Below are 121,896 nucleotides of genomic sequence, written 5' to 3'. Positions count from 1 at the left end.
AGACCGGTTACCTTGGTGTTCTTGGGCACAGGGACTATGGTGGTTTGCTTGAAACATAGGTATTACAGACTGGGTCAGGGAGAGGTTGAAAATGTCAGTGAAGACACTTTCAAGCTGTACAGCGCATACTCTGAGTAAGCATCCTAGTAATCCTTCTGGTCCTGTGGTGTTGTGAATGTTAACGTCTTTGGGTCTTACTCACATCGGCTACGGAGAGCGTGATGAAACTACACACTAACACAGTCACACATCAGTGTGGTTTTCAATAGTCCTTTTTGTTCTCTGGCTATCCAGTGTCCATAACTAAAGCATTGCCAAAAAGCCTAAAATCCATGAAACAGACAAGGAAGGAAGTTAAATTGTAAAGGCCTCCTCCAGTCCTCCTACAGCTCACATGAGTCCTTATCTCCTCCACAGGTGGCGACTGAAAAGGTTGCAGGCAAGCTGAGTTCTACACTCTCATGGGTGAAGAACTCAGTGTCACACACGGTCAGTCAGATGGCTAGCCAGGTGGCCACGCCGTCTAGCCAGGTGGCAACGGTGCCCTCGTCCCTGCAGACCACCACAGCCACCTCGTCCTCCACCTCCCTCTCCTCCTCGTCCCCCACTTCGGCATCGCCTGCAAAGCTCAGCCCAGATGAACTGGAGCTGCTGGCCAAGCTGGAGGAGCAGAACAGGTGAGGGGATCATGTCAAACAATCAATCACTCAATAACTGCCAAGTGTCAACATCATTCATGTTTCTGTTATGTCAGTCTTGACAGTAACTTAATTAGCACATCTCAGGTAACATTGTTTAGATTGGGAAGTTAGTCTGGCCAGCTATCTAAACTTGTAATAATCGTGGTCGAGTTACCGACCGGGGGTCCCCATGATTTTGTTAGTTACGCTAACTCAGATATCATATTAAAAATGGCTAAATCTTCTCTTATCCACATGGCAAAATGTGTAGAAATGTAGCAAACTTGCTTTAAAACTACAACATGTATCTATGCTCCATGGCAAAATGTGTAGAAATGTAACAAACTTGCTTTAAAACTACAACATGTACAGTGCCTTGCGAAAGTATTCGGCCCCCTTGAACTTTGAGACCTTTTGCCACATTTCAGGCTTCAAACATAAAGATATAAAACTGTATTTTTTTGTGAAGAATCAACAACAAGTGGGACACAATCATGAAGTGGAACGACATTTATTGGATATTTCAAACTTTTTTAACAAATCAAAAACTGAAAAATTGGGCATGCAAAATTATTCAGCCCCTTTACTTTCAGTGCAGCAAACTCTCTCCAGAAGTTCAGTGAGGATCTCTGAATGATCCAATGTTGACCTAAATGAGTAATGATGATAAATACAATCCACCTGTGTGTAATCAAGTCTCCGTATAAATGCACCTGCACTGTGATAGTCTCAGAGGTCCGTTAAAAGCGCAGAGAGCATCATGAAGAACAAGGAACACACCAGGCAGGTCCGAGATACTGTTGTGAAGAAGTTTAAAGCCGGATTTGGATACAAAAAGATTTCCCAAGCTTTAAACATCCCAAGGAGCACTGTGCAAGCGATAATATTGAAATGGAAGGAGTATCAGACCACTGCAAATCTACCAAGACCTGGCCGTCCCTCTAAACTTTCAGCTCATACAAGGAGAAGACTGATCAGAGATGCAGCCAAGAGGCCCATGATCACTCTGGATGAACTGCAGAGATCTACAGCTGAGGTGGGAGACTCTGTCCATAGGACAACAATCAGTCGTATATTGCACAAATCTGGCCTTTATGGAAGAGTGGCAAGAAGAAAGCCATTTCTTAAAGATATCCATAAAAAGTGTTGGTTAAAGTTTTCCACAAGCCACCTGGGAGACACACCAAACATGTGGAAGAAGGTGCTCTGGTCAGATGAAACCAAAATGGAACTTTTTGGCAACAATGCAAAACGTTATGTTTGGCGTAAAAGCAACACAGCTGAACACACCATCCCCACTGTCAAACATGGTGGTGGCAGCATCATGGTTTGGGCCTGCTTTTCTTCAGCAGGGACAGGAAAGATGGTTAAAATTGATGGGAAGATGGATGGAGCCAAATACAGGACCATTCTGGAAGAAAACCTGATGGAGTCTGCAAAAGACCTGAGACTGGGACGGAGATTTGTCTTCCAACAAGACAATGATCCAAAACATAAAGCAAAATCTACAATGGAATGGTTCAATAATAAACATATCCAGGTGTTAGAATGGCCAAGTCAAAGTCCAGACCTGAATCCAATCGAGAATCTGTGGAAAGAACTGAAAACTGCTGTTCACAAATGCTCTCCATCCAACCTCACTGAGCTCGAGCTGTTTTGCAAGGAGGAATGGGAAAAAATGTCAGTCTCTCGATGTGCAAAACTGATAGAGACATACCCCAAGCGACTTACAGCTGTAATCGCAGCAAAAGGTGGCGCTACAAAGTATTAACTTAAGGGGGCTGAATAATTTTGCACGCCCAATTTTTCAGTTTTTGATTTGTTAAAAAAGTTTGAAATATCCAATAAATGTCGTTCCACTTCATGATTGTGTCCCACTTGTTGTTGATTCTTCACAAAAAAATACAGTTTTGTATCTTTATGTTTGAAGCCTGAAATGTGGCAAAAGGTCGCAAAGTTCAAGGGGGCCGAATACTTTCGCAAGGCACTGTATCTATGCTCCATGGAAAAATGTGTAGAACTCTTAAATGTAAATCTCACCGCTGTCTTGTGTGGGGGGGGCTAAAATGTCTTGCTCTTCATGATGAGTTCAGATTTTTTTGTGGCCCCCACCCGCTTCAAAGGTGCCCATCCCTGTTGTAGACCATTGGCAAAGCCATTGGTTATGTAATGTTAATTGTCCATCTAGCAATAGAATTGCATGACACCCAACAACAGTGAGTATAATATTAACTCTGGTTGTGAAGGCATGGCACAGTCATCTTAGTAAGAACAGCCAGCCACACTCTGTCACCTGAAGTTTTCATTAGCTGAAACAAGATTAGTGTGCATTTAGTCCCCACTGCTGTCGCTCCACTCTCTCTATTTCTCCCTTTTCTCCCACCACTCTCTCCTTCTGTCCCTCCTATGGCTCTCACCCTGCTTTTATAAGAAGTCTCAGTGTTGACATGGAAACGATGATAACTGGGAAGTGCAGCCGGTTGCTTGGGTTTATACTCACTGCTGTGTAAAGCCTTCTCAAGTATCTCAAGTGAAGAATACTGTATTCCGAGCCCTGTGAGATGTAGCCTTGGCTTTTACAGACCGAATGAAGGGTGGGTGAACTGATCTGTTTCAAGTGTGAGAGCGATGCTCAAAGTGGGGCTGAGACAAACTGTAGTAGGACACATCTGAAGGTGAAACTATCTGCACAATCTGCTGTGTTAGATGAGCAGGAAGTGAGAGTGATATTTGAAAATGTTTTTTCCCCCATGCTCTGTAAAGCTTGGCTATAGATTGAGAGAGAGACTTCTGCTTTCACTAGTGATGGATGATTCTTATCCTCTTCTAGCTCCTTTTGGCATCAGTCTCTCACTCCATGGACTGTACCACAAGGATGTCTCACTATATTTTATTATTCAACTTTTCCTTTTCATTGTCCTGGGCAGACCTCTAAGCACCTTCTTGAACAAAGGGTGGACAGAAGGTGTGGTGATGTAGAGGGGACTTCTGGGCTATTTGATCTTTGACCCAGATCTCAACCCCTGCAAGCAGGGCCACAGCTGGCCTCTTTCACGAGGCACATGTCCCTGCTGCCCCTCCCTTTTCTTCCCTCTTCCATCCCTCCCTCCTTCCCTGTGACTGACAACAATACCCTATCATCTGCCACAGCCCACAAAGACCCTCATGTCACCCTGATAAAATGTAGAGTGCTTGTTGCCCCCTTAGAAAAGGCTGTGTCAGGTAGGAAGCACGATTTTAAGCATCATTGTTACTGTGGACCGAAAATGTCGTTGCTCATTAATGTTTTCAACAACAAACAAAAAAAGTTTTAATTGACATCCTTCCATTGAAAATAGTCATCTTTGAAGAAGGAAAAAGCAAATAATATTAACTGCATGAAGACTCATTCAGGCGTATGATATCCCACTGATATTGATGTTGAGATTTCTTGTTCCTCCCCTAATGAATGCCAAGATGAAAAACAGAAATGTACAGTGCATTCGTAACGTATTCAGACCCCTTCCCTTTTCCCACATTTTGTTACGTTACTGTCTTATTATAACATTGATTAAATAAACAATTTCCCTCATCAATCTACACACAATGCAAAGCGAAAACAGATTTTTAGAAGTTGTTGCAAATGTATTTCAAAAAGAACAACACAGAAATACCTTATTCAGACTCGAGGCTGTAGTTTGCTGCAAAAGGTGCTTCAACAAAGTACTGAGTAAAAGGTCTAAATATGTATGTAAATGTGATATTTCTGTTTTATATACACACGCACACACATTTGGTAAAATGTATAACCTGTTTTTGCAAGGTCATTATGGGGTGTTGTGGGTAGATTGATGAGGAAAATTGTTTATTTAATCCATTTTAGAATAAGGCTGTAATGTAACAAAATGTGGAAAAAGGGAAGGGGTCTGAATACTTTCTGAATGCTCTGTACATGCCTAGCTATCCTCTCTCTCTTTCTGACTGAGCAGGCAGGCACTGATGTGCAGCAAAAACTAGGCTATTATCTGTGGGAACTGACAGATTACTTTTGTATTTTGAAATCCATGTTTGGAGAAGGCCTTTGTACCGTGTAGAGTAGATAAGAGGTGTATGTGACAGGGACAAGAGTCCCAGACTCAGTTCAGCCAGTTCACCAGGCTGGTAGCTTCTCTGGATCTTCTACATAACAAAGACATAAAGAAAGCACCATGAGTCTGTCTTGGTAAGCAACACAAGGATTGTTACTTCTCTTTCTAGATCACATGGCTCTTTTCTTGTTACCAAGAGGCCACAACGGAAGACGGTGTAACTGACATGGATTATTTGGCAACAAACCACATCGACTCGTTTAAATAGTTCCTAGGAATCTTTGTGATTTCCGTCTCTTATTCTGGTTATGCTAAATGTAATGGAGCCTGTACTTAAACTTTTCAGTAAATCTCAATGGTTTGATGTATTTTGTTTTGAGCCGTCTGTGAGAACCCAGTATGACCTGTTTGTGTACTGGTGAATTATTAGCTGAGGAGCAGCGACTAGGCTACATTTGGAACTCCGCTTTCCTGTCTGCCACAGTGTATGTGCCAACTTACACTGTTCATTCTATCAACATTTGTGATGTATTTCTGACAATAACATTGCATGAAATCTTCCATGGAGAGAGAAATTCTGCAGCATTGAAGGTCCCCAAGAACACAGTGGCCTCCATCATTCTTCAATGGAAGAACTTTGGAACCACCAAGACTCTTCCTAGAGCTGGCCGAACAAACTTTATGGTGGAGTGGCCAGACGGAAGCCACTCCTCATGCATCATGTTGTGGTGATGTTTTCCAGTGGCAGGGACTGGGAGACCAGTCAGGATCGAGGGAAAGATGAATGGAGCAAAGTACTGAGAGATCCTTGATGAAAACCTGCTCCAGAGCACTCAGGACCTCCGACTGGGGTGAAGGTTTACCTTCCAACAGGACAATGACCCTTAGCACACAACCAAGACAATGCAGGAGTGGCTTTGGGACAAGTCTCTGAATGTCCTTGAGTGGCCTTGACTTAAACCCGATAGAACATGTCTGGAAAGACCTGAAAATAGCTATGCAGCTCCCCATCCGACCTGACAGAGCTTGAGAGGATCTGCAGAGAAGAATGGAAGAAACTCCCCAAATACAGGTGTGCCAAGCTTGAAGCATCATACCCAAGACTGCTGTTCTTTCTGCCAAAGGTGCTTCAGGAAAGTACTGAGTAAAGGGTGTGAGTGAATGCTTATGTAAATGTGACATTTCAGTTTTCTATTCGTAATAAATTAGCAAAAAATTCTAAAAACCTGTGTTTGCTATGTCATTATGGGGTGTTGTGTGTAGACTGAGGCGAAATAAGGCTATAACGTAACAAAAAGTCAAGAGTTCTGAATACTTTCCGAAGGCACTGTGCCACCGGTATGATGCAAAACTACTTGTTTACTGTTCTAGTTATGTATGGCATATGGCCAATGTAGGGAAAATGGAAAAGAAAACGCTGCACACTGCTGCTCATGTTCCCAGGTGATATTTATTTACAACAACGTTTCGACCCTTAGGTCTTCAATTGGCATCCTTATCCCAGGTGGGGGTGGAAGGTCCTATGTACCTAATATATAGGGGCAGTACTCATCTCATCACTTCCTGAAACAGGAGGTAAAAAAAATGTATATCATAGTTTCACAATATTAACATTCAATGGGGCGGCAGGTAGCCTAGTGGTTTGAGGCTTGCGTCAGTAACTGAAAGGCATTTTTTTATTTATTTTACGTTTATTTAACTAGGCAAGGCAGTTAAGAACAAATTCTTATTTTCAATGACGGCCTAGGAACAGCGGGTTAACTGCCTGTTCAGGGGCAGAACGACAGATTTGTACCTTGTCAGCTCAGGTATTTGAACTTGCAACCGTCCGGTTACTAGTCCAACGCTCTAACCACGAGGCTACCCTGCCGCCCCACTGTTCCCAGATAGCCAAGCCAGTTAAGACAACCTATCAAATAAAAATATATATATTAACATTCAATGATCTATATAAACGCTGGTGCTGACTAGGGGAGTAGAACACTTAAATGAGAGCCGCACACTCTAGGAGCTCAGATGCAAAAATGTAATGTCCAACGCTTCGACAGACAAGCTGTCTTCATCAGGGTATAATGAGGTGACGCGTTTATATAGTGTCCAAAGACACACTGGTGTCTGTAAACATGGCTGGGTGTGGCCTGATATTGGTTAATTCTCATATATTAAAATAGCATACAAAAAACATGAATGGATAGCGTACGGTCATGGATACAATTTGGCTACATAAGCCTACAAACATTTACAATGCATAGCAAAACCACAATAATCACAAGAATGGCTTCAGATCAAAGTTCACGTTGAGGCCGAAGGCAGCAAGGGTCTTTATATTAAAGATCCAGGCAGCCTCTCATTTTAACAATAAATTGTCGATGTAATCAGATTTAACCACTATCGCTCACGTACGGGGGTCTTTTAAAAACCATACGTGGGGGATATTTAAAAATGGGTTTCAATTGTGGGTCAGTATCAATAATGTATCAGTGCTTCCTGATAATGGCCTTAAATGCCTTCTCCAATGGTGAGTTTTGGGTAAAGCATGATGGAACTTTGACTTTTGGTTGAAGGCTTTAGACATTCAAAACAATCCTTGGCATGTTTTACCCAATTGTCTTTGTACCCCGTTTCCTTAAATCTTTGAGTGAGGTCCTTGGTCTGTTTCTGATAAGATGCATCAGAGCTGCATATTCTTCTGATACGACTGAATTGACTTATAGGGAGACTTTTAATAAGTGGACGTGGATGAAAGCTGTTACCTCTAAGGAGAGTATTTCTGCCCGTGGGTTTCCAATAGAGATCTGCAGAGAGGGAGGTTTTGTCGTTAATAACCATCACACCAAGAAAACTGATTTGTGATAGGTCATAGTTGATGGTGACGTGAAGGTGTTCATTCATGGAGTTAAGGTAAGCATGGAATTCCAAAAGATCTTCCTGGATAGATCAAGAAAATTCAAATATCTCAGAATTAGGAGAATATTGGAGAGAAAGGGGTTAAGGTCTGGATTCAGCACCACCTGTTTTTTAAACATTCCTAGATATAGGTTAGCATGATTAGGAGCATTAGTGCTCCTCATCGCTGCCCCTTTTAGTCTGGAGGAAAAAGTCTACTCTGAAGAGAAAATAGTTGGAGGTTAGTACCAGTTCAGCCAAGTCCACAATACAATTAGTGCTGGGAATAGCATTAGAGGGACATTCATTGAGGTAGAACATGAGGGCCTCTAGGCCGCCCTGATGGGGGATGTTAGTATATAGACTGGTAACATCGAGTACACAGAATAGAATTTTCAGGTATATGGTCCACAGATTTTTTTCATTTATTTTTTAAATCATAGTCTCTAGTAGACATGGGAAGGGAGATCACCCAGGGTTTCACAAAATGGTCTACAAAGGTAGCGATATTCTCTGTCAGAGATCCATTACTACTCACAATGGGCCTGCCTGGTATAGGTAGTGTCATGCGCTTGTGAATTTTGGGTAGAGCGTATATGACCGCTGTGGTTGGGCAGTCAACTTTCATAACCTCATATTCGGTCTTTGTAATTTCCCCTTCATTCAAAAATGTTGACAATTTATCATGGATCAGAGACTTGAATTGATTAGTAGGGTCCTATGGGAGTCTTTTGTCAAATTCATCGTCACTAAGTTGTCTCAGTATTTCATTTTCATAGCCTGCTGTATTTAGTATCACTATTGCACCAACCTTTGTCGGCAGGTTTTATAATCATACTGGAGTAATATTTCAGTTCCATAAGAGATTCTTTCTCTGCTTTGGACATATTGTGGAATACCTTATATATTTATTTTTTCCTAGCCAGGAGATTATGTACATCTTTCTCAACTAGGCGGCAACATATTTCTCATGAGAAGGATTTATTTTAGGTGGTAACAATTAGAGGTCGACCGATTTTATGATTTTTTTCAACGCTGATACCGATTATTGGAGGAACAAAAAAAAACGATACCAATTAATCGAACAATTTAAAAAATATATATATATGTAATAATGACAATTACAACAATACTGCATGAACACTTAACGCACGAAAGTGCTGTTTGAATGAATACTTACGAGCCTGCTGGTGCTTACCATCGCTCAGTTAGACTGCTCTATCAAATCATAGACTTAATTATAACATAGGCTCGTATTTCTGTGTTACTAAGGTCATTAATATGGTCGAATCCGGAAACTATCACCTCGAAAACAAAACATTTATTCTTTCAGTGAAATATGGAACCGTTCCGTATTTTATCTAAGGGGTGGCATCCATTAGTCTAAATATTCCTGTTACATTGTACAACCTTCAATGTTATGTCATAATTACGTAAAATTCTGGCAAATTAGTTCGCAAAGAGCCAGGCGGCCCAAACTCTTGCATATACCCTGACTCCACGTGCAATGAACGCAAGAGAAGTGACACAATTTCACCTGGTTAATATTGCCTACTAACCTTCTTTTAGCTAAATTTGCAAGTTTAAAATATATACTTCTGTGTATTGATTTTAAGAAAGACATTGATGTTTATGGTTAGGTACACGTTGGAGCAACGATAGTCCTTTTTCGCGAATCGATTATATGCAACACAGGACACGCTAGATAAACTAGTAATATCATCAACCATGTGTAACTAGTGATTATGATTGATTGATTGTTTTTTATAAGATAAGTTTAATGCTAGCTAGCAACTTACCTTGGCTTCTTACTGCATTCGCGTAACAGGCGGGCTCCTCGTGAGGCAGGTGGTTAGAGCGTTGGACTAGTTAACTGTAAGGTTGCAAGATTGAATCCCCGAGCTGACAAAGTAAAAATCTGTCGTTCTGCCCCTGAACAAGGCAGTTAACCCACGGTTCCTAGGCCGTCATTGAAAATAAGAATGTGTTCTTAACTGACTTGCCTAGTTAAATAAAGGTGTAAAGATTTTTTTTATAATAATCTGCAAAATCAGCATCCAAAAATACCAATTTCCAATTGTTATGAAAACTTGAAATTGGCCCTAATTAATCGGTCGACCTGAAGTAACAATGTGATTTTCCTTTTAAAATATGTATTTTCCCTTGTCATGTCCTCAGGGCTGGAGTCAAGTTCATTGTCATTCAGGTGGTTATCCATGGGAAAAACATAAGCACGGTTTCCTGTCTGGTTACTAATATTGTTAAATAGATTAACATTGGCAGGTGCATAGGGAGCAACCCCATTACCAAAAAAGTTTTGGAAGTCTATAACTGTATCAAATTCCTTGGCCTGTGATGTTGGTACAAATGATAGTCCCTTACCTAGGGCAGATGTATCAGATCTACCAAGAACATGTATCTTACCTAGAACATGTATCAGATCTAGACCTGCTGGACAGGTTTATTACCGTGTCTTGCTCCGTGTGTCGAGCGGGGATTTTGGGTGTTGCCAAGATGTGTTGTGCCTAAGAACAGCCTTTAGCCATGGTATATTGGCCATATACCACACCCCCTCGGCCCTTATTGGTTAGGGGTATTCCCTCACACCCCCGTACAGCTGTGATGACATAGGGCTCTGCATTCAGCAACAGCCTTCTCACTTTATAGGCCTCTCGTATGATACTGTACCTGGTCTGGCATCTAGCTTACTGTTTTCCAGATTAGTTGCCATTGAAAGTGAGGTTATGTTTTAATTAAAGTAAACATTTTGTTTTTTACAACCACATCTTTCTTTTTTAATGTAAATGGGATGTTGTAGAAGGGTGCAGACACTTTTTTTGTTGTTGTGATTTCACGTTTTTGAGAAATTTACCCCAAACAGCAAAGCACTTCCTCAGTATGGTGGCGCTGAAAAAAAAACATGAACAAAGGCTGCATAAAGACTCAAATACATCCCTTTTTTTAGAAACAACAAAGCTCTCACTATAGTGATGCAGGTCTTTTAGATGTTGCACACATGAAATTGTATCTATCTATGTATCTATCTATTGTATTCTGAACTTTACCCGCAATTTTATTTTCCCTTTTTGTGCGACTCGAGGGCAATAAAAAGCTATCCAGCTATTCCATTCTCCCTGTAGCCTGCTGCTACAGGTAACTGGCAAAATAATGGAAACGCAAACAAATCAAATGTATTTATATAGCCCTTCGTACATCAGCTGATATCTCAAAGTGCTGAACAGAAACCCAGCCTAAAACCCAAAACAGAAAGCAATGCAGGTTTTGAAGCACGTTGGCTAGGAAAAACTCCCTAGAAAGGCCAAAACCTAGGAAGAAACCTAGAGAGGAACCAGGCCAAGAGGGGTGGCCAGTCCTCTTCTGACTGTGCCGGGTGGAGATTATAACAGAACATGGCCAAGATGTTCAAATGTTCATAAATGACCAGCATGGTCAAATAATAGGTCTGGGACAGGTAGCACGTCCGGGGAACAGGTCAGAATTCCATAGCCGCAGACAGAACAGTTGAAACTGGAGCAGCAGCAGCACAGCCAGGTGGACTGGGGACAGCAAGGAGTCATCATGCCAGGTAGTCCTGAGGCATGGTCCTAGGGCTCAGGTCCTCCGAGAGAGAGAAAGAAAGAGAGAATTAGAGAGAGCATACTTAAATTCACACAGGACACCGGATAAGACAGGAGAAGTACTCCAGATATAACAAACTGACCCTAGCCCCCCGACACATAAACTACTGCAGCATAAATACTGGAGGCTGAGACAAGAGGGGTCAGGAGACACCGGCCCCATCCGATGATACCCCCGGACAGGGCCAAACAGGAAGGATATAACCCCACCCACTTTGCCAAAGCACAGCCCCCACACCACTAGAGGGATATCTACAACCACCAACTTACCATCCTGAGACAAGACCGAGTATAGCCCACAAAGATCTCCGCCACGGCACAACCCAAGAGGGGGCGCCAACCCAGACAGGAAGATCACATCAGTGACTCAACCCACTCAAGTGACGCACCCCTCCTAGGGACGGCATAAAGGAGCACCAGTAAGCTAGTGACTCAGCCCCTGTAATAGGGTTAGAGGCAGAGAATCCCAGTAGAGAGAGGGGAACCGGCCAGGCAGATCAGCAAGGGCGGTTCGTTGCTCCAGAGCCTTTCCGTTCACCTTCCCACTCCTGCGCCAGACTACACTCAATCATATGACCCACTGAAGAGATGAGTCTTCAGTAAAGACTTAAAGGTTGAGACCGAGTTTGCGTCTCTCACATGGGTTTGCAGACCATTCCATAAAAATTGAGCTTTATAGGAGAAAGCCCTGCCTCCAGCTGTTTGCTTAGACATTCTAGGGACAAATAGGAGGCCTGTGTCTTGTGACCATAGTGTACGTGTAGGTATGTACGGCAGGACCAAATCAGAGAGATAGGTAGGAGCAAGCCCATGTAATGCTTTGTAGGTTAGCAGTAAAACCTTGAAATCAGCCCTTGCCTTGACAGGAAGCCAGTGTAAGGAGGCTAGCACTGGAGTAATATGATACAATTTTGGGGTTCTAGTCAGGATTCTAGCAGCCGTATTTAGCACTAATTGAAGTTTATTTAGTGCTTTATCCGGGTAGCCGGAAAGTAGAGCATTGCAGTAGTCTAACCTAGAAGTAACAAAAGCATGGATGAATTTTTCTGCATCATTTTTGGACAGAAAGTTTCTGATTTTTGTAATGTTACGTAGATGGAAAAAAGTGTCTTAAGGCTTTGGGCCACCACGGGCTGCCAGAACAGCTTCAATGTGACTTGGCATATATTCTACAAGTGTCTGCAACTTCCTGTGTGGATGCACCCCATGCTTTCAATATACTTTGTGTCCGTCATTTACTCAAGTGTTTCCTTTTATTTTGATACCTGTAGAATGGACAGAGAGGTATTGCTCGAGTCGCTACAAAATGGAATATAACTTTGCTGATAATGTTTGGAATGAGACCAGTTCATGTGTACAATATCTACAGACCTGCATCACAATCTACACAACGAGGATGCAGAAGTGAATTGCTGTTCTGGGTATGTTTCTCAAACATGTAAAACCACAAACTGTAAAACCCTTGCTGGTGCCGTTCTAGCTGTGACAGTAACCCAGGCCTACCCTGACCCCCTCTCTCCTGACCCAAATATGGCTGTAACCCTACCCAGTCTGTGAGCTCTCCCAGTGACGTCACCATGCACCCGAGAGGCCCAGGCCCTTTTTCCGAGATCAGATTTATGGGCCTTTGTGTCGTAGGCCCAGACATAGCCTCTTCCCAACTGGCACCCTATTCCCTATGTAGTGCACTACTTTTGACCATAGCCCTTGTGTAAGGTAGTGCACTACAGGAGAATAGGTTGCAATTTGGGACGCACCCAAGGGCTCGTCCGCAGTGCACTGTATAGGATGATAGGCATGGTTCCCTCTCACAGGCCAGGGGCCTGTTCAGTGTTTCCTCTGCAATCATTTAACTGTGGCGCTGCGCCACGGCAAAATCATTCCCGCCACGCCAAAAAAAGATGTGACGCATTTACTTTCCCTCTGCAAACAAAACGAGTAATGAATAGAAAAACCAGACAACCCCATAGTAGAATAGTTTGTCTATTTACTTAGTCATCTTGTTGTGCGTTCTAAGCAAGATAAATATTTATTTCAAGGCGCATTCAACCTGCAAGTGCCATGGTGAGGGAAACGTGCATTTTGACAAGCAGTCAATGCAATACAATTCCTAATGTAATGTGGGAAACCGCTGTTTTAATGGCCTTTTGTTAAAAAGAGCGCATTCCAGCTTAATATACGCAAACTGCACCGTTTTAAACCTGTACATTTTAGCATTGGCATGGTTAAGCACGTTCTGAAATGAGATTTTTTTTAAGTGGTCATGTTTTGTTCAAAATTAGGATCACATTGAAGTAATAGGTAAACAATTGTGCAAGTCCACTTTGTTTTCTGTCACCTGGGACCTTAATGCAAGTTAAAGGTTCATTTTAAATATCAGCCTGACTGAAAAATGTGTTTGGAGTGGACTGTAAAAATGCAATGTCAACCTTTGTCCTATAGTGATTATGTACCCATAAAAATGGTGATATATGACGCTATGGCCCCAAATCAGCTTAACTCACAGTTGGGCTATAGCCTGGGCAGATGCTAAGTGCAGGCAGTGGCAAATATTTTCAAATATTCCTTTATGGTGGAGGAGCAGAACAGGTTTGTGTCTCTGTCTGTGACGCTTACATGTTGGAGCAGTGACTGTGGGATGAGGAATTACTGCAGTGAGCTAGTTTATAGGTCCACATCATGGGCTGGATAGAAGCAGTCCACCATCTTCTACCAACTGGATAATTGCTTTATTTAGCTAGCAAATAGATCCAAGTTGGCCAGAATTGAAATATATAGATCAGCTGGCTGCTGGCTACTCACTACTGCGTTGTTTTGTGCTTGAGACCTGTGTACATTTTCTGTAATGCCTGCTACAAGAAGTGAGTCATTATTGGTGAATCGCGATGTTGTCACCATGGGCGATAGACTATGCTGTCGTAATATCGCCCGACCCTAGTATTGACCCTGATGAAGTGATCATGGTGGTTGTTCAAGGCTTTACTATCTATGTTCATAGCATTTTTGGTTGAGGAAACAAGCAGAAGTGCCGTGACGGGATGTGTTGTCCTGTCCACCTTTTTGAAGAGATGCACTATAAGCCTTACTGTCTGTAACCCCATCGACCCTACATCCAGGGCTCAGAGCTGTGGCGGCAGCAGGCTTTGCTCCTATCATCGCTGGGGCTGCTGTTAGGCTTCTCCTTGGCTGTGGCTCTGCTGTCATAAAGCGGTACTACACCTCACTGCAATTTCTACCTTCTTAAATGAGCTTATCTGTTTTTAGCGCTGCTCTAGAAGTGCCAGCATGCTTTGGATAAATGTTCCGCAACAATTATTGGGTTACTTGCGTCAAGCGTTTACTCAATGTCCAGTAAACCCACTCTGCTTTCACTGCCCATATCAAATTATTGGCACCAATGAAAGGTTTCAGATTGACAGGGACATTGGCAGTTACGCTACATTGTTACCTGTGTCTATAATTTTGTATTTGAGCTGCGTTCACTTCCGAACATAGAATGAAATGTTCCCTCATTCAGTCCGAGTCTCTCATTGCAGATCTTGTAGGCCTAAGTTGAACGGTCAAAAGAGGAAAGAAATGCTTAAGCCTGTTGTGCTTGTCTCTTTAGGTTGCTGGAGACGGACAGTAAGTCCCTCCGCTCTGTGAACGGATCCAGACGTAACAGCGTCTCCAGCCTCGTGTCCAGCTCCTCGGCTTCCTCCAACCTGTCTCACCTGGAGGAGGACTCCTGGATCCTCTGGGGACGCATAGTCAATGAGTGGGAGGAGGTCCGAAAGAAGAAGGAGAAGCAGCTCAAGGTGAGACACTACTAGGCTATAGGTTCCTCTGGAAGAGTTACATGAAACTCTTTCGACCTGGGGAAGCTGATCCCAAGTGGCTCCCTCCTCCTTTCCCTTGGGCTTAACCCTGGCCTTCTGTAAGGTGGAGGCAATATGGTGGATGTTCCCCATGACACAGGTGACCAACGGTTGTCTATGAGCCAATGTATGCTTCGGACTAACTGCTAACCTTGTGCATTAGTCGTACCATAATGAGATCCTGTTACTGTTATAAGACTGTAATGGCAAGCTAGTAACAAGTAACTAACACAAGTATTTGTAATCAATGAAGTTAGTCGACTTAGAAGCTGTTGTACAGTGCGGGCTATGTTTCATGTTGTAGATACTTTATTGTTCAGGTCTAATTCCAAAGGCCAGGTACGTCCCTCAGTGACCCCTACTGTGGCTGTTTTGTCATTGAACTTACGGTGTCAGTTCTGGTCTAGTTTTTTGTTCTCAGTGCCCCCTGCAAACTGATCGTGTGTAGTGCCCCTTTGCACTGAAACCATATCTATTCTACTATAGTTGCTACAGCAGTGGTTTCCACTAGTGCTGGCTGTCGGCACTTTTTCCACTTAAATTAACTAGGCTACTTTTCAATTCACTAGTCAGAAAAAAGTCTGCTGAGCCCTCCATCTTCTAGCAATCTATTGATAGGACGGGCGCCTGTCAGTCACAAAGTGAGCGATAACAGGGAACCACTGCTGATCCTGTCTTTGGTGCGTGTGTGTGTGTGTGTTGTGATTGCAGTCAAATTTCTACATGAAGGGAGAGAGCATGAAATTGAAGACCACACCTAAATTACATTCTATTTGTTTTTGAGCAATATGATTGGCCATGCATTCAAGCACCACCATGCTCCCGCGAATCACTTCTCGAGCAGTACATGAGTTGATGCCTTTACACAGCACATGGGAGCTGTCCAGAGCAAAAAGAAGTGGCCATCAATCTACTCGCTGAGCTTATTTATTTGGGGGAAAGAGATTTACAAAAGTAAACCTTGAATAGTGAACATACAAGCACATACAGTTGAAGTTGGAGGTTTACATATATCTTAGCCAAATACATTTAAACTCAGTTTTTCACAATTCCTGACATTTAATCCTAGTTAAAATTCCCTGTCTTAGGTCAGTTAGGATCACTACTTTATTTTAAGAATGTGAAATGTCAGATACTATTATAGTAGCGAGAATGATTCATTTCAGCTTTTATTTCTTTCATCACATTCCCAGTGGGTCAGAAGTTTACATACACTCAATTAGTATTTGGTAGCATTGCCTTTATATTGTTTAACTTGGGTCAAATGTTTCGAGTAGCCTTCCACAAGTTTCCCACAATAAGTTGGGTGAATTTTGGCCCATCCCTCCTGGCAGAGCTGGTGTAACTGAGTCAGGTTTGTAGGCCTCCTTGCTCGCACACACTTTTTCAGCTCTGCCCACAAATTTCCTGTATGATTGAGGTCAGGGCTTTGTGATGGCCACTCCCATACCTTGACTTTGTTGTCCTTAAGCCATTTTGCCACAACATTGGAAGTATGCTTGGGGTCGTTGTCCATTTGGAAGACCCATTTGTGACCAAGCTTTAACTTCCTGACTGATGTCTTGAGATGTTGCTTCAACGTATCCAAATAATTTTTTATTTCTTCATGATGCCATCTATTTTGTGAAGTGCACCAGTCCCTCCTGCAGCAAAGCACCCCCACAACATGATGCTGCCACCCCCGTGCTTCACGGTTGAGATGGTGGTCTTCGATTTGCAAGCCTCCCACTTTTTCCTCCAAACATAACGATGGTCATTATGGCCAAACAGTTATATTATTGTTTCATCAGACCAGAGGTAATTTCTCCATAAGTAGGATCGTTGTCCCCATGTGCAGTTGCAAACCATAGTCTGGCTTTTTTATGGTGGTTTTGGAGCAGTGGCTTCTTCCTTGCTGAGCGGCCTATCAGGTTATGTCGATATAGGACTCGTTTTACTGTGGATATAGATACTTTTGTACCTGTTTCCTCCAGCATCTTCACAAGGTCCTTTGCTGTTGTTCTGGGATTGATTTGCACTTTTCGCACCAAAGTACATTCATCTCTAGGAGACAGAACGCGTCTCCTTCCTGAGCGGTATGACGGCTGCGTGGTCCCATTGTGTTTATGCTTGCGTACTATTGTTTGTACAGATGAACGTGGTACCTTCAGGTGTTTGGAAATTGCTCCCAAGGATGAACCAAACTTGTGAAGGTCTACAATTTTGCTGATTTCCTTTTATTTTCCCATGATGTCAAGCAAAGAGGCACTGAGTTTGACGGTAGGCCTTGAAATGCATCCACAGGTACACCTGTATTTGACTGAAATTATGTCAATTAGCCTATCAGAAGCTTCTAAAGCCATGACATCGTTTCCTGGAATTTTCCAAACTGTTTAAAGGCACAGTCAACTTAGCGTATGTAAACTTCTGACCCACTGGAATTGTGATACAATCTGTCTGTAAGCAATTGCTTGAGAAATGACTTGTGTCATGCACTTGCCAAAGGTCCTAACTGACTTGCCAAACGATTGTTTGTTAACAAGAAATGTGTGGAGTGGTTGAAAAAAGAGCTTTAATGACTCCAACCTAAGTGTATGTAAACTTACGACTTCAACTGTACAAGCTGCCTACTATTGATAGTTTACATAAGAAAGCTACAAAAATACCTAGCATTAGTCTTGGCTAGCCTACTGTATCTCTTTTGGAGCGTTTTTCTTAAAGGGGCTTCTCAAAATTACATACTTTAAAAACAAAAATGAATGCAACTAAAGCAATACAATTTTAAAGAATAGAGTAATGGCTTGCATTGCTAAATTATATTACACAGCTTTTTAATACGTATCATAATAACCAAATGTAGCCTATTAACAGCTGAATATAGAGAGAAAGCATGCCAACCTACAGGTCTCGCATGACCCCAATGCATTTAAGAACTACACCATGTTCGGCCCAGTAGATTTTTGGCCAATTGGCCTGACTGGGACAGTGAAGGGGAAAAAAGTGAATTTGATCAGTGTCATTTCCTGATAGTTGCTGGTTGAAAATACAATCTTGCATGAGAATGTACCAGAGGCCACTAAAATAAAGCTTGTTCGGCAAAATAAATCTTAACATTCCACCCCCAGCCTGGGGGAGCCTGGCTGGCTACTTGTGCTGCAGTGATGGTTGTCCTTCTGGAAGGTTCTCCCATCTCCACAGAGGAACTCTGGAGCTCTGGCAGAGTGACCATTGGGTTTTTGGCCACCTCCCTGACCAAGGCCCTTCTCCCCCGACTGTCCCAGCTCTAGGAAGAGTCTTGGTGGTTCCAAACTTCTTCCATATAAGAATGAGGGAGGCCACTGTGTTATTGGGGACCTTCAATGCTGCAGACATTTTTGTACCCTTCCCCAGATCTGTGCCTCGACACAATCCTGTCCCAAAGCTCTAAGGACGATTCCTTCGACCTCATGGCTTGGTTTTTGCTTTGACATACACTGTCCACTGTGGGACCTTATCGACAGGTGTGTGCCTTTCCAAATCATGTCCAATCATTTGAATTGACCACAGGTGGACTCCAAGTTGTAGAAACATCTCAAGGATGAACAATGGAAGCAGGATGCACCTGAGCTCAAATACGAATCTCATAGCGAAGGGTCTGAATACTTATGTAAATAAGGTATTTCTGTTTTGAAATTATAATACAAAACAAAACATTTCTAAACCTGTTTTCGCTTGTTATTATGGGCTATTGTGTGTAGATTGAGGAAAAATATTTATTCAATTTTAGATTAAGGCTGTAACGTAGAAAAATCTGAAAAGAGGGATGGGGTATGAATACTTTCTGAATGCTCTGTATCTGCCATATGGGGCTAGTGTAGAAGTGGTAGAGAATCCTCATCAGTCATAACTGGGCCGTACCAACATGACTTTGGTATTTCACAATTTCCAGAGAAGAGGCCTAAGCTACAACACCTCCATGTGACCAGAGGTATTGTAAGACGTCGTCTAACTCATTTTAATCATCACATTGGGGCGGCAGGTAGCCTCGTGGTTAGAGCGTTGGACTAGTAACCAAAAGGTTGTAAGATCGAATCCCAAGCTGACAAGGTAAAAATCTGTCGTTCTGCCCCTGAACTAGGCAGTTAACCCACTGTTCCTAGGCCGTCATTGAAAATAAGAATTTGTTCTTAACTGACTTGCCTAGTTAAATAAAGGTTTAAAAAAAGTGATTCAACAAAGAGATTGATCAATTGACATTGCTATCTCCTCTGTTGACCAAGTTGAGTGTGAGCATACTACTTTTCTGTTGTGTCAACAAAACTGATATTCTCAATTTGTGACCTCTTTTCTGTCCTATCTTGCAAAATTTGAAATTGTGTTTTACATTGGATAAAAGTACAAAATGGCATCGTTTACTGCAGTTGAGGAACAATGGAAAAGTAATTCTGGTTTGAAAGTTGATAAACTTGTAACCCCACTTTTGAGAGAATTTCTAGTGAATGTGTTGATACACCTACTGCAGAACTCATCTTTGTCTACACCCATTCAGCATTGTTCACACCCTCTTAATCCTTAGCCCCACCCATCTCTTTAAGGATTCACATGCGAGGCCATGCGCTAAACGGAGCAATTAAGGTAGTGTAGTTCACATGTTCACGAAATACAATAGATGGCCGTAATCACACCCAGACACACCTGATTAACTTGATGGGTCATGTAATCATCTGGTGAAGTGGAGTCTTGTTTAGTTGTTTTGTTTAGACATGTAGCTAGCTAGCTAAACAATTAACCATAATCCCAACCCATACAGTACTAGAAATACAAACAGATTGTCATAGCTAGCCACCGTGCATGAAATGCTGTAGTATGAATCTACAGATGGCTAAAGCTAGCCAGGTATAATAGTAACTAGCTAGCTAGCATTAGGCTATAACCAGCAATGGAAATAGATTTTTGAGAGAGAAATAATATTACCACAGATAGCTAGCTAGCTAAACAGTACGCTTTATCCTGCTGCAATGAAAATACTTTCTGCTAAATTCAGGGCAGCAGTGTTAAGACCAGTAGCAACACTTTTGCAGTTCTCCATTGCTACTATATTTTTCAAAAAGCTTCGGTAGCAAGGATTATCTACACATACAGAGCTGCTCATGTTATAGACTGAAGCGTGGCTTCATTCCGAACTGACCTACGTGGCAGATCAATCTGAACTCATGTCTCTGCATGTCCAGCCCATCCATTATCTCAGCCAATCATGGCTAGCGGGAAGGTTCGTGTCTTTCTGTGGCTAAGCCAACTAGGCTCGTAATTTAACAATGATATTCGTATTTTCAGATGGCATGCAAGTTTGTTATTAAGACACATGAAAGTTAACATGTTCCAGAAAGCATTTCTGCAAATTAAAAAAAATGTTTCAATCAAATGCCTCTCCTGGGAAGCACTTGCGACATGTACCTAGCTTCCTGAAATAGGTCTCATTTAACCTAGTAGCGATGAATTCAATCTTATTACCTCTGATCCTGTTTTCCAAGAGTGCTCCAGACAATGACACAAATGGTACACTATGCCCTACGTAGTGCACTACTTTTGACCAGACCTCTATGGGCTGTGGTCAAGAAGAGTGCACTCGGTGGGGAGTAGGGTGCCATTTGGGACACACTGCTGAGTGAACATCAACCGGAGTCAGAGGAGCTTGCACCGTAATGTAGTGACAGGTTGAGCAATGGGTAGAGGTAGTTTTCCAGACGTATTAACAGCTGTATGCATTATTCATGAGTTTCCTCTTGCATCTGTGTGTGAGAGTAATCCAGTGGAGGCTTGGTGGGTGTGTGTCAGGGTTCCGTTAGGAAAATGTGGCGCCTTTTTAATTTACCGGACATTTGAGAAATTTACTGGCCCCATATGCAACCTGATTAGGGCATCCACCCACGGTGCTCAGAATGACAGAAATCACATTTAGAATATGGTAATTCATATCAACACAACATTCAAGTCGAGGATGCAACGATGTGCAGTCTTTCTTACCGAATTCTGAAGTGCACTTTGAAGCTGTTAGAATAACTGTCCACATTTCATTTTCCTCGGTCAATCTACTATCCCCCATAGTAGAAAAGTTTACATCTATTGGTCAGCTTGTTGAGAAATTGTCTATTCCAAACAGACTACGGGACAGTTGTGGGAGGATTGATCCCAAATTCACAAGGGGAGATCTAATATGCAACAACTAGCATGGGTTACTAATATGACTAAGATTGTGCCTTTGGCTACTAGACAATGAAAGAGTTTATATAAAATAATTGTCTCCACAGATACGGTCTAGATTTTGGCTAGGCTGCTTTGAAGCAAGATAAGACATGCCTCATAATATGTAGTAAAACGTTCAGGTTTCGAACCATTAAGTATATGTTTTCAAAATGCATACTGCCTCCAGCTCATTGCAAAGTGGTGTGTGATGCACTGATGAAGCCTGCATTCTGTTGCCTTTTCATTTGCTGTTTGATATGCTGTAGCAACAGCTCTCGCGGTGTTTGACAGATTTTCCACTCAAAGCATCTGTATGCTGTATGCATTTCATAAATAAAGGTAAAAAATAAAAAGATAATTATGATACATAACGAATATACTGTAGACTACACACGCACCAATTTAATTACACAAATAGACCGATAAGCATGACCAGTCAAATGTATTTACATCAATGAATAGGCTAAAAAGCATTATTTCGCAATGGGACTTTTTCTTCTTCTTCCAGACAATTGGCCGACAACCCAGGCAATTACCAGCTAATGGAAACCCTGGAGTGTGTGTGTGTGTGTAATGCAGTGGTGGGATAGGGAGATGGAACACAGAGGTGGAATGAATGAGCTGAGAACCACAAAGCAGGCTACATCTTTTCCTTCTAGGAACGTACAATAGGCTTACTGTAAGAGTCTATTGTTTCCATTACAAGGCTGGGACTGTCCAGGATGACCTCAGAGAAAGGGAGAGATCCCATGACCACACACACACACACACTAAGAAGCAACTCATGCCAGTGTTCCCTGTCTGCAGAGGAAAGGTCCTAATCGAGTCACATCAGCAGTAATTTGCAAGAACAACATTTCACTCTGCACAAGGCCTTGCTGACTAGATTATATTTAGTGGTGGAAAATTGTATTAAGATGACTGAGACTGACTGGGTTACATGCTGTGCTGTGGAGAAAAACACATCGGAACATAGCACCACACAGAGAGACAAATTATTTAGTTTGTTCTGAGCACCGTCATAAGAAGTCTCATTCTATGTGGATACCAGTACATTACTTTGTATATAAAAACATGAAGAAAACAAGGCCTACATGTTTTCCTTCAAAAGGCTGTTCTCATGTTATATCAATGATTAGAGAAAGTCCACAAAAACATTTATATATATATATATATATTGAAAGCGATCTATTGACAAGGTCGGATAAACTGCAAACCACACTTTGGTTTAGTTACTGCCACCAATTGGTAATATTAGCATTTTTGGACCAAAACCAACACTGATTTATATGTTTCATCTCCCCCCAACAGGATCTGGTGAGAAAAGGGATCCCCCACCACTTCCGGGCGATAGTATGGCAGTTGCTATGCAATGCCCAGAACATGCCTATCAAAGACCAGTACTCTGAGCTGCTGAAGATGACGTCACCTTGCGAGAAGCTGATTCGCCGGGACATCGCCCGGACCTACCCTGAGCACGAGTTCTTTAAGGAGGACAGCTTGGGACAGGAAGTACTCTTCAATGTCATGAAGGTGAATGATTTATAGGTTTAAAAAAAAGAGGATTTCTAGAATCAAGGAGTAAGCTACGAGGGAATCCTCTAACCTGGAACTCTTCAACAGGGATAAAAAAAAATAATTTGGAGAAAGTGACTGGAATTTTGCAACCCTTGTTTTGTTTCAAACCAATACGCGCAACTGATTGCTTTACAGTGTGGTCTGGAATTGGTTTAGCGGTTAGCTCCTGCGCCTTCAGCACTTAGACACTGAGTATTACGAACACCTTTCTAATATTGAGTTGCACCCCCCCACCTACCTTTTTGCCCTCAGACCTGCCTCAATTCATCGGGGGCATGGACTCTACAAGTTGTCGGAAGCGTTCCACAGGGATGCTAGCCCATGTTCACAGTTGTCAAGTTGGCTGGATTTCCTTTAGGTGGTGCACCATTGTTGATACACACGGGAAACTGTTGAGCGTAAAAAAGCTGCAGCGTTGCAGTTCTTGACACAAACACGCCTCCCCCAATTGTCTCAAGCCTTAAAAATCCTTATTTAACCTGTCTCCTCCCCTTCATCTAAACTGATTTTAAGTGGATTTAAAACACATTACATCAATAATGGATCACAGCGTTCACCTGGTCATGGAAAGAACATGTGTTCTTAATGTTTTGTATACTCAGTGTATAATCGTAACTGGAATGAATCCTGGACCATCTTTCGACAAATCTTTCCTGTCCGTCTCCAATTATCTGTCCTATCAGCCTGATCCCATATCCATTTGTGCTCTTGGCAGGATAGCACCAACAGACTGGCAATCAGCCGACTGTCCTATCAATAGAAGACGAAGAAGAATGCGTTAGAGTACTGGTTTTATTCTTCTCATGCGCCAGAGCCAGAATTGTTCTAGAAAAGCTGTTTCTCAAACCAATGGAGTAGTAATTCATTAGGTTTTAATGGGAGCCAGTAGCCCTGCTTCGTGCTGAATTGCTTGAACACAGGGCAGAAAGTGTTGAGTCCACAGTTACACCTTGACCCTGAAAAACCTTAGCTGGGACAGTTTCTCATAGACCCAGACTTGCATGCCAAGTGGCACTATATTCCTCTATAAAGTGCACTACTTTTGGTCAAAAGGAATGCTCCATGTAGGGGATAGTGTGCCATTTGGGATGTGCACGCAGAGTGCTTAGCTCTCCTCATGACCATGGCTGAAGACTGATCCGAGGTCACTTCCTGTTGTTGTTGCAGGCCTACTCTCTGGTGGACCGGGAGGTCGGTTACTGTCAGGGAAGTGCTTTCATCGTTGGACTGCTGCTCATGCAGGTAACAATGGGACTAGAACACACACACACACACGATGTGCTATGGTCACATGTAACCTTCCACTACACACATCGACAGACTCATTATATTGACCAGAGTACATTTTCTTGAGAACTGTGTACTAAGAGTTGTGTGTTTTTCATGACCACTGGTAAATTGTGTGGTGGTGATTAACTTGTATTATAATGTCTGATTTTGTATTGTGTGAAGTTTGTATTTTTTTTAATTAAAGGTTTAATTACGTTGTGAGGTCTCTTAAAGGCTGGTTTCCCAGACACAGATTAAGCCTAGTCCTGGACTGAAAAACATTGTCAATGAAGAATCTCCATTGAAGGTATATTTTAGTCCAGGACTTGGCTTAATCTCTCTTTCTGTCTCTCTGTGTTTGTGTGGTTTAGATGGTGTATGAGGAGGTTTTTTGTTTTGCTAAAGGAAACTGTTTGTTGATCTTTGTGTTTGTTTGGTGGTGTCCCCTCACCAGATGCCTGAGGAGGAGGCGTTCTGTGTGTTTGTGAAGCTGATGCAGGACTACAGACTGAGAGAACTGTTCAAACCCAGTATGGCTGAGCTGGGACTCTGCATGTACCAATTTGAGTTTATGATCCAGGTAAGACCCGATATGGGTTCGATACATGAAAGAATTGCAAATCTTTTACAGAGCAATATCGACTTACAACAGCACGCTCCAAGACTCCTTACATGCTGAATAGACCGGGCGCGGGCTTGCTTCCGCGTGCGCCATCGGGCGCATGTTGATTTTGGCCATCCATCACAGACGCGATCGGGACACACAGGTTGAAATATCAAAACTAAATCATAACCAACTATATTCATTTGGGGACAGGTCGAAAAGCATTAAACATTCATGGCAATTTAGCTAGCTAGCGTGCTGTTGCTAGCTAATTTTTCCTGGGATATAAACATTGGTTTGTTATTTTACCTGAAATGCACAAGGTCCTCTACTCCGACAATTATTAAACAGATAAAAGGGTAAACCAAGTTTAGTTTCTAGTAATCTCTCCTCCTTCAGTCTTCTTCTTTGGGCTTTATTATGGCGGGTTGGCAACCAACTTTAAGGTGCATCACCACCACCAACTGGACTGGAGTGTGGACCTCAGTTCATCTTTCAATCACCCACGTGCGTATATGCTCCTAAAAACCAATAAGGAGATGGGAGAGGCAGGACTTGCAGCGTGTCAAGCGTCACAAATAGAACCTAGTTTTATTTTAGCACCTGACTACGGAGACACTCATTGAGACGCGAGCAGTTCGGATGCAATGATTGAATAACATGTATGTGTACATTTATTTTGCAACGCTCGCACATGTAGCGCGGTAAGCATGTCAGAATGTTAATTTATTATAACAATATGAATACAAATTATATAGTAATCATTTAGCAGACGCTCTTATCCAGAGCGACTTACAATTAGTCAATGTGTCATGATAATGTGACATCTTTATTCAAGATCATGTTTTATTCTATTCATATCTCCCTCTATCTCCGACCCACCGTTTCACCCCCTCCTTTAGGAACTTCTCCCAGACCTCCATATCCACTTCCAGGCCCAAAGTTTCCACACTTCAATGTACGCCTCCTCCTGGTTCCTCACCATTTTCCTCACCTCCTTCCCTCTCCCTGTTGCTACCAGGATCTTTGACATCTTCATGTTAGAGGTGAGTCCAGTTAAAGGTGCAATCCACGTCGCCCAACTGTATGCCAAAATTGGCTGCAGGGCTGCCATTTTGCTGATAAACTAAACCCAGATTGTCGCTTTTAAAGAACGTCTGATTTACTCATGTTTGACAGTCTACTTCTAGTCAAGTGAGTCCAGAATATTTTTTATTACAGCCAACACAAGGGTCTGTGAGGAAATGCAAGCAATTAGCGCCCACCGGTGGCCTTGGCATAAAGGACGCATTGGAATATCTTATGGACTAAACTTCAATTTCACCTTGGTAACGCAGTGTTCTGTGCGGTACTAGATAATGGAATGTTATGATAATGGAATGTTTGTCTCAGGGTCTGGAGATAGTGTTCCGTGTGGGACTGGCCATCCTACAATTGAACCAGGCAGAACTCATACAGCTGGACATGGAGGGAATGTTACAGGTATGACTGAGCAGCCATAACCATTACAATTACAACCCTGTCGGAGTTTTAATGCACACAATTATGCATTCAATTCAAACTTTTTTCATCCCAGAGGGGCAATTATTGCCGGCAGGCACAAGATATAGTCTGGTCCCAGATCTGTTTGTTCTGTTTGTGACAATGGCCGTAGGCATTGACAAGATGGCACAAACTGATCTGGGACCAGGCTATAGGATACAGATTGAAAGACAATAAACATACACTTGAAGTTTCTTTGTGTGAGCATGTCTGTCTCGTACTCACCCAATCGTTACGTCTCGCCTGCTCTGCTGTAGCACTTTCAGAAGGTCATTCCCCACCAGCTGGAAAGTGGACCAGACAAGGTCATCCTCGCTGCTTATAACGTCAAGTACAACGCCAAGAAGATGAAGAAGTAAGTACTACGCTTCTGCTCGCTCCTTGGACTCTAGGCCTGGTTACTGTAAAAGCACGTCTGTGGCTGCAGATGTAATCGATGTGTTCCTTGAGCTGTCATGGCAATGGTAGTTACAGTGTGATGGAGATGGGTGCTTGTCTCAAGTACACGTGTTGCAAGTGCGCTGTATTGATGCCGTATGACCCCTGTTTTCAGGTTAGAAAAGGAATACACTACAATCAAAACTAAGGAGATGGAGGAGCAGGTGGAGATTAAGGTGAGTGGTGAAGCAGTAGGCTATGTGTTTAGTTTGAAACATGTTTTAAACTTACCAGGGTATCAGTCAAGGCAGTGGTATTTTTCACTCTTATAGACATCAGTACGGGTCAATTTGATCACTATTAGCAGTTGATCACTATAACCGCGCTCCATACGCTGAGTTCACTGTACTTAAAACCCCAGGTATGTATGATCTTTTTCTTTGTGTTCTGTGTCCTTGTGTTGCAGAGGTTGCGCACAGAGAACAGACTGCTGAAACAGAGGCTAGACACACTGGAGAAAGTGAGTGACAAGAAGGAGGTGGAGGAGGGTGGTAAACCGGTTGAACCATGGCTCTCCTTGCCATCCTATGTCACGGCACCAGTCATAATAATAATAATAATAAGCCATATTATACCAGTGAACCTTTTTGCCAGGGCCATTCACACAACAAAACCATAACCCCCTACCATACATTAACCCATCAAGTGCTTGTTCATGCGTCATGTGTCTGTCGTTGTTCACTAAAGACTCGTGGGTCTTGTCGCTACTAACTGGCCTGTGCTGCTGTTGGGCTGTCTGTCCAATTTACAAGACAACACTAGAATTCTCACTCACTGACAGTGTATATCTTATTGGGTGAAAGGATCCTAGTTGGCTTTGGAATGCAAGTCTTACATTGAAATGCATGTCTCAGTCTTGAGATCCACGCTCAGGACCAGGTAAGATTAAGACCACTTTATTGGTCGATTGCACACAAGGTCCAACCGAAATTTGACTTCCGCTTTTAACTCAACCCCGCCGAATGACACATGCGTACACGTGCAGGTTTTTGGAGAGGCTGTCACACTGGACACCTGGGGAGCTGTTGTGGAGTGTTAAGTGCCTTGCTCGAGGGCACAATGGCAGGCAATGGCATCTAGGATTTGATACCAGCAACCCTCTGGTTGCCAGCTCACTTCACATCAGACCCTCTGACTATAGCTGGCTGTGGCGCTCTAAAAGGCTACATTCAGTGATGGCTGTTGACTCCTGTGATGATGCAGAGCAGCACTGCATGCACGGCTGCCATTGTTGTGCATGTTGTTGGGATCTTCCGGTATGTTTGTCTGAGCACAAAGATACAGGCACTGCCAGGCCTGGTCAGAGTACCAGGACACCGTGCATGAGGCCTGGGCAGAGGACTGCCTGAGTATCTGTCCCAAACGACCAGACTCTGTCTAGAGGCATAACCACTCACTCACTCATATCACAGTATCGCTTCAAATCCAGTCGAAGGCTGCAACTTCTCATACCCAAAATATTAACTGGAATTGCTCAAAAGCTTCTAAAGTGTAACCATGCGGCACTTAAGAACCTAAAAATGCATGGCTACATCCTAAAAATAAATGCTGCTTATAGCGAACTTCTTAGTCTCATTTTTCTCTTGGCCCTGTTTAGCCCTCGTCTTCTGCTTTGCCTGTGTGAAACTCATCACCATGTTGTCTGTCACCCTAACCACCTAATTCTCACTGTCACCACTTTACCCCCACAACCTTTTCACTACACCTCAAGACCATGTTCCTTTTCTACCTCCCATACTTGTAAAATAACCTGGACACTATGGGGCAATTGCTAACATCAATGCATGGCTGAGTGAACATTTGACTTATGTGGAAGTTAGGATTCACGTTGTAATTGGTTGCCAAAACGACGGAGGAAGGAAAATGAACATTGAGTTTCCCTTTATAAAAACCAAATCAAGTGTTTGTCTGTTTTTCTTCTGTTATAACTGTGTTCTTTGGTCTTTCGTTCTGTGCTTCTCTCTCTTGTGGATATTTCTGTTTTGTAGGAAAGTGCTTCCTTGGCAGATAGATTGATCCAGGTATAAACTTCATTTTCTCCTCCACTATCCCCCCCCTCATCCCTCTTACATTGCACTTTCCCATCTCAAATGTCTGTACCTCGATGTAGCTTTGCATGCTAATGATTTGACCTTTAAATGATAGCACAATAAATGTCCAAATTATTTTTTTTAAATACATTTATGTAAAATTAGGACATGGAAATCAGATCGCTTTGGTGAAATCTAGGATTCAAGAAGTGCATGTAATCAGAGCTATCATTCCGAGTCCACCAAAGAGACTCAATCTTAAACTTTTACAGAGAGAAAAAACAGCATGCGTTTTAAAACCACCAATCCTGCTTTATTTATATCATCTTTGATATGCCCACCCCTTCCGTTCATCCCACCCTCGTGGTGCTCCCTGCTCACACCAACGTCGGTTGGTTATGTCCAAAAGGGACAAGTGACACGCGCCCAGGAGGCAGAGGAGACCTACCTGGTCGTGCGGGAGCTGGCCACGGTCAGGCAGCAGAGCGAAGAGGCCACAGCTCAACTGGAGCTGGCACAGAGCACCATCAGGGAGCTCCAGCAGAGACCACTATTGGTAAGGAGTAACACAGTGCTCATGTTCCCGTATGACTCAGTTGATTTAGTCTGGCGATGACAATTCCAGGGATCACATTGACATACTACGAATGTATGCACTTACTGTACTGTAAGGCGCTTTGGATTAAAGCTCCTGCTAAGTGGCACATATTACAGTGCCACCTCTGGGAGGGATGATCATCAGCCCAGGCCTGGTCAACCCACCATCCATCAGGCTCGGATCAGTGGTCTGGTCTCCATGTCTGACTCAGGCACAGGATATTGAGATTGTTGAAATGTCTCCTGATCTGGTGCAACTATTTTGGCTTGTTGGTGTTCACTATTTTAATGGGAGGATTTTGTATAACGCCCTAGGTCAGATAGTCATGAGATTGAATAAGATGCAGCTTTTGTTTTAACACTGGATGCATGGGCACTGACTGTTTCTTCTGTCCACATTCATGTCTTGAGAACTAGCCATGTATACAGTGCCTTTGGAAAGTATTCAGACCCCTTGACTTTTTCCACATTTTGTGAGGTTACATCCTTATTCAGAATTGATGGAATGTTTTTTTTTCTTCTTCTCCCTCATCAATCTGCACACAATACCCAATAATGACGTAGCAAAAACAGGAGTTTCTCTCATTCTTCTCTGCAGATCCTCTCAAACTCTTTCAGATTGGATGGGGAGCGTTGCTGCACAGGTCTTTCCAGAGATGTTCTATCGGATTCGAGTCCGGGCTCTGGCTGGGCCACTCAAGGACATTCAGAGACTTGTCCCGAAGCTACTCCTGCGTTGTCTTGGCTGTGTGCTTAGTGTCGTTGTCCTGTTGGATGGTGAACCTTCACCCCAGTCCTGAGTCCTTGAGCGCTCTGGAGCAGGTTTTCATCAAGGATCTCTCTGTACTTTGTGCCGTTCATCTTTCCCTCGATCCTGACTAGTCTCCCAGTCCCTACCACTGAAAAATATCCCCACAGCATGATGCTGCCCCCACCATGCTTCACCTTAGGGATGGTGCCAGGTGTCCACCAGATGTGATTCTTGGCATTCAGGTCAGAGTTCAATCTTGGTCTCATCAGACCAGAGAATATTGTTTCTCATGGTCTGAGTGTCCTTTAGGGACCTTTTGGTAAACTCTAAGCAGGCTGTCGTGCCATTTACTGAGGAGTTGCATCCGTCTGGCCACACTACCATAAAGGCCTGGTTGGTGGAGTGCTGCAGAGATGGTTGTCCTTCTGGAAGGCCATCTCCACAGAGGAACTCTAGAGCTCTGTCAGAGTTACTATCAGGTTCTTGGTCACTTCCCTGACCAAGGCCCTTCTCCCCCGATTGCTCAGTTTGGCCGGGCGGCCAGCTCTAGGAAGAGTCTTGGTGGTTCCAAACTTCTTCCATTTAAGAATGATGGAGGCCACTGTGTCCTTGGGGACCTTCAATGCTGCATAAATGTTTTGGTACCCTTCTCCAGATCTGTGCCTCGACACAATCCTGTCTCGGAGCTCTACGGACAATTCCTTCAACCTCATGACTTGTTTTTTCTCTGACACTGTCAACTGTGGGACCTTATATAGACAGGTGTGTACCTTTGCAAATCATGTCCAATCAATTGAATTTGTGATTATTGTGATGTTGCTATTGTAAATGTTTGTAGGCCTATGTAGCCAAATAATCTTTCAAGTGTTCTACTCCGCTAGCCAGCACCTCACCTAAATTGGTGTGCGTTTCTTTCGCCTCTAGATCAATTAATTTAATTTACCACAGGTGGATTCCAAGTTGTACATCTCAGACGCACCTGAGCTCAATTTCGAATCTCTTAGAAGGGTCTGAATATTTATGTAAATGTGTTTGTTTTTTATTTGTAATACATTTGCAAAAATAGAATAGTAGATTGCTGGGGATAATTTCTTTTTTTTAATCCATTTTAGAAAAGGGCTGTAACAAAATGTGGAATAAGTCCAGGCATCTGAATACTTTCCGAAGGCACTGTATGTATATCCTGTGTTGACAATGTTTACTTTTCACACTTAATCAAAATATGTACGCTGCTTAGCAACAAATTCACAGTCTGTAAAGTTGACAGTAGAGATGGATTCTCCCCACCTCTTCACTGCAGACCACAAACTCTGTCTCTTTTCTTACTCTATACAGAATGATCCTGTTTCAATGCATTACTTCAAATTGGGGCATGCTGTTTGCGCAGTGCAATCACCTTTTGCAGTCATTATCATACTCCTGGAAAGGATTCATGAATTTATAAGGAGGTGCTGTGGGTGTATGCAATGTGGAGTCAGAGCTGTGTGTGTGGTACCCCAGTGGGACCCTCTCTTGGTGCTAAACAGACCCTTTAATATTGATGAGCTGATTTAGTGAAACGTGTTGTGATGTCTGCACTGCGGTGTTTTACATAATGTGTTCTCTTGCTCTGACAATGAGCTGCTATACCCATTAAACATTTAGAATGATTTGGGAGAGTGAGCCTAATTTGCTACCCTCTGTGGAAATCAAGGATGAAATGGAGGCGCTATACTGCTTGGTGTATTTGAGGGGTTGTTAGTGGTATGCAATTTAATAAGTTAGATAGCTACTTCTAAGTTCCAGCATAATAACTATGCATTTCTCATGTTGATTGCTCAAATGTTTTTTTTTTTTTTTTTACAATACTATGTTCATGTATATAAATATATTAAATGAAAATATATAACATTTATATTGTAATTGAATTTTAAGTAGGTAATTTGAATATCCAGTGTTATTTCGAGATTCTAACGCATTCCTACTCAGACTAACCTAAAGGACACTATTGGCCAGTTTCCAGGAGACCGATAAAGCCTAGTCCTGGACTATAATGCACCATAAATGGAGATTGTCCATTGACTAATTTTAGGTCTGGGGAAACAATTTCAAAAGGTGTATCAAATAATATTTCTTCCTCACTCTCTCCTGTTCCTCCCTCTCCTTTCTGTAGAAGGGCATCCCCTGCTACACAGAGGAGTCTATCCTGCAGCTGGAGAGAGAATTGGTTCAGGCCAGGCTAAAGGAGGCAGAGTCCCAGTGTGCCCTCAAAGAGATGCAAGACAAGATCCTGGACATAGAGAAGGTGTGTTACCTGGCTCAGACTGTCTCATGAATTCACTCACTGTCACAGTGCTGCCTAGTTTAACTCCTCTGTCAGGCATTCCACCTGGAATAGGTAAACATTGTGGGATATTGCGGATAGAAATGTCATGACTAGAGCTGATGTGATTCCGTGAGGCATGTTTGTTCTACATTAGGGATGCAAATTTCATAAAATGATGCTGCCGACTAACTGACCCCCATTAACCAGTTAACAGATGACATTTGTTTTGTAAAATGATGTGACAAACAGAAAATAATATGCATGCCTACAAGGAACTAGGGCTGGGACGATACCAGTACTGCAATACTCGTTAGTATCGTGGCAAAGAAATAAAATGCAAAGCGGATTTAACTTTGTTTCCAACATCAGGGCGGTTTTCCTCAAACGTTGTCTTCATCCAGAGTCACATTTATTCACAAACATCCACACCCCTATCCCCAGCATGACCTCAAACTGCACCATTTTGTTTCTGTCCGTTGCCCATGCACTTTCAACATTTAGATAATAAAGCATTTGGCCTTTCCATTGTGTTAACGATGGAGGATAGGTAGATTTATTTTCTTCTTCCAGTTAAGTATATGTTTTTCAAGATTGACGAGAAAAGTATTGTCCAACCCATCGAGTGTCTGACTGCACCCTCAGTGAGAATTGTGTCTCTTGTATAATACCTTCTATACATTAGTTTATACTGGATTAAGCGTACATTTTTCATTATCTGTAAATATCATAAGTAATGTTCAGATGTGAAAGTAAGGCGGTGTGGTCTGGTACGCCGTTCCGTCCAAAAGAAGCAGTGTGGGTACGCCGTTCCGTCCAAAAGAAGCAGTGTGGGTACGCCGTTCCGTCCAAAAGAAGCAGTGTGGGTACGCCGTTCCGTCCAAAAGAAGCAGTGTGGGTACGCCGTTCCGTCCAAAAGAAGCAGTGTGGGTACGCCGTTCCGTCCAAAAGAAGCAGTGTGGGTACGCCGTTCCGTCCAAAAGAAGCAGTGTGGGTACGCAGTTCCATTAAAACACGAGCCTATCACAATAATGAAAACAAAATGTCTAAAACTGTTGGCTATTACACCATTATTTATCGCTCCCATATGAGGCATGAAAAATGAGCGAATGGACTTGAAAACATGCGGTATGTGTATAGCCTACGCTCTAAAATGCGATGTGGTCCAACAAGAACATTGACATTTTGCCAAGGCAGAGATAAGTGGCCGACAGGAGACGCGCAACGACAGCTGTGAAGGCATTCATTCTGGTCTAATGAAAATCGGCAAAAATGTCATGACACTTTTTGGTGTTTTTTTTGTCACAGATGTCTCTTTCCATTCACCACTGTTTGGAGGCAGGAAATAAGTTGCAAGTGGATGAACGTGCGTGGGTAGCCTAGTAAAGGAGCCTGTTTGAAGTGATTGACAATTAGATTAAAACATCATGACTGGTTGTGTTTATGCCACAATAAAAGGTAATACATTTTAAAAGTTAAATGACAAATCTTTATGACCCACAGAGATGCTATTGAGTTAATAGGGATTCTAAATATAATTCTATGATTAGGCCCCATGGCCGGCCTGCCCATTAGGCAGGATTAGAAAGTTGCCTAGAGTGGCAGTTCGACGAGGGCGCAATTTTATGAGTTAAAGATGCACCTCCAACAACAACAACACATAACACCTTACATTATTCTGCCCCAAAACAATAAATTCTCCCACCCAGTGCCATGAGGGCTATTTAAGTGAGCGCTGATGCTGCCCCATGATAAGTAGTGCCCACTTGGCCAAAGGCAGGGGCTCAAAATATTTAGCTTGTCCATGCCCAGCGTTCCTTGCCAGGGTGATGTTGGGAGAGACTAACGCTCCCTAAAATGTATTTAATATTGACTAAATTATGCAGCCTACGTGTGTTGTTTTTTTTGTAGCTCATAGACTGGAGACCAAATGGATTACAATGTCACAAGACACTTTTTCAATCATTAACTTATTAATGAGGAGAGCGTGCAGGAGAATGTAAACTAAAAAGGCAAGTGGGCAGCATAATGAAACAGGGGTGGACAGCAAATGGTTCCCAATTCATTTCAACAACATTCCTTCATATTAATTCGACTTCACTAACAACAAGGGCTTTGTTGGAGCCTATTTCTTCCTATTCAATAAAATAAGAGTTAGGCCTACCTGTTTGACAGAAACAATCATGCTATCCATAGATTTGTCATTAATCCAAATCCTCCAATACTGGCACCATGCACTCCTTAAATACACTACATGACCAAAAGTATGTGGACACCTGGGCATTAATATGAAGTTGGTTCCCCCTTTGCTGTCACTGATGTTGGGCGATTAGGCCTGGCTCGCTGTCCGCGTTCCGATTCATATCAAAGGTGTTCGGTGGGGTTGAGGTTAGGGCTCTGTGCAGGCCAGTCAAGTTCTTCCATACCGATCTCGACAAACTGTTTCTCTATGGACCTTGCTTTGTGCACGGGGGGCATTGTCATGCTGAAACAGGAAAGGGCCTTCCCCAAATTGTTGCCACAAAGTTGGAAGCACAGATTTCCCTTCAATGGAACTAAGGATCCTAGCCCGAACCATTAAAAACAGCCACCGACCATTGTTTCTCCTACACCAAACTTTGCAGTTGGCACTATGCATTGGGGCAGGTAGTGTTCTCCTGGCATCCACAAAACCCAGATTCGTCCATCGGATTCCCAGATGGTGAACTGCAATTCATCACTCCAGAGAACGCGTTTCACTGCTCCAGAGTCCAGTGGCGGCGAGCTTTACACAGCTCCAGCCAACGCTTGGCATTGCACATGGTGATCTTAGGCTTGTGTGTGTCATAGGCCTGTCCAACCCAGCTCCTCTTTAAATATTAAATTTCTCCTTTTTTGAAATGTAACTCTTGCAGGAAAGCTTTAAAGTGTTCAAGAACCATATGTTTTTTTTTCCCATCATAGAGCCTGTGCACAGTCCATGTAATAAGTTGGATTCATTTGGCTTTGACTTGTATATAATCAAAGTTAACCTTGTCTGTTCAGTCTATTTTCGAAGAATCAAATAAAACATTTTAACAGGCGCTATGCCTTTTTACGGCTTTTAAGCTTCAACTATTCTTCTTATGTACCAACAGTCTGTAGATTGTTATTGCACATACATTGGAGAAAAATTGCAACTTAAGTATTGTGGTCAGTTTGCATTACCTAGTAAATTAAAATATAGTGGCTGGTGGGGGTCTACACACCTCAGAGAAATATGTTTGATGCCCTCCCAGTCACCTCCTCCCAATCCCTTGGATAGAGCCACCAATAACCACCATTGTGTTTTAGCTATAATGACAACAAGGAATAATGACTCGACATCCTCTCTTAATCTGTCCCGAACTCTTACAGGTTTACAAGTCACAAAAATAAATCAAATTACATTGTAGTATAGTTAAATCATAGCTAAAAAGGTATCCCATTTCCTCGTCTTCCGGTAAGGGCAATATTCAAATAGTTCTACTCGTTCTGTGTTCTTGCTGGTCCAATTAATCTTCTAAAGTTTGCAACTTTTCCAAAATGCTAATTCCGTTATCTTCGTTCATGCGCACGCCTTGTTTGTGCGTGTCTGACACAATAGCCTTTACTTTCTTTTTGAGCAAATCCACTTTTGTAATGAGATTGTTGCAGTGTATTTTGTTTTGGTGTGCATTGAGAGTTTCCCTGGATCACCTTTAACTGTTTATTACTGTCGTTTGCGTCTCCAAGTTGATCGTCGTCTTTTCCTCTGGGGGAAGCCATGGCTTGTTGGATTCATATCGCCGCGCCGCTTTACCATCTGATTGGTTCGCTGTTGTACAAAACCGACCACTCACACTCCCAGTTGCTTGGGAATAAGTTGATTTAGAGGCTTAATATTCACTCCCTATGCGTCCTATCGGTACACGCATGAGCCTCTCCTGCCAGCGTGATTTAAATTTAAAGTGGAGACTGCATTCACAGTGTCGACATAATTAGAAATGACTTTGATATTTTATTTGATCGCGGAATCTAACGTTTCTGCTTCGTGTTTTTATTTTTACCATGGGAAGAAATATTGCGATACTGGTATCGCCACAGCCCTACAAGGAACATAATCAAGGAACATTATTTTGGGGGGACTTTCATTCAAACATGCAACAATAGCCACGAAGCAATATTATGTAACATGCAACTACTGTAATGAAGCAGCCAATGTGAAGGGATTTTCAAACATTTGCCAAAATACAATTAGCGGAAAACACTGTTCTAAAACACTGTTCTAAAAAGCGCACCTGGTGCAAGTGATTTCATGTGACGGAGATAAAAGTCTGAATAGAATCTACATAGAAAAATATTATCTGTAAATTGCAAAATGTTGCGCCCTGCTGAACACATCCCTGGTATTTTACTGTCCCTATCCAGCATACTCCACACCCTGAATTTGGGTCTTCTCGGTGATTGTTTTGGTTGTGACTGTTTGTTTCTGTCTCTCTCCTCAGAGGAACACGTCTCTGCCAGATGACACCAACGTAGTGCGGTTGCAGGAGGAGCTGATAGCAGTGAAGCTGAGAGAGGCTGAGGCTGTGACTGGGCAGAAGGAGCTCAGACAACAGGTCAGAGACCTGGAGGAGCACTGGCAGGTAAGGAACAGCTAAATATAGTATAATATAGTATAATTTTGAGGGAAGCTTAGGCTGTGACTGGACTGAAGGAGCTCAGTTGGTAAGGAGGAACATCTATTATCCACACCATATAAGGTGAGGACTTAGCTATTTTAGTTGCGTGGAGTCCGAGCATCTTTGGTTGATTGCGTGCGTCTCCACCTGCTCTTACAGCGTCACCTGGCGCGTACGGCGGGCCGCTGGAAGGACAGCCCTAAGAAGAATGCTATGTCTGAGCTGCAGGACGAGCTAATGAGTGTCAGACTACGGGAGGCTGAGGCCCAGGCAGAGCTCAGAGAGTCACGACAGAGGATGATGGAGTTGGAGACACAGGTCAGAGGGCACACACACAGCTAAGCCTTTGTAGAAATATTAGTAGTCTACCTGTATCTTGACATGAATGTGTGTGCCCTGTTTACAATGTATATTCGTCTATCCCGCCTACACTAACACATTTGCACACATACACACACACTCTTACACTTACACAGTGCATTTGGAAAGTATTCCAACCCCTTGACTTTTTACATTATCTTAGATTACAGCCTTATTCTAAAATGGATAAATAATGTTTTTTCTTATCAATTTACACACACTACTCCATGATGACAGAGGTTTTTAGAAATGTTTGCAAATGTACCAAAACGTTTTTTTTTGGTACATTTACATAAGTATTCAAACCCTTTACTCAGTACTTTGTTGAAGCACCTTTGGAAAGTGATTACAGCCTCAAGTCTTCTTGGGTGTGACGAAACAAGCTTGGCACATCTGTATTTGGAGAGTTTCTTCCATTCTTCTCTGCAGATCCTCTCAAGCTCTGTCAGATTGGATGGGGAGCATCGCTGCACAGCTATTTTCAGGTCTCTCCAGGGATGTTCGAATGGGTTCAAATCCGGGCTCTGGCTGAGACACTCAAGGACTTTGAGAACTGTCCCGAAGCCACTCATGTGTTGTCTTGGCTGTGTGCTTAGGGTTGTTGTGTTGGAAGGTGAACCTTCGCCCTGAGTGCTCTGGAGCAGGTTTTCATTAAGGATCTCTCTGTACTTTGTTCCATTCATCTTTCCCTGCCGCTAAAAAATATCCCCACAGCATGATGCTGCCACCACCGTGCTTCACCGTAGGGATGGTGCCAGGTTTCCTCCAGACGTGAAGCTTTGCATTCATGCCAAAGAGCTCAATCTTGGTTTCCTCAGACCAGATAATCTTGTTTTTAATGGTCTGAGTCCTTTAGGTGCCTTTTGGCAAACTCTGTCATGTGCTTTTTACTGAGGAGTGGCTTCTGTCTGGCCACTCTACCATAAAGGCCTGATTGGTGGAGTTCTGCAGATATGGTTATCCTTCTGGAAGGTTCTCCCATCTCCACAGAGGACCTCTGTCAGAGTGACAATCGGGTTCTTGGTCACCTCCCTGAGTTGGTCAGTTTGTCCAGGTGGCCAACTCTAGGAAGAGTCTTGGTGGTCCCAAACGTCTTCCATTTAAGAATGATGGAGGCCACTGTGTTCTTGGGGACCTTCAATGCTGCAGAAATGTTTTGGTACCCTTCCCCAGATCTGTGCCTCAACACAATTCTGTCTCGGAGCTCTACGGACAATTCCTTCGACCTCATGGCTTGGTTTTTGCTCTGACATGCACTGTCAACTGTGGGAACTTCTATAGACCGGTATTTGCCTTTCCAAATCATGTCCAAACAATTGAATTTACCGCAGGTGGACTCCAATCAAGTTGTGGAAACATCAAGGATGATCAATGGTTACAGGATGCACCTGAGCTCAATTTCGAGTCTCATAGCAAAGTGTCTGAACACTTATGTAATTAAGGTATTTCTGTGTAGTTTCTGTTATACATTTGCAATTATGGGGTGTTGTGTGTAGCTTGATGAGGAACATGTTTTATTTAATCAATTTTAGAATGAGACTGTAACCTTACACAATGTGGAAAGTCTAGGGGTCCAAATACTTTCCGAATGTGCTGTACATACACTCACCCATGCTACTGCCATACTGTTATTATTATTGTTACATTTATTTATCCTGCTACCCGTCCATTTTTGTAAATGTGGAGTTGGCACTGACCCTGTATATAACTTCCTTTCTTATTTGTTTTATTAGTCATACTTGTTTTATATTGAATACTGCACTATTGGGCAGTGCTTGCAAGTTAAGCATTTCACTGTACATGTGACAAATAAAACTTGAATTTGAGGGTATTCAAATGTCCCCTTTTATTGCATTATCAAATCGCTAGGGGGCAGCAGAAGTACATATTTTTAACTGTCAAAATATCCGTAGCTCCAGATGTACTCGTGTAAGGCGGTAATGTATTCCATGTTGAAGAGGGCAGACATTTTAAGTCACTACTTTCTATTGTAGGCAAATAATGATTCAAGATATAGAAATGGTTTAAAATGGGTGGCTTCTTGTGATATAGCAGTGGGGTTGTGTAGTGCATAAACTGCCCCCTCCCAAAATGTACCTTCCATATCCCTCCCTCCCCGCCTGCAGAACCAGATCCATGGCAACCAACTGCGTCGGGCGGAGCAGGAGGGCCGGGGCTTTCAGGAGCGTGTGACTGTGCTGACCGCCCAGAACAAGAGCCTGTACGTTCAGCTGCAGGAGATCAAACGCAAACAGGCGGAGATTGAGTGCAAGGTAAGAAAGTTTGCTGTTGGGATGACTAGAACTGGCTGGTGAGGTGGCTTTTCCACTGATACCCTATTCACACTACTGAGCCGAACAGAGCTGAGCCAACTGAACTGAACTGTGCTGGCCTGGTTATGCTGCATAATGCATCCACCGTAGAATCTGAAACCATGCCAGAAAGGACAATGAGAATATTTCTCCATCACTGGTTTGTTAAGTTGTCAAAAATCATTATTTTATCTGATCTGTTGCCTCCTGTTAAGATCAGGTCTTCAGGTTCTGAACAGGGAAGCAGTTTGTTTTGCTTTTGACTTCTTAACATCTCTGTGCTGGTGAAGGTGTTAAGTGTGTGTGTGTGTGTTAAACGGCCCTCTGCAGCTCAGCAACACCCCATTTCTCTCTGGGATTTCCTCAGGAACCATACTAAACTGTAATACAAATGTTTCCCAGGAGCTTACAGTGTGGTAATGGCTGTTAACATGTCTTTGATAACACTGTAGAAATATTACTTCTGCAGTGGTAATAGGCTAACTGACATAAATGCAATAGGCTATCTTTTCTACAATGTTGGTGACACTCACTCTTTTTCACGTTCGGTGACACTCTGGCCTGACAGTGTTTTATTTATTTGTTTCAGAACAAGGAGGAGGTGATGGCGGTGAGGCTGAGAGAGGCTGACAACATTGCTGCTATGGCTGAGCTGCAGCAACAAATCTCTGAACTGGAGATACAGGTACAGTACTTTACCCTGGCCCCCCTCCGAGTCACATTAGCCTGGCTAGTCATTTCAGCCTAGTCATGGACTAAAGAGCACTTTGAATCTCTATTGAAAGTACTTCATAGCAAGTTTATTATAGTAAACAAAAACTAATCATGGGGGGAAAAAACAATATAGTAAACTGAAATAAAATTATTAACAAACCTGTTTGAAAAACTAAAACTAACTCAAATAAAATACAAACCATCATGAATTATGTTCATTCAACTTCTACGGTTTTCAAGCTTCTCAATCTGGCGGGTAAATGCGGCCAGGAGATGGCGATATTTCAAAAAGTCCTTGTTTGTGCATCACAGGCTATCACTAGCCGAAGGGGGGGGTGCTAAGTAGCTAATTTGATTCTTCTTACATGGACTACTGACGTTAAAAAGCATTGGGTTGGTGTAAACATGTGCGAGAATTCCATTCCACTATATTTTTTGCACCATTCTCGACACTATTCCTTTTAAAGGGGGGGTCGAACTTCCTGATTTGGCCTCGGTTTCATTTCTCCTCATTAGGAAATGCGACTGAGAACGAGATTTGGAGGCATGCTTTCATGTTGGTGTGTGTTTATGTTTGAACGTGGGAAGCGTTTTGTACTTTCACTCTGCCAGAACAGTACACAGTTAGTCACTCACCCTTCTCGATAACTTGAAACAGTCTAACCAGGTCTTGTGTCTGGAAGTAGACTAGCCAGCAAGCTAGCCAACTTCTTTCGTATATTAGCTTCAGTCGGCGGTGGTAAAGTTGGTTTGACTTTGGATAGCCTATCTGTGGGGCTAGTTAGGGACCGTCAATAAATTAAACAATGTAAATGGGACTTTTTTTTTAAATATATTTTTTTACTTGTTTATTTAACTAGGCAAGAACAAATTCTTATTTACAGTGACTGCCTACCAAGTGGCAAACGGCCTCCTGTGGGGACAGGGGCTGGGATAAAAAATAAATATGTAGGACAAGACACACATCACTACAAAAAGAGATCTAAGACAACACATGGTAGCAACACATGACAGCAATACCACATGGCAGCACCACACCATGGTTAGGAGCACAAACAACGTTGTTAGGCACAGACAACAGCAGGACCTTTTAACTGTGTCCTATAAGGAGCATTGGTGGCAAATCTGATGGTCGAATGGTAAAGAACATCTAGCCGCTCGAGAACACCCTTACCTGCAGATATATCAATTACGTCTCTGTAAGCTAGCATTCTGAATCAGTGTTGGTTTAGAAGCTGGGGTGAAAGAGGAGCTATTACGATAGAGGAAACCAAGTCTACATTTAACCTTAGCCTGCAGCTTGGATATGTGCTGATGCATCAAGAAATCCAGTCAATTGATTGACAAGTTTTTCCTAACACTTTTGATTAACAGGACGGGATAGAAATTGGCCTAATACAGTTAGGACCAGCTTGTGCTCCCCCTTTAAATAACGGACGCACCGTGGCTGTCTTCCCAGAGGTCGAGAAGGGCTCTGCGATGATGGGGTCTGTAACCTTAAAGGAGAAAGGATCTGACCCAGTTGTTTTTTTAGGGTCAAGTTTATTAAGGAGCTCCTTTAGCACCTCAGACTCAGTGACTGCCTGCAGGGAGAAGCTGTGTAGTGGAGCAGGAGGAAAAGAGGGAGGAGCATCAGGGCTAATTGCATTAGAAGGGCTGGGATAGGATGTGTTGGATGGGCAAGGAGGCGTGGCTGAGTCCAATTAGGAATCCTGACGTAATGAAGTGGTGATTTAAAGAGCTCAGTCATACGCTCCTTGTCAGTAACAACCACATCATCAACACTAAGGGACATGGGCAGCTGTTAGGTGGACGGTTTATTCTGCAGGTCTTTCACCATTTTTCAGAACTTCTTGGGGTTAGACCCACAGAGAGAACTGCTCCTAAAAGTAACTCACGTTGGACTTCCAGATAGTCTGAGTGCACTTATTTCTAATTTGCCTGAATGACAGCCTGAGTATTTGTGTTCTTGAGGTGGAGTAACTCTACCAGATCACGGTCGAACCAGGGGCTAAACAATTTTTTTTATGGGGGTGCGCTTGTTAACCTTTCTGATCTCCCCATCCCGGATCCGGGTTCGTGAATACAGACTCAAGCTCATTACCATAACGCAACGTTAACTATTCATGAAAATCGCAAATGAAATGAAATAAATATGCTAGCTCTCAAGCTTAGCCTTTTGTTAACAACACTGTCATCTCAGATTTTCAAAATATGCTTCTCAACCATTGCAAAACAAGCATTTGTGTAACAGTATTGATGGCTAACGTAGCATTTAGCATTAGCATTCAGCTGGCAACATTTACACAAAAAAACAGAAAAGCATTCAAAAAAATCATTTACCTTTGAAGAACTTCAGATGTTTTCAATGAGGAGACTCTCAGATAGCAAATGTTCAGTTTTTCCTGAAGGATTATTTGTTTAGGACAAATCGCTCCGTTTTCTGCGTCACGTTTAGCTATGAAAAAACCCCTGTATCCAGGATTGTGTAAATCTATCAGCAAGCTCATTAGCATAACACAACGTTAACTATTTATGAAAATCGCAAATGAAATGAAATAAATATGCCATCTCTCAAGCTTAGCCTTTTGTAAACAACACTGTCATCTCAGATTTTCAAAATATGCTTCTCAACCATAGGAAAACAATAATTTGTGTAAAAGTAGCTAGCTAGAGTTAGCATTTCGCGTTAGCATTTAGCGTTAGCATTAGCGTTAGCATCCAGCACGCAACATTAACAAAAACATCAAAGCCTTCAAATAAAATAATTTACCTTTGAAGAACTTCTGATGTTTTCAATGAGGATACTCTCAGTTAGATAGCAGATGCTCAGTTTTTCCAAAAAGATTCCTTGTGTATTAGAAATAGCTCCGTTTTATACATCACATTTGGCTACCAAAAAAAATCCATAAATTCAGTCCTCAAAACGCAAACTTTTTTCCAAATTAACTCCATAATATCGACTGAAAACATGGCAAACGTTGTTTAGAATCAATCATCAAGGTGTTTTTCACATATCTCTTCATTGATACATCGTTCTTGGACACATGCTTTCTCCCCTGAATCAAATTGTAAAGTAGAAGCAGCTGGCAATTGCGCACCGAATTCGACGCAGGACACCAGGCGGACACTTGGAAAATGTAGTCTCTTATGGTCAATCTTCCAATGATATGCCTACAAATACGTCACAATGCTGCTAAGACCTTGGGCGAACGACAGAAAGTGTAGGCTCATTCGTTGCGCAATCACAGCCATATAAGGAGAGAATGGAAAACAGAGCTTCAGAAATTCTGCTAATTCCTGGGTGATGCATCATCTTGGTTTCGCCTGTAGAATGAGTTCTGGGGCACTTACAGACAAAATCTTTGCAGATTCTGAAACTTCAGAGTGTTTTCTTTCCAAAACTGTCAAGAATATGCATAGTCGAGCATCTTTTCGTGACAAAATATCGCGCTTAAAACGGGAACGTTTTTTATCCAAAAATGAAATAGCGCCCCTAGAGCTCTAACAGGTTTTTAATTAACAATACCACTGAAAATATCAAAAAGGAAGGTCCAAGCATCTTTGACAGAGAGAATTAAGCTGAATAAGCATGTCCCAGTTTAGGTCACCTATTAGGACAAATTCAGACTTAGTGTAAGGGGCCAGGAGAGAGCTTAGGGCAGGTAGGTTACAGGCTGGTTGTGATCGTGGACGATAACACCAAGCAACAGTCAACAGAGATATTTGAAAGCTTAATGCTTAAAACCAGCTAATCAAATTGTTTGAGCACTGAAGGTGATCCTTGGTAAAGATGGCCACTCCACCACCTTTGGAAGAGCTGTCTTGTCGAAAAAGGTTATCACCAGAAAGGTTAACATCAGTGTTCAGAACACTCTTTCTCAGTAATGACCAACACATCTGGGTTGGACCTGTGAAACCACACTTTTAATTGATAAATTGTAGGTAATAAGCTTCTAGTGTTAATGTGCATAAAATCCAGGCTTTAACGAGAGCAGAAATCAGTGAAGCGGAAATCATCAGAGCACAAGTCATAATTGGGGCAAGCAACAGTAGACGTGACAGGGTGTACATGCACATTGCTGGATATTGTCAGCAGTAATACAATCAGGGCACGGCGGATGACAGGGAGAGCTTTGTAGTGTTGCTTTATGGCATTTGAATGTGTATCATCTGGCACAGCAGTTTCATCAGGTAACTGGGGGGGGGGGGGAGACAGGCCGACCGACAGACAGAGACACACACAGACAGAGAGACAAACAGACAGACAGACACAGAGACAGAGTACCAGATGGGGATACCAGAAAGGGAGCACATTGCCGGAAGGTATCAAAGCAGCAGGCAATGGGAGTAGGTGTCACACCCGCTTGGGAGAAGCTTTTGTCGGGAGGCTGAGTAGGAGGAGAGGCGTTCAACTTTTACCAGACAGGCACGTGGTTGGCAGATAAAACGTCTGAAATGAAAAAGCTGAACAAGGAAAAAATGGAAGGCGACAAAACCAAGAAGCTGGTAAAAACGCTAAATTCCAACAGCAATTCATGTAAAGAGCGAAAAAGTAAACGCAGCGTACCAGCAGCGTCCTTAGCCATGAGGATTGTGTGGAGTAATTTCTGTCTCGTTAAATGCTTTCAATATTTGTATATGAATTTAAACAATTTAAAAGTTTGTTTTTTAAGTTGTTGAAATGTGGTGGAGCTACTGACGTTTTTAATATATTGTCCTATATACATTGTGTTATTTACTGATGGCCCCTAACAAGCCCCATAGGGATATCGAATGTCAAACCAAATTGACCATGGGCATTACGATCGGGTTGCATGCAAATGCGGTCCAAATTGATTATTACTTATTACCAGCTGTGGGCAGAATTGAACCCAACCCATGCACATACCATTTTTTTCTCTAAATATCTCGCAAATCTCTGTTTTGGACAAGACTATGTCCAAAATTATCCTTTTTACACATTTCTCAATTTTACACTAGAATAAATGTTTCTGACTCATTGATACCACATAGGCCATTTTCAAAAGGAGAAGTTGCTTATTACTTTCAGTTTCTCTTTAAATCCAAGTCACATTGAGGTTGACCTTACCTTAACTTGTGAGAGCCATAGGGTTCTCATTTGAACAGTTGACCACAGCGGGCCCAACGTGTAGAACTGTCCTGATGCTCTGTCTAACCATTCATAATCACCGTGTGCAATATGGTTTTGAAACCCTCCGTAATTTCACTTTCAGAGCACCCCAAAATTATTTTACAAATACAAAATATATATAGATATTTTGTGCACTGTTTTAATACAAATTCCCACAAAGGTGTGTTGCATTGCATTTCCTGAGCTAATGTAAATTCGGGAGGGAACAACAACAAAAAACTGTCGGCTCAAAGCTGTTTTAAACAAAAATCCTCTGTGGAAATCTGTGGTTAAACAGTGTATCTAGTGTAAATTGTTTCTAGACTTGACCAAATCACCTCCGCTAATCAAAAGGGACGTGGAATGACTCCAATGTAGCATTGGAGTCATGAAGGGCTAAACTAACCTAAGACCTGACCCATCACCTTATGGGTGGCAGGTAGCCTAGCGGTTAAGAGCGTTTGGCCAGTAACCAGAAGGTCGCTGGTTCCAATCACCGAGCCGACTAATCTGTCAATGTGCCCTTGAGCAAAGCACTTAACCCTAATTGCTCCTGTAAGTTGCTCTGGATAAGAGCGTCTGGTAAATTATGACAATGTAAACGTAAATTACTGCCCCCCAGTTGCAAGAAGTGACATCCCAAAAACACACACAAAAAACTATACAACCCAAATTGCTCCTAGCATGCTTTCTGTCCCTAACACTAAAACGCTATTATTTTCATACAACTTAAATTAAATAAAAACTAGCAAATCAGGTCTCAAAACGAACTGAAACTAAGCTGAATTCAAATTAAAAAACTAAAACTAAATAGATATAAAAACGCAAAACTATAATAACCTTGCTTCAAAGTCCATGACGAGGCTTAACTTTTGTCCAGCCCATAGCGACTTCTCAACATAAGCCACAATTCAACACTCCGTACCCACTCCATCATCATCATCTGAGCATTTTGGCTTACTCTGAGTTCACCAGCACTCGACACACGCACCATACATAGGCCTACAGAAAGTTGTACAGATTAGAGCCCTTATCTATGAGCGTTTTCTTCATTGATGTGAGGAAGAAGGTGGGGTGATTTAAAGCGAAAGCTTTGAAAAAGGCCTGCTTACTGCAGAGGTGAGGAGTGCGCCAAGAAACCGTGATCATCTCCAGAAAGGCTAGACTACAAGAGTCACTTTCCTATCATCATTTCATATCATACCAACCATGCTCATGCCTGATTGAGTAGTCATTAAAACATGGCACCCTCAGGGGGTTGCCGATTTTTGTTTAGCTCCGACTATGTATTTGGAGATTGAAATCAACCTTTCTCTGAAATAATTGAATTGAATCAGATTTTCTGCCAGTAGAAAACAACCTATGCATTTCCTGTGCTAGTGATTTGTCAGGTTATGAAGCCTCGGTGTGGGAATCTTCCTACCGTGCTGCAGTTCTTTATCTAGTGTCCTGAGATTGCTGTTGGTGTCGCCTGTGTGTGAAACTACACCCTAAACAACACTATGTTAACTCTTAATTCACTTTGGATAAAAGTATTATTGCATACATTTGTTCGTAATGAGAAAAACTATATCCTTGAAAATAGAGCTGACTAGTTTCAGTGATAGTATCATCTTCTGTGATCTGAGAAGAAACAGGGGAGGTTGACAGTGATTGCTTCAGTATTTCCACCAGCTCAGTCTGAAGAAACATGATAATACAGAAGCTTTGATGTTTTAGCCCAGCAAGTACACTCGTTGGCGTTTCAGAAACATTGCTGACACCTGTGAACTAGGGTGTCAGACTCTCTGTCTGCTTTCTTCACAGCGTCGGCCCACACACATGCACCCTTTAATATACCGACAATTGACCTATACTACAGAGTTAACACATCCAAAAATGATGTACAAGAAATTGTCTTATGCGTTGTTAAAGGGCGACTGCACTTCCTGATTTGGCCCTGTTTTTCATCAATGCTCATTACGAAATGCTAGCGGCCATGACTGAAGGCAAACTAAAGTAGTCTTGGGTGTGTTTTTGCTATTCAATCACAACAAACAAGGTCAGGAGTGAGTACAGCGAGGTAAGCGAAGCTAGCTTTGCTATGAAGAGAACTGAGTTATGAAATTGAGGACAACCCTCCTGACTGACTTGCCATCTCAAGATGGTCAGCTAATTCAGTTATATATCTGTAGGCTATCTGACAGCAGCTAACAAGCATAGCTTGGTGATACCTGCAGCTGGCTATCCAATCTTGCTGGTGTTTCTATGGCAAGAAGCAAGATCCAGTGTCTGAAATGTTTCAACGTTCCATCACATCATGTAAATACATGTTACCGTGGAAACGGTCTTTCCTGGGGGACAAATTCCAGAACTACTAATATGAACACTGCACAAACATCGCCCAGCTTGAGTGTCAATAGATTTATCTCCAAAAAAATCGGTCTGTTACAAAGAGGGCTTGGCTATATATTTATTTTTTACAAGATATTCCAAAGGACTGTATCGCAATAAAAGAGTGTTTGTCCACTTCTTCTCATATTATTTTTTTTTAGTCTTGTCTCTTTTGCTCCTTTTGTGCTGTGTGCACCTTCCTGTTTACACACACATATCAAGCCCACCCACTGCCACTCAACAAAGATGAGAGATCACTTCTTCCTCTTATACAAACGGTTTCAACTCGCTATTTGCTGTTTGGTCCAACAATCGGTCATATTGACACTGAAACACAGTGAGACATTATCTTACTGTAATAGATGAGAAGTTAACCTTTCTAATGATACGCTTTTTATGTCTCAACTCTTCAAATTGTGCGCAGAGCAAACACTACTAAAATGGGAGTATCAATGAACATTTGATTCTGGAAAAATAATAGTTTGTCATGCGGCATTGCATGACGGCATTGTCCGGACCTCTGGCAGTCTCTATGGGGGTGCCACAGGGTTCAATTCTTGGACCGACTCTCTTCTCTGTATACATCAATGAGGTCGCTCTTGCTGCTGGTGAGTCTCTGATCCACCTCTACGCAGACGACACCATTCTGTATACTTCCGGCCCTTCTTTGGACACTGTGTTAACAACCCTCCAGGCAAGCTTCAATGCCATACAACTCTCCTTCCGTGGCCTCCAACTGCTCTTAAATACAAGTAAAACTAAATGCATGCTCTTCAACCGATCACTACCTGCACCTACCCGCCTGTCCAACATCACTACTCTGGACGGCTCTGACTTAGAATACGTGGACAACTACAAATACTTAGGTGTCTGGTTAGACTGTAAACTCTCCTTCCAGACCCATATCAAACATCTCCAATCCAAAGTTAAATCTAGAATTGGCTTCCTATTTCGCAACAAAGCATCCTTCACTCATGCTGCCAAACATACCCTTGTAAAACTGACCATCCTACCAATCCTCGACTTTGGCGATGTAATTTACAAAATAGCCTCCAATACCCTACTCAACAAACTGGATGCAGTCTATCACAGTGCAATCCGTTTTGTCACCAAAGCCCCATACACTACCCACCATTGCGACCTGTACGCTCTCGTTGGCTGGCCCTCGCTTCATACTCGTCGCCAAACCCACTGGCTCCATGTCATCTACAAGACCCTGCTAGGTAAAGTCCCCCCTTATCTCAGCTCGCTGGTCACCATAGCATCTCCCACCTGTAGCACACGCTCCAGCAGGTATATCTCTCTAGTCACCCCCAAAACCAATTCTTTCTTTGGCCGCCTCTCTTTCCAGTTCTCTGCTGCCAATGACTGGAACGAACTACAAAAATCTCTGAAACTGGAAACACTTATCTCCCTCACTAGCTTTAAGCACCAACTGTCAGAGCAGCTCACAGATTACTGCACCTGTACATAGCCCACATATAATTTAGCCCTATCAACTACCTCTTTCCCAACTGTATTTAATTTATTTATTTATTTTGCTCCTTTGCACCCCATTATTTTTATTTCTACTTTGCACATTCTTCCATTGCAAAACTACCATTCCAGTGTTTTACTTGCTATATTGTATTTACCTTGCCACCAAGGCCTTTTTTTGCCTTTACCTCCCTTCTCACCTCATTTGCTCACATTGTATATAGACTTGTTTATACTTTATTATTGACTGTATGTTTGTTTTACTCCATGTGTAACTCTGTGTTGTTGTATCTGTCGAACTGCTTTGCTTTATCTTGGCCAGGTCGCAATTGTAAATGAGAACTTGTTCTCAACTTGCCTACCTGGTTAAATAAATAAATAAATAAATAAATTGCAGTAACACGATCTGCTAGGAGTATTTTAACCTAGCAGTTTAGTCTGCATTTTATAAATGTGCAATATGCATAAAACGCAACGTAAGGAATCATTCTGAAAAATACGGTACGCCACATGATTTAAACATCTGCAGAAAGTGGACAGGCTAGCAAGCTGTTCAAACAGTTGGAGACGGACAGAAGGGTGTGTTCATAATATATCATCTGTTATACCTTGTTAGCAAGCAAATGGATACAAGTTGGATAAACTTGAAATAAACTCAGCAAAAAAAAGAAACATCTCCTTTTCAGGACCCTGTCTTTCAAAGATAATTTGTAAAATCCAAATAACTTACAGATCTTCATTGCAAAGTGTTTAACTTCTCTAGGGTAGAGGGCAGCATTTGGAATTTTGGATGAAAATCATGCCCAAATTAAACTGCCTTCTATTCAGGCCCAGAAGATAGGATTTGGATAGAAAACACTATAAAGGTTCCAAAACTGTTAAAATAATGTCTGAGTATAACAGAACTGATATGGCAGGTGAAAACCTGAGAAAAACCCATTCAAGAAGTAGGATTTATTTTGTTGTAGTTTTCTATTCAATGCCATTACAGTATCCATTGACTTAGGACTAAATTGCCGTTCCTATGCCTTCCACTAGGTGTCAACAGTCTTTAGAAATTGTTTCAGTCTTGTATTCTGAAAATGAGTGAGTAAGAGCAGTCTGAATGAGTGGACCCTGCCTTGTCAGAGCTTTTTCATGCGCGCGACCGGGAGAGTGCCTTTACCTTTTATATTGACGACGTTATTGTCCGGTTGAAATATCGATTATGTAGGCTAAAAACAACCTGAGGATTGAATATAAACATTGTTTGACATGTTTCTATGAACTTTACGGATACAATTTTGATTATTTTGTCTGCCTGTTGTGACTGCGTTTGAGCTTGTGGATTACTGAGGAAAACGCGTGAACAAAAGGTTTTCGGATATAAAGAGAGACTTTATCTAACAAAATGAACATTTATTTAATAAATGAATGTCTTCTGAGTGCAAACATATGAAGATCATCAAAGGTAAGTGATTAATTTGATCTCTATTTCTGACTTGTGTAACTCTTCTACTTGGCTGGTTACTGTTTGTAATGATTTGTCTGCTGGGCTATGTTCTCAAATAATTGTATGGTATGCTTTCGCCGTAAAGCATTTTTAAAATCTGACACCGTGGTTGGATTCACAAGAAGTTCATCTTTAAACCTATGTAAAATAGTTATCTTTTCTGAATTTTTATAATGAGTATTTCTGTATTTGAATTTGGCGCTCTGCAATCTCACTGGATGTTGTCCAGGTGGGACGCTAGCGTCCCACATACCCTAGAGAGGTTAAAAATTATTTCCCATGCTTGTTCAATGAACCATAAACAATTCATAAACATGCACCTGTGGAACGGTCGTTAAGACAACTTAGAGACGGTAGGCAATTAAGGTCACAGTTATGAAAACCTATGACACTAAAGAGGCCTTTCTACTGACTCTGAAAAACACCAAAAGAAAGATGCCCAGGGTCCCTACTCATCTGTGTGAACGTGCCTTAGGCATGCTGCAACGAGGCACAAGGACAGCAGATGTGGCCAGGGCAATAAATTGCAATGTCCGTACTGTGAGATGCCTAAGACAGCGCTACAGGGAGATAGGAACGCACAATCCCTCCATCAGTGCACAGACTGTCCGCAATAGGCTGAGAGAGGCTGGACTGAGGGCTTGTAGGCCTGTTGTAAGGCAGGTCCTCGCCAGACATCACCGGCAACAACGTCGCCTATGGGCACAAACCCACCATCGCTGGACCAGACAGGACTGGCAAAAAATGCTCTTCACTGACGAGTCGTGGTTCTGTCTTACCAGGGGTGATGGCTGGATTTATGTTTATCGTTGAAGGAATGAGTGTTACACCGAGGCCTGTACTCTGGTGCGGGATCAATTTGGAGGTGGAGGGTCCATCATGGTCTGGGGCGGTGTGTCACAGCATCATCGGACTGAACTTGTTGTCATTGCAGGCAATCTCAACGCTGTGCATTAGAGGGAAGACATCCTCCTCCCTCATGTGGTACCCTTCCTGCAGGCTCATCCTGACATGACCTTCCAGCATGACAATGCCACCAGCCATACTGCTCTTTCTGTGCGTGATTTCCTGCAAGACAGGAATGTTAGTGTTCTGCCAAGGCCAGCAAAGAGTGGGGTAACATCTCACAGCAAGAACTGGTAAATCTGGTGCAGTCCATGAGTTGGAGATTCAATGCAGTACTTAATGCAGCTGGTGGCCACACCAGATACTGACTGTTACTTTTGATTTTGACCCCCACTTTGTTCAGGGACACATTTTTCAATTTCTGTTAGTCACATGTCTGTGGAACTTGTTCAGTTTGTCTCAGTTTTTGAATCTTATGTTCATACAAATAGTTACACGGTAAGTTTTCTGAAAATAAATGCAGTTGAAAGTGAGAGGAAGTTTCTTTTTTTGCTGAGTTCATAAAGATTAGTTGGCTACTCACTGGCACGTGGGCTTGTGCTTCAGACACTGTTTATGAGACCGGTGTTCATTTTCTATTGCCTGCTACAAGAAATTAGTCATTATTTGTGAATTTGCATTATGCATGGTTCTGGTTAAATGTGAACAAAAAAGGCAATTTCATAGACTTGAAATCCAGATCAGTGATTATTGCAAAAAAAAGCAGGTTATACTATTTTTGGTTGGTGTTGTGGTAGGTTTATAATTTATTTTAAAATATAATTTCACAAGCTCTGAATTTGTTGGATTATTCCCTACTGTTTGAAATATAGTATATTTGACCTTTTTAATTGTAAAACAGCATATTTAGAGAACATTAAACAAATCAAAATATATGTTTGAAAATATGTCGTTTTATAGCCATATCACCCAGCTTTATCAAAGATAACATTGTATGCTGTAAATACTGTATTGATGTGCTTCCAAAGACTGTATGCCTACCCTTACCTAGCAAATACAAATGTGTGTAGAGTACAACCAGAACAAGAATAGCATTCTATTTCTCTAGTTGGCCAAATCTAAGGACTTAGCTGTCTAACCACACACTGAAATGTACCACTCTCTGGGTGAAGTTCTGGTTTTAAGTCTCCAATGGGTGATGATGTCCCTTCCATCTATACTTCATGACCAAAAGTATGTGGACACCTGGTTGTCGAACATCATTCCAAAAATCATGGCCATTTAATATTCAGTTGGTCCCCACTATGCTGCTATAACAGCCTCTAATCTTCTGGGAAGACTTTCCACTAGATGTTGGAACATTGCTGCGGAGACCTACTTCCATTCAGCCACGAGCAGTAGTGAGGTCAGGCACTGATGTTTGGTGATTAGGCCTGGCTCGCAGTCGGGGTTCCTATTCTTCCCAAAGGTTTTCGATAGGGTTGAAGTCAAGGCTCTGTGCAGGCCAGTCATGTTCTTCCACGCTGACAAATCATTTCTGTTTGGACCTCGCTTTGTCATGCTAAAACAGGAAAGGGCCTTCCCCAAACTGTTGCCACAAAGTTAGAAGCACAGAATCGTCTAGAATGGCATTGTATGCTGCAGCGTTAAGATTTCCCTTCACTGGAACTAAGGGGCCTAGCCCGAACCATGAAAAACAGTCCCAGACCATTATTCATCCTCCACCTAACTTTAAAGTTGGCACTGTGCATTCGGGCAGGTAGTGTTTTCCTGGCATCCGTCAAACCCAAATTCATCCGTCGGACTGTCAGATGGTGAAGTGTGATTTATCACTCCAGATTACACGTTTCAACTGCCCCAGAGTCCGATGGCGGCGAGCTTTACACCACTCAAGCCGACGCTTGGCATTGCACATGGTGATCTAAGGCTTGTGGGCGGCTGCTCGGCCATAGAAACCAATTTCATGAATCTCCCGAAGACAGTTATTATGCTGATGTTGCTTCCAGAGGCAGTTTGGCACTCAGTAGTGATTGTTGTAATCGAGGACAGACTATTTATACGCGCTACGTGCTTCAGCACTCGATGGTTCCATTCTGTGATTTTGTGTGGTCTACCACTTCACGGCTGAGCCGTTGTTACTCCTAGACGTTTCCACTTCACAATAACAGCACTTACAGTTGACCCGGGGCAGCTCTAGCAGGGCTGAAATTTGACGAACTGACTTGTTGGAAAGATGGCATCCTATGACGGTGCCACATTGAAAGTCACTGAGCTCTTCAGTAAGGCCATATAGAATATAAAAAACTATTACAGGTTATAGACAGGTGCAGTCAGGTGGCAGGGGGGTATGAGTGCATGTCATTTCATCCTGGATATGACAGAGTTTGCCTCAACCCATTGGTCCGGCAGGCAGAGTTCAATAACTAGAGGCAGATGTGAGATGCAGGAGGATGACACTCTTGTCATACAACTTTAGGCTACTGACCAATTCAATGGAGGAAGCGTTGCGTCGGCCAGTAGCCTACAGAGTGAAATGAGAAGAGTGCAATTGTTGCATTGATGTAGATATTCTAAACAAAGTGTTCTAACTCTTCCAAGTAACAGTTCCATGTAGAATAAACCATACTACACATAATACTGTAGAAGCAGTGTTCTGCTAATACAGTGCCTTGCGAAAGTATTCGGCCCCCTTGAACTTTGCGACCTTTTGCCACATTTCAGGCTTCAAACATAAAGATATAAAACTGTTTTTTTTTGTGAAGAATCAACAACAAGTGGGACACAATCATGAAGTGGAACAACATTTATTGGATATTTCAAACTTTTTTAACAAATCAAAAACTGAAAAATTGGGTGTGCAAAATTATTCAGCCCCCTTAAGTTAATACTTTGTAGCGCCACCTTTTGCTGCGATTACAGCTGTAAGTCGCTTGGGGTATGTCTCTATCAGTTTTGCACATTGAGAGACTGACATTTTTTTCCCATTCCTGCTTGCAAAACAGCTCGAGCTCAGTGAGGTTGGATGGAGAGCATTTGTGAACAGCAGTTTTCAGTTCTTTCCACAGATTCTCGATTGGATTCAGGTCTGGACTTTGACTTGGCCATTCTAACACCTGGATATGTTTATTTTTGAACCATTCCATTGTAGATTTTGCTTTATGTTTTGGATCATTGTCTTGTTGGAAGACAAATCTCCGTCCCAGTCTCAGGTCTTTTGCAGACTCCATCAGGTTCTCTTCCAGAATGGTCCTGTATTTGGCTCCATCCATCTTCCCATCAATTTTAACCATCTTCCCTGTCCCTGCTGAAGAAAAGCAGGCCCAAACCATGATGCTGCCACCACCATGTTTGACAGTGGGGATGGTGTGTTCAGCTGTGTTGCTTTTACGCCAAACATAACGTTTTGCATTGTTGCCAAAAAGTTCAATTTTGGTTTCATCTGACCAGAGCACCTTCTTCCACATGTTTGGTGTGTCTCCCAGGTGGCTTGTGGCAAACTTTAAACAACACTTTTTATGGATATCTTTAAGAAATGGCTTTCTTCTTGCCACTCTTCCATAAAGGCCAGATTTGTGCAATATACGACTGATTGTTGTCCTATGGACAGAGTCTCCCACCTCAGCTGTAGATCTCTGCAGTTCATCCAGAGTGATCATGGGCCTCTTGGCTGCATCTCTGATCAGTCTTCTCCTTGTATGAGCTGAAAGTTTAGAGGGACGGCCAGGTCTTGGTAGATTTGCAGTGGTCTGATACTCCTTCCATTTCAATATTATCGCTTGCACAGTGCTCCTTGGGATGTTTAAAGCTTGGGAAATATTTTTGTATCCAAATCCGGCTTTAAACTTCTTCACAACAGTATCTCGGACCTGCCTGGTGTGTTTCCTTGTTCTTCATGATGCTCTCTGCGCTTTTAACGGACCTCTGAGACTATCACAGTGCAGGTGCATTTATACGGAGACTTGATTACACACAGGTGGATTGTATTTATCATCATTAGTCATTTAGGTCAACATTGGATCATTCAGAGATCCTCACTGAACTTCTGGAGAGAGTTTGCTGCACTGAAAGTAAAGGGGCTGAATAATTTTGCACGCCCAATTTTTCAGTTTTTGATTTGTTAAAAAAGTTTGAAATATCCAATAAATGTCATTCCACTTCATGATTGTGTCCCACTTGTTGTTGATTCTTCACAAAAAAATACAGTTTTATATCTTTATGTTTGAAGCCTGAAATGTGGCAAAAGGTCGCAAAGTTCAAGGGGGCCGAATACTTTCGCAAGGCACTGTATAACAATGTGCAAATATTATACCTTCCTGTATGGTCTACCATATACAGTGCATTCATAAGTATTCAGACCTCTTGACTTTTTCCACATTTTGTTACTTTACAGCCTTAATCTAAAATTGATGAGGGGGGGGGACAATTTAATCAATCTACACAAAATACCCCAAAATGACAATGCAAAAACAGATTTTTTTAAAACATTTAGCAAATTAAGAATAAATACATTTAAATATTACATTTTACAAAAGTATTCAGACTCTTTTTACTTTGTTGAAGCACCTTTGGAAGCGATTTCAGCCTTGTGTCTTCTTGGGTATGACACTACAAGCTTGGCACACCTGTATTTGGGGAGTTTCTCCCATTCTTCTCTGCAGATCCTCTCCAGTTCTGTCAGATTGGATAGGCAGTGTTTTCAGGTCAACTATTTTCCTGTCTCCAGTGATGTTTGATCGGGTTCAAGTCCGGGCTCTGGCTGGGCCACTCAAGGACATTCAGAAACTTGTCAGGAAGCCTCTCCTGCGTTGTCTTGGCTGTGTGCTTGGGGTTGTTGTCCTGTTGAAAAGTGAACCTTCTCCCCAGTCTGAGGTCCTGAGCGCTCTGGAGAAGGTTTTCCTCAAGGATCTCTTTGTACTTTGCGCCGTTCATCTTTCCCTCGATCCTGACAATTCTCCCAGTCCTTCTTGTTGAAAAACATCCCCACAGCCTGATGCTGCCACCACCATATTTAACAGGCCATCAGACTGTTAAATACTCACCACTAGCCTCCGTCCAGTACCCTGCCCTGAACTTTAGTCACCGTTACTAGCCGGCTACCACCCGCTATTCAACCCTGCACCTTACTGCTGCCTTATGTACAGTACATAGTCATTGAACACTGATCACTGTAATAATGTTAACATTTACCCACTTCCTATTTATATACTATATTCTTGTCAAGGCTCATACTATAACTGCTGTACACACCTTTTCTATTAATATACTGTCAGTAATGTCTATACACAACATGATATACACTGAGTATACCAAACATTAAGAACATACTATTGAGTTGCACCCCCCCCCCCCCCCTTTGGCCTTACAAAAGCCTCAATTTGTCGGGGCATGGACTCTACAAGGTGTTGAAAGCGTGGGATGTCATTTGGGTGGTGGACCATTTGATACACACGGGAAACTGTTGAGCATGAAAAACCTAGCAACGTTGCAGTTCTTGACACAAACCGGTGTGCTTGGCACCTACTACCATACCCCGTTCAAAGGCACTTAAATCTTTTGTCTTGACCATTCACCCTCTGAATGGCACACAAACACAATCCATGTCTCAATGCTTAAAAATCCTTATTTAATCTGTCTCCTCTTCATCTATCTACACTTCGAATTGGATTTAACAAGTGACATCAATAAGGGATCATAACTTTCACCTGGTCAGTGTATGTCATGGAAGGAGCATGTGTTCTTAATGTTTTGTATACTCCGTGTACATATACACACACCTATCTGGTACTGGGTCAGACCTCCCTTTGCCTTGAACAGCCTGAATTCTTCAGGGAATTCTAAAGGGCGTTGGAAACTCCACAGGGATGTTGGTCCATGCTGACGCGATGGCATCACGCAGTTGCTGTTGATTGGACGGCAGTACATTCATGCTCCGAATAGCCCGTTCCATCTCATCCCAAATATGCTCTATTAGGTTGAGGTCTGGGGTCTGCACAAGCCACTCAAGTAAACTGAACTCGTTGTCATGTTCCAGGCCATGTTTTTCCACTCCTCAATTGTCCAGTGTTGGTAATTGCGTGCCCACTGAAGCCACTTATTCTTGTTTTTAGCTGATAGGAGTGGAACCCGGTGTGGTCGTCTGCTGCAATAGCAAGCTGGCTACATCCTATGGTTAGCTAGCAAGGTAGTCTCCAAGTGCCTGCCCTATATTGACCTTAAATGCCAATGGGCTACAGTTAGCTGTTAGCAAGGTATCTAGTTAACGTGAGCTATGCACATCTTCCTCTGACATGCTACATCACATTACACGTTAGCTTGTTGTATTTAACTAGCTACAGAATCATTCCCCTTTCATCTGTGGTATCATAGCTAACCTGGCTCGCCAACATCAAATAATGTTTTATAACCAAAAATAGCTACTAGTAAGCTAGTACCTGTTATCTACTTATCTAACATACTCACCAGAACGAGTGGTTTGACGGTTGACCGGCAGCAGAAGAGTCAGATGTAAATCCATTCCTCGCCATCTGGCAATATTGTTGAAATGCATTGGAAGATACGTTTTATCTAGCTGTGTCCAGTCCAGGTGGTGCTTGTACAGGCAGACCATCTATGGGAGGAAGGATGTCAGCGTTACGCTGCAGCTGAAACCCGGTCCCGACTGAGTCCGAACGCTCCTTGGCGACAACACCAGGCTCCAGAGCATTGAAGCTGTAAAACAAAAATAAATACATTACAACCTTGCACAACATCAATTTACCTCCCAAGTTTAGATAAGAAGAATAACCTCATACAATGCAATGAAAATGATATTCACCGGAAGTGCTTGTACTGCTTGATCTGTGGCAACGGCCTGAAGTAAAGAGTCAGGTGTTGTTGAATGCCATAACTTTCCACCAGGACCGTACCATCCTCCAGTCCAACCAGCTGTGGGATGTGAGATCAATAAAAGTAGTGCCAACCATGTTGGAGGTCAATTAAATAATCAAAATGTGTTGTTTATGCTTTACATACCAAGTGTTGCTTTTCCATCAAAGTGTTTGTGTCCTGGGTGGCATCCTGGTTATACTATTGCATTATCCTCTGCGTAGTTGTTGAAGTTCACAACTCGCTGCAAGTCATCATGCTTCAGGTGTAACCTGTGCTTGCTTGGGCCAGCTCTATTTTTGATGGGAGGCATTAGACCATTCTCCTTGTATGACTGTTGGAGGAGAGTCAGGCGTGTTGTACTGATGCTGAAAGACAAATTCCAGATACAAATATTTTAGCATTATTATACAATGGATGCTAAATGGCATTCTGAGAACATCACTACACAGTTCATACACATAATGTTAGCTAGCTAGCCAGCCATCTAACTTCAGCTGGCTAGCTAGCAGCAAGCTTTACCTAGCAATACAAACCAATTTGGCATAGCTAGCTAAAGTTAACCAAATAGGTTCAATGCTAGTTAATTAGCTAGCTAACATTAGGCAATAACTAGCAATGCGAAATGGCATTCTGAGAACATCACTGACGGATGTAAGGTAATGTTAGCTAGCAAGCCAGCCATCTAACCTCAGCTAACGTTAGCTAGCTAACAGCAAGCATTAACTTGCTATTTTGTTTAGACATGTAACGCTAATTAGCTAAAATATTAACTAAAATCCCAACTAGCAATACAAACCGATTTGTCATAGCTAGCTAAAGTTAAACATAGGTTCAATGTAAGAATATTCCTGGAAATGTGGGGTAGATGCAACATAAGACAAAAAATGTGAAAGGGTTGAGTGAGAGAACTAACTAGTGGCCACAAACCTCTCCAAAGTGTGCGCAGTTCCTAAGTAATTCCAATGCACTTTTATGACTCAAAGTAGAGTCTTCAACTATAAGGTGCTTTTTTGAGCTATCCTTGTTATGCCGTTGAGGAAATAGGACAAGCACACCATTGTTTGGAATATAACGATGCATCCCCGCCATCACACAATTATTGTTTACACCATCGATAAAACTGTCCATCTATAAATCGCTATCTGGTTCTGGCGGGCATCATTTGAAAGCTAGTTCTATTGCCAACATGACTAGCTAAATTGTAAAATACGATCTTTGTGTTAGGCTTTCACGAGGCAATACGGATAGTAATTTTGGTGCGCATAGAAAAGTAATGAGTGCATTCAGGTGTGCGTTCCGCAGCTATTTTTCTTCACAATAGACAAACGTTCATTCTGTCCAGAACAACTCAGGGTATGACGCCATGTACAGTTACAAGATGACATCAAACAAAGTGATAATAAATGTTGACTTTGTATAATGGCATGAGTTTTATGATATGTAAATGTGAAGTCCCCATTTGGACTCGAGGGTGTTTGGCTTGCTTTAATTACATCAAAACTGTATTTATTATAATCCTCAACATCACACCTTTCTCCCACTCAGGCAACAAAACATTTAGCAAAAATTGCCAAATTAGCGGGAGGGATGGGGGCAACTTTTTGTTGCATGCGGTGATCAAATTCAGAACGGCTGTCAGTCCAAACCCAAATCAAATTGTATTGGTCACATACACATATTTAGCTGATGTTATTGTAAGTGTAGCGAAATGCTTGTGTTCCTAGTTCTAACATTGCACAACAATACACACATCTAAAAGTAAAAGAATAGAATTATGAAATATAAATATTATGATGAGCAATTGACTAAAATACAGTATATACATATGAAATTAGTAAACGCAGTATGTAAAGTGACCAGTGATTCCATGTCTATGTACATAGGGCAGCAGTCTTATGGCCTTGAGATAGAAACTGTTTTTCAGTCTCTCGTCCCAGCTTTGATGCACCTGTATTGACCTCCTTCTGGATGATAGTGGGTTGAACAGGCCATGGCTCGGGTGGTACATCGAGTGCTGTACAGTTGTCCTGGAGGGCAGGCAGTGTGCCCCTGGTGACGTGTTGGGCAGACCGCACCACGCTCTGGAGAGTCCTGCGGTTGTGGGCGGTGCTACAGCCCAACAGGATGCTCTCAATTGTACATCTGTAAAAGTTGTTGAGGGTCTTATGGGCCAATCCAAAATTGTTCAGCCTCCTGAGGTTGAAGAGGTCACTGTTGCGCCTTCTTCACCACACTGTCTGTGTGGGTGGACAGTTTCAAATTGTCAGTGATGTGTACGCCGAGGAAGCTTTTCACCTTCTCCACTGTGGTCCCGTTGATGTGAAAAGGGGAATGCTCTTTCTGTTGTCTCCTGAAGTCCACGGTCAGCTCCTTCGTTTTGTTGAGGGAGAGGTTATTTTCCTGGCACCATTCCGCCTGGGCCCTCACCTCCTCGCAGTAGGCTGTCTCGTCATTGTTGGTAATCAGGCCTAATACTGTTCCGTCATCTGCAAACTTGATGATTGAGTTGGAGGCGTGCGTGGCCACGCAGTCATGGGTGAACAGCGAGTACAGAAGGGGGCTGAGCACACACTCTTGTGGGGACCCTGTGTTGAGGATCAGTGAAGTGGAGGTGTTGTTTCCTACCTTCACCACCTACCTCCACCACCTACCTCCACCACCCGACCCATCAGGAAGTCCATGACTCAGTTGCATAGGGCGGGGTTCAAACCCAGGGCCCCGAGCTTACTGATGAGCTTGGAGGGTACCCATACAGCACTGTGAAGCGCAGAACCTGAACTCTGTCATTTATAGCATGTTACTGGAAAGCCACTGCATTCCAATTTAGGCGCTAATCAGTGCACAAATCTGCAAATTTCAGCTTGTGTACGGGCAAGAGTGTAAATGGTTATTTAGTGTCAATAGACTTTTTTTAAACCAACATCCCCTCTATATTTTTACACACACACACACACACACACACAGTGTGGTCTGAGGTTTTGTTACTAGGTTCTTCAACAACAACACTGCATCAACACCAGCGTTCACCACTACCGAGTACCGCCCCCTCACTCTCGCGGGTAATGCAATGAAACCATTATTTGCAACTTATGATCATGTCAATCTTCATTTATACTAAGTTTCTTTTTGATTTAATGGTCTTCGAATATGTGCATGGAAGCTAATAGTTACTGCAGTTGGTAGTTGCCAGACAGACGTTTACCAGCTCTTGAAGGTTTTGAATAACCACTTTGTGTTAATCAGAGCCCATGCCATGTGGTGCCAGTGGTGAACTCTTGGTCTGTGGTTTGAGAACCTGGTTGCAGCTCTAAAGGTTGTGGGTAGATGCCCCGTCTTACCTTTTCCTTCAGTCGCTCTGGTTGTAGCCCCTAGAGAAGGAGTGCAAGAAAGCAATGACTGAAATTGTTGTCCACTGCATTTAACACCTCACGTAAAAGCCACATCAAATGTGTCTGATGGCATGCTATAAAATGAGAGGTTTGGGCTTTGTGAAAAGACTGTGATCATGAGCCGAGCTACAGTACAAGGCACTTTTCCCCCAAAAAAAGTAAAGAAAGCAGGTCCTATCAACTTAAATAGTTATTGTTTGGTGTGTTAACCCAATAACCAATTGGAGGGTGGTTCGCACACAAAAGTCGCCTCTCCAAATAGTAATGCATGATGTGTAGCTTTGGTGAATTCATCCAATGAGTGCTGCCTCACTTCTGCCCACTATACCTTGCAGTTTTTCCCCTCACCATTGTCGTACTCTTACCTTGAAAAAGCCCCCGCAGTTGCCTGCCTATCTGATCTTCCTCTAACCAACACGTCACTCTTTCCCACCTACACTACGGCCCGCTGATGGAAAGTATTCACAACACGCCAGTGATATCGCCATTTATTTATGGTATTTTTATATTGGTAGAATTTCACAGTTCTAGGTTTGCGAGGAACTTCCAGTACTAAACTACCATAAAAATATATGTATCAAGAGGTAAAACGCTCAGTCAATGAAACCGAATGTATAGTAAAATGGACATCAGGGTTTTTACATTGCTGTTGCAGTATAAATGTAACTGTATGTATATGTGATCCATGGTAATACCACAGCTCGGCTATCTTCTTGTCAAGAGAAGAAACCACTTCCTATTGTGAGTCGAAGACACTCTGACAACTAGAACCAAAGGTGACATGTTGGAAGCCTATCTATGATTTGTACTTCTGCATGCATGATATGCTCACAGATTTCCATGTATATTTAAGAGAGAGGCTTTAGCAAATTCATTGGTTATTAGAGGTTCCTCATAGTGTTTTCTCACTGCTCTCTTGGTAATTGCGTCGGCAGTTTTATCTGTAAATACATGGTGGTTTGCATTTACCAAAAAGAATGACGTGTTTGTCATCATTGCTATTGTGTGTGAGGAAACTGGTCAAAAAGTCACATTTCCTGTCATAGTATCTGTGCTTGTTTGTTTTTAACCGTAATAGCGTTAGTGCAACTATTGTTATTTGGATGGGACATGTGCCACAAGATTGTAGAGAGCATGACACTGAACACGAAAGAGCACTCACTTGGCTGACAGCTAGTTTGACATTGAGCGCAAGCAACTATTGTTAGTGACTTTTTCCAATTAAGTGACCCTGTTATGGACATGACGTGTCACAAGATTGCTTCTGTGCAATCTAACGCTCCTCTATCACAGCCATATACAGTGCCTTCAAATCAAATGTATTTAAATAGCCCTTCATACATTAGCTGATATCTCAAAGTGCTGTACAGAAACCCAGCTTAAAACCCCAAACAGCAAGCAATGCAGGTGTAGAAGCATGGTGGCTAGGAAAAACTCCCTAGAAAGGCCAAAACCTAGGCCTTGTGTTTTAGGTTAATGACCTGCTGAAAGGTGAATTTCTCCCAGTTTCTGATGGAAAGGTTTTCCTCTAGGATTTTGCCAGTGCTTCGCTCCATTCCATACATTTTTTTTATCCTTAAGAATTCCCCAGTCCTTAATGATTACAAGCATAGGCATAACATGATGCAGCCTCCACTATTCTTGTAAATATGGAGAGTGGTACTCTGTGTTGTTGGATTTGAACATTTCAGCTTTTCAATTTTTCAATTTGTTTTGTAAACATTTTGGGATAACATAATTCCACTTTGACATTATGGGGTATTGTGTGTAGACCAGAGATGACAAAAAAAATGCTTGATTTAATCCACTTTAAAAATTCACGCTGTAACAACAAAATGTGGAGAAAGTCCAGGGGTGTGAATACTTTCTGAAGGCACTGTAAACCAAGATTGCATGTCAAGAGGACAAACAAACAACAATGCCACTAGCCAACAGCCGTAGGACAACAACCACCTACGGGGGAGGGGGGAGGTGTTGTGTAGACCTGGAGGGATGCAGTCAGGCGAGCCATGGCTGTGTCCCAAATGGCACAATATTCCCCATACATGGCTGCCCATAGTCTCTGGTCAAATGTAGTGCAGTATATAGGGAATTGGGTACCATTTGGGATGCACCCCACGACTTAAGACATTTGATGTCCCTGGCCACAGTCCCTAACCCCCTCGCCACAACTTGGCACCTGGTGATTCACACAGCTGAGTACGAGGAAGTCTTATTAACTGCCTCTCCCTTATCACTAGCTAGCTCTGTCAGGAGAGAGGGGGGGGGGGGGGGGCTCAAGAAAAACACAGATTCCAGGAAGAACAGCTGCTTGCTTAGATCTCACGTTGTCAGCAGCTTATCAGGATCCTAGGCCTACACCCTCAACCTCTCAACCCTGACCTGACCACAGGAATCGAGAGCGTTGTATACATTTTGAGGTGTTGGGTCAGACAGAGGTGGTTCTCACCTCACTACCTCACCCACCCCACCCCTGCGTTTTACATCTTCCCCATTTTCCCCCTCCCCTGTTCCCACGTTGCAGGTTGTGGTTAGCCTGAACCCTTCAGCCAGTGACAATGTCTCTCTCTCTCTCTCTCTCTCTCTCTCTCTCTTATAAACTAGGCTTTAGGCAGGAATCATTTTAGGTTCATAATGGGGTATGTGTGTTTCCTACTGCTGCAGCTGTCTGCGCTGAGGAAGGTAAACAGCACGTGTCATGTTTGACTGTTACTAGGCTCATCCCCAGGGCCCAAAGAGGAAAACGATACCAACGACTTTATGTACCTTGTTAGTTTAGTTAGGCCCCCCCTCCATCTTTTACAAAGTCAACAGCCACTCTGTACATATCTTCTAGGATGCTTCTGTTATGCAAGTTTTCCAATGATATAGCTCTAGTGTCTCTTGTCTGGTGGTAGTTGTCTACCTCCCTCGCAACCCAACCTGCTTATCAATTTGCCCTTGTAACAGTTCAAGGATTCCAACATTTAAATCGTCCACAGTGTCACAAACGTATTATCGCCTCTCCAGTGGTCTTGTGCTTAGAGGAACAATGATAAGCTATGCTTTGAGAAATGTTTTCTGTTTGTTTCTACAGAAAGAAGAAGGGAAGGTCCAGGGCCAGCTGAACAACACAGACTCCAGTCAGTACATCCGAGACCTGAAGGACCAGATAGCTGAGCTCAAACATGAGGTGAGCAGTTACAACAGGGGAATACTGAACCAGGGGAATAACAAACACCGCTTGTACCTGTTGTTTTCAGAGATGATTTTGTTAGCTATATTTCTCATGTTTTTGCTCAGATTTGTCTATTTTGAAGCCAACTGTAGAAGTGTAAACTACGCCCATAAGCTTCCTGCGCTGAGGGTGTTGATGTACCAGCACACACCCCTCTCCTGTAACTCTATTATTTGAACGCTAAAACCGACTCTTTACCATACTGAGAGAGCAGTGTAGGACCCAGATTGAATGGAATGGAGTCTCATAAACGACTTGTGCTCCTCTGTGTACACCACAGCTGGCTATTGTCATCTGAATAGCTAGATCAAGGATTTGAAGGTTATGAATTTCATCACATAAATAGACATCTACAAGATCAGATACAGGTTTGCCGGTTTGACTTTGACACAATCACTTCAGCAGAGTGGGCCATCTTTGATCAGAATAGTGTCCTTCATATAATACAAAGACCTGATCAGGCCTGAATGTAGGATTTATCTTGTAGGATTATATATGCAGAACATGATGCATCCTTTTATTCTGTGTAATGTATGTGCACGGTATTGTGATATGACATTTGGCACATTTTATAAACAACTCTTATATGTGAAAAGAGTTGTAGAACCCCAACCCCCCCGAAAGAAAATAACAGAAAAGAGAAGTAGAACAAAGCAACCTGTTTTCTTCCAGCAAATCAATGATTTACCAGGGAGGATGTAGTCAGATTTTTATCTCCTCCTAAAAAAAAAAAGAGGACAACAAAAGGCTGGTAGGCTTGTGGTTGAACTGAGCTGCACTAAATCATGCATTGTGTCGCTCTGGGTCTCCTATCAAGACTGTGCAGCCAGCCAGCCAGCCAGGCAGTCAGTTAAACAGTCGGTCAAGCAAGCCGAAAAACAGTCAAGGTAGTCAGTCACAGTCAGTCAGTCAACCAGGCAGTCAGTTAGCCAGGCAAACTGTCGGTCAGGCAGGCGTGGAGGCAAACAGTCAGGCAGGTTGATCAGAACAGAATCCCCGACCCCACCTCTCCTCTGGGCTGTACTCCGTTGCATCCCAAATTTCACCCTATTCCCTATATAGTGCACTATTTCAAAAGTATTGCACTATATAGGGAATTGCACTATATTAAAAAATATATATATATTTCACCTTTATTTAACCAGGTAGGCAAGTTGAGAACAAGTTCTCATTTACAACTGCGACCTGGCCAAGATAAAGCAAAGCAGTTCAACAAAGAGTTACACATGGAGTAAAACAAACATACAGTCAATAATACATACAAATATATAGAGAATAAGATGCCATTTGGGACACAACCAGGGATGTTGGTGTGGTCAGGGGGTGCTGAAGAATGGGTGGCTGTGAAGCTGTGAATCATGCTTTCTGAAGTGTTGTTGGTGACAGGTTCTGAGTGACAAGAATTGACCTCATAGCCATGATCTGGATGTATAAACCCCTCCCCTATAACCCCATGACCTGAGATATCTAATCCTGGAGATGCTACAGTTAGCAGGACATACTGACAAGACTACTGAATTCGTTTTTATTTGCACAAAGAATATGAAATATGGTTATAAGAATTTAAAAGACAAAAAAAGTAGCATGATAGGTAAAATATAGAGACATATATATTCTAGTTATTCCATTTTTGTCGGTGGGTAATTATTAGGCCCAATTTCTGCATTTCTTGGTGACTGCAGAAGAGCAGAAGTGAGAGCAAAGGCTCAGTGTAGACAGACCAAGGCAAGGAAGAAGGGGTAAAAGTGTGCCGCCCACAATTTGCTATTTCAATCACACATTCTCATAAGAGTGCTGGGTTTACAGTCAGCCACAGAGAGTTGCTCGAAACCAAAGTTGACTAATCTCTCTCAGGATCAAAAAGACGTCTCAAATGGCTCTTGGCTTTTAGCCCTTAACTTTCTTTGCACACTTGTGTCAGTCAAACTGTAGTTTCAAATCACTGATCTCTGTCATAAATTAGTAGTTTTTTAAAGCCCTGGTATTTGAGGAAAGTGACATGTACCGGTAAAGGAACTAAATTGAGTCATTTCTCTAAGTGGGTCTCTCTCCCTACATGTCTGTCTTTGTGAGGCAGGTTGATCCAGGTGACTTCTACGCAGGGCAGGTGTGGTCCAGAACAACATTTTAACCTGACCTATTTGACCCACCTTTCACTAGTTTCGCAGCCCATACCGAATATATGATGTGTAATTGTTTTGTGGAAGGGAGGAGCATGATCAGTGAATGAACACACGTCTACCAATGAGTGTGAACGTGCCTCTTGCATGCGTTTAGAAATCCATCTCCTCCCATTGTCGATATTTCAGAACTGATGTTTTCATTAGTGTTGACCTCTTTGTCTTTGTTGTAGTTTGTGCATGTGATTTCCATAAAGAGCAACAACTCAAATGTTCTCAGGGGCTTTTCCCGTGGCAATGTATGTATCTGTCCCCATTACACTCCGCATGCGCCCCTGTTAAATGCCCCTCGTCTGTCTCCACAGATCCACTGCTTAAAAGGCCAGAGGGCAGGCAGCATGTCCAATCAGCCCAGTTTTGACAGGATCCGCATCGTCAATCACTACATACCAGACGACGAGTCGTACCAATCCTCAGACGAAGACGCAGGCAAGACCCCCTCCCACCTGCACCCTCAACAGAGCAGTAGCAGCCACACCAGCCTCATCAGGCTTCACCCCTCCCTGGATCTGAATAATAGGCTGGGGGATACAGACAGTGAGGGGGATGATGATGGGGAGGGTCTGGTTCTCTCTGTGCCTCCCAACAGCACCCACAAACACACCACCGTGTGACCCGGTAACTGGGTCATGGGCACCATCGCTAGCCTCCTGGAGGCTGATCAGGGCTGTTCTGATCTAATGCAGTGGGGCAGAGGTGGTGTCCATGGTAGCAAGCCACACTCCTCAGGAGCATGACGTCTACGTCTGTTTTGGGACTCCAACGTAGGGAGCTTCTTGGAATGGAATCTTTGGAAGCTTGGAGTGGAACATGTCATCTTTGTCATCAAGTGAAGTCATCCCAGAATCACATCTGTGGTGGAGTTGGTTGTTTTCTTTGTGTTACTCAGTTTGCTTTATTCTTGTTTTGCCAAAACCAGATTGAGGAGGATCATATCAGTGAGTTGCTCTGGTCTGATCCCCAAGTGGATGGATCAGAGAAGGACAACATGAAGGCTCTTTAGCTTCCTGAGCTCCACAGAGCCAGACTGACCACCAGGGGAGTGGATGGGGGTTACCCCATCTAGGCAGCCAAGCTACGGGCTCTCCCTCAGTTCCATAACACCAACCATGGTACAACAGACACAACACACAGAGAGACTGTGCAATAGAATGTTTTACGCTTTATGGTGACGATGACACTTCATTCAATCAGTTTTAATTTTTTTTAGCAGATTTTTAAGTGAACCATCAAAAATGTATTGAGCCATTTTGTGTCTGTCTTTATCATACGGAGGGAATGATGTACTGGAGAGTGATGTCTCTATTGAACATAGTTAAAGAGCCCCAGTAACAAACATTAACTGTGGCTATGTCCCAAATGGCACCCTATTCCCTATATAGTACACTACTTTTGACAGGAACCCTGTGGGCCCTGGTCAAAAGTAGTGCACTTTAAAGGGGATAGGGTGCCATTTGGGACACGGGTATACAACCTCCCGTATCCGAAGGTCAATGGGAATCCAGTATCTGTGTATATACAGTATATGTAAATAGTTTTTTTGGGGGGGGGACTTGAAAATATGTATCTAATGAATTATTGCATATCTAATGTTTATAATGTATTGTATTTTTGGACTGAAAGTGACATATCACTCTTAGTGTGGTCAAGACCCATGGATAACTGATTAACAGACATTTTTTCCACAAACATGGGCTGCGTTCCGATTCTCTACCCTTCTCCAGAAGTGAGCACTCATTCACCATCCCTCATACTTGTTAAATGCATTGGATTGGTGCAAGCATGGCTGAAGGGGAGTTTCCAGCATTATTTCTTGCACCAATGCATTTCTTTTAAATCCACGCAGGGGAATGTGCGAGTCCACACTCCACGAGGAGGGTAGAAAATGGGAACGTAGCTAATCAATGTACTGTACGTGTTTTCTTATCTCATACTTATCTTCTCTGGCAGGATGATTTTCCCTTTGGAGGAAGGACTGATGTAGGATCATTGCATAATTTCATAGATTAGAATACATTTCAGCATGCTGGTTAATGAAAGCATGTACCTAACTTAAGTGAACCAACCATCTCAGATTTAGAGGGCTGATTTTAAAGTACTGCTCTTTCTAAGGTTGGCATCCTACCTAGTCTGTTAATAAAATACAAAAATTACGGGACATAGTGAAAAGTATGAGGACACAGATCTGTGATCTGAATCTTGTATGAACACCAATAACATTAAACAGAGGTATTGCTATGTTCTTTTGCACAAAATGAATGGCAGTCCAAGCCAAGGGAACATAATATACTGCATTCTGGGAATCAAGTTAACATAAGAGTGAACAACACTTCTATCTGAAAATACTAAGAAGATCATTTTAAATGTTAGTTAAATGGTCAACTATTCCCTATACAGTGCACGACTTCTGACCAGAGCCCTGGATGAAAGTAGTGCACAATGGAGGAATAGGGTGCCATTTGGGACGCAACGCATCCCAAGACATGTCCTGTTTTGTTTCCTATGTGAACGAAGCAAAGTGCATTGTGTCAAGTGTTACCAAAGTGTAGGAGCCGTTGTATAGGCCTGGTACCAAATCAGTTTGTGCTGTATAGCCTATAACTCCTGTGGCCTTGGAATGACAGATCTGGGACCAGGCTGCAACTGTAAACCGTAGGCTCTGCCTGCCAGAGAAATAAGCACCACTCCATTTCATAAGGGATGAATGACATTGATTCATTATCAGGATTATCATAACACTAAAACAGACAGCCTCCTTCCTCTAGGTTGAAAAATGCCCAGAACAAGGGAAAACTGATAATAGCTAAATTTGGTCATTTTTGACCGCAGTGGCCCTTTAAGACATTAGAACCACAATGTATCAGCTAAGTGTCTTTCTATTCAGAATGCACTGCAATCCTCTCACTCATTGTTCAGATGGGTTTTTGTGATACTGTTGTGATATTACCTGGTTAAGTACTACGATAGATGGAATCCATATTTGGAGAGGTATTATGATGCAGTCTTGGCACTTTGAGGGAATAAAATGCATTTTAGAAGAGTATTCTACATAAGGCAGCCAACCGTTAACACTATGGAATAATACTTATCACACTCATGTATGTGAGATTGATGTGTGTAACGTCACAAATAAACTAACTATTTGATAACTGTTTTCAGTGTTTTTAGTTCTGTTATGTTAATGTTCTAAATGGTGATTGCAGATGTACTGTAGTAGTCACCATGGTGGAGCATGTACAATTCCTTTCTCACTTCTAGTGCAGTATCATGTCATTGGTTTCCAATTTCTAAAATAACCTCAATAGTTTTGGGTTGCATTAGTGATGTGCTATTTCCGTGTGTGTGTGTGTGTGTGTATGTATGTATACATACATACATACATACATACATACAGTTGAAGTCAGAAGTTTACATACACCTTAGCCAAATACATTTAGATTCAATTTTTCACAATTCCTGACATTTAATCCTAGTAAACATTCCCTTTCTTAGGTCAGTTAGGATCACCACTTTATTTTAAGAATGAGTAATGTCAGAACAATAGTAGAGAATTATATATTTAATATTTTATTTCTTTCATCACATTCCCAGTGGGTCAGAAATGTACATACACTCAATTAGTATTTGGTAGCATTGCCTTTAAATTGTTTAACATGACTCAAATGTTTCGGGAAGTATACAGTGGGGCAAAAAAGTATTTAGTCAGCCACCAATTGTGCAAGTTCTCCCACTTAAAAACATGAGAGAGGCCTGTAATTTTCATCATAGGTACACTTCAACTATGACAGACAAAATGAGAAAAAAAATCCTAAAATCACATTGTAGGATTTTTAATGAATTTATTTGCAAATTATGGTGGAAAATAAGTATTTGGTCACCTACAAACAAGCAAGATTTCTGGCTCTCACAGACCTGTAACTTCTTCTTTAAGAGGCTCCTCTGTCCTCCACTCGTTACCTGTATTAATGGCACCTGTTTGAACTTGTTATCAGTATAAAAGACACCTGTCCACAACCTCAAACAGTCACACTCCAAACTCCACTATGGCCAAGACCAAAGAGCTGTCAAAGGACACCAGAAACAAAATTGTAGACTTGCACCAGGCTAGGAAGACAGAATCTTCAATAGGTAAGCAGCTTGGTTTGAAGAAATCAACTGTGGGAGCAATTTTTAGGAAATGGAAGACATACAAGACCACTGATAATCTCCCTCGATCTTGGGCTCCACGCAAGATCTCACCCCGTGGGGTCAAAATTATCACAAGAACGGTGAGCAAAACCCCAGAACCACACAGGGGGACCTAGTGAATGACCTGCAGAGAGCTGGGACCAAAGTAACAAAGCCTACCATCAGTAACACACTACGCCACCAGGGACTCAAATCCTGCAGTGCCAGACGTGTCCCCCAGCTTAAGCCAGTACATGTCCAGGCCCGTCTGAAGTTTGCTAGAGAGCATTTGGATGATCCAGAATAAGATTGGGAGAATGTCAGATGAAACCAAAATGTAACTTTTTGGTAAAAACTCAACTCGCCATGTTTGGAGGACAAAGAATGCTGAGTTGCATTCAAAGAACACCATACCTACTGTCAAACATGGGGGTGGAAACATCATGCTTTGGGGCTGTTTTTCTGCAAAGGGACCAGGACGACTGATCCGTGTAAAGGAAAGAATGAATGGGGCCATGTATCATGAGATTTTGAGTGAAAACCTCCTTCCATCAGCAAGGGCATTGAAGATGAAACGTGGCTGGAACCTGGCCAGCTCTGTCAGGAGGAATGGGCCAAAATTCACCCAACTTATTGTGGGAAGCTTGTGGAAGGCTACCTGAAACGTTTGACCCAAGTTAAACAATTTAAAGGCAATGCTACCAAATACTAATTAAGTGTATCTAAACTTCTGACCCACTGGGAATATGATGAAAGAAATAAAAGCTGAAATCAATCATTCTCTCTACTATTATTCTGACATTTCACATTCTAATACTAACTGATTTTTACTAGGATTAAATGTCAGGAATTGTGAAAAACTGAATTTAAATGTATTTGGCCAAGGTGTATGTAAAATGTCGACTTCAACTGTATACATGTGTGTGTGTATAAATATATATACACTGCTCAAAAAAATAAAGGGAACACAAAAATAACACATCCTAGATCTAATTGAATGAAATATTTTTAATAAATACTTTTTTCTTTACATAGTTGAATGTGCTGACAACAAAATCACACAAAAATGATCAATGGAAATCAAATTTATCAACCCATGGAGGTCTGGATTTGGAGTCACACTAAAAATTAAAGTGGAAAACCACACTACAGGCTGACCCAACTTTGATGTAATGTCCTTAAAACAAGTCAAAATGAGGCTCAGTAGTGTGTGTGGCCTCCACGTGCCTGTATGACCTCCCTACAACACCTGGGCATGCTCCTGATGAGGTGGCGGATGGTCTCCTGAGGGATCTCCTCCCAGACCTGGACTAAAGCATCCGCCAACTCCTGGACAGTCTGTGGTGCAACGTGGCGTTGGTGGATGGAGCGAGACATGATGTCCCAGATGTACTCAATTGGATTCAGGTCTGGGGAACGGGCGGGCCAGTCCATAGCATCAATGCCTTCCTCTTGCAGGAACTGCTGACACACTCCGGCCACATGAGGTCTAGCATTGTCTTGCATTAGGAGGAACCCAGGGCCAACGGCACCAGCACATGGTCTCACAAGGGGTCTGAGGATCTCATCTCGGTACCTAATGGCAGTCAGGCTACCTCTGGCGAGCACATGGAGGGCTGTGCGGCCCCCCAAAGAAATGCCACCCCACACCATGACTGACCCACCACCAAACCGGTCATGCTGGAGGATGTTGCAGGCAGCAGAACATTCTCCACGGCGTCTCCAGACTGTCACATCTGTCACGTGCTCAGTATGAAACTGCTTTCATCTGTGAAGAGCACAGGGCGCCAGGGGCGAATTTGCCAATCTTGGTGTTCTCTGGCAAATGCCAAACATCCTGCACAGTGTTGGGCTGTAAGCACAACCCCCACCTGTGGACGTCGGGCCCTCATACCACCCTCATGGAGTCTGTTTCTGACCGTTTGAGCAGACATATGCACATTTGTGGCCTGCTGGAGGTCATTTTGCAGGGCTCTGGCAGTGCTCCTCCTGCTTCTCCTTGCACAAAGGCGGAGGTAGCGGTCCTGCTGCTGGGTTGTTGCCCTCCTACTGCCTCCTCCACGTCTCCTGATGTACTGGCCTGTCCCCTGGTAGCGCCTCCATGCTCTGGACACTACGCTGACAGACACAGCAAACCTTCTTGCCACAGCCTGTATTAAGGTGCCATCCTGGATGAGCTGCACTACCTGAGCCACTTGTGTGGGTTGTAGACTCCGTGTCATGCTACCACTAGAGTGAAAGCACTGCCAGCATTCAAAAGTGACCAAAACATCAGCCAGGAAGCATAGGAACTGAGAAGTGGTCTGTAGTCACCACCTGCAGAACCACTCCTTTATTGGGGGTGTCTTGCTAATTGCCTATAATTTCCACCTGTTGTCTATTCGATTTGCACAACAAAATGTGAAATTTATTGTCAATCAGTGTTGCTTCCTAAGTGGACAGTTTGATTTCACAGAAGTGTGATTGACTTGGAGTTACATTGTGTTGTTTAAGTGTTCCCTTTATTTTTTTGAGCAGTGTATATACACTCACACAGCTCTGGAAAAATTACGAGACCACTACAAAATTATCAATTTCTCTGGTTTTACTATTTATAGGTATGTGTTTGGGTAAAACTAACATTCCTCCCAAAAATATTGTAAATTTACAGCATTTATTTGCAGAAAATGACAACTGGTCAAAAGAACAAAATAGATGCAGGGTTGTCAGACCTCAAATAATGCAAAGAAAATAATTTCATATTCATTTTTAAACAACACAATACTAATATTTTAACTTAGGAAGAGTTCAGAAATCAATATTTGGTGGAATAATGCTGATTTCCAATCACAGCTTTCATGCGTCTTGGAATGCTCTCCACCAGTCTTTCACATTGATGTTGGGTGACTATGCCACTGCTGGCGCCAAAAATTCAAGCAGCTCGGCTTTGTTTGATGGCTTGTGACCAACCATCTTCCTCTTGATCACATTCCAGAGGTGTTCAATGGGGTTCAGGTTTGTAGATTGGGCTAGTCATGACAGGGTCTTGATCTGGTGGTCCTCCATCCCCACCTTGATTGACCTGGCTGTGTGAGATGGAGCATTGTCCTGCTGGAAAAACCAATCCTGAGAGTTGGGGAACATTGTCAGAGCAGAAGGAAGCAAGTTTTCTTCCAGGACAACCTTGTACGTGGCTTGATTCATGCGTCTTTCACAAAGACAAATCTGCCCGATTCCAGTCTTGCTGAAGCACCCCCAGATCACCACTTATCCTCCACCAAATTTCACACAGTGGGTGAGAGACCTGGAGAGACCTACAAGCCACAGTGTATTATTTGAGGTCTGACAACACTGCGTATTTTTTGTTATTTTGACCAGTTGTAATTTTCTGCAAATAAATGCTCTAAATTACAATATTTTTTTGGGGGGGGGGTTGGGAGAAATGTTGTCAGAAGTTTAAAGATTAAAACAAAAAATTGTATTTTACCCAAACAGATACCTATAAATAGTAAAATCAGAGAAACTGATAATTTTGCAGTGGTCGCTAATTTTATCCAGAGCTGTATATCCTTATAGTCAAATGCATTAGGCATACTTGTTTTCTTTAGAATTCTTTTAGATTTTTTTTTTTTTTTGGGGGGGGGGGGTAAAATTGTACAGTTAAATCGTACAACGGCCATTGGATAACACATAAAATAATTATACAGCACTTTGTGGCCCTTATTAAACTATATTAATTTGTATATGCCAATTTGACGAGATTCACTGTAGAGCTTAGTTTGATATAGCGCTGTCAGTAGGTGATGCTCAAACACGATTCCCCTTTCTTTCATCTGCATAAATCTAGAAGTGCCTGAAATAACATTCAGGAAGTAAATCATTCTGCTGCTTTTAGGAGAGCAACTTTCAGAGCTGCGTGTCTAGCAAAGCAACTTTGTGACAACAACACAAGATCCTTCAGCGGCACTGGACCCGGGTTGTTCTGACAGGTCTGAGAAGCTTTTCATTACGCTTGAACTCTGGTATGTCTTGAACCTGCTCTGTGACTTGTCAACCTATAAATGTTTAAACCAATGGTATAGTATACCGCCTAAAGGGGACGCACATGGGGATAATATTACAATATTTTTTAGGTGGGTGCTTATATTTGTCCTATTTCACACATGTACAAGTGTATTAATATGCATGTGTGAATTGGAAATGTGTTGTTGTTTTGTTGCATATCCCAACTCTCCCTGAGACACCCTACGATAGTGGGGTCATTATCAAAGTTCTGACATTATCAACGGCGCCCGTGGAGCAATTAGAGTTAAGTGCCTTGCTCAAGGGCACATCGACAGATTGTTTACGTGGTCGGCTCAGGGATTCAAACTAGCTAGATAGGCTACAACATGCACACTTTTAGTCTCATTATTGATAAGAACACATTTGAGCCTTTTATCTTAACATGTGGATGAGTTGCATCACGCTGTCCCAATGTATAGCCTAGCACATGCTGTTTCATTTTTGTTGACGAAAAAAGTATTTAATTTCCTTTATTAGAATACCCTGAAGCTGGCTGTACATTTATGACTCAGTAACGTTAGCTAGGTTTTTCATCCAATTGGCGAAAGATGTTCTTGCGAATATTTGTTGTGTGGTCCTCCCGCTATGACTCCAGAAAGCGTGCCGTTTATTAGGCTACAGATGAAATAAATGATGAACTTCACAGGGTGGTGGAAGTGCACGTTGATGTGCTTGATGCTGATTTCCGATAAAAATCGATGGTCTTATTCTGGTGACATGATGATCGATGCTTGGCTGCCTTTAATAACCATAGTAATCTCATTATGTAGGGAGGCTACCTGCACTGTATCTGGGAGCTGTTGGCTAGAGCACATATGCCAAGACCAGAGTGGGCACGTTCGCTATAAGCCATCAGTAGAGTGGAAAATGTGATGGAAACCCATTTCACTTTTTATTCGGAACATGGAAATGTAATGTGCACTTTATGCGCACAGCCTTTTGTCCGCAACAAATCAATTTGAATAAAACACATATCTGGTGGGAAAATGCGCATGTTGTTTTATGCAGATTTGAGAAAAATCGCATCCAAATCTGTCGCCAATTGGATGGAAACCTAGCTAGTGGCTGCATGTAATGAACATAATGGCCTTCACCTCTGTTGAAGGAGTGTGTCAAACTTCGTTAATCCTCTCCTTTCATTTGAAAATGCGTGCTGGATCCATGGCACAATACAACACGTGAAGCAGACTGAACTATGTGCATCCAACCTTTTTATGTGGGTAAAGTAGATGTCGGATAAAATGACAGGCCTGACAAAACAAAATACACTAAACCAGGTGGGATCTTTTTGTGTCGGTAAAATGTATTACGCGAAAAATGTTGGTGGAAACTATTTCATGCCAAATATTTATATAATAAGGCCATCAAATCAAAGTCAACTTGGAGTCACGTGATGACTTGGCGTTTAACGCTCCTTTCCAATAAATATCGAGAGATAGATGTTAGGCTGCCATTTGACAAATAAAAATAATCGCGTCATGTAGGCTAGACCGGCACTGTATCGTTGAGCTGTTGGCTAGAAAGCACGTGCGAATACCCGTGTGGGACTACTCACTTTATAGGTTTGCAACACAATCTCACACTCAATTTGTGCAAATATGTATCAAAAGTATTTCTGCTGATTTTTTTTGTGTGGCTTAATTCGTGTGAAAATAAAACATGTTTGTGTAACTTAATTTTTTAGGAAAATACACACATTTTTGTGCGACTTAATTCATAGGAAAATACATTTTTGGGTACAAAAACTTTGGAACATTTTTCTGAAAGTTATTGGAGTAATGCATTTTGGACACTGCCTTTTTTTGTGTCCCACATTTATATAAAATAACAAACGTGTTAACAACCCAATATTGTTAATCAACCATGTTGTAAAAACTGTATTTGTCTGGTGCTGTTGTTGTGGTATTGATATTTGATTGGGGAATGGGGATACATTTTCATAATGGGAAATTAATTCATCAATAAATGTGGGGAAACAAGGAACTGCAAAAAAAAAGTACATTTGGTTTAAATTCCCCTGGTGCAACTGCATGGCATTTGCAACTATAAGGAGTCTGGACTATGATCAATTAAGCCATATCAATGCAGTTAAACAGGTTCATGCAAGATCATGAATTATGTTGACTTAAACTTATGGCACTTCCAAGGCCATTTCATGATGATTATTAAGGTCATGTCAATCATGTTATACACTTAGGATATTGTAACAAGGCATATGTCAGCATTGTAGGCCTACTGCCTCAGCCCAGAGGTCTACTAGGCTTTCATGGCAACAGCTGTTAGAGCTCACTTTACCATGTATGAGCCCTGCTTGGAGTCCCTGTTGCATCTTTCACTTTCTTCCGTTACATTGGTGACAGCATTGGGATCACGTCCAGCTCACGTCTAGTTATGTGATTTATTGGTGGGAAGCGTTCTGTTTTTCAACATTGTGTTGGGTGTAATTACATTGATATATCTAGTGAACAACAGATAAGCAACAATGGGCATGATGGATAGAAGTAATCACTACAGGTGTGATCAAGCCTTACATCAAAGTTGCCTGAAGCTGAATGGAAAGTGCTATGCCCTGACCAGTTATTCAGAAGAAAATCCTCTGTTGCTGTGTAATTTACATACGTTAATTTACCAGTGTGGATCCAAAACCAACACATTCTACACATTTACAAACTGCCTGTTTAAAGTGTTATTACAACCATGGTGTTCTATATCAAATAACCTGACAATGATCCACATCATATGGGTAGGCAAATCATGTAAGTGTGTTATGCAGCAAAACACAAATATCCTTTTTTAGGATGCAAACCAGTAATATGATCTGTTGATCCATCCTGTTCTGATCTAATGAGATGGATGTAGGATTTTTTTTTTTTTTTTGGTTGTAGAACTCTTGGTTCTCATTGGTGAAGACTGAAGTCAAGTTAGGGGTTATATGTCAAACTCTCCTATACCACTTTGCCCAACATGTTATACCCCAGAGGTTGTAAATAAACAATGTTTAAGGTGATATAACTTGTTTTATTATAGGGCTGTGAAACCCATAGCTTCAGTCTGAATAGCTTCAGACTGAACATTTCTCACTGGAAATGTTTGTTGACATTGAGCATAGCTTAGGGTTATTATGGTATTTAATTCATTTCAGACTCTCCTATGCCACTATTCCTAACATCTTCTACCCCAATAGGTTGTAAATAAACCCTTTTTAATACTTCTTGTGGATCGGGACCCTTCATCTCAATTTCCGCCTAAAATGACATCCCCAAATCTAACTGTCTGTAGCTCTGGACATGAAGCAAGGACATGCATATTATTGGTACCATTTGAAAGGAAACACTTTGAAGTTTCTGGAAATGTACAATTCATGTAGGATAATATAACACATTCGATCTGGTGAAAGATCAAACAAACAAAAAAACATGCATTTTCCATATTTATTTATTTTTGCATCATTTTTGAAATGCAAAAGTAAGGCCTTACATTTACCTAGGAAGATGGGTGTAAGTTAGATGTTGTCCACAAGAAGACAGAAGTCTGTGTGTAAAGTTTGATACATTCAAGAATGAGAACTCTAAATAATATTTTGTATCACGTTTCCCAGGTGTCCTTCACAAATGTACCCAAGAGGCTGAATTGTTCAATTTATACATTTCCAAGTACATAACTATAGAGAACATCGTGAAAATGCTATGGCAATAGACAATTAAAGTTTACACACCCCATGAATGTCATACATGATGAATCATTAGCCTCTCTACATAAAAGGTACTAACCTTCACACCTCTAGATGACCGGGTGGGGGTGGGGGTGGGGCCAGAGACAGCAGAGGGGTCAGACTGGAGAAGCCAGGTCCTACATTTGAATGAGTGGGGGATGGAGTACTTGAATGTGGTGTCTTCTAAATTGGCTCCCGCATGTCAGCTTACTCTCTACCACTATTGCGGTACAACAACAACAACAAAATCAGTTAGAACTCAAGTTTACTATTACTTGTTTGATTTAACCTTTATTTTAGCAGGGGGGGTGAGCGCTGCATCAATACATCAAATATACAACACATATCTAGAAGCATATACACTTCAAACGTTTGGGGTCACTTAGAAATGTCCTTGTTTTTGAAAGATAAGCCCATTTTTTGTCCATTAAAATAACATCAAATTGATCAGAAATACGGTGTAGACGTTAATGTTGTAGATGACTATTGTAGCTGGAAACGGCTGATGCGAGAAATTGGCAAGAAACTGAAGTTCTCGTACAACACTGTGTACTACCCCCTTCACAGAACAGCGCAAACTGGCTCTTCCCAGAATAGAAAGAAGAGTGGGAGGCCCCGGTGCACAACTGAGCAAGAGGACAAGTACATTAGAGTGTCTAGTTTGAGAAACAGACGCCTCACAAGTCCTCAACTGGCAGCTTCATTAAATGGTACCTGCAAAACACCAGTCTCAATGTCAACAGTGAAGAGGCGACTCCGGGATGCTGGCCTAGGCAGAGTTGCAAAGAAAAATCCATGTCTCAGACCGGCCAATAAAAAAAAAGATTAAGATGGTCAAAAGAACACAGACACTGGACAGAGGAACTCTGCCTAGAAGGCCAGCATCCCGGAGTCGTCTCTTCACTGTTGACGTTGAGACTGGTGTTTTGCGGCTACAAATACACGACAACTAGATTCACACAAAAGTCAAGAGCTGGCTATAACATGAGTACAAAAAAAGTGAGTGCGTGTATATGTGTGTAAGTGTTTGTATGTGTGTGTATTATAATTTCCCACCAGAAAAATGTTTCACCATTACCCAATCAAATACCTTCATCGATACCACCAACAACAACAAAAAAGCTGTATTCTCCAATCTGGTAACCCTCATACAATTCGACATAGCCTTGTATAAAATGCATTGTGAAAGAAATGGTGTAATGTACACAACAAAGTGGAGCCTTGTAATAAATGCATTATGAAAAAAATGGTGTAATGTAGGCTCCATGAAATATGAAATGCATTATGAAGAAAATCATGTAGGCCTATATTCTATTTAGTGTGGTGAGAAAATCTTAATATTGTTTTTATGTGGTTTTGTGAATATTTGCATGGAAATCTGTCATCAGTTGGATGGAAACCTAGCGAGTGTCATTGATTCAACCCTTACATTTTGGGATTATATTGAACATTTCAATAGGCAAACGATTCGTGTTTTAAAAACAAAGAAGTTAGCATAGTAATTAGAAATATTTCAGCAATTATATTTGTTTGTAACCTACTCCATAAAATAAAATGTGCCTATTACAGAAAACCTTATGCACATAAAACAGCTGATAACCCATAATTACAAAACATCTGGAAAAATACACCAAGGACCTGTTTCATAAACGGTGCATAGAGGTCAAACAAATGAATTAGATGACTGGTTATTTAGTTTGAATGGGGACACACGCAAGAAACGCTCTACCAATGCTCCTTGTGTGGAAAGAGTTTTACCAAGTTGGGGGGCCTGATTATTCATGACAGGGCACATTCAGGAGGGGATAACACCTACCACTGCTCCCATTGTGGAAAGAGATTTAACTACAAAACATTGAATGTATAGGCCTGCTGCTGAATAATGATACATGGCCTCATAATGGATGTTTATTCATATAAACAAACAACAATAACTGATAGGCCTTGCATTGGTGTTGCCAAAGGCATTCATAAGATTGTGGGTGGCCTATCGGATTTAATAACCTCAACTCTTAGATTTGTTTGTGCTATTATGTTAAATTAGAAGTCTATATTTAATTGCATTCAACGTTTTTCCATTGAAATAGGCTAATACCTTAATGATTTGCTTGGATTATGCTAAACATTTCAAATAACGTTTGTGGTTTGATGAGTTGAATAGATTTTCTAGGCTGCTATGTGAAAGAGAAAGTCAAATTGCACCACAATTTGGGCAATGTTTAACTCGCGTCAGTGTATCTTATGTTTTTATCGGTAGCCTGTCTTATCTCCTCCAACCTAATGCAAGGTCCGGATGCAGCGGTGATGTTTCTAATCGACAGAGGGCATATGGCGCTTTGATTTCCTGCAAGTCACTGTTTTTTCTACTGTATCATGGTCTGTAGGACCTGCCTGCCTTCCTGCGCCTGATAGAGTACTTCTGCATTAACTGACAGAGAATGAACTGAAAACATGCTATGTCATATGAGCCTGGTCTTAAACAAAAATGAGTGACTATTAAATGTTTGAAGTCTATTGCTGTCACCACTTTATTGTCTCACTTCAAAGTTCATAAACGAATAGGCCTAATCAATTATTTAGTCTTTGTAGCCTAAATGGTATCTGCTATAGGCCCGGCAAATCGTACCAACATTGCTATTTCGTTTTTCTTTATTTGTTCTTAATAATTTAATTACGTTGTCGTATTTTCTACGTCATTTCAAAGACAATACAGGCCTATACATATGTTTTGTATGTTAATAATTTCATGTGAAATGTTTATCAAATGAATAGGTCTGTCATGTTTGGACATTGAATTGATGTATTTTCACTGCACCAATACAACAATTTAAATTATTCTGAATGGCACGGGCCAGCGGCTGGTTGAAACATTCTAAATGTGAAGTACAGATAGTCACGGTCCCACTGGTTGTCTGGCGTGTGAGCTCCAGCTGAATGCGCTCGCTGCATGCCTTATTGTTCTGTGCGTAATTGGGCCAGAACAGGTCATCAGCGGTCCCACTGTGCAGACAGGGAACAGACGTATCTGTTTACTCACTGAGCATATTATAATAATGCAGGAAATACGAAACTCCGGTGGCACCGCAGGCAGACGTGTGCAGTTGTCTGCAGTTATCAAATATAGCCTGTATGTATGGAGACACCGACCAAATTGATGGTTGAAAATACACTTGTGAAGGACGCAAAACAATTCAATACCGATGCAGTGTTATCATGCATGAGTCTTTTAACAACATTTCTTCATTCTACAAAATGCTATAGCCTATATTATAAACCTATATAATAAACAATAAATATATTCTGTGACGTGACTATTTAGTCACATCCACGTCCATTCATCGCCTACTATTCTCTGATTCTCATTCTCATTCATGTGCAATCGATGACGGTAATATATGGATCCTGTACCATTATCAAGCACATTCTACATGTCTCATGATGACGAACGTGTGGCACGGTCCATAGCAACCCTGACTGACTGGCACCCTGGTGCTGCATACCGCGTTTCCTCTCTCCCCTGTCCTGTACTGCAGCTAGGGATAGGGAGGGATTAAGTAACACATTGATAAAGCAGTGTATCACTTATCCGGATTGATATGGGTTGTAATTCCCCCAGTAGAGCTACAGGCTGATCCGTGAGATGGAGCTGCCTGGGGAGCAGTTAGTTCTGGAGGCGGACCAATCATAGCCCCCCGAGCGGCAGCAAACTGAGGAGGAGTTTCCTCTAGCTTAGGCACCTGTCCCTAAAAGGTCCCCACAACACCTGGCAGACGGGAGAGGGCGTGTGCGCATGCTTCATCCCCAGCTAGAACTCTCTTAAAGTTGACCACGCATTGTCAACCAATAGTCTTCTAATCTTTTCAGGAATAAAACAGCAGCACCGCATCCCAGGAACAGAGGAGCAGATTGCTGTTGGATCGCCAGTGATTTTGGATATTAGCAAAGGTCGAACAAGGAGAGTGAAAATGCCTCGGTCCTTCTTGGTGAAAAGTAAGAAGGCGCACAGCTACCACCAGCCCCGCTCCTTTGAAGATGACTACAATCGACTGGATACTATCTTAGCTCATATATGTGCAGGTATGTGAATGTTATCTCCATGTTAATGTCTGGATGTTGTGTGAGGTGTACATATTTCATACAAATGCACAACCTCATTCGTTTTTCTGTAGCCTAATTATGTTGGTATAAATATACACTTTTATTTGTATTTTTGTACTAATTATTAGGCTATATTTTGAGGCATGGCTTCATTCAAAATAACCTGCAATATATTATAAATATAAGACTATGATTTATAATTTAAATTCTAGCTGTTAGTTGAAAGAGATATATAGCCCATGTAGGCTTATCCTGTATGCAAATCGGAATGTTTACCTTATTTTGATAGTTACGTTGACCTCAATATAATGAATTTGCAAATCCTATCGTTATTCTTAATAACATATAATTGTGCTGACATTTCTAGGCTATTATTAACGTTATTTATATTATGTCTTCTAAGAATAATTATTAAAGTGTTAGGCTATCATTATCAAAGTTGTATTTTTGTCGTTATACTTGTAAACTAAGGCTACTTTAATAGGCTACTTACTGCTCGTTGTAATTAAAACAGAGAATAGTAAGATTCCAGAGGACTTGGATGCCTTGACTGGCGGCGATGCCATCGGCGGGTTCTCCCCGGACTCTCACCTGGCTGACACGGCTGATTTCTCCAAGTCCCCGCTCAGCTGTGGGGACAGTGTGTGCGGTGCAGCCTCGGATTATGAAGACTTCTGGCGGCCTCCATCGCCCTCAGCATCTCCAGGTAGAGATCTAGTATGTGGTGCATTAAACTGTAGGCCTTTAGATACCTGAATATGGGAGATAGTAGCAGGCGCAATGATCCTCTTCATACTTTTATCGGAGAAAAAAAATATTTGAAAAGTAATTTGATGTTTTGTGAAAGCCTCATTTTACATAGGCTAAGTTAAACAATCATCATCAGACATATCACATCGAAAATCAACATGAGTTTACTTTAAACTGAACGTTTGTGATTACAATTTCACCATTTTGATGACGGGACATCCTGTTTGCCTGTCTCCATCCTGAGTTAAGAACAGCGCGCTAATCAATTATATTTATTTGCAACTCAACAGTAGATTCTGATAAATCCCTGTCTCCCTCCGTGGACGAGACACAACCCTTTGCTGTTCCATTCCGGCCCTATGCATGGAACAGTTACTCTGGCTCTGACATTCGGCATCTGGTCCAGCAAAGTCTCCACCACCAGCACCACCATCCCATGGACCTGGACCGGAGCCCAGCTCTGGGTTACTATGGTGACCGGGTCATCGAACCGACCCTCTTCGAGGGAAGCCCGGTACCTGAAAATTACAGTGATTACAGGGCCGCTGCCTGTTTGTTCGATAGAGCCACCGCACCCGGGGTTGGGTTGTACTCGGAAGGGAACCTGCAGGGGAAAAGCTCAGAAATCAAGGCTGAGTCTGACCTTCTGTGCTCACGGCTCATTCTGAATGGTGCCTACAAGTGCATCAAATGCAGCAAGGTAAGATAATATATGCAAATGTGGAGGATTGAAACATCTTATGCTTGCAATGACATGCTTGAGGATTTGTGGTTGTGGACACACTTTTTCCGGCATGATGATCACTATCTTTATCAACCTGTCACCATCACCCTCACGAATTTCAAACAACTCTGCAGGTGTTTTCGACTCCCCATGGGTTGGAGGTTCACGTTCGCAGATCACACAGTGGCACGAGGCCCTATGGTTGTGATATATGTGGCAAAACCTTCGGACATGCTGTCAGCCTCGAGCAACATAAAGTTGTGCACTCTCAGGTGACCATTCTAGAATCTAGACTATTCTCGTCTCGTTTGTCACTGATTATTCAACGCAAACAAGCAATATATGTCCGATTTAGACTAATATTTGCCTGTATACTTCCACAGGAAAGAAGTTTTGATTGCAAAATCTGTGGTAAAAGCTTCAAAAGGTCGTCGACTCTCTCCACGCACCTCCTCATCCACTCGGATACACGGCCTTACCCATGCCAGTATTGCGGGAAGAGGTTCCACCAGAAATCAGACATGAAGAAACACACATTCATCCACACAGGCAAGTATACGTCAGAAATTGTAGTGTATTAGTAAACATACCTCGATGCAACACTAAATATGTTCATTGCGTAAACGGCCACCTTAATGCGGCTAATAGTGATAAGTCATGCCTAATTGACCTGACCGGATACAATAAAATAAAAACAGCTTGCTTGCCTATATGGTTTGGCTAATAAAGGTAACATGACGGTTAATGTGTACATTTGTCATGCAGGTGAGAAGCCGCACAAATGCCAGGTGTGTGGGAAAGCGTTCAGCCAGAGCTCCAACCTCATAACGCACAGCCGGAAACACACCGGCTTCAAACCGTTCGGATGCGACCTCTGCGGCAAGGGATTCCAGAGAAAAGTCGACTTAAGAAGGCACAAAGAAACCCAGCATGGACTAAAACCCTCAAACTAAAATCAAATAATGGACACCAAACACTATTCAACAAACCACTTTTTTTTGGAAACCGGAAATAAGCTAGTTATCCATTCCTCAAACATGTTAGACTAAGACATACTGGTGGAGTATTGTAGAGGCTTTTGTGCAGTATAGGTTAAGACAAAACCGGTTTGAACCAGGGAGGGACATTATCTGAACCCAAAATATTAGTACAAAATAACCGGATAGGCAATATAACCACCAAGAAAGCGCAAAAACAAAAACAACAGACGAACAATTTCCAACGGACAGTTGGGAAAACAGCCCTTGTCTAAAGAATGTCACTTTGTTTTCAGTTGGACGCCATGGATGCTGGCACAACAGTCACTACAACAAGGCTATGTGATTTAATAAACAAAAGGTTTGTGCTTTTATTTTATAAACCAGAAATGTTTTCATTTTTTTCATTTTCGTTCTTCCAATTCAAATTGCACATTTGTATTTTATATCAACCAGACTGTATATCCAGATGTTGTTTACTATCATGCTATACCTTATTTATTGATCAGATTATCATTTGAATAAAATATGAAAAGTGTAATCCAACATATTTTGAGAGTTTTGTTTATTTTTTATTTTGTTTCGTCGCCTACTGCAAGGTGTTTCAAGCAGCAAAAGCCACGGATTACTCAAATACATATAGATCACTGTCAACCCCAATACATTTTTTACTCAAATTTTAACTCAAATAGTTATAGTAAATTCAACTCAAACTCAACTGAAGTCATTATTACTTCAAATGTTTGTGGTACTGACTAAAAACTAAATAAGAAGTCACATGAACTCTATTTGTTTTTCCAGCATGCCCTGCAGGTCGATTTCTTGGAATTGTTTAAAAAAAATAGTTTTTGCATGTACATTGAGTGATTGATTGATTAATCGTATGCTACACAAAGATAAATAACATAACATTTTCTAAACTAACCAGTCATTTAGTTAGAATTTTTTGCACCCTTTCCTGAAATGGTGGTTCCTATTTAAATGGCTCCTCCCACTGTTCCCAAACCTGGCAGTCATTATAAATGCAGATTGCTGGTGAATCAAATTAAACTGATGGCTATCCTAACTCAGCTTGGATACCAATAGGAATACACATCACTTTGCAAGCCAGTGATTTGCAGGTAGGGTAACAAAACGCTGGTAGATTTCCTATGCAGGTTTTCCAGAAATCCTTATTGTAAGATTCCTGGAAATCTTTCAACCAGTTTTTATTGAGAATCTGGGAATTCTGGGAAAGATATTGGAATTTTGCAACCTTTCTTCCAGGCCTTATGTGGCCTGTAAACTATGAATTTCAGGCAACTTCATTAGGGTAAAGATAGGTCTCAAAATATGGCCTCATGAAATATGTCATGTATTGTCATAAAGAGTTAAATTAAGAGTTACATTAAATTATACTGATAACATTCGCCTAGGAACTCACTTGGTGAAGGCCACAAGACAGAAAATGTCAATAACCATGTCTCATGCCATTAACAAATACGGTCATGGGTGGTAACTACAATTCATTCACTCGAAAAGGCAAGGCATACTGGAAAATTATATTAGTGAGGGCGTTACTCAAAATGTTCAAAATGATTCAACTCAAATGTGGGCCCCCTACACATTGTCACAGTGACTATCGGTTTGAGTAATCATTTTTTATTAACTGTACTCAGATATAGATGGCTTCTTCAACAGTTTTGAGTAATGGCAGCACATTGGGGTTTACCTTGTAGGTCATTCTGAATTCTTAGGACTGCCAATGTAAATATTCTTAACTTATTTATCATTCGAGTTCAGATGATCTGCATTCGTTATTGTAAATCTTTGGTCCAAATAACACATATACATTCATAGACAGAATACAACCACTTGAAATGCATCTGTCTTGGAGGGGGACCTGTGATATTGTTAATATTAGGCAAATCATTGAATTGAATAGTTTAATCCATTATTGTTATATTTCCACTATGTGTAGGGATTGTCCTCCTGGTTAACCTTCAGTGAATTTTCATAGAAAACATTTATCTTGTCTATTCATTGAGGTGTGTAATATTAATCGAAAAACTTGACTGAGCACAAATTGATTTGAAGTCTCTTTTAATAAGACTATGTGAAAAAGTACCTATACAGCGGCCAGGTTTATTTTCCACTCCATGTAATAGGTCTTTAAAGTGCTTTCTTGCCGTTGGCTATTTTACTGGAAATCTGAGAGGAGACCACAAAATAAGTCGTATCACAAAGGTCTTCAAGTGCCTTCAGACTGGAAGGTTTCTGTTCTCCCATTATTCATTAATCAAAACATCTAGTTTTCTTCTCGTTTTTATCTGATCCACGAAGTTTTTTAAGGCTTTAGAGATGACAGCTTAGTCATCTATTTAGCAAATATTTTCGGTTTGAATAAATAATTAGATGCTTAAAATATTTAGTTAACAGTTATAATTTTAAATCTAATTTTAAATTATATCCAGGCTTAAAACCATTTTTTTATCATGATGAAAGCAATAAAATATAATTTTTACATGGAAATTGGCATGGGAAAAATAAACTCAATTTCTCCCAGACCTAGGGTACATGATGCTGCTAAAAAGCTCCTATATATCTGTCTCCTATGTATCTGTCAAAAGCTCCTATATACATTTGGTTTGTTTTTACCAAGGCAGTAAGGAGTCTTTTGTTTAGACCTCAAACATTGCCTGAGCGTATTAACCGTTAACCTAATGCTTGGTATGAGGCTTTGGCCACTGTGTATAAAGCTCAGGTTGGGCACCTAAACCACCGCTGTCCGGAATACAGCTTGTTGGCGCAAGAGCATGAAAAGTGACTCAGGTGTATGTGTAGGCTACTGATATCCCTTCAATTGAGGACAAGACTAATTAATTTAGTCAAACAGTTGTCATTCGAAATTTGCTAACATAGAAAGAAATAGACGATGGGGAAAAAACAAGTTGAATCGACGTTGTTGTGATGACTTTGAATCAATGGGGACAACTAATTTGATTTGCAAAAACGAATCAACATCAGGGCATTTCGTTTTTTCCCCACCCAACTTTTAACCTAATTCCAATGACATGGCGAATTTATTTAGTTGATTTCACATTGAATTCACGTTAGTTGAGAACTGTAAATCAAACTGGATGTTGAACTGATATCTGTGCCCATTGTGAGGACACATTATAAAACGTGAGAATGAACAGCAACAAAAACAGCACAAAACAATACAAGCTACCCAGTCATACAAAATGGAAAGTTAATCATAATCGAGAACGTTGTAGCCCTTTCCTGCAGTCAAATGATCTAGTGGCCTCATGGGTTGAATGTTATTCATTTGTTTCATAATTTCATAATTAATAAACACAATTGTTTAAAAGACAACAAGTGTTTCTATGTCAAACGGGTTTGTTATTGTTCAGTCTTCTGCAATCTATATAAAGTGTAATATTGGGATGCAAACTCAAAATTGAATACATATCACCTCTATATCTGACATGGTACAGGTGTCTTCTTTTTTTTTAAAGCCCATGTGTGTGAGGTGTACACTTTTTTTCAACTAGATTTGTATAAAACTACCAAGAAACCCTGATTTAGCCCACTGCAGTAAATAAAACAAGATTTGATGTATATATTCCTTTAGTTAACATTCTTAGGCCTGACATACTGTATAGACCTATTTTAGTCAATTAGACAATATGCCATATCTTGGGAGGGCTATAGTCTACATCAATGTTATAATTTCATCTCCAGACAAAATTAAATCAGGAAGTGCTTGTTCAAATCAAATCAAATTGTATTTGTCACATGCACCGATTACAACAGGTGTAGTAGACCTTACCTTGAAATGCTTACTTGCAAGCCCTTAAACAATGTAGTTCAAGAAATAGAGTTAAGAAAATATAGGTCCTGGATGGCAGGAAGATTGGCCCCAGTGAGGTACTGTGCCGTACGCACTACCCTCTGTAGCACCTTACGGCCGGATGCAGTTGCCGTACCAGGCGGTGATAGAACCAGCCAGGATGCTCTCAATGGTGCACCTGTAGAACCTTTAGAGTATCTGGGGACCCATGACAAATATTTTCAATCTCCTGAGAGGGAAAAGGTGCCCTCTTCACGACTGTCTTGGTGTGTTTGGACCATGATAGTTTGTTGGTGATGTGGACACAAAGGAAGTTGAAACTCTTGACCCGCTCCACTAGAGCCCCGTCGATGTTAAAGGGGGCCTGTTCGGCCCTCCTTTTCCTGTAGTCCAGGATTAGCTATTTTGTCTTGGTCACATTGAGGTAGAGGTTGTTGTCCTGGCACCACGCTGCCAGGTCTCTGACCTCCTCCCTATAGGCTTTCTCATCGTTGTTGGTGATCAGTCCTACCACTGTTGTGTCGTCAGCAAACTTAATGATGGTGTTGGAGTTGTGTTTGGCCACGCAGTCGTGGGTGAACAGGGAGTACAGAAGGGGACTAAGCACGCACCCCTGAGGGGTTGAGAATCAGTGTGGCAGATGTGTTGTTGCCTACCCTTACAACCTGGGGGCGGCCCGTCATTAAGACCAGGATCCAGTTGCAGAGGGAGGTGTTTAGTCCCAAGGTCCTTAGCTTAGTAATGAGCTTTGTGGGCACTACAGTGAAGACCCGTCATACAGGGCAGGTGGGGCAGAGCCTGTTTTGAGCACCACATTTGTAAAAAATGTGTCACATAAATGTGTCACATATCAGTTTGCAAACAATGTAAAATATATATATATATATATCATTGAGTTAATAAAGCCACATACAAACATGGTCTCTTTTTTGTTTTCTTGAGTAATGCAGCTCCAAAATGCATGTATTTCAGCCCAGTTCAGTGCTTTCTGTGATGGTGAGGCAAGCCAGAAGAAAATACGGAGTATTGCGCCATGATTGGCTGTGTTCTGTCGCTCATGGGGAAACTACATCACGCGAACTCTCAAAAATTCTTGCCCTTTGGGTGCTGACAAGAGTTACATTAGAAGAGCCCATCCAAGAAGGCTCAAGGTCATTGGCCACAGATAAAATTACGTCAAATCAATTTATATGTACAGTAGCTTTGATTGAATTGATCATGTTAACATCATACTTTCACAATCTTAGCTATCAGTCATCATCATGAATAAAGTCGACAATCTACTGGCAAATCCTTTTCAATCCACGTCATATGAAGATCAATAATGAAGAGAAATTATAGATAAAACGTATTGCGCTCATTGGACATTAACATTACAAAACAAGTTGGAAATCGCATATTCAACAATGAGTGGTTTCGAAGGAAGTGAGCACAGCACAACAAGGTGAGTCTAAAAAATGTCTTGTATGCTGCTGCATAAATGATGTAACATGCCAGGGAGATATGTATACTGTAGCTAAGAAAGTAATACTAAGTGTATGTTGTGTTGTAAGCTGTTAGTAGCCGATGTGCCTGACGCTAATATTTTCGTCCCTTATCCCTTATTCATTTCGTTTACTGTTCTGACTTGGTGGTGCACATGCACATGTAGCCTATGGCCTGTTTTAGAGAAATGTAATCATAGAATATTGTAAGAGCTTTCATTGACTGCTTATATGTCCCCATTATTTATCCTATGGTTCTGACTTGGTGTACAGGGAGAATATTGTAAGAACGGGCCATGTTCTGAATTCTGATGCTGTACATTTCAAAAGTGCTGAACTAATAGTTATGTTGACAAAGTCCGTCCTAGCTTGCTCATTAATGTCTTAATCAAAATTATGGATAGCCTCTTATCCGCTCTTCACTATAGTTTGTACATCTAAATTGTCAGTTGAAACCACATTTGTTTAAACAAGGTAGCCTTATCACCTATGTTTTTTTAAAGGCAGTAAATGAGGCTGAATTAACTGTTTCGCTGCCAGACAAGGCTCCTTTGATAGCCAGGTGTTGCAGTGGAAAGATGTTGGGCTGCTGTTTGTGGGCACCGTTTGTCCACGTTATAGGGCAATTAATGTATTGTTAGTGTTGTGTTGTGTAATGGCTTTGCTGGAAAGCATTATAAAGAAAAAAGAAAAAAATGTGTTTGCCCCACCAAGATTTCTATGCTAAAATCGCCACTGGGGCACTATGATGTTGAACGCTATGAACAGCATTCTCACATAGGTGTTCATTTTGTCCAGGTGGGAAAGGGCAGTGGGGAGGGCGATTGAGATCCCGAAATCTGTGTATCTTTTGGGGCGGTATGCGAATTGGAGTGGGTCGTGGGTTTCCGGGATGATGGTGTTGATGTGAGACATAATCAGCCTTTCAAAGCACTTCATAGATACCGACATGAGTGCTACGGGGCGCTAGTAATTTAAGCAGGTTCCTCTACTACAGGGTTCCCATTTGACCTGCAGGTGATTTTATTCCCCCCCCCCCCCTCCATGTTTTCTCAGCAAAAAAATAAATACAGTGCATTAGGAAAGTATTCAGCCTCTTGACTTTTTCCACATTTTGTCATGTTACAGCCTTATTCTAAAATTAATTACATCGTTTTTTTCTCTCATCAATCTACACACAATACCCCATAATTACAAAGCAAAAACAGGCTTTTAGAAATGTTTGCTAATAAAAAATAAAAAACTGAAATATCACATTTACATGTGAATTCAGACCTTTGCTGAAGCAATTTGGCAGTGATTACAGCCTCGAGTCTTCTTGGGTATGACGCTACAAGCTTGGCACACCTGTGTTTGGGGAGTTTCTCTCATTCTTCTCTTCTGATCCTCTCAAGCTCTGTCAGGTTGGATGGGGAGAGTTGCTGCACAGTTATTTTCAGGTCTCTCTAGAGATGTTCGATCAGGTTCAAGTCCGGGCTCTGGCTTGGCCACTCAAGGACTTTCAGAGACTTGTCCCGAAGTCGCTCCTGCGTTATCTTGGCTGTGTGCTTAGGGTCACTGGCATGTTGGAAGTCCTGAGTGCTCTGGAGCTGGTTTTCATCGCTCTGGAGCTGGACCTCTGTACTTCACTTCGTTCATCTTTCCCTTGATCCTGAGTAGTCTCCCAGTCTCTGCCGCTGAAAAACATCCCCACAGCATGATGCTGTCACCACCATGCTTCACCGTAGGGATGGTGCCAGGTTTCCTCCAGATGTGAAGCTTGGCATTCAGGCCAAAGTGTTCAAACTTGGTTGTAATAGACCAGGGAATCTTGTTTCTCATGGTCTGAGAATCTTTAGGTGCCTTTTGGCAAACTCCAAGCATGTTGTCATATGCCTTTTACAGAGGAGTGGTTTCCCTCTTACCACTCCACCATAAAGGCCTGATTGGTGGAGTGTTGCAGAGATGGCTGTCCTTCTGGAAAGTTCTCCCATCTCCACAGAGGAACTCTGGAGCTCTGTCAGTGACCATTGGTTTCTTGTTCACCTCCCTGACCAAGGCCCTTCTCCCCCGACTGTTTAGTTTGGCCGGGCGGCCAGCTCTAGGAAGAGTCTTGGTGGTTCCAAACTTTTTCCATCTAAGAATGATGGAGGCCACTGTGTTCTTGGGGACCTTCAATGCTGCAGAAATGTTTTGGTACCCTTTCCCAAATCTGTGCCTCGACATAATCCTGTTTCTGAGCTCTACGGACAATTCCTTCTACCTCGTGGCTTGGTTTTTGCTCTGACATGCACTGTCAACTGTGGGACCTTATATAGACAGGTGTGTGCCTTTCTTCAATCATGTCCAAACAATTGATTTTATCACAGGTGGACTCCAATCAAGTTGCAGAAACATCTCAAGGATGTTCAATGGAAACAGGATGCACCTGAGCTCCATTTCTAGTCTCATAGCAAATGGTCTGAAAACCTATATAAATAAGGTATTTCAGTTTTTTCTCTATTGTGTGTAGATTGCTGAGGATTTTGTTTTGTATTTAATCCATTTTAGAATAAGGCTGTAAACATAAGAACATTTGAAAAAAGTCAAGGGGTTTAAATACTTTCCCGAAGGCACTGTTTTTATGTTTTATTGTTGGACATAAAAGACTGTAAAAACACCAGCAAATCAGCTTGAAGTGATATTACTTTTGGAAATCTGTTCCAAAGTATTCCCACGCATAATAAAGAGATATCCGAATGTATATGTGATCGTTTACAAATGTAAGGAAGGTTTGAAATAATTGTTTTAGTGAAATATTATATCTGTTTGTTCCTCTTGCGGTCAATTTGCAGTCTACAAATGATTTGTAATTATATTACGGCCTCCTGACCATCCACTCAAGAACAAATCATCCCGTGGCTGAATCTAGTTGATGATCCCTTCTCTACTAACATTGATTGAAATCACTGACTCACAAGGATTTTACACGCCTCACTTCCCACAAATCTTACAACGTACAGACCTGCAAAAATACTGAATATTTTAAACCCCCTGACGAATAGACTGAGGAGTACAGGAAAATGCCTGCTTATTTAATGAGGGAGAGAGAGAGGCCAGAGGAAAGGAGTATAGGCTTTGCTTTCGGGCCAACAACTATAGCAGGTAGAGCTTACTTAAAAAATAACCTGTGAATTATTTGGGGAAAGACCAGGACTAACCATGATAGTGGTATGCTACTGTGTATAATAATGATTTACCCTCTCCTTTATCCACTTGCAATAATCAAGGGGCTCTATTCAATCCACATCGCGGAAGTTCAGTTTTACAGCGCGATTGAAATTTAAAGGCAAGGTTCCCGCTTAAGCGGAGGCTGCATTCACGGTAAACGCTGCATACGTCTGCTCAATCGTTACCTTTACATTTCTATTACGGAATGTGTAACGCTTCAGCAACACAGATTGAATAGAGCCAGAAGATTGTTCAATGTTTTAGAAATAGCCAACGGAGAAGGGACCAATTGTGGAGCTGCATTGAGGGAAAGATAATTTATTAAGTGTGTACTAACTACGAACGTCATAGTAAAATAAAAATAAAAAATACAAAGTAAACTGTCATTACTGATCCTATTCTAGACAGCTGATTCTGTCATCATTTGCTAAGTGACAGGAGCCCTCTCCAACAGGGCGGGTGTATGTATGATCTATCCCTCTACATCTGATCTGAGCTGTGTCTGGTTCCATGGGGACTTCTGGCAGAACGAACAGTAGGCAGCTAGCTAGTACTCTATGAAGTGGCTTTAACACTCGGAGGCAGCCTGAAGCTACAACACTATTTAATGCTCCCATCCCCATCGTCATAGCTACACAGTATAACCCAGCCCAGGCCTGTGCCCCTAACACCAAATGGATTCCTTAGGTATTAGTTAGTGACTCAGGTGACCAAAGTCACAGGGCTTTAGTGTCAGCCGGGTCAGGTGGAAAGTGTCATGGGCCGACTTTGAGCGATCGTCAATTTGCAAAGCACTACGTTGAAAGCCTACTGTGAAGAATATGTAAGTCACACGATTTCCTAAATACAATGTCTTTGGGAGACAGAAAGTAATCAATGTTTCGCTCTCCGCATAATGCTGCCATAGTTCAAAATGCTGTGACATATGTTTGCAACAGCAGAAAGCATTGACAATAACTGAGTTACCTATAGTAACTATGCCTATAAGAGACAGGAGAGCAGTCCTCCATCTTTTCGGCCGAATGACTGACTGTTTGGCTCTAAAATAGACTCAGTAACTCCAATCTTTTGTGGTTTACTCTGAGAGGAGACCGAGGAGGCTTTTCAAGCAAAGCCTTCAAATGAGCCATTAGTCTGGCCAGATTTTTTCTCCAAGGCCTCTGGCTGCTGCCTGGGCTGAAGTTTTAAAGCATTACCCCATTGCCCCCAGGCATATCAAATATGAATAGAAGAAGTCCTGAAATGGTCCAATCGATTCGAGCTGGCGAATAATCAGAGCACTGCATTCTGTGGCTTAAATCTAGGCCTGCTCTCTCTCTCTCTCTCTCTCTCTCTCTCTCTCTCTCTCTCTCTCTCTCTCTCTCTCTCTCTCTCTCTCTCTCTCTCTCTCTCTCTCTCTCTCTCTCTCTCTCTCTCTCACACACACACACACACACACACAAATACACACACACACACACACACACACAGTATACTACACACACAGCTGAGATGAACAGCTGAGACATCTGAGATGAACGAATTTCATCTCTCTTGACGAACATAGTTGTTCAATTAGAGAGTTGAGAGTTGAGTGCGGTGGTTTTGGTGGTTTGGGGCAATTTATTATTGATGTCAAATAACACATGAAATATAAAAGAGATACATTTTAAGTCATGCTTTGGTTTTTGATAAAATTCTTTGCATCTTCCGCAACTACAAGTAAAGAGCATAGTGCATAGCGGTAATACACTGATTTGGAGAGACTAAACAGCCTCCACAACAGCAAAGTTTTGGGTTCAAACACTGTTCCTTCCTAGCATCTTTTTCTTCCCTTTCCATGTACATATAGAGCCAATACATAAAGTGTCCGGCTGTTGTCCTGTACAGAGTACCGGCACCTATACATTTTCTATTGCTCGAGTACACTTCAGGTACCTTGTAGACTAGAGCGCATCCCTCAATCTGCAGACCCATAGACAGACATACATCACCTTTCTCATCAGGGCCTGTTTGGACAGATCACAGCTCAGCTGTCTGTAGACCAGCCTCCACAATGCTACCTACCTCATAATGTCAACAATCCAGCTGCTGCAGCCGGTGGAGAGAAAACAAATAAATCACACACAGTCATCAGAGCCTGTTTACAGTTTACAATCACTTTAGTGCAATCATCACAAGTAGGCTATGTGGTACATTTTCACAACTCTAAGCACAACAATCTAAACAGATCATCAAAATGGCTCATGTTTCAAAACTCTAAGCACATTTTCAATTGACTAAGTCACTTGTTTACTGTTCCAAATCACTCTTTGAAAGTACATACTAATTCAATATACACTGAGTGTGCAAAACATTTTGAATACTTGCTCTTTCCATGACCAGGTGAATCCAGGTGAACGCTATGATCCATTATTGATGTCACTTGTTAAATCCACTTCAATCAGTGTAGATGAAGGGGAGGAGACAGTTTAAATAAGGATTTTTAAGCCTTGAGACAATTGAGACATGGATTGTGTATGTGGGTGAATGGGCAAGACAAAAGATTTAAGTGCCTTTGAACGGGGTATGGTAGTAGGTGCCAGGCGCACCGGTTTGTGTCAGGAACTGCAACACTGCTGGGTTTTTCACACTCAACAGTATCCCGTGTGTATCAAGAATGGTCCACCACCTGAAGGACATCCAGCCAACCTGACACAACTGTGGGAAGCAATGTAGTCAACACGGCATGCTTTTGACACCTTGTGAAGTCCATGCCCTGATGAATTGAGACTGTTCTGAAGGCAAAAGGGGGAGTGCAACTCAATATTAGGAAGGTGTTGTTAATGGTTTGAACACTCAGTGTATGTATCTGGTTTCCACAATACAATATTCACATGACTTTTTCAATTTGTAATTTTATTTATTGTTTTAGCAAACATTCTTGCATTCTTGCAATTTATGGATGTGGCTGTAAATACTACATGATCATCCTCCATCAGCCAGTGTGCTTCAATGGGTCAGGGCAAAGTGGAAAGAGTCACTATGCGCTACCAATGGAAATGATGGTGTATAATACAATGCACTGCTGAAATACTTTTGTTGTAAATTACAGTATATTCCACTCATTCTCTAAATGTCATTGATACACTCACTGTAAGCTGGGGATTTTAGTTGGTGATACTGTAGCAGTTAGAGTAACAAGTCATGTATAAAGGTTTATGTTGTGCAATGGGTCAGAAATGGCATACATGTACCTAGCCAAATTAATTCAACTCCACGATTTACGATGGAGTTGAGCAGCGACTAGTTTGGGAGGACTGGACCTCCGACATCACATAAAATGAAGTTTTTATCAAAAACTACGGATTTCAGCAACCAAAGAATAGCATAAACAGGATATTCTCCTGTTTATACGAACAATAAAATGGACATTCATTTTACCCACTGTAGCTGGTTTTAATTGTTAGATCTTGGCAAATCACCCAACAGGTCAGAGAGAAAGATAAGGTAACTCTTCCTCACCTGCCACCCCCTCCTCCCCCCTGACTGGAGAGGTAGGAAGGGGGACAGTGTGGGAGGGAGGGCTTATATGGGGGAGGCATTCATTTGACTTAGCTTTGTAGTAAATGTTAGACCTTGGTTATCCAACAAGTCAGAGAGAAAGAGAAAGTAACTTTTCTCTTCACCTGCCTCCTCCCCCCTGACACGAGAGGTAGGGTGGGGGAGGGAGGGCTCATATAGAAGAACGACTCTGACTTCTTTTGTTACAGGGGGTTATTCATTATTCACCTGATCTAAAAAAAAAAAAAGAAAAAAAATTGACTGAAGCCAACTGCACAGCTGTCATCAAGCAGCAAGACTAAGGCACAAATTATTCATGATTCTGGAAAGATAAAGGGAGGTGAATGAGAGAAAAATAATAACAAGAGACATGGCTGAACCAGGCAGATGACAGGCTGGGCAGGGTAGGGTGAGTGGGAAAGGTGGCATCTACAGGGTAACAAGAATTCTCTGCTCTGAGAGGCTTGGGTCACCTCCATCTTTACTGGCTTACACTGGAGTGGGCTTTATGCACTCTGATAATCAAATTAATTATTTACATCTCCATGCAATACAGCAGCCAATTCACATTATACAGCAGTGCTTTTAAGTCTATATCCATGTTTTTAATGTCATATATTGGCATACATACAGTGGGGCAAAAAAGTATTTAGTCAGCCACCAATTGTGCAAGTTCTCCCACTTAAAAACATGTGAGAGGCCTGTAATCTTCATCATAGGTACACTTAAACTATGACAGACAAAATGAGAAGAAAAAAATCCAGAAAATCACATTGTAGGATTTTTTATGAATTTATTTGCAAATTATGGTGGAAAATAAGTATTTGGTCAATAACAAAAGTTTATCTCAATACTTTGTTATATACCCTTTGTTGGCAATGACAGAGGTCAAACGTTTTCTGTAAGTCTTCACAAGGTTTTCACACACTGTTGCTGGTATTTTGGCCCATTCCTCCATGCAGATCTCCTCTAGAGCAGTGATGTTTTGGGGCTGTTGCTGGGCAACACGGACTTTCAACTCCCTTCAAAGATTTTCTATGGGGTTGAGATCTGGAGACTGGCTAGGCCACTCCAGGACCTTGAAATGCTTCTTACGAAGCCACTCCTTCGTTGCCCGGGCGGTGTGTTTGGGATCATTGTCATGCTGAAAGACCCAGCCACGTTTCATCTTCAATGCCCTTGCTGATGGTAGGAGGTTTTCACTCAAAATCTCACGATACATGGCCACACTCATTCTTTCCTTTACACGGATCAGTCGTCCTGGTCCCTTTGCAGAAAAACAGCCTCAAATCATGATGTTTCCACCCCCATGCTTCACAGTAGGTATGGTGTTCTTTGGATGCAACTCAGCATTCCTCCAAACACGACGAGTTGAGTTTTTACCAAAAAGTTATATTTTGGTTTCATCTGACCATTTGACATTCTCCCAATCTTCTTCTGGATCATCCAAATGCTCTCTAGCAAACTTCAGACGGGCCTGGACATGTACTGGCTTAAGCAGGGGGACACGTCTGGCACTGCAGGATTTGAGTCCCTGGCGGCGTAGTGTGTTACTGATGGTAGGCTTTGTTACTTTGGTCCCAGCTCTCTGCAGGTCATTCACTAGGTCCCCCCGTGTGGTTCTGGGATTTTTGCTCACCGTTCTTGTGATCATTTTGACCCCAAGGGGTGAGATCTTGCGTGGAGCCCCAGATCGAGGGAGATTATCAGTGGTCTTGTATGTCTTCCATTTCCTAATAATTGCTCCCACAGTTGATTTCTTCAAACCAAGCTGCTTACCTATTACTGATAACAAGTTCAAACAGGTGCCATTAATACAGGTAACGAGTGGAGGACAGAGGAGCCTCTTAAAGAAGAAGTTACAGGTCTGTGAGAGCCAGAAATCTTGCTTGTTTGTAGGTGACCAAATACTTATTTTCCACCATAATTTGCAAATAAATTCATTAAAAGTCCTACAATGTGATTTTCTGGATTTTATTTTCTCATTTTGTCTGTCATAGTTGAAGTGTACCTATGATGAAAATTACAGGCCTCTCTCATCTTTTTAAGTGGGAGAACTTGCACAATTGGTGGCTGACTAAATACTTTTTTGCCCCACTGTATACTAAGCTTTTCATTTCCACAAATCCTTTTACCTTGTCTACAGTAGCACCATCTCTAACTCCATGTCATGTAGAGGTCGAAGACGCTGCATCTCAGTGCTAGAGGCGTCACTACAGTCCCTGGTTCGCATCTAGGCTGTATCACATCCGGCCATGATTGTGAGTCCCATAGGGCGGGGCACAATTGGCCCAGCATCGTCTGGGTTTGGCTGGGGTAGGCCATCATTGTAAATAAGAATTTGTTCTTAACTGACTTGCTTAGTTAAACAAAGGTTAAATAAAAAGTAAAAATATTGTGGGAAGATTTACATCTAAATCCAATATGTGATTTGCGATACGTGTTCATAAATTTCAGAGATGCTCGTATGTAAGATAAAGACAGCTAAACACCAGCTAAATACTAGATGGACGCTAAACACTAGATTACCCTCTCCCAGCTTGATGTGACACCTCCCTGCCTTCTCAAGAGGAATGGGAGGCTTTACAGACAGCCTACTCTGGGTCTGGGATGTCCCATGTGCACATGATGTGATCTAGACTTTCTGAAGCCCTTGTTTTTTTCAAGCATGTTTACATTGCAAGTCCCCTGTGTGTGTGTGTGTGTGTGTGTGTTCATGTGTGTGTGTGTGTGTGCATGCATGCGTGTACGTGCAGGAGGGCTAGCCTGAGGGCTGTCAAGCCAGAAGAATGGGGTGGCCAGTGCCCGCAAGCAGGCGGTGACATCACATCAGAGCAAGGCAGGCAAAGGCCAAATGAGAGCGGACGTTTTTGTGGAGCATCATGCCTTGAAAGCTTTCCATTAGTCCTGCAGGGAGGGCTGAGACGGGGCCGAGAGGGGCCCTGAACAGCATGGCTCCTAAAGGAAAGACCTGACCCTGCCCCACTAGGCTGACTGATAAAAAGGTGCGGTCGGATTCTAGTCGGATCCCAAATGGCACACTATTCCCCATATAGTGCACTACTTTTGACTAGATCCCTGGTCAAAAGTAGTGCACTATGAAGGGAATAGGTTGCCATTTGGGGCACATACTCTGACTGACTGCAAGGTCGTCTGCTCATTTAATTTAAAGACATGTTTATCCGCTTCATTTAGCATTACATATCACTACACTATTTGGATGTGAGCTGTCACTCACTCAGTCTGAAGAAAAGAGGGGGCTGGTTTTTCTGCTCAGCATGCAGTGCACTACTGTAGTCTACCATATGTATCAGTCAGATTCCTCAGCTCTCACTGCTGCAGACACTGACAGACAGGCCTCTTTTCACATTTATGCTCATATTATATTCTGCGCCATCATGTTTCACAAAGCATAGAGACAACCTTCGTCAGATGTGCCATTAAAAGTGTAAAGCGAAGAAGCTTTCATTTCTACAAATCCTTTTACCTTGTCTACAGTGGCACCGTCTCCAACTCCATGTCATGTAGCCTTCGTTTCATCTTGATTTTAAGTTCCGTCTAATGTCAGGTGACTGTGGTGCTAAAAGGATTACATTTGGTTACAAGGGTTGATGACAAAGTGTTTCTCCAGGAGATAAACACGGCATGGAAATCCAGAACACATCAAAGTGTCAGTCAGGGAGGAGACCTTAGAACACCTTGCATTTGAAAAAAAGGGTCATTCTTGAATTGTGGTGGTAATGCTGCCCCCTGGTCTTTGACATTGTGTAAAACCAATTTAAAATGACAAACGATAATTGTTTTGTTTTATTAAACTGTTATTTAATAAGAAAACATATGTATTTCCTTTTACTGCGAAACATCATTTTTTTAAGCATTTGTTTCTTCCAATGATGATGTGTCGAGGTGTAGTACAATTATTATTATTTTTTTAAATATACTGACTAAAAATCTAAAAGCAATGTGACGTTTTGGTCCCATGTCTCATGAGCTGAAATAAAAGATCCCAGAAATGTTCCATACATAAAAAAAGGCAATTTGTCTCAAATGTTGTGTACAAATCTGTTTACATCCCTGTTAGTAAGCCTTTCTCTTTTGCCAAGATAATCCATCCAACCGCAGACCGCGTTGTGATGTTGAGCGGTGTGCTGATGTCAACGTTGTGAACAGAGTACCCTGTGGTGGGCGTGGGGTTATGGTATGGGCATGCATAAGCTGTGGACCACGAAAATAGTTGCATTTTATCGATGGCAATTTGAATGCACAGAGATACCGTGACGAGATCCTGAGGCCCATTGTTGTGCCATTCATCTGCCGCCATCACCTCATGTTTCAGCATGATATTGCACAGCCCAGTTCCCACTAATATCCAGCAACTTAACACAGACATGTAAGAGGGGTGGGACAATATTCCACTGGCCATAATCAACAGCCTGACCAACTCTATGCGAAGGAGATGTCTCACAATGTGTGAGAAAAATGGTGGTCACGCCAGATACTGACTGGTTTTCTGATCTACGCCCCTACTTTTTTAAAGGTATCCGTGACCAACAGAAACATATCTGTATTCCCAGTTATGTGAAATACATAGATTAGGGACTAATGAACTTATTTCAATTGACTGATTTCCTTTTATGAACTGTAACTCAGTCAAATCTTTGAAATTGTTGCATGTTGCATTTATATTAATGTTCAGTATATACAGTCTATTGTTTTGAATGCCATGAAGTAATAAATAGCATTAAACAGTGCATTCAGGAGAAGTATTCAGACGCCTGGACTTTTTCCACATTTTTGTTACATTACAGCCTTATTCTAAAATGTATTAAATAAATTCTTTCCCTAATCAATAAACACACAATAACTCACAATGACAAAGCAAAAACAGTTTTTTTAGAAATGTTTGCAAATGTATTCAAAATAAAAACAGAAATACTTTATTTACTTTACTAAGTATTTAGACCCTTTGCTATGAGACACGAAATTGAGCTCAGGTGCATCCTGTTTCCTTTAATCATCCTTGAGATGTTTCTACAACTTGATTGGAGTCCACCTGTGGTAAAATCAGTTTGGACATGGTCACTGGTCTACACAAAATACCCCGTAAAGTCAAAGTGGAATTATGTTTTTAAGAATATTTAGAAACGAAATACAAACGAAAAGCAGAATTTTCTTTTTGTCAATAAGTTTTCAACCCTTTTATTATGGCAAGCCTAAATAAGTTCATGAGTAAAAATGTGCTTAACAAGTCACATAATAAGTTGCATGGACTTACTAGATGAGGGAAGCAGCTCAGGGATTTCACATTGAGGCCAATGGTGACTTTAAAACAGTTATAGAATTGAATGGCTGTGATAAAGAAAACTGAGGATGGTTCAACAACATGGCAGTTACTTCACAATACTAACCTAATTAACAGAGTGAAAAGAAGGAAGCCTGTACAGAATAAAAACATTCCAAAACATGCATCCTGTTTGCAACATGGCACTAAAGTAGTACTGCAAAAAATGTGGCAAAGCAATTCACTTTTTTTCCTGAATACAAAGTGTTATGTTTTGGACAAATCCATTACTTAGTACCACTCTCCATATTTTCATGCAAAGTGGTGGCTGCATCATGTTATGGGTATGCTCGTAATCGTTGAGGACTAGGGAGTTTGTCAAGATAAAAAATAAATGGAATGGAGCTAAACACAGGCAAACTCCTAAAGGAAAACCTTTATACCAGACACTGGGAGATGAATTCACCTTTCAGCAAGACAATAACATAACCTAAAACTCAAGGCCAAATCTACACTGGAGTTGCTTTCCAAGAAGACAGTGAATGTTCCTGAGAGGCCAAGTTGCAGTTTTGACTTAAATCTACTTGAAAATCTATGGCAAGACCTGAAAATGGTTGTCTAGCAATAATCAACAATCAATTTGACAGAGCTTGAAGAAATTTGAAAATAATAAAGACTCACATCTGTAATCACTGACAAAGGAGCTTCTACAAAGTATAACACAGGGTTGTGAATTCTTAGCTAAATTAAATATTTATGTATTTCATTTTCAATAAATTTGCCAAAATGTCTAAAAACATGTTTTTACTTCGTCATTATGGGGTATTGTGTGTAGATGGGTGAGAAAATATAAATTTAATACATTTTGAATTCAGGCTGTAACACAACAAAATGTGAAATAAGTCAAGGGGTATGACTACTTTCTGAAGGCTCTTTACATGTGTTTAAATCAAATGTGTCATTGGTGTTGTCATTCTTATGTAAAGAAACATATAATTACGAGACAAAACAATTAATGAAATAACAATTCATGGATGTTCATATGAATGATTAACTCTGGTAACTCTCTGGTGACTCTCCTGCTGGTAACACCAGTGACTATCAGTAACACCAATGACCTTTTTGTCTATGTAAGTTATTATCAAAGTTCCTACAAATATGCTATCAACACAAACAAGCATTCAGTGTTGTTGTGGTATCTTATCCAAATCCTATTGCGTTACTTTTGTTAGGTATGGACAACTTACGTGCAGCAAATAAACAGAAGCTGTACAGACAATGCAGGGAAACTGCAACAACAAAAAAATTGCCTTTTCTATGTCAATTGGTGTCGAGTGCTAAATTGTAACATATTCCTTTGCATTTTCTGTTTTAAGATGTAATAAATGGTTGAATTTATTTGGATTGGTTTTACATTATGTGTGGTGTGTAACAGCATAGGTTGTTGGTATTTTCCATATGTTACAGTACCTAATTGTAAAATCATTAAAAAGTAAACATTTTAAGGACACAATTATTACATTTTGATGACTCACCTTTAATTATTGATGACGTTACGGCAAAACAAAGGATAGTACAAATAGAAACATTTTGCGCAATACAAACATACACACATAAGCTGATTAAGTTCAAATAAATGACAATCAAAACCTTTCTTCAAATCACCATGACCCTTTATCTCCTTGATTAGATATGCAAATTGATTGACAGAAACAGCATTATGGAAAGCCAGAATTGTAATTTAAGGTGTGAATAAAACCAATGGCAAAATGGCAGCACAAGTATTATTTGAATGCATTTATTCAAATAAATAAAATTAATTCAGCTATATTTCATGTTGGTTAATAATGTTAAATAGTTACCTAATATTGTACAAGATGTTTTGGTATAGAAACATCTATTTAAACAATTATGCAAGTTGAAATGCCACCGCAATTCAAGGACGACCCCTTCTGTAAGAGTCAGTGCACTAGCTTGTTCATATTTCATAGCATAGGTAATACTGGTGCTCACACACCACTTACAATATGTCATCTACAAGGGGAAATGTCTGGGGTTCATCCCAACCTAATTGAACAGCACATTTCATTTCCGACCTTAACTCACAGAATCTGATAGCACACACACATTTGTCAGAAAAGCACAAAATTGTTTTTCCCAATGTTCCATTCAGCCCCACTCACATGCCTCTTTCTCTCCATATCTGTAAAAATCTTGTCTATGCAAACAGCATGTGATTTTCAGAGAGAGAGAGAGAGAGAGAGAGAGAGAGAGAGAGAGAGAGAGAGAGAGAGAGAGAGAGAGAGAGAGAGAGAGAGAGAGCAGCAGATGTTGCTTTGTGATACAGTGTCCCACTTAACCAGGCCTGATTGCAGCTATGAATCTCTTTGAAAAATTTATAAGATCCATTTCGCCAGGCGTGTGTGTGTATCCAAATAGGAGAGAGAGAGAGAGAGAGATAGAGAGAAAGAGAAAGACAGTAAGTGTTGGGAGCTTTAAGAGAAGAGAGAGAAACAAACTGGAGGAAAAAAGGAGAACAAAATGACAAAAGATTTATTCTCAGCTATTTATAAAATATTAATGCAGAGGCATTCAAGTAAAGTTACTTTTTGTGTTCTGATTTAATGAATGATTTGAGCGGTTACGATGCATGCGGTGCGGGGGAGACACAGATGCTGGGGTAGCTGAAGCCTGGTCTAATGGTCGTTCAGGGGGCTGTGTGGTCATGTGTCAGACTGAGGCAGGATCAAAGCAGCGTAATGCCAGGGCCCAGGCAACGTGGGGACCAGAGTGGAGCGGAGGGGATACACATGGCCGGTAAGTACTTCCACAGCCCTAGAGGCCTTCTCCTCTCTGCGTTGGCTCGTGCAAAACAGGAGAGAGAAGAGAGCCCCAATGAAAACCAGCTGCCATGTTGGGTATAAGTCACCCACGTGCATGGATGGACACGCACGGATAAACACACACACGCAAGCATGCACGGACACGGGCAAAAATCACAAAACACAATGACAAAATACCATAAAGATCAATGTATCAAAATAAACTAGAAAATACTTGTATTTTGAAATGTACTTATTTAAAATACATGTACTTTGTAGTTTAATGTACATACACTACCGTTCATACGTTTGGGGCCACTTAGAAATGTCCTTGTTTTTTAAATAAAAGCAATTTTTTTTGTCCATTAAAATAACATCAAATTTATCAAATTGGCAGCTTCATTAAATAGTACCACCAAAAACACCAGTCTCAACGTCAACAGTGAAGAGGCGACTCCGGGATGCTGGCCTTCTAGGCAGAGTTGCAAAGAAAAAGACATATCTCAGACTGGCCAATAAAGATAAAAGATTAAGATGGGCAAAAGAACACAGACACTGGACAGAGGAACTCTGCCTAGAAAGCCAGAATCCCGGAGTCACCTCTTCACTGTTGAGGTTGAGACTGGTGTTTTGTGGGTACTATTTAATGAAGCTGCCAATTGAGGACTTGTGAGGCATCTGTTTCTCAATCTAGACACTCTAATGTACTTGTCCTCTTGCGCAGTCGTGCACCGGGGCCTCCCACTACTCTTTCTATTCTGGTTAGAGCCAGTTTCTTCTTTCTGTAAAGGGTGTAGTACACAGCTTTGTACAAGATCTTCAGTTTCTTGGCAATTTCTCACATTCTTTTTACATCAGCCGATGTCACAAAGAGCTCTACAGAAACCCAGCCTAAAACCCCAAACAGCAAGCAATGCAGATGTAGAAGCACTGTGACTTGGAAAAACTCCCTAGAAAGGCCAGAACCGAGGAAGAAACCTATAGAGGAACCAGGCTCTGAGGAGTAGCCAGTCCTCTTCTGGCTGTGGAGATAATAACAGAACATGGCCAAGATGTTAAAACGTTCATAGATGGCCAGCAGGGTCAGATAATAATAATCACAGTGGTTGTAGAGGGTGCAACAGGAGTAAACCTCAGGAGTAAATGTCAGTCGGCTTTTCATAACCAATCATTCAGAGTTAGAGACAGCAGGTGTGGTAGAGAGAGAGTCCAAAACAGCAGGTCCGGGACAAGGTAGCATGTCCAGTGAACAAGTCAGGGTTCCATAGCCACAGGCTGAACAGTTGAAACTGGAGCAGCAGCATGTCTAGGTGGACTGGGGACACCTTAATGTTGATGATGTGGTTGTTACTGACAAGGACATGGCTGAGCTCTTTAATCACCACTTCATTAAGTCAAGATTCCTATTTGATTCAGCCATGCCTCATTGCCTGTTCAACATTTTCTCATCTCCCACCCCTTCAAATGCTACTAGCCCCACTGTTCCTCCCTCTTTTTCTCCTGCCTTGCTACAGTTTGAGGTGCAAAAGGAGTTCCTTAAACTTGACCCCCAATAAAACATCTGGGTCAGATGGTTTAGATCCTTTATTCTTTAAGGTTGCAGACCCTATCATCGCCAAGCCTATCTCTGACCTTTTTAACCTGTCTCTCCTCTCTGGGTAGGTTCCCATTGCTTGGAAGGCAGCCACGGTGCGTCCTTTATTTAAAGGTGGAGATCAAGCTGATCCTAACGGTTACAGGCCAATTTATTTTTTGCCCTGCTTATCAAAAGTGTTGGAAAAACTTGTCTTTTTTGATGTCTACAGTATTCTCTCTGGCATGCAATCTGGTTTCCGCTCAGGTTATGGACGCGTCTCTGCAACCTTAACGGTAGATGATGTCACCATTGTCCTTGATTCTAAGCAATGTTGTGCTGCTATTTTATTTGACTTGGCCAAAACTTTTGATATGGAAGACCATTCCATTCTTGTGTCTCTGAGGGATCTTTGGCCTGGTTTGCTAACTACCTCTCAGAACATCTGCTGTCTCAGCCACTGCCTGTCACCAAGGGAGTACCGCAAGGCTCGATCCTAGGCCCCACGCTCTTCTCAATTTACATCAACAACATAGCTCAGGCAGTAGGAAGCTCTCACATCCATTTATATGCAGCTGATACAGTCTTATACTCAGTTTGCCCCTCCCCAGATTTTGTGTTAAATGCTCAACAACAAAGCTTTCTTAGTGACTAACAAGATTTTTCTGCCCTTAACCTTGTTCTGAACACCTCCAAAACAAAGGTCATGTAGTTTGGTAAGAAGAATGCCCCTCTCTCCACTGGTGTGATTACGTCCTCTGAGGGTTTAGAGCTTGAGGTAGTCACCTCATACAAGTACTTGGGAGTATGGCTAGACGGTACACTGTCTTTCTCTCAGCACAAATCAAAGCTGCAGTCTAAGGTTAAATCTAGACTTGGTTTCCTCTATAGTAATCACTCCTCTTTCACCCAAGCTGCCAAACTAACCCTAATTCAGATGACCATCCAACCCATGTTAGATTACGTAGATGTAATTTATAGATCGGCAGGTAAGGGTGCTCTTGAACGACTAGATGTTCTTTACCATTCAACCATCAGATTTGCCATCAATGCTCCTTATAGGACACATCACTGCACTCCATACTCCTCTGTAAACTGGTCATCTCTGTATACCCGTCGCAAGACCCACTGGTTGATGCTTTTTTATAAAACCCTCTTAGGCCTCACTCCCCCCTATTTGAGATACGTATTGCAGCCCTCATCCTCCATATAAAACACCCGTTCTGCCAGTCACATTCTGTTAAAGGTCCCCAAAGCACACACATCCCTGGGTCGCTCTTCTTTCCGTTCGCTGCAGCTAGCAACTGGAACGAGCTGCAAAAAACACTCAATCTGGACAGTTTTATATCCATCTTCATTGAAAGACTCAGTCATGGACTCTCTTACTGACAGTTGTGGCTGCTTTGCGTGATGTATTGTTGTCTCTACCTTCTTGCCTTTGTGCTGATGTCTGTGCCAAATAATGTTTGTACCATGTTTTGTGCAGCTACCATGTTGTGCCGCTGACATGTTGTGTTGCTACTAGAGGTCGACCGATTATGATTTTTCAACGCCGATACCGATAACGATTATCGGAGGACCAAAAAATGTGTAATAAAGACAATTACAACAATACTGAATGAACACTTATTTTAACTTAATATAATACATCAATAAAATCAATTTAGCCTCAAATAAATAATGAAACATGTTCAATTTGGTTTAAATAATGCAAAAACAACGTGTTGGAGAAGAAAGTAATATGTGCCATGTAAAAATGTGTGCCATGTAAAAAAGCTAACGTTTAAGTTCCTTGTTCAGAACATGAGAACATATGAAAGTTGGTGGTTCCTTTTAACATGAGACTTCAATATTCCAAGGTAAGAGGTTTTAGGTTGTAGTTAATATAGTATTTATAGGACTATTTCTCTCTATACCATTTATATTTCATATACCTTTGACTATTGGATGTTCTTATAGGCACTATAGTATTGCCAGTGTAACAGTATAGCTTCCGTCCCCCTCCTCGCCCCTACCTGGGCTGGAACCAGTAACTCATCGACAACAGCCACACTCGAAGCAGCGTTACCCATCGCTCCACAAAAGCCGCGGCCCTTGCAGCGCAAGGGGAATAACTACTCCAAATCTAAAAGCGAGTGACGTTTGAAACGGTATTAACGCACACCCAGCTAACTAGCTAGACATTTCGCATTGGTTACACCAGCCATTAGGCTGATAGGCTTGAAGTCATAAACAGCGCTGTGCTTGAGAACGCACGAAAGTGCTGTTTGAATGAATGATTACGGGCCTGCTGCTGCTCAGTCAGACTGCACTATCAAATCAGACTTAATTATAATATATAATAAACACACAGAAATACGAGCCTTTGGTCATTAATATGGTAGAATCCGGAAACTATCATTTCGAAAACAAAACGTTTATTATTTCAGTGAAATACGGAACCGTTCGGTATTTTATCTAAATTTTCTTGTTACATTGCACAACCTTCAATGTTATGTCATAATTACGTAAAATTCTGACAAATTAGTTCGCAATGAGCCAGGCAGCCCAAACTGTTGCATATACCCTGACTCTGCGTTCCATGAACACAAGAGAAATGACACAATTTCACCTGGTTAATATTGCCTGCTGAACTGGATTAGTGATTATGATTGATTATTTTTTATAAGATAAGTTTAATGCTAGCTAGAAATTTACCTTGGCTTCTACTGCATTCGCGTAACAGGCAGGCTCCTCGTGGAGTGCAATGGTTAGAGCGTTGGACTAGTTAACTGTACGGTTGCAAGATTGGATCACCTGAGCTGACAAGGTGAAAATCTGTCATTCTGCCCCTGAAAAAGGCAGTTAACCCACCGTTCCTGTAACAAAAATATATTTTTTTAAATTGGAAATCGGCGCCCAAAAATACCAATTTCCGATTGTTATGAAAACTTGAAATCGGCCCTAATTAATCGGCCATTCCGATTAATCGGTCGACCTCTAGTTGCTACCATGTTGTTGTTGATGGTTCCCAACCAAACACACACACACACACACACACACACACACACACACACACACACACACACACACACACACACACACACACACACACACACACACACACACACACAGTGTACAAACGATTAAGAACACCTGCTCTTTGAGACTGACCAGGTGATTCCAGGTCAAAGCTATGTTCCCTTATTGATGTCACTTGTCAATTCCACTTCTGTCATTGTAGATGAAGGGGAGGAAACAGGTTAAAGAAGGATTCTTAAGGCCTGAGACAATTGAAACATGGATTGTGTATGTTTGCCATTCAGAGGGTGAATGGGCAAGACAAACGTTTTAAGCTCCTTTGAAAAGGTATGGTAGTAGGTGCCAGGCACAACAGTTTGTGCAACACTGCTGGGGTTTTCACGCTCAGCAGTTTCCTGTGTGTATCAAGAATGGTTCACCACCCAAAGAACGTACAGCCAAGTTGACACAACTGTGGGAAGCATCCCTGTAGAGTCCATACCCCGACAAATTGAGGCTGTTCTGAGGGCAAAAGTGGGGGGTGCAACTCAATATTAGGAAGGTGTTCCTAATGTTTGGTACACTCAGTTTATACTGGAACAACAAACAATGTTGCGTAGTCATAGCAGTAAAGTGTTACCCCTTTACCTAATCTTGTCATTGTGACTAGGCTGAAGGCAGCTGAAGGCATGTGGGAAGCAACAGCAGTGTTGCAGGAGAGGAGGTATATCTCAGGTCACCGCTATCACATAGCCATGTATATTTAATAGGCAGAACAACAAGAAGATAATTATTGTGTAACCTGACCAGCTAATAGATTCATCATGGCTCTGCAGGGTTACACTCCAGGATTATGTTTTTGTTTATCTCTCCTGAAAACAACCATACAAAAAATATATATATATATATATATTATGATATATAATTAATGACGTTATTAATGACATTTACATAGACAAGTAATACAGGGTTGAAATAATGTGTTTATAACAGCATTTTATTTGTATGGTCAATTATATGCAGCAGGGGTATCAAACTCCATGGAGGACCTAGAGTCTGCGGGTTTTAGTTTTTTTTCTTTCAATTAAGACCGAGACAACAGGTGAGGGGAGTTTACAGAGACTGGGGAATTTGTCAGGCTTGACTAATTAGTGACCATAATTCATCAATCAAGTATAAGGGAGAAGTGAATACTCTCAGACACTCGGCCATCCGTGGAATGAGTTTGACATGTGATATACAATATACATACAGATTTAAAATACATACAGGAATACAGTACACACATAAAGTGCCTTCAGAAAGTATTTACACCCCTTTTGCTGTCACACCCTGATCTGTTTCACCTGCCTTGTTCTTGTCTCCACCCCCCAACAGGTGTCTCCCATTTGTTCCCATTATCCCCTGTGCATTTATACCGGTGGTTTCTGTTTGTCTGTTGCCAGTTTGTCTTGTCTCGTCAATCCTACCAGTGTGTTTTTCCATACGCATGTTTGTCTAGTCCCTGTTTTCTAGATCTGCTGGTTCTGACCTTTTCTGCCTGCCCTGAGCCCGCCTGCCATACCATTCTGCCTGCCCTGAGCCCGCCTGCCATACCATTCTGCCTGCCCTGAGCCCGCCTGCCATACCATTCTGCCTGCCCTGAGCCCGCCTGCCATACCATTCTGCCTGCCCTGACCTTGAGCCTGCTTGCCTGCCGTCTTGCATCCATCTGACTCTGACCTGGTTTACGAACTTCTGCCTGTCCTCGACCTGCCTCTTATCTGCCCCTTGTATATTAATAAATATCAGAGGCTGCCTCCTGTGTCTGCATTTGGGTCTCGTCCTATGTCGTTATAGTACGAACTGGCCATGACTAATCCAGCAGATTCGGACCAGCTCCGCAACACTGTCTCCCTGCATGGAGCCACCATTGGAAGACATGTGGAGCTACTCCAGAACCTTATGGAAGGACTCCATACTTTGGCTGAACGCCATGACCAGGATTTCAAATCCTTACTGAAGCAATTCCATGCACTATCTATCAGGCAGCATGCCACAACGGAGACCTCCCGGACGCTCAGTAATCCCCCTACCAGTGGGGATTTTGTCCAGCCTACCTCGGCTTCCCGAGAACCCCACTTACCTCCTCCGGAGCACTATGCTGGGGATCCTGGAACCTGCCAGGCGTTTCTTCCCCAGTGCTCCCTCATCTTTGAGCTGCAGCCCTCTTCATTTCCTTCGGATCGTTCGAAGATAGCGTATGTCATAACGCTGATGTCTGGAAGGGTGCTCACCTGGGCTACGGTGGTTTGGGAGCAACATTTGCCTTTGTCTGGAGGATTTCATGGCAGAGATAATAAAGCTCTGACGAAGGCTGTGAGGCCGATACGTTAAGCTTATTAAAGAGCAGTGATACTATCAAGGGCAGTGTGCGGGTTTCTTATTTTTTCTCATGGCAGAGGTGAGGAAGGTGTTCGATTCTCTGGTGTCTGGGAGAGAGGCGACCCCGAAAGCTACCTCTGCTGCGTCAAGACTCCCGTAATGTGGAAGACCATGCTGTAGACTTTTGCACGTTGGCCGCCGAGAGTGCCTGGAACCCAGAGTCCCTGTTCAGCACCTTCATTCGTGGATTATTGGAAGAGATTAAAGACGAGCTCACAGCTCGGGAGTTTCCCTTGGACCTCGAATTCCTCATAGCCTTAACCATAAGGATCGATGGGCGATGGAGAGGAGGACTGTTCTTGGCCACACTCGCACGTTCACGGCTGCTTTCTCGCCTCCGAAGAACCCGGGAAATCCCAGATGCCTGCATTCCCGAGAGGAACCGAAGTCACCCGAGCCCCCTCTGGAATCATCGGGGACGGGCAACTCGTTTACTCCAGAGCCTTGTGCTAGTCTCCACCCCCCACCAGGTGTCTCCCATTTGTTCCCATTATCCCCTGTGTATTTACACCGGTGGTTTCTGTTTGTCTGTTGCCAGTTCGTCTCGTCAAGACTACCAGCGTGTTTTTCCGTACTCCTGTTTTACTAGTCCTCCGGGTTCCGACCTTTTCTGCCTGTCCTGATCCTGAGCCTGCCTGCCGTCCTGTACCCATCTAACTCTGACCTGGTTTACTTCTGCATGTCCCCGACCTGCCTCTTGCATGCCCCTTGTCTATTAATAACATCAACGATCCACACAAAATACTCTAATGTCAAAGTGGAAGATATTATTTTTACATTTGTAAAAACATTATGAAAAAGAAAACATATCTTGATTTAGATAAGTATTCAACCCCCTCAGTCAATACATAGAATCCCCTTTGTCAGCAATTACAGCTGTGAGTCTTTCTGGGTAAGTCTCTATGAACTTCACACAACTGGATTGTGAAACATTTGCCCGTTATTATTTTCAAAATTCTTCAAGCTTAGTCAAATTGGTTGTTGATTATTGCTAGACAACCATTTCAGGTCTTTTCATAGATTTTCAAGAAGATTTAAGTCAAAACTGTAACTCGACTACTCAGGAACTTTCACTGTCTCCTTTGTAAGAAACTCCAGTGTAGATTTGGCCTAGTGATTTAGGTTATTGTCCTGCTGAAAGTGAATTAATCTCCCAGTGTCTGGTGGAAAGCAGACTGAACCAGGTTTTCCTGTAGGATTTTGTCTGTGCTTAGCTCCATTCCGTTTCTTTTCTATCCTGAAAAACTCCCCAGTCAACTACAATGTTGTTGATCCATCCTCAGTTTTCTTAGCCATTCATATCTGTAACTGTTTTAAAGTCTCCATTGGCCTGATGGTGAAATCCCTGAGCAGTTTCCTTCCTCTACGGCAACTGAGTTAGGAAGGACGCCTGTATCTTTGTAGTGACTGGGTGTATTGATACAACATGCAAAGTGTAATTAATAACTTCACCATGCCCAAAGGGACATTTCATGTCAGCTTTTTTTTATTGTTACCCATCTACCAATAGGGGCCCTTTGCGATGCTTTGGAAAACCTGCCTGGTCTTTGTGATTGAATCTGTGTTTGACATTCACTGAGTCGAGCAGTGAATGTCAAACACAGATTCAATCACAAAGACTGGGGGATCTTACATTTGTCTGTATGTGTGAGTTAGTCCACCTCCTAAGGATCCACCCCTTTTTTCAATTTTCGCCTAAAAGGACATACCTAAATCTAACTGTCTGTAGCTCAGGACCTGAATCAAGGATATGCATATTCTTGATACCATTTGAAAGGAAACACTTTGAAGTTTGTGGAAGTGTGAAATGAATTGAGGAGAATATAACACAGTAGATCTGGTAAAAGATAATTGTATATTTTTGTACCATCATCTTTGAAATGCAAGAGAAAGGCCATAATGTATTATTCCAGCCCAGGCGCAATTTAGATTTTGGCCACTGGATGGCAGCGGTGTATATCCAAGTTTTAGACTGATCCGATGAACCATTGCCTTCATGTTCAAAATGTTGTATCAAGAGTGCCCAAATGTGCATAATTGGTTTATTAATAACTTTTCAAGTTCATAACTGTGCACTCTCCTCAAACAATAGCATGGTATTATTTCACTGCAAAAGCTACTGTAAATTGGACAGTGCAGTTAGATTAACAAGAATTTAAGCTTTCTGCCAGTATCTATGTGAATCGCATTAGCCTATGTTAGCTCAACCGTACAACGTGGGACCCACCGATCCTGTAGAGGTTTTAATACATTGCTACTCCAGAACTTATTTTGGATTGCAATAACAAAGGGGTTGAATACCTATTGACTCAAGACATTTCGCCTTTTCATTTTTTACAAATATAATTCCACTTTGACATTATGGGTTATTGTGTGGAGGTCAGCAACAACAAACATCTAAATTGAATCCATTTTAAATTCAAGCTGTAATACGTCAAAATGTGGAAAAAGTTGTGTGAATACTTTCTGAAGGCACTGTACATACAGTACCAGTTAAAAGTTTGGCGACACGCACTCATTAAATTGTTTTTCTTTATTTTTAATATTTTCTACATTGGAGAATAATAGTGAAGACTTCAAAACTATGAAATAACACATATGGAGTCATGTAGTAACCAACAAAGTGTTAAACAAATCAAAATAGATTATATTTTTGAGATTCTTCAAAGTAGCCTCCCTTTGCCTTCACAGCTTTGCACACTCTTGGCATTCTCTCAACCAGCTTCACCCGGAATGCTTTTCCAACAGTCTTGATGGAGATCCCACATATGCTGAGCACTTGTTGGCTGCTTTTCCTTCACTCTATGGTCCAACTCATCCCAAACCATCTCAATTGGCTTGAGGTCGGGTGATTGTGGAGGCCAAGTCATCTGATGCAGCACTCCATTACTCTCCTTCTTGGTCAAATAGCCCTTACACAGCCTGGAGGTGTGTTTTGGGTCATTGTCCTGTTGAAAAACAACTGATAGTCCTACTAAACAGAAGCCAGATGGGATGGTGTATTGCTGCAGAATGTTGTGGTAGAAATACTGGTTAAGTGTGCCTTGAATTCTAAATAAATCACCGACAGTGTCACCAGCAACCCCCCCCCCCCTCCCCACCCACCCACCCACACACACCATCACACTTCCTCCTCCTTCACAGTGGGAACCACACATGCAGAGCTCATCCGTTCACTTACTCAGTGTCTCTTAAAGCAAAGGCAGTTAGAACCAAAAATCTCACATTTAGACTCATCAGACCACTTTTCTAATGTCCATTGCTTGTGTTTCTTGGCCCAAGCAAGTCACTTCTTATTATTCGTGTCCTTTAGTAGTTGTTTCTTTGCAGCAATTTCGACCATGGAGGCTTGATTCACACAGTCTCCTCTGAACAGTTGATGTTGAAATGTGTCTGTTACTTGAACTCTGTGAAGCATTTATTTTGGCTTGAATCTGAGGGGCAGTTAACTCTAATGAACTTATCCTCTGCAGCAGAGGTAACTCTGGGTCTTCCTTTCCTGTGGCGGTTCTGAGAGCCAGTTTCATCATAGCGCTTAATGGTTTTTGCAACTGCACTTCAAGAAACTTTGAAAGTGCTTGAAATGTTCTGTATTGACTGACTTTCATGTCTAAATTGTAATGATGGACTGTCGTTTCTCTTTACTTATTTGAGCTGTTCTTGTCATAATATGGACTTGGTATTTTACCAAATAGGGCTATCTTTTATATACCTCCCTTACCTTGTCACAACACAACTGATTGTCTCAAATGCATTGAGAAGGAAAGAAATTCCACAAATTAACTTTTAACAAGGCGACCCCTGTGAATTGATATGCATGCCAAGTGACTATCAGTAAGCTGGTTGAGAGAATGCTAAGAGTGTGCAAAGCTGTCATCAATTCAAAGGGTGGCTACTTTAAAGAATCTCAAATATAAAATATATTATGATTTTTTAAAATACTTTTTTGGTTACTACATGATGTGTTATTTTATAGTTTTGATGTCCTCACTATTATTCTACAATGTAGAAAATATAAAAAAATAAAGACAAACCCTTGAATGAGTAGGTGTGTCCAAACTTTTGACTGGTACTGTACATATACTTCCATGAAACAACCCAAAATCCCCTCTCTCCCCCTTTTCCTTATTTTCTCCTTAGTGACCTCTTAGAGAACAAACACACAGAGTGAGTGGACCATTTACCAGCCAGCCATCTATCTCAGCCCTCAACCCAACCCAGTGTGAAGAAACAGGCCCCCAGGGCCCCCTAACAGACTGACTCTCCCTTCTGCTGCTTGTCAAGAAAAACTGCCATGTTTAGGTCCTCTCCCTCAGGTCCCCAGACCCACTTCAGCTGCTGTTTACTGTGGTTGGTCTGGACTGAATGCTGCGTCTGATTTCAAACACAGATATTCTTCTGATATGCTAGCCTTGATTTGCTTCTTTCAATGGATGGTGGTTCCCATTTTATCTCAGAGTACTGTAACTTAAAGAAGAGAAGTAGTAATTGAGCACAGAGTAAATTAGCAGGAATCTCACAGTTTTCTCTCTGATTTGTAGTTCCTTTTTTTAAACCAAAGGTTAGCTAGTATGTGTAGAAATTTCCCACATAAGAAACATGACATTTTCTGAAATATCAGTCTCTACTTTTGCAAAATGTTACTGCAAAGTTGCATCACAAAAATGTGTCAAGTTCCCTTGAGTCAAGTATGAACCCATAGACCACATTTTCTTAAGAATCACCAGCTTCATATGAAGTGCTTTCTTGTACTTCCCAAATTGTGCTAAGGAGTCTACACACTCCTCTACAAAACCCAGTCCACATTCCAAAACACAGTCCACAAGTGAAAGAAAATTATCAAACATTTTCCAAATTAATAAAAAAGAAAATGAACAAATACAGTTGAAGTCGGAAATTGACATACACTTGGAGTTGGAATCATTAAAACTCATTTTTCAACCACTCCACAAATTTCTTGTTAACAAACTATAGTTTTGGCAAGTCGATTAGGACATCTACTTTGTGCAGGACACAAGTAATTTTTCAACAATTGTTTAAAGACAGATTATCACTTATGTTCATCCTCACAATTCCAGTGGGTCAGAAGTTTACATACACTAAGTTGACTGTGCAATTTAAACAGCTTGGAAAATTCCAGAAAATTATGTCATGGATTTAGAAGCTTAGGATAGGCTAATTGACATACCTGTAGATGTATTTCAAGGCCTACCTTCAAACTCAGTGCCTCTTTGCTTGACATCATGGGAAAATCAAAAGAAATCAGTCAAGACCTTAGAAAGAAATTGTAGACCTCCACAAGTCTGGTTCATTGTTGGGAGCAATTTCCAAATGCCTGAAGGTACCACATTCATCTGTACAAACAATAGTACGCAAGTTTAAACCTCATAGGACCATGCAGCAATCATACCGCTCAGGAAGAAGACGTGTTCAGTCTCCTAGAGATGAACATACGTTGGTGCGAAAAGTGCAAATCAATCCCAGAACAACAGCAAAGGACCTTGTGAAGATGCTGGAGGAAACAGGTACAAAAGTATCGAGTCCTATATCAACATAACCTAAAAGGCCGCTCAGCAAGGAAGAAGCCACTGCTCCAAAACCGCCATAAAAAAGCCAGACTACGGTTTGCAACTGCACATGAGGACAAAATGTTACTTTTTGGACAAATGTCCTCTGGTCTGATGAAACAAAAATATAACTGTTTGGCCATAATGACCATTGTTATGTTTGGAGGAAAAAAGGGGACGCTTGCAAGCCGAAGAACATCATCCCAACCGTGAAGCACGGTGGTGGCAGCATCATTTTGTGGGGGTCCTTTGCTGCAAGAGGGACTGGTGCACTTCACAAAATAGATGGCATCATGAGGTAGGGAAATTATGTGGATATGTTGAAGCAACATCTCAAGACATCAGTCAGGAAGTTAAAGCTTGGTCGCAAATGGGTCTTCTAAATGGACAATGACCCCAAGCATACTTCCAAAGTTGTGGCAAAATGGCTTAAGGACAACAAAGTCAAGGTATTGGAATGGCCATCACAAAGCCCTGACATCAATCCTATAGAAAATTTGTGGAGACCTACAAACCTGACTCAGTTACACCAGCTCTGTCAGGAGGAATGGGCCAAAATTCACCCAACTTATTGTGGGAAGATTGTGGAAGGCTACTCAAAATGTATGACCCAAGTTAAACAATTTAAAGGCAATGCAACCAAATACTAATTGAGTGCATGTAACCTTCTGACCCACTGTGAATGTGATGAAATAAATAAATCTGAATTAAATCATTCTCTCTTCTATTATTCTGACATTTCATATTCATAAAATAAAGTGGTGATCCTAACTGACCTAAGACAGGGAATTGTTACTAGGAATTACCAGGAATTGTGAAAAACTGAGTTTAAATGTATTTGGCTAAGGTGTATGTAAACCCTGTTATTGTAAAAGAGAATAGAATATGTTTCTAAACACTTCTACATGAATGTGGATGCTACCATGATTGCAGATACTCCTGAATGAATCGTGAATAATGATGAGTGAGAAAGTTACAGATGCACAAATATCATACCCCCCACCCCTCAAAAATGCTAACTTCCTCTGTTATTGTAATGGTGAGAAATTAGCATGTCTTCGCGGGATGATATTTGTGCGTCTGTAACTTTCTCACTCATCATTATTCACGATTCATTCAGGACTATCCATAATCATGGTAGCATCCACATTAATGTAGAAGTGTTTAGAAACATATTCTATTCTTATTTACAATAAAAGTGACTCCAAAATTATATTATTTATCATTCATTTCAATTGGGAACATAATCATCTGAAACACAACCAAATCAACGAGCAAATGCACCTAACAAGTTTGTAGAGTCACAAGCTTGATATTATCATTGCATGCTAGGAATATGGGACCAAATATTACACTTTGGACTACTTTAATACACATAAGACAATCTGTCCCAATACCTTTGGTCTCCTGAAATGGGGGGACTATATACAAAAGTGTTGTAATTTCAAAACAGCTCACCCAGTATGGATGAACATTTCCTCAAGTTATAGCTGACAGTCTGCACTTTAACCTTATAGTCATTGTATCATTTCAAATCAGAGCCAAAACAACCAAACATTTGTCACTGTCCCAATTTCTTTTGGAACTCACTGTATATCAATTGTTTTTGTCCAAATAGCTCTAGCTTGGTGGCAAATTATTGATGCGCAGCTTTGCTCCTTTAATATTTTTTTGATCCTGACAAACTCCCCAGTTCCTGCCAGTGACAAGAATACCCATAACATGATGTTCCCACTTCAATACTTGAAAATATAGAGGGTTTCACTCTGTGTTGTGTTGGATTTGACCTGAACCTGTAGTTTCTAATTTAAGCCAAAAAGTTAATGTATTTGCCGTGTTTTCTTGTTGCAAACAGAATTGATGAGTTGGAGTAGATTTCTTAACACAGGCTTCCTTTTCACTTTGTCATACAGACCAGTAATGGGGAGTGAATGCAATGTTGTTGAGCCTCTGTATTTTCAAGTATTGTGGTGGCAGCAATAGCATCATGTTATGGATATGCTTGTCACTGGCAGGAACTGGGGAGTTTGTCAGGATCAAAATAAATATGAAACGAGCAAAGGCCAGGAAAAAAGTTAGAGGAAACCTGAAAACCCGAAAAATCTGAAAACTTCACCCTTGGATATAGTTTTATTTTCCAGTGGGGTAATTACACACATTTTAATGCCAAAGACACACTAGAATTGCTTTCCAAGAGGTGTTGGGTGTTCGTGAATGGTCCAGTCTCAGTCGTGACTTAAATCTGTAATTTTGTAATGTGGGTGAACTTTACCTTTAACTTTGGGGCGTAAAGACATACACAATCAATACATATTTTTATTTTAAATGAATTTGGAAAGTGTTCCATCATTTTTCTTTCACTTTGAAAATGTGAAGTAGGTTGTGTAGATCGGTAGGAAGAAATCCAATGTAGTTGCTATTTAGAATTCATTTTAAAATTTTAAGGCAGGTAATTGTGAAAACTGTGCAAGGGGTGTGAGACTTTTACTAGCAACGGTATAGGAAGAATTGTGTGTCACTGTCAGGGAAGATTTTAGGAATAGGTTTTGAAGAGCAAGACTAGTTTTGACAAGGATAATAACAATAATAACACTTGCATAGCACTTTTCAATGCATGTAACAAAGTGCTTCACATCATAAAATAATCAAATAAAATGACTAACAAAGACAGTAGGAAGGAGAATGAAAGAAGATAGACAATTAAATCTTTCATTGAAATCATCTTTATCAAAGTGTGTCTTCAGCAGAGATTTAAAAAGAGATAAAGTGAGATGCCCTAGTGGACTGAGATAATGGAGCTCCGGACCTCACAAGGGAACATCCAGTCCATACCAAAACAATTTAAGGGAGGGGCTGTGCCCCTGTGTGGGAGCAGAGGACAGCTCTAAGTGTGTCAATGCGTTTGTGGGCATTTCTGTGTACTTTGGTGAAGGCTACCGTGCCATGGTACGCATGTTGTCTGGCCCTTTTTTTTATCGACGTCTTTCAACAGGCCTTAATGCTGCTTCATCCAGCAGAGTAAAGGGAGGTGACAGCATCCAAGGCACAGGGACAAAGGCCCAGACGATGAAGCAGGTTTCACTGTTTCCTGGACACTAGCATTTGCCTGTTTGCCTGTTGTCTGGGGCCGCTGGGGGCTAACACACACCAACAGATCCATACTGACTGCCGCTGTCACTGTACCATGCTTCCTCGACCAGCCTCTGCTCTGCTTGACTGTTTGTAAATCGGCATTTTGATGACAATTACCAGTGTTGAGTTGTTCC

At 41.7% G+C, this 121,896-nt stretch overlaps 2 protein-coding genes across 8 annotated transcripts; both read left to right on the top strand.

Moving 5' to 3' along the window:
• Positions 1-436: 436 nt before the first annotated feature.
• On the top strand, positions 437-70,610 carry LOC110521718 (ecotropic viral integration site 5 protein homolog). Of its 6 annotated transcripts, none has more exons than XM_090231887.1 (19): positions 437-677; positions 14,879-15,068; positions 22,641-22,862; positions 24,075-24,149; positions 24,631-24,756; positions 25,683-25,826; positions 26,173-26,262; positions 26,580-26,677; positions 26,876-26,936; positions 27,167-27,220; positions 28,749-28,781; positions 29,200-29,346; positions 32,291-32,422; positions 36,925-37,065; positions 37,261-37,419; positions 39,588-39,734; positions 40,363-40,458; positions 65,141-65,236; positions 67,767-70,610. In XM_090231887.1, exons 1-19 carry the CDS (start codon positions 499-501, stop codon positions 68,073-68,075), a joined length of 2,499 nt encoding a protein of 832 aa, XP_090088013.1. In that variant the 5' UTR covers positions 437-498; the 3' UTR covers positions 68,076-70,610. The 6 variants fall into 6 exon arrangements, with proteins under 6 accessions (XP_090088013.1, XP_021455191.2, XP_021455195.2 ...); XM_021599521.3 differs by lacking the exon at positions 437-677 and adding an exon at positions 4,789-4,881; XM_090231888.1 differs by lacking the exon at positions 437-677 and adding an exon at positions 13,826-13,860.
• Positions 70,611-75,473: 4,863 nt separating this feature from the next.
• gfi1ab (growth factor independent 1A transcription repressor b) lies at positions 75,474-86,479 on the top strand. Of its 2 annotated transcripts, XM_021599513.3 has the most exons (7): positions 75,474-75,596; positions 83,249-83,461; positions 83,997-84,188; positions 84,523-84,932; positions 85,091-85,228; positions 85,340-85,505; positions 85,722-86,479. In XM_021599513.3, the coding sequence occupies exons 2-7, from the start codon at positions 83,350-83,352 to the stop codon at positions 85,907-85,909; spliced, it is 1,206 nt and encodes a 401-aa protein (XP_021455188.1). In that variant the 5' UTR covers positions 75,474-75,596; positions 83,249-83,349; the 3' UTR covers positions 85,910-86,479. The 2 variants fall into 2 exon arrangements, with proteins under 2 accessions (XP_021455188.1, XP_090088012.1); XM_090231886.1 differs by lacking the exon at positions 75,474-75,596 and having other exon boundaries at positions 82,638-83,461.
• The last annotated feature ends 35,417 nt before the right edge of the window (positions 86,480-121,896 follow it).

This window comes from Oncorhynchus mykiss, chromosome 4, assembly GCF_057628025.1.
Source record: "Oncorhynchus mykiss isolate SJ-2025 chromosome 4, ASM5762802v1, whole genome shotgun sequence".
Classification (NCBI taxonomy): domain Eukaryota; kingdom Metazoa; phylum Chordata; class Actinopteri; order Salmoniformes; family Salmonidae; genus Oncorhynchus; species Oncorhynchus mykiss.
Note: the sequence above shows the minus strand (reverse complement) of the source record. Positions and strands in the feature narration are given on the sequence as shown.

Excerpts from the sequence above, each read along its gene's own strand:
- LOC110521718 (XM_090231887.1), top strand. The coding sequence starts at position 499 with ATGGCTAGCCAGGTGGCCACGCCGTCTAGCCAGGTGGCAACGGTGCCC. Across the intron at positions 15,069-22,640 it reads AGAAGGAGAAGCAGCTCAAG|GATCTGGTGAGAAAAGGGAT; the intron begins GTGAGACACTAC and ends TCCCCCCAACAG. Across the intron at positions 32,423-36,924 it reads AGATCCTGGACATAGAGAAG|AGGAACACGTCTCTGCCAGA; the intron begins GTGTGTTACCTG and ends CTCTCTCCTCAG.
- gfi1ab (XM_021599513.3), top strand. The coding sequence starts at position 83,350 with ATGCCTCGGTCCTTCTTGGTGAAAAGTAAGAAGGCGCACAGCTACCAC. Across the intron at positions 84,189-84,522 it reads ATCGCCCTCAGCATCTCCAG|TAGATTCTGATAAATCCCTG; the intron begins GTAGAGATCTAG and ends GCAACTCAACAG. Across the intron at positions 85,506-85,721 it reads ACACACATTCATCCACACAG|GTGAGAAGCCGCACAAATGC; the intron begins GCAAGTATACGT and ends TTTGTCATGCAG.